The 144,179-nt window shown below is 40.1% G+C and overlaps 3 protein-coding genes across 6 annotated transcripts; all 3 read left to right on the top strand.

Moving 5' to 3' along the window:
- Positions 1–72,349: 72,349 nt before the first annotated feature.
- wasf3a (WASP family member 3a) lies at positions 72,350–87,186 on the top strand. Of its 2 annotated transcripts, none has more exons than XM_061962385.1 (9): positions 72,350–72,578; positions 73,448–73,605; positions 76,924–77,058; positions 77,140–77,293; positions 77,366–77,483; positions 78,108–78,286; positions 85,848–86,036; positions 86,124–86,407; positions 86,483–87,186. In XM_061962385.1, exons 2-9 carry the CDS (start codon positions 73,473–73,475, stop codon positions 86,638–86,640), a joined length of 1,350 nt encoding a protein of 449 aa, XP_061818369.1. In that variant the 5' UTR covers positions 72,350–72,578; positions 73,448–73,472; the 3' UTR covers positions 86,641–87,186. The 2 variants fall into 2 exon arrangements, with proteins under 2 accessions (XP_061818369.1, XP_061818368.1); XM_061962384.1 differs by having other exon boundaries at positions 72,351–72,578; positions 78,102–78,286.
- Positions 87,187–88,714: 1,528 nt separating this feature from the next.
- LOC133607602 (V-type proton ATPase catalytic subunit A) lies at positions 88,715–103,990 on the top strand. The gene is made up of 15 exons (XM_061962386.1): positions 88,715–88,878; positions 89,326–89,423; positions 89,649–89,777; positions 89,935–90,149; positions 98,105–98,242; positions 98,311–98,462; positions 98,542–98,704; positions 98,790–98,898; positions 100,152–100,274; positions 100,359–100,473; positions 100,540–100,603; positions 100,675–100,878; positions 100,945–101,039; positions 101,109–101,280; positions 103,446–103,990. The coding sequence occupies exons 2-15, from the start codon at positions 89,342–89,344 to the stop codon at positions 103,536–103,538; spliced, it is 1,854 nt and encodes a 617-aa protein (XP_061818370.1). The 5' UTR covers positions 88,715–88,878; positions 89,326–89,341; the 3' UTR covers positions 103,539–103,990.
- Positions 103,991–112,365: 8,375 nt separating this feature from the next.
- LOC133607604 (palmitoyltransferase ZDHHC23-A) lies at positions 112,366–141,640 on the top strand. Of its 3 annotated transcripts, XM_061962395.1 has the most exons (9): positions 113,820–113,956; positions 117,682–118,272; positions 123,275–123,442; positions 125,413–125,650; positions 136,897–137,036; positions 137,101–137,174; positions 140,089–140,202; positions 141,382–141,483; positions 141,547–141,640. In XM_061962395.1, exons 1-9 carry the CDS (start codon positions 113,835–113,837, stop codon positions 141,564–141,566), a joined length of 1,569 nt encoding a protein of 522 aa, XP_061818379.1. In that variant the 5' UTR covers positions 113,820–113,834; the 3' UTR covers positions 141,567–141,640. The 3 variants fall into 3 exon arrangements, with proteins under 3 accessions (XP_061818380.1, XP_061818379.1, XP_072769903.1); XM_072913802.1 differs by lacking the exons at positions 113,820–113,956; positions 117,682–118,272; positions 123,275–123,442; positions 125,413–125,650 and adding an exon at positions 136,669–136,832; XM_061962396.1 differs by lacking the exons at positions 136,897–137,036; positions 137,101–137,174; positions 140,089–140,202; positions 141,382–141,483; positions 141,547–141,640 and adding an exon at positions 112,366–112,493 and having other exon boundaries at positions 113,812–113,956; positions 125,413–126,272.
- Positions 141,641–144,179: the final 2,539 nt, after the last annotated feature.

Genomic DNA, 144,179 nt, shown 5'->3' with positions numbered 1-144,179 from the left:
CAACTTTCCCCTCTGTCTTCTTTTTCTTCTTCTTTCTATCCCCTCCTGCTCTGGTCTGGCTGCGCCCAACACTAAATATATCCATTTAATGAAGTCAAATACAAATAAGGCAACAAGAAAAGTATACCACACTTCTCTTTTGTAAACCAATTCTGACAATATGATTTGCCTGAGAGGCTGGACAGGACATGATACATTTTTTTTAAAATAAATACAATTTTAAAAAACAACAACAACCTGTACACTGCAATTTTTTAACCATTAATTATGAAACTTAATCATTATTTTTGCAGAAAATTAAGCATATCTGCTTTTTTAGGATGAATATGCAATATTTCTGCATCATTCATTCAACGTTATCACATGCTGTATCTGCTAATGTTTTTTTTTTATAGTACTTTCTCAATTTGATGCAATATCCACTTTGCAAGTATGCAAGTTGCCCTGTTGTCTTCCTTTCTCGTGAATGGTTATTCTATTAAGACATAATGTCCCAAAACGCAGTTATAACAGTACAACAGGATAAAATCAAGAAAATATTGAAACAAAGGTGCAGATGTTGTTCACTCCCATAAAGTCAGATTAACTCAATTAGATTTTTTGTCATGGTTTCTTAATTTGAGCTGCACATTTTCCTAATACCTCAGCCTTAGACAAGTATCTCTCAGATGTGATTAAGTCTGACCAGTTCAAGCATTGCGCTGCACTTTAACAGTCCCACAGCAACTCTTCTGTCCCAAGACACAACTACTGAGAGCACTCAGGGAATAATTGTTCATTAGAGAGAACAATTAATGATCTCCTATAAACCATATCGACATGAGGTCAATTTAACAATTATTCTCCAAAAGTTAAAAGCTTGACTTTTAAAACAATTGCATATGTTTGGCTGTAGTGGCTTGACCTGATGCATAATGAAAGGGGGCTAGGGAGGGTCATTTTCTTACCAGGGCTGTTGATTCCATCAATATTCCAGGAAGCGCCATAGATGCAACAGGAGGCTCTGCCAAAATAAAATGTAAAAAATGATCAAACACAGAGCAGAAGCACTCAAGTTTAAATTGCTTGTATACACATGGACACAACTGTGGGTACTCTTTTTTTTTTAGTAAAGACAGAAAGCCACACAATAGTCACTGAAATAACTTTAAACAAATAAACCTCAAATAAAAAATAAACATATTTACTTCATGAAAATCAGGCATTACAAACCTTTGAACTGATGCAACATAGCTTTTAATGGCAAGTCACATCAGGTTAATGTAGACAGATTAGGGTTATAGCAATATTTACTTAAATACTGTACACACATACAGTGATACGTGTGGGATACGAGTAGAGATGTATATCATTAGGATTTCATTCATACTGATCTTCCTTACCAGTATTTTTCGGTAAACTCCTAAATATGAATACCTATATATGTGATGTAGTGCAAAAAAATACAATACGTGAACAAGTATTTTTTTTGTATTACCACAAGAGGGGGTAACACCAGCAATCTCACAGCACAGCCATGACATGTTGACTAAAGAGAGGCAAGCATCATTTGCTGCTGTGAGCTGGATAAAACAAATACTGAAAGCTATATCACTTGTCCAGAATCTTAAAAGTTCTCCTGTACTGACCCAGTTAGGAATCGGTACCAGTATACCAGTTCTTGGTATACATCCCTATAGATATGAGTGCCCCAGCTTTAGAGCAGTCTGTCAGCTAATTGTTATGCTTGAGGTTGCAAGCAAACATTTTGGTTACAAGCTTGCATAGCAAATGCCACAGTGAACCTCGTAAGAGACGACCAACTCATCCTATGTCTGACTCACTAGCATTAGCTTTGTTTTTTTCGAAGCATGTGAAGGAAGAACATGAGAACAGTGCTGAGAAGAAGCAGATGATATCCAATGAATTAAAGAAAGAAATCAAAATTATACGCCAGGTGTGTTGCCTACTTAAAGAAGCAGTCGTCAACTCCATACTGAAGAAGAATGAGTCAACGACGCCAGCCAAAGAGGTTAAAATGATATCTAATTGGCGAACACTAATCCATGAAAACATGAAGAAGCTGCTGATAGTGTGTTTGACTGAGACAGAGCGCAGGACATACTGTAAAAGTCCACATTATTATTACTTCATAAAACTATTGTCGTTGTTTTCAGTGCATTCTATTGTATTGTTTTTATATAAAAGTTAGCTTTTCTTTTTAAAAGGCATGCCACATGATAAATTGTGCTGTTTTGACAGGGGCAAGCACAAATTATATTGATTTCAATTTCAATGGGAGACGTTGATTTGAAATACAAGCCCATACATGGGCTTGTATTTACCTTTACCATGAATTGATTAACGTGGACCCCGACTTAAACAAGTTGAAAAACGTATTCGGGTGTTACTATTTAGTGGTCAATTGTACGGAATATGTACTGTACTGTGCAATTTACTAATGAAAGTTTCAATCAATCAATCAATCAATACAGTAGTTTGCCATACAGATAGAGGGTGGCAAAAGAACAATGCCAGTGCAAGTCCAGAAGTATCGCACAATACCTTTTTTTTAACAGAATGGTTAGCAATATTTAAAGTTTGACCGTGTCGAATAAGTTTTTTTTTTTAATAAACAGAACTTTATTCCTTTTTTTTTTTTAAAGCATGAATGGTAAATAAATAAATGATAAATGGGTTGTACTTGTATAGCGCTTTTCTACCTTCAAGGTACTCAAAGCGCTTTGACACTACTTCCACATTTACCCATTCATACACACATTCACACACTGATGGAGGGAGCTGCCCTGCAAGGCGCTAACCAGCACCCATCAGGAGCAAGGGTGAAGTGTCTTGCTCAGGACACAACGGACATGACGAGGTTGGTACTAGGTGGGGATTGAACCAGGGACCCTCGGGTCGCGCACGGCCATTCTTCCACTGCGCCACGCCGTCCCAAATAGTTTTATATTACTTCATAAAACAACTGTGTTTGTAGTACATTCTATTGTATTGTTTTTCATAACATGTTTCACTTTAAAATGTGTTTCTTTTTTTTTTAAAGACATGTTACTTGTTTAAATTGTGCTGCTTTGTGGAGGCCAAACACAGATTAAATGGATTTCCATTCATTTCAACGGTCGACGTTACAAAATACAAGTTTTTCAAGGTATGTGAGCTGCGTCACGGTGCCAATTGAACTCATATTCCGAGGCAACACTGTATTCGTATTTGGATTTTTCAGTATGCAGCCTTCTGTTCTGTACAGAGGCATATCGAATTCCCACGCATCCATTAGTTTGGGACAGGAAGTGTTTCTTGCATCAGGCGTTTACTCTACAACCAAATACAAGTGGCCGCTAAAGGAAACGCATTTGACGCAGGAGAGGAGATCCAGGGGCACAGGCCACTTCCACAAGGTCAGAGAGTGGGCATTAAGGTGGAAGAACCGTGCAAAGCACTTGCGTTATTTTGGCAACCAGGATTGTGACAGAAGAAGACATAGCTTGCAGACAATCTGAGGACATTTAGTAACTCCATGCCTTCCTGGTTTTGTTTAAAGATTTCCATGTAGCTGCAAAATAATACACACAAAAACAAAAACCATGAATACACCTTAAACTGCCCAAAAAAAAACCATACAAAAACAATAAGACATTTCAAAATAAAACAAAACAATAGGCCTTTTTCCACCGCATGAACCTTTACAGGAACTTTCCCATTTACCCGGGTAAATAAAGTACACCCCTGTGTTTTCACCAAAAACTACCTGTATCAGTGACGTGCAGTCAGGGGAGGCAGGTGAGGCGGGGCCTCACGTGCCATCATGGAAAGAAAAAAATGTAAAAAGAAAAAAAAAAAATTAAATTGTTATATGTATCCAGTGATTATACTATAAAGTTATTTTTCATTTAACTTCACCAGTTTTAGATTATTTTTATTCAAAATCGCTGAATTTTCACATTTGCCGTTCAAATACTGAGAAAAGACTTGCGGTGAGTCAGCAGCCAGTTGAGCAAGGACTCGGCTAACTGCTGGCCTGCTGTGCAGTGAGACCGTATTGCTATATGAATTATATTATACATTTCCATACTTTAGTTAGCTGAGGTATATAATGTACAGTGTATTTTGTCAACAACTGTATGTGTGTAACGTATTTCTTGTGCTGAGCAATCATAAAACGGCTGCGAAGACGCACTGTGTGAGGCTCGCAGTAATCCCGCCTCCTGGTGGTAGAGGGCCCTAGTGATCCCAGAGATAATTTTTGCGACTACTCGGCTGCAGAATAAGTGACAACAAGCAGCAACAGTTAGCAGCCATCGTTTATTTTTTCCTCTTGCCTGGACTATTAACATGGAGGATTACATGTCTAAAATAAAACAGTTTTCTAAACTGGACTTTCAATCAAAGCAGGAGGTAATACTTAAAGGAAGATCTCCATCGAGACAGAGAGACTTTTAAAACTGAAGAAAGATAAGGAAGACTTCTATAAACAAGTTACCGATGCTTTTGTTCAAAAGGAGCGGCGCATGGACTTCATTTATAAGTAAAGGTAAGACCATAATAACGTTTTTTTTATTAAATGTGCTTTTTTGTGTGCTACAGTTTGTATGTGTAAAGTTAATGTTAAGTTAAAGTACCAATGATTGTCACACACACACTAGGTGTGGTGAAATTTGTCCTCTGCATTTGACCCATCCCCTTGATCACCCCCTGGGAGGTGAGGAGGGCAGTGGGCAGCAGCGGCGCCACGCCCGGGAATAATTTTTGGTGATTTAACCCCCAATTCCAACCCTTGATGCTGAGTGCCAAGCAGGAAAGAATGCTGGTATGAGCTTTTAAACATAACCCGTTAACTGCTGCCAATCAAATGGTGAATAAGATACTCTTTAGGGTTCATGTTTGTAAATCTGACTGTAATGAAGTCAGTGCCTCACCAGCCATGAACCTCACCGCACGTCACTGACCTATATACATGCATCACAATGTATGTATGATGCACGCATGCGCTAAGTTTGTCAAAACCATCCAACAGAACAAGCCTATACAGAATAACCATATACCTCTCCTCTATTATTACTCTTCTCCTTAATCTTAAACAGTTGTCATTTGGTGGCAATTTCATTTCATTTCATTTGTTATTTATCTCCTTCATTGATGTGCATTTTTGATCAATAGACAATTAAACTTTAGCAACTAAACACATATGTACACACCTATGCTTGAGAAGGAACAGGATGAAGAAAATCTTATATTTCCTGCCCCCTTCAACATAATAAGTAGTCTTACTTAATGGATAGCCCAGATTCACAAGCATACAAACCAAACAAATACATCCAAATATAATGAAAACAAACAAAAACCACACAAAAAAACCAAGTGAAAAACTTCATGAAGTTCAAACCGAACAACACTGACACTAAATGATAAAAAAGGAAAGGGGTCGATTATTACACATTGTATACCTTCTGTAAGAAACAAAAAAGGAAAGGCATGTTCCTTAGCTATGCGCAACGAGCATTACGGGTACAGAAACAGCACTTTTAAGGGTAAAACTTTTAATTTTAAAATGGCTTTTTCTAGGGTGACAGGATGGTGGTTCCCAGTTGAAGAAAAATAAATCGGCCAATTAAAAAAACATCCACGTAACATTGTTTGTAAACAGGTAAATACATACTAGCTTGACTATGTGACTATTATGTGACTATTATACAACATACCATAGAGAAATGCGTTACTCATGGATAAATAAAACAACCTTGTACATTATTAAATGGCCACTTTTTTGTTGTTTAGTATAATTTAAATCTTTTTTTTTTTTATTGCATTTCACCATACTGACACCTCTGAGAAATCCCCATGTGGCCATAAGGGCTTTTCTACTGGGAATCTTGCAAATTCATATCCATTTATATGAATTGTTGCATACATTTCCTTTATTACTGAGCTCTACACGCTGACCCGTTAAAAGTAAATTTGTTGAGAATAAATGTGGTGCTCCCTGGCCTGTTTCTGACAAGAATAAATGTGAGATAAATGCAAAACTGACCTAATGAGTCAATTTACATCTAAATGTCACATCGTTATGGGAACTAAGAGCTCAATGTGTGGTGTTTACTTCATCACCAAGCAATATATTGTCATCACCTTACCTTTCCATTCTATGTACCACTTAGAGTCAATATTTCCAAACAAATCTCATTCTCACCTTTGAGGTCGTGAATGAAAAATAAGTGCTACATTTGAGTGTAAATATTGCGAGGGAAAAAAGTTCACAGAGCCATTAGAGGTGTAACTATCTTTGGATTATTTCAAATTCCCTTTTGATGTAAATCCATTTGTTCTGCCATAGATATGTCTCCAACTTTCCTTTTGAGCCCATTCATATAAAAGCCTTGAAATTCTCTTCAAAGGGGTTTGTTACCCTGCGAAGGTCACTAGGCGATTACGAATGGCTGACTCACATTTTTCCAAATCAGCAGACTTTTGGCCAAGAAATAACAGGTCAAACCAATGAATTTAATGAACTCTCCCAGACACAATGAAGGCTTCTTGCCATTTGAACCCTAGCAAAGGGATATGGGCAGGTCAGCAAGGCCTTTCAAGGGGTCTGTACACGACTGTGACAGAGTGGAGGCGCTTGAGTGTCTGCGTTGACAAGTTGTTCAAAGTGCTGGGGATGTCAGTGATAGTGCCTTCATCCTCACTGCCCCCTTTTGTTCCACGTTTTGTGTCCTTTGCTCCTCCATGAACAGTCCCCCAAGTACAAAAGCCCAAGGCGGCAAAGCGCCTTTTGCGATGTTCTGTTTGCCTTATTTCTCTCCGCCGAATGTCATGCTGCAGGCCAACATGCAGGAGACGTTATTGTGGCCAAAACAAAGCGGAATTACGGCGTAGAACAACTTTTGACGTCGGCTCGCCGCTCCTTCCTCCTTTTCACTCCACTTTTCTGGTCCTCCCCTTATTCACTTTCCTGCATTGTCACTCTTCTCTCTCTCGCCATTTTTGGCACTCTGATGTGTCCACTGGACATTATTCTTAACGACAAAAGATCACAGGGACACAGGATGGGAGGACATTTATTATTCGCCAAAGTTCCCACTTTTGGCCGCTCCCTCCATGCAGCTGCAAGGCCGTTTGTGAGAACTAACATCTTAAAGCATATGGTATTTGTGTGTTCACTTAATTGAGTCAATTGGAGGCTCATGGGAAACCACAGAGGGGGGTAAGAGTCAGAGAGAAGGGAGGTCAGGGAGCACGGAGAAGGGGGGGCATAAATACTGCAAGAAACAACTCATGTAGACATTATTTACTTATTTTTCGCTCAGCATACATCAAGATTTACATCAGTGGGGTTTTTACACGCCAACAGAGCCCACAAAAGCGTTGGTGAAAAGCCGGTACTCTTAAAGGAAACAAACCGAAGCCACTGGGACCCCTTGAGTTTATGGTTTTCTCATTAATGACCTCCTGCGGTTTGCACTATTTCCTCTCCATTCATCTCACATTAGCTTCTTTTCAGCGGTCGCCTTTGTTTTGGTGCGCTCTTCTTTTTTTCAGGGCCTTTTGACTGCCAACACAAACTTTGACTTCTGATGTGCAGACAACCGTTAAAACGTTTTGTTATTGCAAACAAATCTAAGGCTATCATTAGATTTGTTAGGTTGTTGTTTTAATATATTTAGTGTTGTTTGTGGTGTTGACATTAAAGACTGAAAATCTTAAATCTAATATTTAAGTTATATATGATCTTTAGTACAATCAAAATAGCGATAGTGTGACATACACTGTAATTTGAGCAGAAATTAGCTTTTTTAAACAAAATGAAACAAGTGTATCGTCTAGGGCTGCAACTATCGATTATCTTAGTAATCGAGTAATCTATCGATTAGTTTGTTCGATTATCAGAAATAGCCTCAATGCATATTTCAAGGTCAATAGACCAAAGCAGACACAAGGCTCATCAATTGTCTACCTTTCAATTACTTTTCAATCGAGGTTAAATTTGAGATCAGTCTCTTTTAAATATTTTAAGAAACCACCCCATACTTCCTGAAAATTCACCGAACAACCGTTCACTGTCAACCTAGTTTTCTCCAATTTAAGGAAATAAAGAATAGCTGTAATCCAGCGAGAGTGGCAGGGAGAACCTACAGCCTTCCAATTTAGCACAATGAGACTTCTAGCCAAAAAGGTAGTAAATGGTCCCAAGTTCTTTTTGGATTTGCTAAGAGAAGATGACCCCAAATAGTCCGCTTAGAGGATTCGGTTCAATCTTTGACAATTACTAAAGACAAAGTATTGAACATTTCAGTACAGTAACTGCACAATGATGAGTAAAGCCAAAACATATGTATTAAGTTAGTTGTAGACAGTTGAAACCAATCACATAAAGATATTGTGTCATATATCTTAGCCAACCTGACCTTGGTATAATAGGTACAATGTGTTAGCTTGCATTGAATAAGGCTGACTTTAGCACAAATAGAAGACTTCTGAAATCTACTTAAAATTTCTGTCCAGCTTTCTTCAGATCGGGTCACTCCTAAGTCACCCTCTGTATATATATATATTTAACTATCCGCCGCCACACAGATCACCGCACTCTATATGCTGAAACTATGTTTCCGTATTTCAAGTTCCGGGCAATACATGCGGTCAAGATTTTATAAATTTGTATTAGTTACACTTATTACCTGATAAATCGAAGCAACAGAATATAAATAAAAGCTTTTTTTCTAATCAAATTAATCAATTTAATCATTTAATTGTTGCAACGCTAAATTTGTTACAAATCTTAGGGTACTTCAAACCACGATTTATTGCCCAAAAAACTAATCTCGAAATGCCGATATTGTGATTATCAATATATTGTTCTTAATATACTATAATGGACATTTGTTTGGCTCACTTTTCTGATGATTCGTTTGTTTTTTTAATTTTGGCAAGAAATAGCCCTTGTCTTGATTTTTTTTTTTTTTATTAATTAAGAATCGTTACAAATAAGAACCGTGATTCATTCGAAAATCTTTTTTTTTTTACACCACTATTAATGAATTCAACAAAGAACTCACAGCAAAGTGCATATGTGGCCTATGCTTGATTGTCCCCTCCATCTTCAATAAAGGTAAAAGTGACATAAAAAATATTTCATTTGTCATGACAAAAGCGGCCTTTGTTGGTTAACAAAAATAATGTTCTACCTACAATTGTACACAGCCTATGAATGCAACAATTACCAAAGCATCAGTGAGAAGGCAACAGTAGCCAACAGAGGCCGCTTTACACCAGTGGTGTGCCGTCAGGGCCAGCAAGGCCTTCTCTGCTGGCCTAACATAACCAGAAATCATGATCATAATTAAAGACAAAATTCTTTTTAATTTACTTTCCCTAAATATCGAAAAGTATTCATGTTTTCTTCATGACATATTATGCTCGTTCCAGTGCTGTTGTTTTTAGTTTTAGTTTGTATCCAATCAAAATTCAGCAAGCTTATGTTGCCATGCTGTACCAAATCTGCCCGAGGCTTTCAGAATCAACAATGCAGGCGTAAGTGAACGAGGACATACAGTGATAGACAGTTGCGATAGCCAAACAGATCACGAGTTGTTGACAGTAGCCTATCTAAGTAGCCTGATGTTAACGAGACTGTGATTGGATACTCAGTTGCAATTCCAAAGTGAGTATCCATTCACAAGTTTCAATTTAGCAGGAAGCGGGAAGTGTTGCGCCGTAGCCAGACCGGGATAGCAGAGAAGGAGAATAAAACGTTGATTAGGTGGCAGATATATATTTACAAGGCCATTTTCAAGAAGGATATTTAAAGAGAAACTACATCTTGTGAGACTATGTCGGCCAACCTCGGAAGCTAGCTCAGCTGTTCTGGCAATGAAATGGGGAAATGCTCGCCATTTCCACTCGAATAAGCCGACGACGAGGGGTACCACTGACAAATATGGCGTCGAATAGGTGCTATTAATTGTGAGTATTTTTTCACTTTTAATATGTTTTTTTGCTATTTTAATTTTGACAGGAGCACATAAGATATCTTAATTGCTGATGCGTTTTAATTGTTTTTAAATGCGCCAGAAAATAACCCGTTTTGTACACTGTTGATGTGTTTAAATGACCAGTAGGGCGTAAATGTGTTCCTGTATAGTATTTCTCCAGTATGGTATTTTGAGAGGTAATTATTGAAGTCGGACATCACTGAAGGCCTAGGTGGGAAACGCACGGCTCGCCACAGCTTTACATCCTCCTCTTCTCATAAAGTGGATGCCTATTTCACGTGCTCCATGTGAAATCCTTGCCAGTAAATTGTAAGTGAATAAAAGAAAAGCAAATATGAAAAACGGAAATATTAAAGGGGTTGAGAATTTTAACCAACAGTACATTTAAAAACACTTTCTTGTGGTATTGATCAGAGGTTCCCAAAGTTTTTGCCTCTAAAGGCCAAAGTGAAAATGTGCCAATGGTCTGCGGGCTAAACAGCTATTTTTTTTACCATGCAACAGCACCACAAGTGAGGAATTTAGCCCCATACCACCATATATAAATATTAAGTAGTACAGATTGTCAGGTTCAATAGATAGCAATTAGTTAGTCTGTAAAAAAATAAAAATAAAAGAACAATAGATTTTACAGTAAAAAACTAGCAGCTCAGGCACAATAATTTTATAGGAAAATGAATGGGGTAGGGGAGTTACACCAAGTTATTGTAAATTGAAAAACTGTACCACTGCTATTTTTATGTTAAAATTCTGGTGACTGTTTTACAGAAAAATCTACAGTCTTTTTTTTCCCAGAACAAATACATTGAATAACAGTACCTCTGTTATTTCTACATTTTTTACCGTAAAATCTGCATCCCTTGTTTTTGCAGTGCATTACTGTAAATGGAAAAATGGTACCTGTGATGTATTCATGGTAAAACTAAGCTGCCAGGTTTTTACGGTAAAATCCACTTTTTTTTTTTTTACAGTGTAGCCTTGCAGAAATGCCATTAATGATCGTGCAGCTTGAAATAGCTCACCATTTGGCGGGCCAAATGAAATGATGACAATTTTGGGCCCCGGGTCCCACTTTAGGTACCCATGGTCTAGATAATATGATACGATATGCTTTGATGTAAATTTTGCTCCACAGTCACTTTATTAAATCGTTTTCTGATTCTGTATGCAAGACTGTTGATTCTGGAGGCGGTCCCAGACTTTAAATGAAACCCCACCCACACTCTCCAAAAGTATTATACTTTATATTTTGAATATGTACACAGTTTCAATATATATCTTGAGGTCGTCAATGCTATTTTTCCCCAGACATGGTCGAAAATGAACTTCATAAACATTACATAGATTCACCCAAAATTAATTACACGTTAGGTACACCTGCACACTCGCCAATTGATTCAAACCTGCATAAAAACAGCTGCTTTTAGCAGCATTTATGTTACTGCATTTTGCACTTTGGTGTTGTACATGCCAAGATTAGATGAAAATACTACTTTATTCAACTTTTGTGTGTGTTTCATCGCTGCCCTCGCTCGCTGGCTGAGATCGTTACGTAATGTCTACAAAAGTACACTTCACGGTGACGTCACGACATATTCGGACTGCAAAACCCTGCGAACAGAGGCATCCAAAACTGCAGGCAAGCTCACAACAAAATGTATGATTTGATGCTTTGCATAGTTTAACACAAATAGCCAACATTGTAACATTTATAATCCAGAAAAGACGAAATTCCTAGTAGGTCCCCTTTAACAAATGTGAGTGTACAGAAAATGAAGATTGGCATTAAAAATCTTCTCTATACATGCAATAGAAAAGTATCCAACTTTTTTTATGTCTGTATTCTATTTTTTTAATTCAGCATTTTACAATGCCAACGCATGTTGCATTGACTTCCATGTCAAACTAAGCTTACCGCCCATACCTTTGTTGCATCCAAAAGGCAAAGTAAGACGACACTTTTGATTTAAATGATCAGAATCAGAATCAGAATCAGCTTTATTGTCATTACGCAAGGTAACGAGATTGAGGCCATTCCATACAGTGCGATGTGTGCATGCTAGAAAAACAATGTGCAAATATATAAAAATATAAAAAATGTAGAAGTGCAATGAATATGGTGTGAAATGAATATATACATGAAAAAAACAAAAAAACAAAAACAGGGTGGTTGGTGGAATGGGTTATTGCACCGAAGAGAAGGCAGTTATGAGGGACAATGGGGCAGTCCGTTCAGGATGGTTATGGCCCTGGGGAAGAAGCTGTTCTTTAGACGTGCTATTGTGTGTTTTCTTCTTCTGTGAACTGTAGGCCATCGAACATGTAAAGCAGTGACTCGACTGGCAAAAGAGAAACGATGAAACAAGTTTATATCAATATTTAGTCAAACCCTTACTATGTAAAAATGACTTTAGTTCTACTTCAGGTGGTCTGCAGTTTCCAAATACACAGAGCTACACAGTTAAATACCTGTCATGAAGGCTATTGAAAGTTCAAGTACAAGCATGTGCAAAACTAATCCCCCAGTATTCAATTTTTACCAATAACCCTTTTTAATCATCATGGTCCATTTCAGGCTTTGTGATTTAGAGTCAGCTTTTGTTAACATTTTTTTCTCCCCCACTTTGTTGTTGTATTTTCCTCCCCCTCAAGCCTGATGACCCCATGTGACAGCTTTTTTACTCCGTTCACGCTCTGCTTTTGCCAGAACTGGGAATATATGGCTCCCCCTCTCTCTCTCTCTCTCCCAAGAGTTATGACACAAGCAGTGTGAAAAAGAGATTTAAGCTAATTCAAAGTCTATATACGAGCACATGAGAGAGTTGATGTGATGATGGGTCACTGCCCATCTCCAAGCGTCCCCCCTCGCCCTCTTTTTTTTCTGCAGATGCACTCTATTGGGGAGGCGACACGCGGCGGGACGCTGCTGGGAGGTAGTTACTTTTTGGCCATTACCATAGAAACAGACACACTAGCTCTCAGCTGGTCAAGGCCAGGGGTCCGTCCAGCTTCACATTACTGCGGTGCCATGGCGGAACCCAAAATGGATCTCAGCACTCTGAATAATCAGCATTTCTGCTTGATTCAATGACAAAATGAGCTGTCAGACTCAACAAAAAAGGAGGCCTCCTATTTATAATGAAGATTGAAAATAACCAACACAAACAGTCATGTATTGTAAGCCAATGATGTGAAGGAAACGAGTGGTTTCCAAATTACGACTGTCAACAAGAGCTGCAGTCACGATTTTCAAGTAGGGAAAAAACAAGAGTGAAGAAGGCTGATAGTTACTAAATATAATGCCTATACGAGTATAATAGACTAAATTGAGTGGACTCTTTTTGCTGCAACCAACTGGGATGCTGTTAGTCTCAACTAGTTTACTGCATGATGTAAGCCACCGTTAATGGGGGTTGAGCTCCGGGTACATTCTTGCAGAGACTGCAATATTATTCCTTTCAATAAGAATTAATTGGAGAGGAGTTCAGCGTATTCAGTTATGCTTTAAACTTTTTTCCCGTTTGCTTTTGTTTTATTTTGTGTTACAAGAGCATTTGATATTTTTGAATTGTTAAAATAAAGCTACCATCTTTATTATGACAAAAATGTAATACATCAAATTACTTAGGGCTGTCAACATTAACAATCCAGATTAATTATTTTTCAAATTAATTTAAATCCTTTAGTCTGATTTTCACGAAAATGTTGCTCTGGTTTTTGAATGCCATCTTGGTTATCTTTTGGCCAAGCATCGTGACAAACTACAACAATATCTAATGATGGGAATTGCTAAGGTTTTTCCCGTTCCGATTTAACATTTTTTTGTTTAAAGTTTCGGTTCCCTTATCAATTCTTATGTTTTTAAAAAGAGAACAAAAAGGTTAATTAGTATCAATTGTGTTTAGTTTAGGGGTAACGTGACCATATGACGCAAACAGTGAGCATAGAAAAAAAAACGTTTTTGAATTTAGATAGAAAAAAAAATATTCTGTAGCATTTAACAAAATAAAACAGATGGGGAAATTACAAAATAATATAAAATTTAATAAAATTTTTAGAATGTATAAGAATCTTTGTCATCTCCTTCGAAAATATACTGGTGAATTGGAAAAAAAATTATATCGTGAAAAAGTCTGTTTAGATTTACAAGGTGAAACTAATATATGACAGGCTCGAACATGCAACTTACAATGTTTCAAGCTTTATTTTGATATAATGATGATTATGGCTGATGGTTTATGAAAACTTTAAGAAAATCACAGAAAATGTGGGGTTTTCTAAAACTAACTGTTTTGACCACAAACAGTCACTGCTTACTGCTTGTCTATCCTGGCCTGAGTCATTGCATTCTTCCCTGTCGCAGTGAAAGGGCAGAGGTATCGTAGATGTGAACTGGAGCAAGTACTTACGGCCCGTCTCAAAGCCAGTCAGAATTTGTCCAAATTTGTCTCTCATCATGCTCATCACTTAAGATGTGACTTTAAGGTTTACTACTTACTGTACATATAAAATACTAAACGGTCTAGCTCCATCCGATCTTGCTGATTGTATTGTACCATGTGTCCCGGCAAGAAATCTGCATGTAAAGAACTCCGGCTTATTAGTGATTCCCAGAGCCCAAAAAAAGTCTGCGGGCTATAGAGAGTTTTCTATTCGGGCTCCAATATTCTGGAATGCCCTCCCGGTAACAGTTAGACATGCTACCTCAGTAGAAGCATTTAAGTGCCATCTTAAAATTCATGATGGGGTCCCCACATCTGCGGTCCCCACCAAGGTTTCTCATTGTATCCCATTGGGTTGAGTTTTTTCTTGCCCTGATGTGGGATCTGAGCCGAGGATGTCGTTGTGGCTTGTGCAGCCCTTTGAGACAATTGTGATTAAGGGCTATAAAAATACACTTTGATTGATTGAAATGAGAAGGCATTTGTTTCAATTTAACAGGTAATGGTGCTAACATGATAGTCGGTGTTAGTTAGTACCTTGTATTAACGTCGGATGATTTCTGCTGGGATGAGATCGGCGTGCATAAAAGCTGGAAGTGGGCAGTGTTGATGTCCTTTGTATTTGGGGATGCTGTGTACAGTTTACATATGAATGCTTTCAGCTTTATAAATAGGTCCATGGATAGTTCCCAGGACTGTCCCAGCTCATGAAACACTTTTTGAAAAAATTCTGATCTCATAAGCTTCACGACAGTATCACATCTACTGTATGTGTGCATGCCTATCAGAGCATTACAGACACCATCTCCCAGCCCCTGACATAGCTCTGCAATGATTAGGTACCTAACCCGCTTCTTCTTTGTTCCACATTTCTCGAATATGGCACAAGAGATATCAGCAGAGAATGCCAGGAAAAACCACTAGCACATTGGCGGCGTCATATGCTACGACAACAGCACTGTAGCCTTCTTCTGTGGCATGAGCTCATGCAAAGTGATTCTAGTGTCTGCCTCTTCTTGATTTGACTGTAGACACACAACCTCTGTGCACGGATCCTTGGTAATGTGCAAGCAGTTTTCCTCACTGGCGACATAAAGCTCCTTGTTTTTCAGCTTTTCCCTCAGCTAGGGTGTTTTTCACTAGGAATCTTAAAAGGCTGGCTTTGTTGGCCGAGTGAGAAACGTTCTACATTTCGGAGCTGTATTCCTGTGGTGCACCTCCTGTTTGCGCTCTCTGCATTCTTGATTGAGTCTTCCCGGTATACATCGAAGAACACATCAATTCTCTGGCTTCTGGCTCCTTCATGTAGGATTTAAGTCAGGGCTGAATCGTCAGGTGAAAGAAGGTCTGGTCATTGCCCTTCATCTTCTGAATCAGGCTCATCCCATCAGTGACTGGAGCAGATGGCTCGGGGATGGTCTCTCCTGGTAAGACCTGTTTCTCCAGCTCTCTGCCCAGAGCAGATTTGGTTCTCACTGGTCTTCTGACCTTTGATGTACATGCTGGCCATGTCACAGAATATATATATATATATATATACATATATATATATATATATATATTGTGGAGTCTCACTCAGGCACCGCCTGACAGGTAGGCACCTCACAGGGGAGGAGCCAGGGCATGGAGGCAGAGTGGAACACAGAGGACAACGCCCCAGCCTTGGCCGCATCATCGAGGGGCGGTACTTTCCCCTGTACCTGCTCAATCAGCCTGAAGTGCCACCAGCTGTGCGGCCAGGTGGGGCCCAGCTACAAACTGTTCTTAACTCTGCCTCATTCAGGTCTGGCTCTCCTCTGTGTCAAGGCAGGTGCATCAGGCGGTAAGTGAGACATCCACTATTTCCCCATTAATGACATTATTAGTGAAATGTTTTCTGATATTATGTTTTCTCTTGTTTGATAGGCAATGACCTTTGACCTTTAAGGAAGTGTGCTGTGTGAAGGACTGAGAGCCCCAGATGGAAGATATTTATGTTTATTATTGGACACTTTAAGTTTGCTGATTCCACACCCCGCCCTTCCTTGTACAATAAATGCCCTTTTCGGCTTGCTGCAAAACCAATCCTGTGTCTTGGTGAGAATCAGGTACCACATATGGTGGAGAATGCGGGCACTCTGATTCACGTCAACCTCTGATGATGTCACACACGGAAGCACTGAGTGCTTTGCTAAAAAGCCAAGCTGAACTTCAAGGTGCGGTACAAGAATTAGTAAAAAAAAAATTGCTAAAGATGTGGCTAGTACACGGCCACCCGCTGCAGTCCTAACTAAGTTATCGGGTGAAGATGATGTGGAAGCCTACTTGGAGCTTTTCGAGCGCACTGCGGCCCGGGAGAAGTGGCCGGTAGCTGAATGGGGATCCATTCTGGCACCTTTCCTCACTGGAGAAGCCCAGCGGGTGTGTAGCGACCTGGCATTGGCGGATGCTCAAGACTTTAAGAAACTAAAGAAAGCCATTCTCGACAGCCAAGGGTGCAGTCTGTCTGCCAGGGCCCAGCAATATCACAACTGGACCTTCCAGCCCACACAACCCCCGCGACAGCAGGTAGCCGCACTGCTCCGCCTAACACACCGCTGGCTAACGACCGAAGGGAACCCCCCCTCTGTAGATAGACTGGTGATAGACCGCTGTATCCGAGCCTTGCCGCCTGATGCCCGGAAGTATGCCGCACAAGTGAGCCCTTTAACTGTGGAGCAATTGGTGGCGTTATTAGAGAACCACCAAGTGAGCATGGAAATGCTGAGAGCCACCCGTATGGAAACGGCCAGACCCACCGGGTAAGAGAAGCTAGGGCGCGACCGCCGAAGAGTGCCACCGCCAGCTCCGTCCCCACCCCGACCTCAGGGCGCTGCCCCCGAGAGACCCAGTCGGGCCCCACATCGGAAATGTTATGTGTGTGGACACCCGGACCACATGTCTTGGGCGTGCCCGGAACGTGACCGTGATGTCTCCATGGCCACAGCCCCCAGCTCAGATGCAGGAAAACCATGCCTCCACACGGGGAGTGGACGACGACAGCATGCCAGCCTTCCAGTGAAGATCGGGGGGACCGATGCACATGCATTGCTGGACAGTGGGAGCGCTGTGACCCTGGTACATGTTGACCTGGTCGGACCCCTCAGCGAAGACACTGTTCCAGTGACGTGTGTACATGGAGATGTCCGCCAGTATCCGGTGAGCCATATACACATTCAGACACCCCGAGGGGATGCACTGGTAGCAGCTGGAGTGGTACCAAACCTGCCTGTTCCCCTACTCATCGGGTCTGACTGTGTACTCTTTGGCCGTTACTGGACCCCGGGCTACATTCCAAGTGCCGTTCCACGACAGCGTCGCCGTCGCAACAATGGACTCAAAAATATGAGACCGCTTGCAGCCTGCCCCGCGTTTAGGCCCTCGTCAGATGCCCCACGGAGTGACAGCTCGGCTGAAGAGGAGCGACGGGAGAGCAGGAAGGAGGAGGAGGAGGCAGAAGAGGAAGGGGACCCCTTTGTGGAGTTCCCCGTACCAGAAGAGAGCATCAACCAAAAAACGGGCGAGTTTGCCACTGCCCAGTGGAATGATCAGAACCTCAGCTGGGCCCGACAGCAAGTAGTAGAAATTGACGGACAGAAATGTGAAGGGGTGAGTGCACTTAATTCACCGTATTTTCTGATAAAAAATGGCCTTCTGTATAGAGGGGTGCTAACTAAGGGCAGGGACATAATTGAGCAACTGCTGGTGCCCAAGTCGTATATCTCCCGAGTGCTTTATCTTGCCCACACTCATCAGCTGGGAGCTCACCTAGGTATACAAAAGACGTATGACCGCATAATAACCCGCTTCTATTGGCCCGGTGTGAAACGAGCCATAGAAGACTTTTGCAAGGGCTGTCCTGAATGCCAAAAGAATGCACCGAGACGCACCTATCGAAACCCCTTGGTCCCGCTCCCCATCATCAGCACCCCATTCTCACGTCTGGCAATGGACATCGTTGGACCACTCCCAAAGTCAGCCAGAGGACATCGCTACATACTGGTAATACTAGACTATGCCACCCGATATCCTGAGGCTGTACCATTACGCACAGCCTCAGCCAAAGCGATAGCACATGAACTGTTTATGATGTTTAGCCGAGTGAGAATTGCCGATGAGATTTTAACGGACCAGGGCACATGTTTTATGTCACAAGTGCTAACCATGCTGTACAAATGGCTGAAAGTGAAACGCATACGAACCTCTATATATCATCCTCAGACAGATAGCCTGGTGGAACGTTTCAACTGTACGTTGAAGAAGATGCTAAAAAAAGTAGCCGACGAAGACAGGAAAGACTGGGATCACCTCATTCCATATGTCCTCTTTGCCATCAGAGAGGTTCCCCAGGCGTCCACTGGCTTCTCCCCCTTTGAGCTTGTCTATGGCCGACGTCCCCGAGGCGTGCTGGACATTGCGAAAGAGACCTGGGAGAACCAACCCTCGCCACACCGCAGTGTGATCGACCATGTCGCCCAACTACAAGACCGGGCTCGCAAAATCTGGCCCATGGTAAGAGAACATATGGAAAAAGCCCAAAGAGAACAGGCGAAAACGTATAACAGAGGTGCCACACTCCGAGAGTTCCAAGTTGGGGAAAAAGTGCTGGTATTAGTTCCGTCCAGCGAGTGCAAGTTCTTGGCCAGATGGCAGGGGCCTTACGAGGTAATTGAGAGAATGGGCCCCGTCAACTACAAGGTAAACCAGCCAGGCCGGCGGAAAGGTCACCAAATTTACCATGTAAATATTCTGAAAAAATGGCATGCGGCAGAGCCGTTGCCATCTACTGCGTTTTTAACTGCACACTCTCCCCAGACCACTCCCCCGGTACCTATAGGAGAGGACCTCTCCCCGTCCCAAAAGCAGGAGGTGAAGGAACTTCTGGGACGGAACCAGGACCGCCTCTCGGAATTGCCAGGAAGGACCCAGGCGATCAAACATGACATTGAGACCAAACCCGGAAAGGTGATAAGACAAAGGCCCTACCGAATCCCAGAAGCCAGGCGGGCGGCTATAAAAGAAGAGGTAAAGAAAATGTTATAACTTGGAGTAATAGAGAAATCCCATAGTCCATGGTCCAGCCCGATTGTTATTGTGCCAAAACCAGACGGGTCCCTGAGATTTTGTAATGACTTTCGCAAATTGAATGAGATTTCACTGTATGACGCTTATCCCATGCCCAGAGTAGATGAGCTGATAGAGCGGCTCGGACCTGCTCGTTTCATCAACACCCTGGACCTGACCAAGGGCTACTGGCAGGTGCCATTGACGGAAAGGGCGAAACCTAAAACGGCTTTCTCCACACCCGAGGGGCTGTTCCAATATACTGTCTTACCGTTCGGGATACACGGGGCCCCGGCAACATTCCAGAGGATGATGGACCGAGTTCTACGGCCCCACCAAGAATACGCAGCCGCCTACCTAGACGATATTGTGATTCACAGCACGAGCTGGTCTCTCCATCTCCAGCATCTCGACGCAGTCCTAGGAGCCCTGAGACGTGCCGGACTGACTGTCAACGCTAAGAAGTGCCGAGTGGGTCTGACTGAGACTGATTATCTTGGCTACACCATAGGAAGAGGCTGCGTAAAACCCCAGGCCCGCAAAGTGGAGCGCATCAGGGAATGGCCCCGACCCTTGACGAAAAAGCAAGTAAAATAATTTATTGGCCTGGTATCATATTATCAAAAGTTTATTAAAAATTTCTCTACGATTGCAACACCGATGTATGAACTGACACGGAACAAATTGCCCCATCATGTCACCTGGACGGCTGAGGCCGAGACTGCCTTCAACATGTTGAAGAAAGCCCTATGTGAAGAACCGGTGTTGAAAGCCCCCGACTTCAGCCAGCCGTTCATCCTCCACACTGACGCCTCAGGCACGGGAATTGGAGCTGTGTTCGCCCAGCTCGTGGATGGAGAGGAGCACCCAGTGACATTTATTAGTCGGAAGCTCCAGAGCCATGAGCGAAACTATGCCACAGTGGAAAAGGAGTGCTTGGCAGTCAAATGGGCAATACACCACCTCCGCTACTACCTATGGGGTAGGACCTTCACCTTGGTGACAGACCACGCCCCCTTGAAGTGGATGTCCACAAATAAGGATCGAAACGATCGCGTCACACGCTGGTTCCTGGAACTACAGAATTACCACTTCACCGTGGAATATCGGCCTGGGAAGGCGATCCCACATGCAGACGCCATGTCCCGGCTCTATGAAGAGGACAAAGAAGCTCCCGGACCGACCGGCGAGCTTAGGGGGGGGATATGTGGAGTCTCACTCAGGCACCGCCTGACAGGTAGGCACCTCACAGGGGAGGAGCCAGGGCATGGAGGCAGAGTGGAACACAGAGGACAACGCCCCAGCCTTGGCCGCATCATCGAGGGGCGGTACTTTCCCCTGTACCTGCTCAATCAGCCTGAAGTGCCACCAGCTGTGCGGCCAGGTGGGGCCCAGCTACAAACTGTTCTTAACTCTGCCTCATTCAGGTCTGGCTCTCCTCTGTGTCAAGGCAGGTGCATCAGGCGGTAAGTGAGACATCCACTATTTCCCCATTAATGACATTATTAGGGAAATGTTTTCTGATATTATGTTTTCTCTTGTTTGATAGGCAATGACCTTTGACCTTTAAGGAAGTGTGCTGTGTGAAGGACTGAGAGCCCCAGATGGGAGATATTTATGTTTATTATTGGACACTTTAAGTTTGCTGATTCCACACCCCGCCCTTCCTAAAAACACTTGTACAATAAATGCCCTTTTCGGCTTGCTGCAAAACCAATCCTGTGTCTTGATGAGAATCAGGTACCACAATATATATATATATATATACACATTTCTCCTCAAGAACCCTTGAGCTGGTTGGTTTAGCTTGTGCTGCTCTGGCTGAACTCTTTTCAGCTTGCACCTTTGGGACCTGCGCATCTAAGTCTCTTCATGGTGAAGACACCCCAGCCTTTTTTGCGATACAACACCGGGGCCCACTCCCCTTCTGGTATACTTCTGGCTAGGTTCAAGAGGCCTACATGATTTCTGATCTCCGCTGCCTTGACCAATGGCTTCCAGGAGTAAAGATCACAGGGTGACCCCAGCTTGCAGGTGTCAGTACAGTGATAGCCCATTCCTCAAGATTGTGTGTCAAATGTTTGCTGGTTTGAGCAGCCATGTCTCATGCAGTGATTTCAGTGGGAACAGGTAATTATCTGCGAAATGATTAGGCAAATCATACAAATAAGTCAGATAATCATTTTTTTGCAGATTATTAGAATGTATTATAGTTTGCCAACATTAACTTAATTCTGCTCATAACCAGTCTGTTTGCACCCTGAGTTGATTTGAAACAATAACAAATCTTTACTCACTAAATCTTAGCCTTCTTAACCTTGGATGTGTGTATAATCCATTAACAATTTTACCCATATGTGATTCACAAAAGACCTACGCTACTTTCTACTAACAGCAGTATTAAAGCCGATTTTCCGACTCACTCACTCATTCCCCCAGAGGACTAGGCGCCAACTAGTGGTGTAAACAAATATCCGCAGGGCCTTTTTACAACTGCAAATGTGAGCTAAATCATCAGTAGTGGCACACAAATTATGAAATGTGAAACATCGGAGAATGGCCACTAAATAACAAAAAACAAAATAGCGAATGCATGATAAATATAGAAAAGCTACTCTTCTACAAAGTTTATCATACCAATTAATATTTTGGACATATATACGAATAACAGCAACCTTTCGATTGGTGGTCTGGCTCATGGACGACCACTATTGTACTGTTTTTCCAAATAATATTTATTATCTGATAGTTTGTTTTTATTTTTAGAAAACTTTTTACAAACCCCGTTTCCATATGAGTTGGGAAATTGTGTTAGATGTAAATATAAACGGAATACAATGATTTGCAAATCCTTTTCAACCCATATTCAATTGAATGCACTACAAAGACAAGATATTTGATGTTCAAACTCATAAACTTTATTATTTTTTTGCAAATAACTAACTTAGAATTTCATGGCTGCAACACATGCCAAAGTAGTTGGGAAAGGGCATGTTCACCACTGTGTTACATGACCTTTCCTTTTAACAACACTCAGTAAACGTTTGGGAACTGAGGAGACACATTTTTTAAGCTTTTCAGGTGGAATTCTTTCCCATTCTTGCTTGATGTACAGCTTAAATTGTTCAACAGTCCGGGGGTCTCCATTGTGGCATTTTAGGCTTCATAATGCGCCACACATATTCAATGGGAGACAGGTCTGGACTACAGGCAGGCCAGTCTAGTACCCGCACTCTTTTACTATGAAGCCACGTTGATGTAACACGTGGCTTGGCATTGTCTTGCTGAAATAAGCAGGGGCGTCCATGGTAACGTTGCTTGGATGGCAACATATGTTGCTCCAAAACCTGTATGTACCTTTCAGCATTAATGGCGCCTCCACAGATGTGTAAGTTACCCATGTCTTGGGCACTAATACACCTCCATACCATCACAGATGCTGGCTTTTCAACTTTGCGCCTATAACAATCCGGATGGTTCTTTTCCTCTTTGTTCCGGAGGACACGACGTCCACAGTTTCCAAAAACAATTTGAAATGTGGACTCGTCAGACCACAGAACACTTTTCCACTTTGTATCAGTCCATCTTAGATGAGCTCAGGCCCAGCAAAGCCAACGGCGTTTCTGGGTGTTGTTGATAAACGGTTTTCGCCTTGCATAGGAGTTTTAACTTGCACTTACAGATGTAGCGACCAACTGTAGTTACTGACAGTGGGTTTCTGAAGTGTTCCTGAGCCCATGTGGTGATATCCTTTACACACTGATGTCGCTTGTTGATGCAGTACAGCCTGAGGGATCGAAGGTCACGGGCTTAGCTGCTTACGTGCAGTGATTTCTCCAGAATCTCAGAACCCTTTGATGATATTACGGACCGTAGATGGTGAAATCCCTAAATTCTTTGCAATAGCTGGTTGAGAAAGGTTGTTCTTAAACTGTTCAACAATTTGCTCACGCAGATGTTGACAAAGTGGTGACCCTCGCCCCATCCTTGTTTGTGAATGACTGAGCATTTCATGGAATCTACTTTTATACCCAATCATGGCACCCACCTGTTCCCAATTTGCTTGTTCACCCTTGGGATGTTCCAAATAAGTGTTTGATGAGCATTCCTCAAAAAAAAATGTTTATCAGTTTGAACATCAAATATGTTGTCTTCAACTGAATATGGGTTGAAAATGATTTGCAAATCATTGTATTCCGTTTATATTTACATCTAACACAATTTCCCAACTCATGTGGAAACGGGGTTTGTACAATGTAATGTAATGGTGCTGTTTTGGGAGGGTCAAGCACAAATTGAATTAACTTCAATTATTTTCATTGGGCGGGGCTGCTTTGAGATACAAGTACTAAAAGTTACGAACTTGGTTGTCGAACGCAATGTGTTGAGGTACTACTGTAGTCCGTTTGCCCTTGATCAGTCTGCTGAGTGGAGTCCCCCCAAAAAAGGCTACATTCACAATGCAGGGTATAAAGCCCAATTCGGATTGTTTGTGAAATCCAACATTTTTATGTAGTTGTTCACATTATCAAGAGTATATGCGATTTCTGTGTATGCCTAATGTGAATGGAATATCTCCGTGAACTGACGCACATGCAGAGAAAACATGACATGACTTGTCCTGGGTTTATTGAAGTAAATAATGACCTTGATTTGTGTTGGTGTGAGTCCTGGCACATTTATGGCAATTTCAAGGAATTTGTGCAACAGGAGTCAATGTTTATCATTTCACATAAGATATTAAGGAAGAGGGCATTCATTTTTGCTATGGTATTTTATGGGGCTGCGGGGCACTTGTACTTAGGTACCATCTCCACTAGAGTTGGGCATTGTTTGAATTTGGACAATTCCGGTTCCGATTCCGAACGATTCTTGATTCCAATTCTTTTAAGAGGGAAGATTAAAAATGTACTATTTTCACAGGCCTATTTTCAAACTGTATATAAATATCAATTATTTTAACTTAAATATAAATATTATGAATGTTCTTTCCACAAGAATACACCTTTGCAAAAGTTTAACTTTATTTCTGAAAACCTCTTAAAGACACATTTACACATATCCTGCTGTTTATTTGTTAGCGATGGAGATGTTCCGATCAGGATTTAAAAACTGCGATTCAGATTGTCCATGAGTGAAATCATCCAATACCGATGACATTTAAATAACTGTAATTTTTTCAAATCAAATTATCGTGAGTGTTATTGACAGTGTCACAATGTCACCACACTGCGATGAGGTGGCGACTTGTCCAGGGTGTACCCCGTTTTCCGCCCGATTGTAGCTGAGATAGGCTCCAGCGCCCCCCGCGACCCCAAAGGGAATAAGCGGTAGAAAATGGATGGATGGATGGACAATGTCACCACAATACTTTAACTAGTCCTATTTACTTTTATTAAATACAATTTTCTGATTAAAACAAAGCCAATAGTACGCAATAACTAAACACAGCAGCAGAGCAGCACAACAATTGTTTTACTATCCTCTCTAGAACTGTAATAATCTACTTGTTAATTTCCTGTTAATAACTGCTTACTCTTCCATTTGAACTCCTTAAACTTTACTAGGCACTTATTGTTTGTGTTGTTTTAGGCAACTTTAGCTTAAAACTAGCTTGGCTATTAACTTACCTGCTCTTGCTTGCTCTTCATCTGTGTGTAACATGTTTAGCCTCGTCCTCAAATCCTCTAGCGATTATAATACTTGTAAGAAATGTAGTTCATTTGCCGCAATGATGCAAATGACTTAGAGGAGTGGCTTCACACGGTGTATGGAGGTAAACAGACAAATGCCAGCCACCTTTGAGGCAGCTAATTCTTCTGGTCGGCATAGTGACCATCGAAAATAGGAATTGACGTTGAAAAATTTTGACAATTCTGGGAGAATCGGAATGTAAGACCTGGTTCCCATCGATGCCCAAACCTAATCAACACAAAGCCATTAAAGTATTAGTTGAGGATTCCGTTGCATGCAGTTCAGAGAAAAGACGTCTGGCTTGTGCCAAACTACCATCACAAAGCGTCTAAGCCTCGAGAAGTCTACCTCTAACAATGCGTTGTACAAGATGGCATTAAAAAGCACAATAAGAAAAATGAAAAACAGCACAATGTTAAGTGGGTCTTGATCATGACAAATCTTAATGAATCCACTGTGGATTGTCCTAGCAATTTGACAGAATTGAATGATTTCAAATACTAAATGTAATTTAGTTAGTTAAGGGCGCGACGCAGCGAGGCTCAGACGGTAAAACGGCCGACCGGAAATTTGAGGGTTCCTGGTTCGAATCCAGCTTTCGCCATCCTAGTCACTGCCGTTGTGTCCTTGGGCAAGACAGTTCACCCACCTTTCTCCCAGTGCCGCCCACACCGGTATAAATGTAGCTTAAATTTTAGATAAATGGGTTTCTCAATGTAAAGTGCTTTGAGTCACTAGAGTAAAAGCGCTACATAAATATAATTCACTTCACTTAATTCAAAATAATAATCTTCATTGTTTTCTTGATAGCTTGTTTTTGCGTGTTAGCAAAGTGAAAAATTTCATCAAGTGTTCTTGTCTATCACTGACTCCAATGGTGCACAATGTTCTTAAAAGTTTTGGCACAGAAAAGTACAGTTTAGGTGCATCCTGGACATATAATGTATACATTACATGGCAAGGGTAATAATTGGGCATTGTGAAAGGTACGAGGTCAGAGTTCACCATTGATCCTCTCACCCCTGGCAGGTGCAGAACACAGGAGCGAGGGGAGGCGGCCCCTCATCTCTCCCACCTCTTCACGCTGCTCAACGAAAGAAAGGGAGGAGTGTAAATGAGTGCACTCCAGAAAGCCATCACCTGCTCCCTCCACCCCTAAAATCCCCACCAACTCCAGCCAGACAGAGATATCCGACCACCCCAGCCCCAAATTTCTGCAACTCCTGTTTAATGAGTGAGATGCAAAGGGGAGAAAGAAAGACGGGTAGACGGACAGAAAGAGGGAGGGCAAGGGAGTGAGCAAGGGACGAGGAGTTGATATTATTTTTGTACTATTAGCATCCATGCCGTGATTTGTTTTGTCTGTTTTGTTGTTTAGAGCATTGACACATTCACGGGCAGCAAAGTGTACATTTGTCATGCCTATATAGAGGGAAGTGAATTGGGCTGGAAGGAGCATTGAGTTTGTGCGCAGAGAGAGCCCAAGGGTGAAGTTGTGTATTGATGGGTGCCCCTCCCAGCTTCTCCCAGATTCCTACTCCATTGTGACTTTGAGTGAATGTATCCTCCTGCTCAGGGCACTGGAATGTGTCTCCTCAACTCATGTGATGGATGGGGCCTTGTTTTGCACTCCTCCGCCCCTCCCTCTGAATCCCTCTTTCTCTCCCCCAGCCTTTGACTCTTTCATCGCATCCTTTTATTCGCCGCCAATAAAAGTCAGCGATTCTTCATCGGCCGTTGTGCAGATCTGAGGGCGGCTGTTATTTTTCATCAGGAGTGTGTCACACATCACCATTCAGGCCCTCAGTCACACAAATTCAGACACTGGCACAGAGGCCGAAGCAGGTGGAGATACACCATCAATGAATTATTCAAATGAGACACTTTCCGTGTCCTTTAAATTTCATTTAAATAATGGCTTAATGTGCTTTAGTGGGAGTTTATAGCGATTTTTCTATGATGGTGATCTAGCGTTGTTTTTTTGTTTTTTTTGGTTGGAGATGCTCAGCACTATCTATGACAATAAAACACAAAGAACCAGAAGACAGACATAAACCAATAGTGTTTCCCATAAAACCTTTTATTTAAACCACTTTTAACCACACATTTACATTATATCAAATAGACCATCTGACTGCAATATTTGCATTGTTATTTATCCCCTTGATTTCCAAAGAGTACACACTTATCTCCCAAACACCGTGGAAAGTACAACAAAACTATATCAAAGCATTATTTAACAGACGTTATATAAAAAGCTGCAAAGAGGAGTCAAATGAATCACCAGCTTTGTAAAGCAATAACAACCCTAACCTCTCAGCTCTCATACACACATAAAACAATTTACTCTACCTACAACAGTTAAAATCAAAAGTGAGAGCAAAATTAACTGCCCACCATGCAAATTCACATGTACATCATAATGTAATAATAATAATAAGTAATAATGTAATCACAAGGTGATTATGTTGAGACAAGACTAGAAGGTAGCACATAAACCTTAGAAGGGTAATTGCAGGATGATTTCCAGGAGTTTCTGCATGAAATTGAAAATGACAAAATGATACGCCTCCGGAGACCAACAACCTTAACTACGGTTTATGGAGTTTTATCAGAGTTTGTAATGAGATATGAAAGTTATTGCTTCATTTTTCGTAAACTCAGTTTTGTGGTAAACGGAAGATATTTGGAAGGTGATCCTCACTGCACTGTGCCAAAAAGGGGAGTAGCATGTCTTACAAAAGCAAAATATAAAAGACAAAACCAGAACAATTTGGATTTAAATTTCAGTGTCAACGCAGCAGTAAGAAGGTTGCCATATTTACAAATATGACAGCAATGTATTCAAGACATGCATTAAAAATGAGTCCTTCATGAATATCAAATTGCACACGTTATCTTGCTATATCACAAAAGGAATAGGATACTGACGTTCTGTTTGATTTTGCCTTTCGGAAACTAAAAAGTGAAAAACCAGCCAGGTGATTCTCTTCTAATTGACTTAAACTTTCAATTTTTAGTTTAATATTGTACAGAACAATAAGAAATGGCTTAAAACTATGACATTGCTATTGTTGCATTTAATGAACAATAAAACTCTTCCAAGAATTGTTAAAATGTATCAAATTGCTCACCAATGCACGCTATACCTTTTGGGCTCAAACACAATCAAACACTACATCTTATACTGTGTACCGAATGCAAAAAAAATATATGTTAGTACTAAGTAGTACAGTGAAATCTTTTAGTGTATTTTTAGTTGCAACAACAATTATAAAGCATGCCCTGCACATCATATGATGTATTATATTAACACATACAAAAAACTATGTTAGTAGTACAGTGAAATGTTTAGTTTTAGTGTATTTATAGTTGCAACAATTATAAAGCATGTCCAACACATCATATGCCGTATCATAATATTAAGAATTACAAAAAAACTATATGTTAACAGTGCATTAAAATGTTGGTTTATTGTATGTATAGTTGTAACAATTATAAAGCATGCCCATATATATCATATGCTGTATTATATTATGGATACAAAAAACTATGATAGTAGTACGGTGAAATGTTTGTTTAGTGTATTTATAGTTGCTATAAACTATAGTATAATAGTGAAAAATTTAGTCTACTTTTAGTTGCAACAATTACACAGCATGCCCTATACATTATATGCCAAATTATAATATCAACAAATACAAAAAACTATGTTAGTAGTACGGTGAAATGTTTGTTTAGTGTATTTATAGTTGCTATAAACTATAAAGCATGCCCTATACATCATATGCTGTATTATAATATTAACAGATTCAAAAAACAATGTTAGTAGTACAGTGAAATGTTTAGTGTATTTATAGTTGTAACAACAATTATAAAGCACGCCCTGTACATCAAATGCCATATTATAATAACAAATACAAAAAATTATGTTAGTAGTACAGTGAAATGTTTTAAGGTATTTGTAGTTGTCAACAAAACAAAAACAAATTTGCATCATGAATCATGAAGAACGCAGATGAGAAAGTGTCTGATATAAAAACATGCTGCTTTGATGTAGATTTTGACGTGATCAATCAAAGTTTATTTATATAGCTTTTAATCACAAGTGTCTCAAAGGGCTGCACAAGCCACGACGACATCCTCTGCTCAGATCCCACATCAGGGATGTGTTTGGGAATACTATATTAGGTATATATTATGTTGTTTGGATCCGACAAATTAGGGACACAAAACACATATTTTGATTGATTTAAATAACATTTAAAGGCTCAGGATTTGTACTAAAATAATTTCAAACGTTGTATTGAATTGTACAATATGAAAACATGTTATGGTTTAATTATGACTGAATACTTGAGTGTCTCTGTTATAGGAAAACAGCTAACTAATTTATAATGAGATGTTTTGAAAGTGTTATAATTTTTAATAATGTTTTGGGGTCGGGTGGGATGATTTAAATCATGTTCATGCTAAATATCGATGTGCTGTTTTGTACAAAAAATATGGAGTACATTAAAGACTCATTCTGATGTTTGATGTGATTATATTCAGTGTCTCATATGATAACATTGAAATGATGTGAGGATTGCTTAAATATGTTTTGTTATTGATGTTCATGTTGACAAAACTGTAACTGTGCAGGTTTTTAACATCTTACAGCCCAGGGAAATGGCAAAGGTATTAAAAACACAAAAGGGAAAGAGGGCAGTAATGAATTTAGAGGAAAATGGACATTAATGGTATTAACATTACTCATGTTACATGTAACAAATTATTGAAAATTTGACAAGCACACCAAATTATCCCCTCATGCTGTCAGGGGTGTGCTGGAGTCCTCTCTACCTGCTGGGGAAAGACAATTTGCGCTCATTTCACTATTTTTAACAATAGAACCAAGCCATTAAGACAAATTAATGTCATTATCAAGTTTCTATGAATATGACAAATACCACGGTTTCGAGCAGCTTTAGAGGCTATTGACAATAATGAAATTCGCTGTACAGGTACTGAAAAGAAACACTCCAAGTAATTATTTTCTAGTAGCTTGTTTGTCTGCCATCCGTTCATTTGCTTTCAGCTCAATTATCTGACTCTGTGAGCATGTGGAGGCGCATAGTGCTCTGCGGCCCACGGAGCGAGGGCCCTAATTGGGCAATTACCGTTCTGTTTCGGGGCTTTTAGCATCGGTGGAGAGTGGAAGGAGACCGCGCTGTGTAAAATCATGAGGACCTAGCATGCACAAAACTGCACATGTACTCTGCTTGAACAAAAACAAAACCACCGCACAGTTCTATGGTGGCGCTTGGAAGCAGCTTGTGCGATCGACACTAAAAATGAAAAGTGAAAGGCCAAAACAAACTCTCTGCATCAAATGCAACAATGAATTAGGTGTGTCGCTGCAAACATGCCATTATGTCACTGCCTCTTCGTCTAGCCGTGCATTCCAGCAGGTTTAGACAACATCCCGTCTGAGTAGTGCCACTATAAATAGCCATTGGCGCTAATCCTTCTGTTTTAGGGGGCTTGTTTTGCTTGGTTTGAACATGGAGGTCAGGGCTATTCAATTACATAATGAAGAGGGCCGCAGTTTCAAGAGCCCAAAGTCTCAGGGGCCAGACATCAAAATGTTGATGTTTCTTTAGAAAGTGCCTGTGCAGGTTATATTCCCTTGAGACGGCATTTACTTGTTTACAAAGTAAACACCTTAGCTTTCACACTACACTGTCAAATTCACTATTCTGCCCTTGCTACTAGTTTCCATTGTGTGCAGCGAGACAGACAGTGAACAGCATGAAGAAACAGAAGCTAAGATTTGTTGATGATTGATGTTTCTTCTTTTGAATTATTGTTCTTCCTCAGTTTTATTTATTTATACGTCTTCCTTTATTTAGGTTTGTAAGACTGAAATTATAAACATTACAAAAGTATAACGTCCATTTTGAATTTACATAAATGATGTATATTGTGTATGCTACATAAATAAAACAAACATTGAACACATATGGTCCTTTACTGGTCAAATTCAGCGTTACGTGTATTTCAACTAGTTTTGATCGCCAGAGTTAAACAGCCAAAAACACTACAACAAACACAAAAAACACCACAAAGTCAGCAATTTCAATACATTCATACTTTGTAGTCCAGTCGCTGTTTAAAGTCTGATTTTCGCAGTTTATTTTTTTCAAGGTCGATAGTGCCATCTTTTTCTACTCACCCACCCACTGCTGCTTCATTGTGACATATATGTTTCGCTGTTGGCCCCTGCAGGGTTGCTGGAATACTACATACATGAGCAACCCCATTTTGAATGGTTTCATCAAGCCTATTTGGGTGTTGTTCGACAGCCCAAATTAAAAGCTTTGGCGGGCCGGATGTGACCAGCGGGCCGCCAGTTAAATAGTTGTTGTAGTCTGTGTATGCTTGGAACCACTAATTGTATAAGTTACTTCTTGTTAAAAAAAAAACGCTTTCCCTGTTTGATTTACATTTTGTTAAGTGTAATTAAAATGATAGCAAACAATTAAATTAAACAATAATGATAACCAGTGTACACAACTTCTAAATATTGTTATAATGTTGGAAACTCCTGTTAAACAATGCCAAGCCATCAAATCATAGGGTTTATGCATTTGGCCGTGAGCTTTTGGAGTCTTTATTTAACAGTGGGCCATTTTGTGACATCACAGATTGACAGACATATGTATTAGGTCTGTCAATCTCCACACAGTTCAATTAAATTCTTGAAGGTAACGATTTGATTCAGAATTGATTCTGGATTCAAAACGATTCTCAATCAATCAAAGTTTATTCATATAGCCCTTAATCACAGATGCCAAAAAGGGCTGCAAGAAAAAAACTCAACCCAATGGAACCTTGGAAGGGACTGCGGATGTCACCGATTGGTCCATAGAGGAGTGGTCCACCCCTGGTCCCGACTTCATATTGTGAGAGTCCAGTCCATTCGATTCAAAATCTATACTTTTTTTTTTAATAACATTGTATGCCAGTTCTATGATTAACTACATTCCGCAATAAAATAGATAAACAGGTCTATATTTCTATATTACTTTAAAGAAAACTGATTTTGTTAAATAAAATGATTCCCAAACATAAAGTCAATTAAAAATAAGGCAACAAGAGAAGTATCCAAGACTTATCTTTTCTAAAGTAAATCAGTAATGGGCATCTACATCAACAACATGATTTTCCTGAATGGCTGGACAGGACAGATTGAAAAAAAAAAACTTATGTTTTTAAATTGCAAAATCGATTTTTTTTTTAATCAATTAAGAGTCGTTACAAATAAGAATCGCGATTACCTTTTTTTTTACACCCCTTATTGGCAACTTCGTACATGCTGTCTGCCAGCCTTTGCAACATTACTACTTGGTTTGAGGAAAAACAAGAGAGAAGGTAGAATAAAATATTTTCACCTTATCGCGTGACGCCCACAATAACACCGACATGCAGTGAGATAAATGCTGGTAAAAGCAGCATTTATTGATGTGGCTTTGAGCATCAAGTTGAATCTACATGAAAGCATATTACAATACATATAATATCGTACAATAGGCTCCAGCACCCCCCGCGACCCCAAAAGGGACAAGCGGTAGAAAATGGATGGATGGATATATGTTATCTAGAAAATAAGGAAGTGTGTTAAATGTAGATTAGAATCATCATAAATTCCCTTTGAATTTCAGCAGCCATTTTCACTGTAGAATATACCCATCCATTTTCTACCGCTTGTCCATTACAGGGTTGCAGGGGGTGTCTCCTATTAATTTGATACACTTTAGAGTAGTTCATGTACAGCTTGCACAGCAGTAGAGATTAAGGGTATTCCACTCCCACAGAAAAAAAATAACCCATCCCAATCTCAGGCGAGACAAAAATAATGTCTTTGATTTGATCGTCTCATTGTTTATTACTTATTTTTTCTGCATTTTTATATAATATATATAAGATAATCTGTAGTAAAATTAGCTCGGTCAAAAATATCAAGTTAACTCATGTGATTAATCACATAAAAATATCGCATTAATTATGTAACTTATTTTCACAGCACATACTCTTTACCTTAACTGTGGATGGTTACCTGAAAGGCGGCACAGGTTGTTATACGGGCAGTGATCAGGTCGATGTATATATCATATATATATATATACAATTTTATTTGTGTCTAAATATTGGGGTCTTTTTTTGAAAGGAAGTAACTTGTGATTAGTTATAAATTATCCAAATTCAAAAATGTGATTAATCTGATTTTTCTTTTTTTAAATAAACATTTGACAGCAGATCTTATTCTTATTTGGTAGAAATGATGATGATGTCACCCTGAAGTGCCCAATGGCTCAGTACCTGTTCCTACCTACTCGTAGTGAGTGGAGCTTGGTGGCGAAAACTGCCCCACTCCATCACCAATCTGTCATTTCTGCACTTTAGGTAATCAGTGAAGGATATTAAACTAATGGGTGATGATGAATTGCAAAAAATGTTTTACAAATGACAGAATGTGGGCGTGGCATGGCGGCAAACTTTGATCTGATGGTTCGCCACAAAACACGGAAAGTTAATAACTCGATTTCACAAGTTCAGATCTTGATCCTCATTGCTATAAATGATGTCAGTCTGAAGTGGCAAAACATATTTTTTTATTTCATCGTACTGTATTTTATTTTATTTCATTGTTATTTTAATGTAATGTATTTTTCAACTTTATTTTATATTATTAGGGCCCGGGCTGCAGAGCAACCCCAGCACCGCAAGGGCCCTATTGAAGTGTTTTTTCTTCTATACGTTTGGACACCTTTTTGAGGCCCTTAACGTGCACAAAAAGTCACCATATTTTGCAGGCGCTTTCAAATTTTATAATTTGGGGTCCCGAAATTTTTGGTGGTGGGTCAGGGCTTTAGGAAGGACATAACCGCAAGCGTCATGCGTGCCGGCCAACTTGCTAAAATTAAAAGTATGGCGTGGTTGACACAAAGATATCATATAACTTTTACACTTGACACCCTGGGTCCTCCCGTCTTCTTCTACTTTGTTTTACATGCAGGCGCAATTCTGTTAAAAGTGCTTCCGGGTAAACTTGTAGTAAGACCCACACGCAGGCACCCGCCAGCCACGTCAAAACACTTCCATTAGTTTGAAACCATAACAAACGAAGCGAAACCGAAAAAACCCAAACGAAACCAAAAAAAGAGAAGCGAATGTGGAAAACAAGGTTGAACATAAAAAACTTTGAAACACACAAAAACAATAAAAATTTACAAAAATGTTAATATTGGCATCAAAAACATGTCATGATTCAAAAAAATATCCACAAAAACATTGTATTTTTTCAATGTTTATTATAATTTGTTGCCGATACAACTTTTTCAACTTCGTAAATTTTTTTTCGATACCCAATTTTACTGGCAGTGTTTAGACTCCATACCTTATCCCGTGATTATTTCGCTGCATGACAGAGCTACAACAGAATGGTGGTGGGGATTGCCGGACTGTGGATGGCAGTGCTGTTCTGTGGTGGTTTTGTTCAGCAGCCATTCCGCATCTAGTGGAAATCCGGGGTGAGAAGACCATAGTGGACGTTTTATCAACTCCAGTATATATTTATTACCTATTAACAGGAGCTGTACAGGCGCTTGTCAGGTTAGGTTGATAGAATAAACAGGAATGGCATCAAATTCCCACTCATTTAATAATCATTATTTCCATCTAACAGTAAACCTTAGAAGGAACAAGTCATTAGATACCAGATAAAATACACAGAGGAAAATCGAGAAAAAAAAAGAACATTTCTATCAGCACGAAGAGCTGCTACGCAAGCCCTGAAAGATAATGTTGAAAATCAAGACTACATTTCCTGCAATTGGGTGGATTTCTACACTATAATGAACCGTTATATTCATTTTCATCTACCAAACTCTTTCGGCTGTCTTTTTGACACTTACATGTCCCATGTAATGTACCACAGATTTTTTTGTAGATAATATTCTAACATTATTTTCATTGAAAAGGTCATGTAAAATTCTAGAACATGCATGCAAAGAACTCAGAAAACGTTTCCCATTTGGCAACTTGATCCTGGAGCCACGCCCCCTCGGGTGATATACTTCCGGTGTTGTGACATCCGTTTACATCCGTCACGTCAAAAATATACTTTCTGTCTGGCTACTACTAGGGATGTAACGGTATCAAAATCTCACAGTAATATTACGCTATTAAAAGGAGAACTGCACTTTTTGGGGAATTTTGTCTATCAGTCACAATTATTATGAAAGACATAACGCATGGATTTTTTTAATGCATTGTAACTTCTAAAAAAACGTAAATAAAAGTCTGCTTAGAGCAAAGCCAATTGGAGGTCCTCTATTTCGCCCGTGAAATCCCATAAACCATTCAAAATCCGGCCACAATACACCATTTACATTATTAAGTATTAGTGATATTGTTATTAAAAGCTCTAACGCAGACCAACTATTTATAGCGTCGCCGTGATCACTATCGTGTGTCACTATGTTTATATCATCGAGTGGTCTGCTGCTTTCTCGCTTCCTTGCTCCCTGGAAGTTTATTGTAGATCATTAATCATGCCACTCACCTGGACAGAAGAAGTCTGAGGGCGTATTCCGACAAGTTAGTACACTTTGACAGCCATTTAGGACCTGGAAATGGCGAGATCGACACCAAAATACGCTTGATTCCCCCCTTGCCCCCCACCTCGTTTCTTCGCAAGGATTATGAGTCATTCGTCACCTAAATGGGAATATATGAACCTCACAGCAGTGGGCATCCTAATGACAGCAGACCTTGTACAGTAAGTGATGTCTTTCTATGTTTGTGGGCTCTCATAAAGTATGCAATGAGCAATAATTAGTGATGAATTTATTTATTTTTTTTAAACAAACATTGTGATGTGTTTTTTAAATTAATGCGCCGTGTATGCTTAAAATGATCAAAATACATAAATATTAAATATTATAAATGTGCATGTTACTACATTACATACATATTTACATCGTGTATATAAAACCCTAATGGAGGTGTTTGGATGTTTATTAAGGGCTTTATAGGAGGAATTGCGCGGCTCCCATAGGCTCCATTGTAAGCAAACTTTTGATCGAATGTATTTAATATTTAAAATGCAAAAAAAAAAATATCCATCGTCATGTCTCTCCTAATAATTGTGAAAAATAGGCAAAAGTCCCCAAAAATGTGCAGTACCCCTTTAAGGCCAAGGTATGATAACATTGTGGTATATGTCCAAAAAAAAAGGCTTAAATTGTTAAAGTCTGTAAAATGAAGTGACAAACACACCCCCCGCGACCCCGAACGGTACAAGCGGTACAAAATTATGGATGGATAATGCTCAATCAAATGTTCTTATCATACCTGTATTTATAACTACAAACATTTATTGTAAGTGCAAATAATTGTGCAGGGGCATCCACTGTTTAAAGAAACAAAACAACAAAAACTTACAGTTGAGTGTATTTAAAGTGAAAATGTAAATATCCAGTGTAAAACAATAATGTTCAGTTGAGTGTCTTTCAACTTTTACTTACCAAGAAGCAGCGTCCTCCACAGTGGACATGTTTATATCATTCTGGAAAAGGATATTTCTCAGAAAAATGTACGGACAATAACTTTAAATACTGTATGTACCTCACAAACTGATGTTTAGCTTTGCTGGCTTCAAATATATTTTCTGAGTGACAGTTTATGAGGTGGCGACTTGTCCGGGGTGTACTGTATACTGCCTTCCTATTTCAGTTTCAACATATTTAGTCGTCTTTACTTCTGCTCCATCTCCCAGCTTCACGTATATTTCCATTTGGTGGAGACATATGCTGTTTGTTGGAACACTAACGGCAGTAAAAGTATTTTAAAGGGCTTGGAAATTGTATTTTAAAATGTCATGACTTCTCCAGGCTTTTCAGACCCTGCTCTCTGCACTATATCTTTTTGCATATCATGCATATATTTACAAGGTTAGATAAGTCGTGCAGTCAATTTGTCAATTTTCAAACAAGGCAATGTTGACCTAACACTGTGTTAACTTATTTTCAGAGGGACACTGCCAGTTTTATTTCTGTAGTAGTCCCTTGAGAAGATATTTTGCTGAAAAGTGAGGGGTGCACTTACTTTTGTGAGACACCGTATTTGTTTTATTTAGACCGTGACATGAAATAAGGTGTCTTTGCATAAACCATTTACTACTCAGATACACTGGGCGGTCATAATGTACAGCATTTAAAACCAGTGAATTACAAAACTTGGCACCCACTTGCCAACCTCCATCACAGTCCCTCTCCCCCTCGCTAATTTTCATATCAGTGCTGTGCTGTGCGCTCCCCCTCATTTTAGCATTCTGTCATGCGCTCCCTGGATCATGTAGCTGCTGTTAATTAAACCCTCTTTGGGATCATTTCCTTGCACAAGTGGCCTCAGTGCAGCACCCATTACGCAAAAAGCTCTGTTATCTGAATTTCCAAATGTAGCTCAACATTTATTAAAGTGAAATTCATCCAGTAATTGCCCGCCTCAGTATGCCCCGTGCCTCCCTCTTACCTCCAGGGCCACCTGCTCTGAGGCACCAACTATTTGCCGGCGTGACGCAGGGCAATTAGACCTTTGACCCCGCCCAATAAGGGCCCAGTAATTGCGTTAATAAAAAAAATTAACAGCGGCAGCATGAGGATCATTATGTAAAAATACCCTGTAATGAAGCATTTTATCTGGATTAAAAACAGCTACAGGTATGTAGGGCTACAATGACTAAATAATATAACCATTTTAAAGATGTTTTATTGTATTTGTCCAAACAAGAGCTTTTATGGTAAAGAAGAAAACAGTTACCCCTATGAAAAAAGACTAATATTTTTTTTTTATACCAGACAATTAGTATGTTATAAATATATACAATATATATTTAATATCTCTGTTGCTGTGAATATATAATTTGTCTGCATACTATAGTATAGATTTTGAATAAAAAGTCAATACCTAGTCTATGTTCAGCTCAACTTCTTTTCGTTCTGTGAATATGAGTCAAGGTCTCCCATAAATACTCCAAAAAATGTACAGCAGGAGAATTATTCATCTTTATAGTGACACTCTCTGGCCAAACAGTGTCATTGCAGCTCCGTTTTTCCAGCAGAGTTGCGTCTTCAGAAAAGCTCCTTTCGTTAAAAAAACAAAAACAAAAAAAACTAAGAAAAAAAAAACCTAATACTTATACTAAATATTTCCCCTTGTACGACTTTTGTTTAATGTGAATTCAGTATGATATTCCTATTTTTGTAGCAAGTCTAAGCAGTTTACATCATGACAGATGCAGCTCAAACACACCCTAACAAACTTTGTCTACAAAATATGTCAATTAGAAAAATATATACAGCTAAAAGGATGTAAATTAAAAACAACTCATTAGCATAAGAAGGTATGTGGATATAATGATCCTTGTGATGTATTTAACATCACTCTGGCTTGCTGACCAACGCCTATCATTTTCGACTAAAAATCACTCCATCGTCCCAAGCCAGTTATTCAGCACTGTGACTGTATGTTCAACATCCAGAGGAAATTTCAGGATGTTCAGCTCTTCAGTGTTTTAGTATTTTTGCACAACTTGGTGTTTTCTAATAAAAACCAGAACAACAAAATCCAAAAACCGGTGCTTCTTTTAAAATACATTTTCACTTTCCTTTAGCTGACTCTTTTGGTCGTTCTGTTGTATCTCTGTTGCAACCAAATGATCTTTGACACTCTAAGCCACAGGGGTCAAACTCAAGGCCCGGTGGCCACATGATGCCCGCCACATCATTGTATGTGGCCCGAGAAAGCCTGGAAATAATGTGCGTCGATAAAGTACTTCATCTTTTCTTGCTAAATGTATTCCTTCTTTCCATTTTAGCCATAAAAAAATACATGTAATACAGTTCCATATCTTTTTAACTTTAATATTATCCAATAATGCAATAAATATATTGATCTAATCATAGGCGCCGATCCCGTGGGTGCTCGAAACAAAGCCGAGCACCCACGTGGGATTGATGGCAACTTTCAATCTTTAAAATAATTTTTGAAAAAACAATCCTGTTGCAGTTAATTTTGTGGCGAGTTTGGTCCGTTTGACAAAATAATTAAGCCACAAGTCGTATGGGATATTAACTTCGCTGAACGTCTATTTTTTTATTTTGATACATACACACCGAGCACCCACTGGCAGAAATGTAGATTGGCGCCTATGGATCTAATATTGTAAAACATTATCATACTGTACATTCCACGAAATGTATTAAAATGTATATAATACTTACATATCTATACATACTTATATTATCCATCAAATTGTACACTATAACATTGACAATGGATTGTACACTAAAAATAACTAGCAGCTCAGTCGCCAGAATTGTATCGTAAAAAACAGTGACGTAAAAAAAAAAAAGTTTTTAATCTGTACATTTTACGGTAAAATACTGTCGATTGAGGTGACAGTTTTGTATGACGAGTATGACAACCCTGCTCTAAGACCCCTGCTCTAAGCTAAAGACATCCTATTTGAAGTCTCATAATAACAAGGTATTAGTCATCAATCATTAGCTGTCATTAGGAGGACTGTAAAAATTCAAATTCCAATTGAACCAGGACATTTATTGGTTGTCTCGTGAATCACGCCTGAGGTGCATTTTGTCATTCAGCTTCATAATATAATGAACAGCAAAGTGTGCAGAAGATTAAAAAAGTAAAATTTAGGGTCACTTATTAATGTTAAAATGCAATTTAGGTTTATGCTGATCCATTACCAAAACCAGAACCCTAACATAGTAGTATATACAGATGAAACAAACAAAAAAGAATATTTCTATAATTTATTTATTCCAATAGATGTATAATTATAACTAGAATATATAAACGCATCACATGTAAAGTGAGATGTCAAACCTTTATTTCGTATTATTTTGATGATCATGGCTTAGTTTTTTGAAAACCCAAATTTTTGAGATTTTCAATTTGAGGTTTTCATAAACTGTAAGCCATAATCAAAATTATATCAAAATAAGGCTTTAAATATCTTGAGTTGTAAGTTATGAGCCTTTGTCATATATTAGTTTCACCTTGTAAATCCCATTGCTAGTTTATACCGTTGCACGATATACTAATGTTAAGAATTTCACCTGTAGTTCAGAGGTCTCCAACCTTTTTATTCTTATAGTGACTTTCACCAAATGAAAATATTTATTTAGCTTATTTCAACCCAAACAAAGGGAATAAGTTCGTTTTGACAGAACATTAACAAAATGTTGTTCAGCTCACAGTTTGATTGAAAAAAATGTATTAAAGATGTTTTATTAATTTTGTGCATCTTGTATTTCAGTATGCATTTGTTTTGTAGTTCAGTTTTTTATTTAACACTGAAGAGCTACTTTGACAAAAAGAAAGGATTTTGTGTATTATTTTTATGAATGGCATCATTTAAAATATCGCTTTAATAAGGAAGCAGATCTAAATTCCAATAGTACAGCCATTGTCTTTGTGCTATTTTGTGGTAATGTGTCATTAAATGCAGCCATATTGTCTGAATCAAACAGGAGTGCAAATACTAAGAGTTTAAGCAAATATTAATTGATCATTTGATGAGCTGCTTAAAATGACCTGGGGCCTCATGTATTAAACCTGCGTACGCCTTTTTTCACGGCAAAGATAAGATGTACCAAGCGTTAATTTGATGTGAAAATGTGCATTGGCTCACACCAACTTTATGCTTCAAGTATGCACATTCCTACAGGCTGCAGATACTTTGGCAACACACAGAGCCTTTCGGTAGCTCTCCTGGGTTGTAATAATACATTGATGACCTTGCTCCCAGTGCCAACCACACTGGTTTAAATGTAGCTTAAAAATGTAGATAATGGGTTTCACACTATGAAGCACTGAGTCTCTAGAGAAAAAAGCGCTACATAAATATTCACTTTACTTCATATACCGTAGTTTCCGGCTTATAAGCCGCTACTTTTTTCCAACGCTTTGAACCCTGCAGCTTATAAAATGGTGGATTTGTCTTTGCTAACCGCTATAATGTTTTGTATTCAAGTAGTTTTCATATTAAAACGATAAAGACACTGAAAAGGTATGTTACTGTTTGTGCTACGGCACTTTCTTTTGGACGAGGTCACTCACTGCAGGTGCTGTGGGTTGAAAATGTACTTCCTGTTGCCTGCCTTGTACCGTAAGTGTAACTGCTCAATAGGCTTCTTCATGTATCACTCCAAGCAACGTTTGTAAGTTTTACAATAATAACTAAAACAATCCATACTTACGCAACCGTCCAATGTGTAATGTCTGCAGGAGTGTTTTCGTACGTATTTGTATGTGCCATCATAATGTAATCTAGCTAGCGTCGTTAGCATTTACGAATATGCTAACATGTTTACAAGTGTCTGTGTTAGTATTATTAACTTACAATAACATTATTTTCGTAATATCAGTTTTGTAAGATCACCAAAATGTCCCTGTGGAGTTATTAAGTCTGTTTATGGAGAGCTAGCCTCTGCAGCTAGTGGCTCCACAATGATGTTACTACTGTGTGTGATAAACCTGCCATGTCTTCAACTTCTCTGAAAATCTTTTCGGTATATAAATTGAACAGCCATGGTGACAATACACAACCTTGTCTTACTCCTTACGGAAAATAATTAAGGTTTGTAAATAAACATTTACTGGTTTTTAGTCTGGTGTGGCTAATATGTGTAAAAATATTTTTTCTTGTAAAATTTGGTGGGTGCGGCCTTAAATACCAGTGACCTGTAAAGCCCGGAAAAATACGGTATTTGATATGCTGGCATGTTTAAATGGAAAACATTGCAAACATAATTACATAATTTTCACACAAAACTATGTGAACATGCTACTGTATAAACACTATTTGTTGGAAGTTACACACATTATATTTCTAAAGTTTTAGGTATTATTCCAGCAACTATTTTTTTCAAACGGGGTGCAGGACTACTTTATCTCAAATACACTCGCCTGTTTTTGCCGTGCACATCCACATTCTTCTTCACATTCTTCCTGATGTAGTACCACTTCTTATTTATTTCTGTAAGCGGTTCTCTTACACACGCTATTCCACTCAACCCTCTTTCGTTCACTCTAAACTCGAAAAACAAGCGCCTCCTACAAACTCCTACTGAATTCTGATTGGCCAGAGCGTGCAGATCTCAGGCACCTGGCTAATTTCAATATGAAGTATAATAAGTAGGCGTGGCGTTGGCCCGCCCAAACAAGCAAAGGTCTGTGATCATTTCCACGTTGATTGCGATGTAACAAAGAAATGTGCTTAGATTAGTGCGTGCGCACACTTTAATCATCAGATTTCTTTCTTGCGTAGACTGTTTCCTGGATTTGAATGTATGCTAATTTTTAGTAGGAAATCCACGCAACTCCTATTACATGAGGCCCCTGGCAAGCTACCGGTAACTCAAGCTACTGGTTGGAGATCCCTGATATAGTTTTTCCTAAATGTCCTACTCTAAAGAGGTTTTTATTAAATATATGTCTAGGTTATGACATAAAAACTATCTAAAGACCCATAAACTAATATAGCTACAATAGCAGGAAAAAACATGTTTGACGAAACATACATTTTAATTCCACTTATTATCACAGCAGTACCAAAATTGCTTCATATTACCCAAAAACATTCTTAGGAACACAGACTCAGTTACGGGAGTTCTGATGTTGGTGAAAATTAATTAATTGTTAGTGGCTTTAGAGGTAATAAATCATTAGTTTAGAATATATATTGCATATATTGACCTAAGCAGCACATTTTTATGCAATGTATCCTTCCCATTAATTGAATGTCCTTCAAACACACTAAATTAAAGTCAATGATGTGGCAGTTAATGAATGGGAGATAAATGTACACATTCTTCTTTGACGGGTATATTTGTTGAGCAACACCACACTTCTTTGACTCAGCAAGCTGAATAGCAAGCTATAGGCTGTGGCCTCACTCATTACAGACGAGGCTGGTTGGTATTTACAGCATGGTGGAGCGCTGACCTTCACACCTCACACACCATTCATTCAGTGTTACCAATAAAGGAACTGTTTGCTGTGTAAAGATACAGGGGCTTGTGTGGCTTCACTCAACTTTTTTTTGTTGGTTTGCTACCGCAAACAATGTGTGGGTGACGCAAGTAAACGGCATCCAATTAGTGAATGAACATGGCCATTCTTGAATGCTCTTTCGGACATCTTTTTAGTTCTGATAGCTCAAGCGTGCAATCATCCACCTGCTACTTCTAAATGACATCCTTTGTCAGTTTGCTATTAAAAAGGGTTTAAATAGATTTCCTGACATACAGAATGATGTAAAGCACGGGCAGTCTTTTAAGTTGATGGACAATCGACAGACAAAAACTTCTTCCATAAACACTTCTTTTTCAAGGTCCAAAATCAATTAAAGTTCAGTTGAACTTAAAAAAAGAAAGTAGTTTCAAATTAAAAAAGCTGCAGGGATGTGAAATTCTTGGCCACAATGCAACAAATAAGGGGTGTCCAAAGTCTCATTTTTGGTTTCAGCTTGTTTTTAATTTGCCCTATGCATATTGCTAAACAAATATGTATCATCACTGTGATGTATTGTAGACATTGCACAACTTTTTGTTAAAGATAACACAATGTTATTCATGTTTTTGTCCAGATAGTTTAGCTTCTTTAGACTAGTGCTGTTAAATGATTAATTTGTTTAAATAAGATAAATCACACTTTTGGATTTTGATTAATCATAATTACCGGTAATCACAGTTTATTTTCTTGCATAATTTAAAAAATACTTAGAAAATACCCAAATATTTTTACAAAAATGTGTCATTTGTCATCCAGGAACATTGTGTAGAGGTTTTACAATAGTACCTCAATTTACAAGCTTAATGTATTCTATGGAAGTGCTTCTAACTCAAAGCACTTGTATCTCAAATCAACGTCGCCCATTGAAATTATTGTTGATTAATTTAATTATAACAAGTAACATGCATTTGAAAAGAAAATCAAACTTGTATATAATATTGCAGAAAAACTATACAATTGAATAAAAAAACAACTAAAGTAGTTTTATGTAATAAAAATGTAAATGTTCCTTATAAAGTGGACTGCTACGGCATCTCCTTCAAGCTGCTACTCCGTCAAACACACCATTAGCAGCGTCACCATATTTTCATGGTTAAATGTCTGCCGTTTCGATATAATTTTAACATAACTGGACTTATCAATTCATTCTGCTTCAGTGTGATGCATAACAATTTACAAGAGACAGCTCTTATCTAAAAACACTCAAGTTTAGGCAGTCTTAGGTTTAGGTACAACTGTACATGAATTACAGTAATTTATTGCTCAAAACCTGGTGACGACATTATCTTAAGTCACACTAGGGTGTATTTTGAAGTGAAAATTGCCAGCGAGCCCACGAGTTGGAATCTCCTCACTCATCTTTAAACTCACATACTGTATGTATGCATTGAGCTGATCACTGACCGTATAACAACCCGTGCTGCCTGTCAATAACCGTCCACGGTAAAAATAAATTGCATGATTAATTTGTGTGTAAACATGATTAATGCAATATGTTTTGTGATTAACCACATTAGTTAACTAGTTATTTTTGACAGTCCTAATATAGACAAATATTTACCTACATTGGATTGGTTTTAGCATATTTAATGCAGAGAGTGACCCTTGCATTTACCTGTATATGCGGCATACAGACACCCCTGCGGTCAAAATGTTCGGTTTTGCAGCACTATTCATTTCTGATAGAAACATAGGCAATGAAGACATAAACCTGTGTGAAAAGCAGCTGATGGCGTGGCATCTAAAATAGTGTTAAAATAGTTGTTTAAAACACTCCACTAACACTTAAATTGAAGCCTGAGAAGAAAGCAAAGATTAGAGCCTCTTTGTGTTGCATGGCATTAAACATATTTATCTTTTGCTGATCATCTGACTGTGAAATCTTTGGAAAAGCTCATTCTAAAGACCAGTGAGTGGAGTTCTCAACTCCTCTCTGTTTATCTACTTCCAGAAAAGTATCCGCATTTTGAAAAGTATACAACAAGTGAGTCTGTTTTTTTCCCTTATAAAATAAGCAAACAAGAAAGTTACAATTTTGTAATAAACCGGTGTTATTTGAGACATCTAGGTTGTGGCAACAATTCCCTCTTCATTCAAGCCTCTAAAGGGACATTTCCTTTGAAGGCTGCCGGAGCTAAACAATTCGATCAGACCCCCGTCCTCCTCAGTGAAGGCCTACAAAGGGCCATCCCTGAAAAGACGTGCGGTTGTGGGGAAATAATAGAAAAGCAAATGTTGAGAAATGAGAGCTTAGAAGACGAGAAAATTTGATAGAATGTGTACGGATAGTATTAAGTGCCATTCCCAGGAGAGCGCGGGAAAACAAAAGGCTGGCAGAGAAGGGTATGGAGTGAGGTCAAATTGTGTCAGGCTGAGTTACGTGCAGATGAGTGCACTGAGGCTGACCTGTGGACCAAGTGCAGGCCTGCACTGGTGTCTTGAAAAAAGCCAGAATTCATCGGAGCTGCTTGATGTCATTCTATCTCCAGTGGGCCATGTGCCGATAGTTGACAGCCTCCTGCTTTGACGACATTATTTTTCTCTCAAAGCTGCCTATCGTTGAAAGCGTCCAGAAAATGTCCACGTCTGTGAAAGGGCACATGTGTGATCCGGTGACAAATTAGGCCATTCATAAATTTGGAACAATGACAACAACTTCAGTGGTCGGTTTTATACTGGTCAACGAGCTCGGGACGAGGTCACGGTCATTCGATGCTAGTATTTGACATTATCTGTTTGTGCAAAAAAGTTACCTAGTACATTAGTTTATAACAATAGACTGATGTTTGGCTGATGATTGAGTCTCATGTATGTGCAGAAGAACAGGACAGAAATTAATATTAGATTATTTTTGTCAATAGAAAATTACACTAGTCAACATAATTCCCGTTGTGTGTCTGCTTCAATAAGAACCCAGAAATTACAGTTGTCATTTAAATATACAGATATGTTTTATTCTATAAATTCACTCAAACATATTGCATCCATCCCATTTCAAACAAGTATGAACAGACACATTATCCACAGCAGCACTTGAAATGGCAGTTCATACAATCATTTCATTAACTAGATAGCCCCCTTGTGGTCAGTATCTGGTATTACATTGCTAAAGCTGCTTAAGCCAACTAATGCATTTGGGTGAAGATTTATCCCAAGAATATGTTTCAATTAAAAACAAATAGCAAATATCTATCCATTTTCTACAGCTTGTCCCTGAAAGACTGAAATATGACTGACAAAGTATGTCATTTATGTCAAACTGAAAGTTTAAGCAACAAAATTTGATTTTGTTACTGTATATTTCAACAAAAAATAAAACAATTGGCCATATTGCGTTTTATAATTTCAACACGACAAAAATGATGGTTAGGTCTGCCTATGTAACAACAACATGGCAATCATGGCTGAGTATACACATTGCCCTCCGAACTCTACGCCAAAAACTAAGGTTTGGCAACATTATGGGTTTTACAAAACAGAACAGGCACCTTGCTGAAAATAACAATACTTGCATAATGTGCTACACTGTGTTCAAATACACTTGAAGCACAACTAACATTACAACTAATTCACAACAACCACATGGATTCCGCCTCGAGTAGACATATTTGAATTGTGATGCATCATAATCAGGATGTAAATCACATCTAATTGTTAAACAGTACTAGGGTCCAATGTGACCTCCTTTGTGACAAAAAACTACAAAACAAATCAAAAGGCGCACAGCAGAAATTTCGTTTAACTAGGGTGACAAAGCGGCTTCCAACAAGTAATGCCTGTTCATACTGAACTATTTCAAGCTTACAGAATCATTGATGGCATGGCCACAAGCCTAAGTTATTACTGTCTATCGTTGAGGAATTCCATTGCCTTATATATGTGGCACGGTGTTAAATTCCACACGCATGGTGCTGCTGCAGTGCATGTAAAATTGCTGTTTGGCCTTTGGAGGCAAAACGTTTGGGCACCTATTGGTTTTTAGTTTTAAGGCTACAATCGAATTTGCAGGAATTTTGGGGGGGGGAAATTAGTTTGTAACAAATATTGCCTACAAAGAGGTAACAGTGGATTTAGGTAGAGAAAAAAAGATCTGAAAATGATAAGGCTATGAAAGCTGCTTTATGTCACAGATTACACTTTTTTTACACAAAAAAATATCAAAACTGCACTACTAACTAGCATTAGATACCATTAGTAGTTTTAAAGAACAGCTTGAACAAAAACATGGTCTATAGTTCTTGCAATCACAAGTGGAATTGAATAAAAATTGTGTTTCCCAAAAGGGGTGGTAGGTGCCGTAGGCGTGGGATTGATGGCAACTTTCAATCTTTAAAATAATTTTTGAAAAATCAATCTTGTAGTTAATTTTGTGGCAAGTTTGGTCCGTTTTACAAAATAATAAAGCTACAAATCATATGGGATATTAACTTCGCTGAATGTTTTTAATACACACACACCGAGCACCCACTGGCAGAAATGTAGATCGGCACCTATGGTAAGTACATACACCAAAGCAGTCGCAGAGACATGACCAACAATTTGCAATCATACCGTTGTTGCGATAGACCAGTGATTCTGAAACTAATGGTACGTGGGCTCCATCTAGTGATACGCCAAATAATCACTTGATTAAAGTATGGCGTTTTATTTTCCTATATTCAACCACAGTGTTACTGTTCAAACTTTGTGTAATGTTACAGTGGCCAAAAATATTACATATATTTGTTAAATAAAACCTCTGCTTTATTTATAATGAATAGTTAGGCCTACTGTGTTTAAATGTTGGTCCTTACAGTGGTGCTTGAAAAGCCAAGTTTTTTCTAAGGTAGAACTGTACTTGCTGGAAAAAAAAAGTTTGAGGACCAATGCGATAGGCTTTTGAGGGAAAAAAAAAGAGGAAAATTGAGAGAAAAAAAGACAAACATTTCTAACTGCTACACAAACCCAGGAAGAAAATGTTGAAAATCAAGACTACATTTCCTGCAATTGGGTGCTTTCCCACACTATATTTTACCTTTAGATGTATTCTCATCCACCAACCTTATTTGACAATTACATGTCTAATGTAATGTAACACAGACATTTTAGTACATAATATACTAACTTTGTTATAGAAAATGTTACATAAAATTCTATAACATACATGCAAACACCTCAGCAAACAATTCCCATTTGGCAATTCTATCCCGTAACCACGCCCCCTCGGGTAATATACAGTACAGTACTGTACAGTACATTGTTATACAATAACATAAGTGATATACAATAACTACAACTGGTTCGGAGCTAACAGCGTTTGAATTGTAATTATCCAAATATGATTAGCAGCAAAGTGGAAAGCCGTCAACGTTGTGGCTCGGAGCGCGAACGGTGGAGACAAGTAAGCTACAGTAACTAAATGGTTCACTAACTAGCGAGCTTGTTTTGGTGTCCCAAATCATGCATCCCCCGTCCTGCCACTCTGTGCGGCGTTAGGCAAGAGGAACAGCGAGTAACTGCGACTGAGGCCAGCGTTCAACAAATGTAGTTTAGATATTCCATTAAAAAAAAGCATAAGTGATATTTTGACGCAAAAATGAATGATTAAAAATGTGGATTTCAGCATTTGAGCAAATTTTACATGCCTGAATGTCAGTAGGTTACACTGCCAGATGGCTATCATTAGATACCAACACACATAACTAATGTGCAGGCAGAGGGCGGGATGTAATGCTTGCAACACGTTTAAAAGTTGCTCTTTAGGCAATACTTGTGTATCCAGTGTTTTTTTTTTTTTTTTGATTGATTGATTGATTGATTGAGACTTTTATTAGTAGATTGCACAGTGAAGTTCATATTCCGTGCAATTGACCACTAAATGGTAACACCCGAATAAGTTTTTCAACTTGTTTAAGTCGGGGTCCACTTAAATTGATTCATGATACAGATATATACTATCATATATACTATCATCATAATACAGTCATCACACAAGATAATCATCAGGGTGTATACATTGAATTATTTACATTATTTACAATTCAGGGTGTACCCCGCCTTCCGCCCGATTGTAGCTGAGAGGGGGGGGGTTGGTTGTTGTCATCAGTCAACAATTGAGTACAGAGAAATGGATATTGAAACAGTGTAGGTCTGACTTGGTAGGATATGTACAGCAAGTAGTGGACATAGAGAGAGAGAGAGAGAGAGAGAGATCAGAAGGCATAAGAAAAATATCTGCATTTGATTGTTTACATTTGATTATTAACAACAATCCGGGGAGGGTGTTAGTTTAGGGTTGAAGTTGCCTGGAGGTGTACTTTTATTGCGGTTTGGAGGATAGAGATGCCCTTTCTTTTATACCCGTTGGGAGCGCATTCCACATTGATGTGGCATAGAAAGAGAATGAGTTAAGACCTTTGTTAGATCGGAATCTGGGTTTAACGTGGTTAGTGGAGCTCCCCCTGGTGTTGTGGTTATGGCGGTTATTTACGTTAAGGAAGTAGTTTGACATGTACTTCGGTATCAGGGAGGTGTAGCAGATTTTAAAGAAGTGAAGGCCAATAACGGTTAGCAATTAACATTTCCGTGATTTGGGATATTGGAGTGCCTACGGCGAGTTTACAGGAAAAGTTTAAAATTAGCTGACCACACGACAAATAAAGTTGCAAACCAATTTTTTTCCTCTTCATATGTCTATTAGCAGTGGAGTAATTGAACTCACGTCCCTGGCGAGACGTGCCTTGACAGAGGTACGACCATTTATTCTTTGTGGGGGCCGCACTTTTTTTGCTGAAGACATTGTCTCTTTTTTTTCTCCAAGCAACCAACGCACACGATGAGATTCCTTGGCGCACACAGTCACACAGGCTTTTAGACACTCATTAGCCCCTGCTAATACAATAAGTGTCACCTTCCATTACATGGTGCAGGCTTAGATATCACGATTGGAAAGCCACCAAATCTCCACACAAGGGGTGCCACAGTCTCATGCCCACTATTGTCTTTCAGCCACAATGTGTAATTGTGTTCTTTTGCTCTGATACTCATGCACAAAATATAGAAACATACTAAACTAAACATAAAAGCAATCGTAGTGAAGGGTTTTCAGCCACAACAACTACCTAATGAAATGACACATTCCTTCAAAGTGAGGATCTTCATGTTAACTTTTGGGTTTGCTTGGGAGCAGGCAGCTGTTTAAGGAGCTGCCACACCCCATTCTATTCAAGCCTGTTGTCTCGCATATGAACAGCACATGCAGGGTTGTTAAAAATCTTAATTAAGACTCTTAATTCTCCATGCTGTCGTCTGAGCAGCACTGCACTCACGTGAAATGCTGACAAACACATTGTGTCAGTCTCTAGCGACCAGGTTTTAGGGTTGTTCTGAAAGGGGCTGACTTGGACATGACATGTGAAGTATGAAAAAAGTCCCAGGATTAGTGTATTTTGAAAAAGTACAATTATTATTTTTACAACAACTTTTCCCATATGATACATGACATTTTGACAAAATCACTTTTACTTTCACAGAATATCGTTTTATGCAATAAACAAACAGCAGAGGCAGGAGAAATTCAAATAAAACCTTTTTTTTTTAACCAACCAGCAAAAATGCAATTATACAGGCATTTTTCAAAAGTGGAAAATTCCAATTAATGTATTTTCAAGAATTTTCAACACAAGTGTCAAACTCAAGGCTCGTTAGGTCTAAAGATGCATACCAAGAACCTGTGTTTTTTTGGTAGTGGTTCCTAATTGGGTCGGTACAAGAGGACCGTTAAGATTCTGGACAAATTGCAAGGATATCAGTATTTTCATATTCGCATAACCGTCATCGACAGCAGGTGATGATGTAATGCCTGTTCTCCTTGTCTCTAGTCAACCGTGCTGTGAGATGTTACATGGTGTTGCTGGAGTTACAATTAAAAAGATAATATTTTAACATTTATTTACAACAAATAACACATAGTACCGATAAGTGTACCAGTAAATATCGGTAAGGAATATTAGTATAGGCATTGTATCAATAACATCATCCATTTTATTTGACCAAATTGGCATTGGACTTTATCGCTCTAAATAAATGCATGGTCTTTTTATGTGAGCAAACAATTATTTTACTGCGGTTTCAAATTTTCTACAACAAACAATGATTGTACTTCTGTAATCTACTTTTAAATCGCACAGCTACATTTGAGGGTCTAATTGTCCCTGTTTTACATTATTTTAAACCCACCAAATTAAGGCTACAGTTTATCAATTAAATCAATTAATTCCATTAGAAAAAAGCTTTGAATTATATTCCTTGATTAATCGTTTAATGAGTGGAACTAATAAAAATGTATAAAAATCATGGGGTGTCCAGAACTTTAAATACACAGACAGAGTTTCCGCACTGCAATAGAGCACACATGATGTGTGTGGGTGCCATGATCTGTGTGGCGGTGAATATTTATTAATGCGCACATATTAAAAGTGCAATTTCACTGTTGATGTGCATTAATTAGACAAAAATAATGACTGTAATGGCAAGAAAAATATTCCTTTATTTCAACTATTTTCCCTCAAATACACATTGAGCCTTTCACGTGTGTTTTATATGATTACTCGATTAACTGAACAAACTAATCGATAGATTACTCGATTACTAAAAAAATCAACAGCTGCAGCCCTACACCAATTTGTTAGCAATTTCTTTTTTTTTTTTTTTTTTCCGGCTTTGTGAGGTGTTTGCGATTCCAAAGATGCGGAGAACAGCAGGCAGCTTGCAAGTAAGATGATGATTTAATTCTTAAACAAAGCAAAGCTACACACAAAGTGTGCCACTGAGAAGTGCACGTGAGCCATAAGATGGTTACTCTAGAGCAGGGGTAGGGAAACTATGGCTCTCGAGCCAGATGTGGCTCTTTTGGTGACTGCATCTGGCTCTCAGATAAATCTTAGCTGGCATTGCTTATCACGATAAGTAATGAATAATTCCACTGGTAATCAGTGTTAAAAATAATGTTCAAAATATAAAACGTTCTCATGCATTTTAATCCATTCATCCGTTTTCTACCGCACCTGTTCAAGAAGTTGCATTAGTGGTAAGAAGTATTTTATTTATTAATGGTTAGCTTCAGAATAACAATGTTATTAAAAATAATATTCGACTTATTATACTCTAAAATGTTGGTCTTACTTACAAATGCACGGATTTAGTTGTATTCAGTGTTAAAAAATATTATATGGCTCTCACGGAAATACATTTTAAAATATTTGGCTTTCTTGGCTCTCTCAGCCAAAAAGTTTCCCGACCCCTACTCTAGAGTCTAGAGAGATATAGCATAGCATAGCAAGTAGATTTAAGACTAAACATAGATAGCGTAAAGCCAACAACTAAAAGTCGTATAAAGCGAACAAGAATCCCGCAAGGACTGACGAGGTGAAACTTAGATTAGTGATGGCAGCAGGTGAAAACACGGATCAACAAAACTGAAACCGCTGTGTTCCTGGCAACAAGAATGTAAACAAAGCAGGACTAGGAGTGCTGGCACATGAATATACACTAAACTAAGAAGAATAACAACAAACCCAAAACACGACATGGCCTGGCATATGACATACTTATATGATTAAATTGATACATTTATATCATTTGACTCAAGTTTGACACCCCTGACTTAGGGGAACCCTGCGGTAAACTATTGTATGTACCCAAAATCCTTCCACGAGTACAGTTTAGTTACTATTCCACACTAGTAAAATCATACATTTATACTAAAACAGGAGTTAGCACAATGACATTAATACAATCTCATATTTGATTGATCACAGACATCCCACTACATAAACAGGATGTGACAAGTGTCCATAAATGTCAAGGTGATTTTACAATGTAGTCCCGTAGAGGAGAGGACTCTCCCTGTGAGCGGTGGCAAAGGGCATGATGTCCTCTGCGTGTAACAGATGCCCTTAAGACGACTTGCGACAGATGAGTCGCAAAATGAGCGTGACGCGTGTTAAACAGGCAAAGCCCCCGCGACACTGACATTTGACAAGATGGGCAATGGTGATCATTATCGTCTCCACTTAAGTGAGCAGGAAATATTCATAATACAAATAGGGCTCGAGAGCAGATTTCCATTAAGAGATACAGTGCACGGAACATAATTGTGGACAAGGATGCTTTTAAATGTATTAGCATTTTTAAGTTACGGCAGTGTATGTTAAACAACTGTTTGGTTAAAGTGCTACATGTTCGAAGAAGCATTCCTTCCCATGTGACTCAACACATAGCTTGACCTCAGTCCTCCCTGACATGACAAAAAGGTGCCAAAGATGGCAAGTTGGGCATGAGGGTGAACATGCCAAGAAGGTGCCCCACACAAACCCCTTCCCTTCAGAACCATTTGGACCACAGGGAATGGGTTAATCACATTAGAGGCCCAGAAGAGAGATGGGAAGTAGACAGTACCGTGACAGCCGGGGTAGCACTGGCACGACTAATCCCGTTAGAGCGAGGAAAAAGGGGGACGCCATCTCGCCTACGAGGCTGAGAAAGAGAAAAACATTTTCCCAGGAATGAGTTCACCTGTATGGTAACTGGAAGAAGTTGGCCTGCTAATGCCTATTAGTACAAACAATCCCACTTGGCACATCCAAATGTTGGTTTTTTTGCCTTCATGCTGGGCATCACTTTATTGTCAGTGCTCGGAGAGAAAAACAAAACAAAACAACAATCGACGGCAGACAGTGGCATTGCGTGAGATCCTTTTCATGCCACGGCAAAAGTAGCCCCTTTCAACTTGGTGCCATCAGCCCCCCAAACAGTGAGAAGATGAGGAGGGGTGCTGTAAGAAGGACAGGGCTTACTTCATCTGCCATTGTAAGTGCACCCGAGTTCAACCTTAATGTAAACCTTTGCCGGCAGGATATGAATAGGATGCTCTCTATAAAAATATATCCTGCTGGGTAATCCGGCAGATGGCCACAGAGGCGGACACTACAAGCACGGCTGGCCACTGCAGGGGTAACAGGGAATGTCCGATCAGCCGCCACTCTTCAGCCTGGGAGATACGGAATCAGGATTCCTAACTCCCCTTTGGCAACGCTGGGAAAGAGAGCCGTCACTTTGGATCCATCAAGTTTCTTCTTAATCTCGCTCGCCATCTTTTTTTTTTTTTCTTTCTCCCCATTTTTGCGTCGGCCCCTTTTGTTGCAGGGATTAAGCCAAGTGGTAAAACAGTGATTTAATGATCTTTCCATGGCTATGTGCACCACTTAACCATGAGACAAACAATCCGAGGCATTCTTAGAGTCACCCCCACTTAAAGAGGCGGCTCAAGAACTGTGAAGGCTTTTCATGCAGCATTAAGCTACCCCTGCTTATTTTTCCCGCTGTTGTGTGATGTGTGTCGCACCACTATGGGAAAATTCAGGGTTTTGTCTTTTGTTAATACCCATTGTAAACAAGACGAAAAGACAACAGTTGGTTAATTACATCATGATAGCGCAACAATTTAAGAGAAAATACATATTGAAAATAAGTCTCAGACCAGAAATGTTATAAGTGTTACAAATAATCTAATAACTAAATCTGTTGCTTTATAGGTTGGATGTCACCTCCAAAACAACATGAGCCCAACAAAAATACAAACCCCTTAAAAGTGATATACAGTGATACCTTAACTTAAGAGCTGTCTCTCGGCTAATTGTTATGTTTTACGTTGCAAATGTCGCAGATCCGCCAAAAACATCCAGTCTTTCTCACTAGCATTTAGCCTAACTTTGTTTTCCAAACATTGTAAGGAAGAATGTGAGTGATGCGTGCAACCAACTTCGCAAAGCCATTCGAGCGTACCATTGCTAGTGTGCACCACACTGAAGCAGAATGAGTATAACACCAGCCACGAATGTTAAAATTATATCCAAACCTTATACACTTACCCAAGAAAATATAAGCTGCTGATAGTGTGAGTGAATCAGCTGGAAGGAGATACCATAGAAGTCCATTTTCCAAGATAGGTACATTATGATTACATTACTTCATAAAACTACTGAAGTTGTTGTAATGTAATGCATTCTTAGCATTACATGCTCATAAAATATTTGTCTAAAGGTTAGTTTTTTCTTTTTAACAGGCATTATACATGTTAAGATTGTTCTGTTTTTTTGGAGGGGGGAGGGGGGGGCAAGCACCGATTAAATTGATTTAAATTCATTTAAAACGGGAGACTATTTTAGATACAAGGTTGTTTTTTTTTTAAGTTAAAAGCTCCGTCACTTAACCAATTAAGCTCGTAAATTGAGGTACTACTGTATCTTATATAGAGCAGTATGACGTCTATTCTTAAATAATTTCTTACCTGAAATTTCTTATCAAGTGAGAGAGGCGTGGTCTTAATGACCTACTGGTCTGAGACAGCTGACCATTAACATATTTTCAAAGAAAACAAAACATTGTAATTTAAATTGTATGGTCATAAACATGTATTCATAAAACTAAAAATGTCTTAGCTTGACAAAAACAGAAATCCAATAAGTATAACTTTTTCCAAGAATTAACTTATTGCAGGAAAGGGATATTATACTGATTTAGGTGCGCTACCAACAATAGCCAGCAGATAACACTAATGAAAACGTTTTTTCAAAGTGTTTAAACTGTCAGGTAAAACTATCCATCCATTTTCTACCGTTTGTCCCTTTCGGGTCGCTGGAGCCTATCTCAGCTGCATTCGGGAGGGCAGGAAAAGAAAATAAACAATTAAACAATATTAACTAAAAATAAAATCCCCGTTTTTTTTTACCAAAAATTCAAATGACGATTTTTTTGCCTACTTAAAAAATAAAAACATTGAATGCAATACGAAGGTCCTGAGTACTGGGTTCAATCCCGGGCTCGGGATCTTTCTGTGTGGAGTTTGCATGTTCTCCCCGTGACTGTGTGGGTTCACTCCGGGTACTCCGGCTTCCTCCCACCTCCAAAGATATGCACCTGGGGATAGGTTGATTGGCAACACTAAATTGGCCCTAGTGTGCGAATGTTGTCTGTCTATCTGTGTTGGCCCTGTGATGAGGAGGCGACTTGTCCAGGGTGTACCCCGCCTTCCGCCCGATTGTAGCTGAGATAGGCTCCAGCCCCCCCCCCCGCAACCCCGAAGGGAATAAGCGGTAGAAATGGATGGATGGATGGATGAATGCAATTGACAGAGATAATTTAAAATAAGTTTTTCATTTTATTTAATCAAAAAATAGTATTTTTGAAATGACACTGCATCTTACTCTTGGCCAAATTGTAATTTGTATAATGTTGCTCTTTTTATACCATGAGGTATAAAGTGCACTTTTTATAGAATCATTTTCAAAGAATTAAATTAAGAGCTTCCATTGGGAAGCAATACTTCTGCTCGAATAGAATACTTTTGTTAACAAAAATGTAAACAGTATTAAACATTGTATCCAAATAAATAATGAATTAAAAAGAGAATGATAGCTTAGGACTTTTCTTTGCACATACAAATGAGCTTTTTATTAAATTAAAAGCACTAATATTGAAGGATTTGGTCGACAGAACAATTTAGGTACAGTACAACAAAAACAATAACAAATTGCCAGTGTATATACAGGGATTGTTTCAAAAACGAGACTGTTTATAATTTCCGAAACAAAGAAATGTTTAAGAAAAAAACGTTAGAACAAGTGCAAAGTAGCATTGTGTGTCTTTTGTTGGGATTAATGTATGGAATGATTTGGACCAAGAGTTAAAAGACTGTAAAACTTTAATTTAATTAAAAAATATTAAGAAATCAATTATAAAAAACATATGTTGAGAATGGATATTTAGGATGTAAAATTAAATTTTTGAACTTTTTAATTTGTTATTAATTTTATTTTGCTTTAAATGGAAACCAAAAAATTTACAACTACACGCATTAGACATTTTTCTGTTTGTTTTGTAAATACACTGGGATAGGTGTAATAAGCTTTATTTCAGACTATATGTGTATTAAAAAAAAATTATTCTCTTTATCCGTCAAAATGTTTAAAAATGTCTGGATAAATGAAACTTGAAACGTTTTAGTTTGTTTCAGTAAATAGATAAAGAAAACACAGCCTTTTTTATTCACACATCTTGGCAGTGTGCAAAGCGGCGGCTTTAGTGATCGCTCTACGCATTGCGCTTCTTTCTCATCATACATTGCATCATCATACATATCTTCTGTAAATGATTCCACCATCCATCCATTTCCCACCGCTTGTCCTTTTTGGGGTGGCGGGTGGTGCTGGAGCCTATCTCAGCTAGGTGATTTTTAGCCCTGTAGTTTTTGTTGTTGTTGCGTCTTGTTCCCCTTGTAAAAAAAGTGTATTTCCCACTCGGCTGGAGGCTTCGGTTTCAGATGCTGGAATAAGTTAGTTGTGTGGATGTCTTTTTGAAACAAACTTTGCTCAATGCAGTCACTTGTTCCACGCCTGGTGCTGCAAAACCAAATACTGACAACACTTTTCTTTTCTTGGGAACAAATGTCTAGCTTCCGTTAGCATTAGCCATTTTTTGCTATGTGTGCCGTTAATTAAGTTATGGGACGACGCAAGCTACGGAAACTCCTGATTTGCAAAAAGTAGGCCGAAGCAAGAGGAGGAAAAAAATCTATTTTCAAATTTTTAAATCGTCGACAACAAAAAACTTGAATATATTGATAAAATCAACATATCGCCCAAGCCTAATATTAACCTAATCATACAGAGAAGATACCAGGGGAGATCTAAGACCGCTACACTAATACCTTACATCTGGATGACAGTATACTCCTCCCTGAATAATTATAAACAATAATAGTGACACAGACAATTGTTTCTGTAAAAAATTGGGAGGGAAATTAGTATTAAAAAAAAATGTGATGGGCTCCATTGCAATGTGGCGAGGGGCTAAGTATTATATTGGGGTTAATACCTTTGACCTGACTAAGATTATGGCACCATCAAAAACACTGAAAACCCCTTAGTGACATGTGGCCTTCCTCTGTCATCACATTATCATAAAAACAATTCAAAGAAAACAAATAATGGGTTTAAGAGTATTAAACAGGCATGGCCATATGACTGTACTGCTATTTACGAAATACTATAGACATTATAAAACTTAACTTTGGCGTTTCCTCTAACACAGACCTGGGCAAAATATGGCCCGTTAAGATTTTCTAGCCGGACCTCCAGACATTTTTTCAAATATTTGTTTTATACCTTTAACAACTTCGGTAAGCTACGAAGCCGCAACGCTTGATGGATTGTCGGCGCATTTCGGGTACCATAGTCAGACGTAATGTGCTTCAACATACGGGTATTATTATGATGTGCGTATAAAGACCCCAAAATGGCACCTATTAGGAGACTATCTGGCGTTTTGTTATCGACCTATTGTGCAAAACCAACTTTTCTTATGTATTGGTACCTGCTGATGTGTATTTGGGATATGCATAAATCCCGAAAATTTGCGCACGTCCACAATTGTATCCCGCACCGACGCCGTAGTCAATAAGCTCTTTCTTTTTCTCCATCCTCTTCTTGTGGTGCATCCATCCTTCGCTGTTGCCATTTCTAATATAAAGTAGTGTACAGTTATAACTTATATCGGTCAGTAGACTCACTATGAAAGCACAAACACAATCGGTACAACAAAACTGACGGGGAAAAGACGCTGTCGAAGTGGCGCCACGTAAATAAGATCGCCCATAAAACGACACATCCTGAACTTATTGTCAAAAGTGGCTTGAAAATGGTCTGTAAAACATAATCCATGCAACATTTTGACCAAATAACCACCATTACATGTTATGTAGACCACAAGAAAGTGTTTAAATTGTAGGGAAAAAAATCATAATATGACCCCTTTGATGCGCCTTATAATGTGGTGCGCCTTTTGTATCAAAATAGACCTGTATAGACCCGTTCATCGGCAGGGCGCCCTATAGTCCAAAAAATACGGTACATTTTTCACAAAGTGCCAAATCCAAACAGTAATATAAGGATTAATTTCCTAAATATATATGCATTGTTCTTTTATCAAACTAAATGACCTAATTTATCTAACAGCATGTAATTTCTGTCTTCGCATGGTCACCGGTTTACAATTCCTCATCTGGAGGAGCGATCACATTGTAAATGACTCAACTTTATTTTGACTTTGTGGACGTATTTGTAGTTTTTTCTGTTTTCTTTCTACTGAGCAGCCAAGGCAAAGACTATACAGCTATATCACAATACATTTAATCTAATTCTACAATGGTCAAAATATTGTTCATTATTCTTCAATGGTGCCATCACAATAAAAAAAACTTTTAGATGCTGAGGGGACTAAAGTCCTATGCGACGTCACAAGTTTTTTTGTGACTTTTAAGGCATTTTTTTATAATGTCCAAAATTCTGGTCAGTTTCTATCAAGCATCTTTTTTTTTTCTTTTTTTTTTTATTAATCAATCCAACAAAACAATACACAACAATACCATAACAATGCAATTCCAATTCGGAAACCAAACCCGACCCAGCAACATTCAGAATGGCAATAAACAGAGCAATTGAGAGGACACACAAACATGACACAAAACAATCTTCAAGCATCCATCCATCCATTTTCTACCGCTTATTCCCTTCGGGGTCGCGGGGGACGCTGGAGCCTGTCTCAGCTACAATCTTCAAGCAGTCAAGCAAAAATGAATATTATCAACAGTATCAATATTAGTAACAATTTCAACATAGCAGTGATTAAAAATCCCTCATTGACATTATCATTACAGAAATTTATAAAAAATAAAAACATTTGAAAAAAAAAAAATATATATATATATATATAAAGAACAATAGTGTCACAGTAGCTTACACTTGCATTGCATCTTACAAGCTTGACAACACACTGTTTCCAAAATTTTCCACAAAGATAAAATAAGTCATATTTTTGGTTCATTGAATAGTTAAAACAAATTTAAATAATGGATCCCATATTCCAATATATGACTCATTATTATCTAAACTAATTGCAGCATCTATAATCTGAAGGCTATTACAATTTGGATATGCAGTTTGATTTCAGGAATATACTATTCAGTTACTGTAAATCATGCACAATAAAGTCCTATACTTTAAATAATGATTACGAAAACCCTCTATAAATTCCACTTGTGGCCCTAGAAGGCATACTTGCCAACCTTGAGACCTTCGAACGAATTCGGGAGATTTGGGGGGGGGGGGGGGTTGGTGGTAGCGGGGGTGTATATTGTAGCCCGGAAGAGTTAGAGATGCAAGGGATTCTGGGTATTTGTTCTGTTGTGTTTATGTTGTGTTACGGTGCGGATGTTCTCCCGAAATGTGTTTGTCATTCTTGTTTGATGGGGGTTCACAGTGTGGCGCATATTTGTAACAGTTTTAAAATTGTTTATACGGCCACCCTCAGTGTGACCTGTATTGCTGTTGATCAAGTATGTCTTGCAGTCACTTTCGTGTGTAAGCAGAAGCCGCATACAACATGTGGCACGCTGTTTGTATGGTGAAAAAGCGGACGCGTCGACAGGTTGTAGAGGACGCTAAAGGCAGTGCCATCACGGCACGCCCTTAATATTGTTGTCCCGGTGAAAATCGGGAGAAATTCGGGAGAAAGTTTACCCCGGGAGATTTTCGGGAGGGGCACTGAAATTCGGGAGTCTCCCAGAAAAACCGGGTGGTTGGCAAGTATGCTAGAAGGAGTCTTGAGATGTTTCATGCTTTTTTTTCCTTTTTTTTAAAAAAAAGAACAGGTCTTAGAAAGATCAACAAACTTACATGAAAAGTCATGATTTCTCTAGATTAAACCATGTCTTTATACAAGAAGCACACTCCTGTTGTAGGGATATAGTTTGACAGTGTGCTACTTATAAAGATTTAAGCCTCCATATCTGGGTTACACCACTCCCACAATCCAGATGAGGCCATCTGTGGAAAAAACAGTAGTGCGAGTGCGTGTGCTAGTGCGTGTGTGTGTGTGTGTGTGTGTGTGTGTGTGTGTGTGTGTGTGTGTGTGTGTGTGTGTGAGATGCTTTCAAATCAAATGAGTCTCGTTTCACTGTTAATCCAGGTCAGCACTACTTGCATATTAACAGACTGGCAGGCTGCTGTTTACGTTCAAGAATGAAGGATTTGAAATAAGAATCTATTGAAAAAAGTGCATTCCTTCGTAAAATGATTTCTTGTTTTTGTATGGGATGTCAAAGTATACCAGTTGTCTGTTTTTGTTTATACGTGACTGTGATGATAGATTTTCAATGTAGTGAGTCCTTGGTATTTCTTTCAATTTCTTATATTTTTCTTTTTATTAAATTTTAGCATTAAAGTTCTCCTTTAGAGGTGGTATGTAATCATATTCTTATAATTAAGAGATATCCTCATTTATGATGAGTTCACCTTTCACCGTTTAAACGAGAAAAACGGAATCTCGTCAAAAGCGGCATGTATGCGCAGACACCGTCTGAGCAGAACAAAATGGCAACTGCCATCCAAAGTATTTTTCATCACTGCCACTGCAGTATGTTTTTTATTTTTTTCTAAACACTAAAAACAGTGGAAACATGGGCTTATTTGCTATGAAATTTGAATCTTTAATTGTTAAATTGAGATCCGAACTGCACTTTTGGAATTGTGTCTATCGTTCACAATCATTATGAGAGACGTGAGACAAAAAGGTTTTGGAGTTCTTTGCATTCTAAATTGAAAAAATTGGCTCATTTTTGGTGACTAACAATGCAGCTAATGGGAGCAATCCATTCTGCCGCTAAATGCATCCAAAAACTGCTAAAAATACTTGATTCATTACATTCATGAATGTAAGAGCAAACACTGAGGAACCCTTTCTAGCATAGTAATACATTGTCTTGAGACGGCATGTTAAGGCATTAGCCGTGAGTTAGCTACAGCAAGAGATAAGCTAGCTTTTGCGTCAGCAGGTGAATCGCTTTTGAGTTTGTAATGCAGAACACAATGCTATAGGACACCAATTTGTATTGACCAAAAAACATTTAAAAAAAATCATATTACAGTGTCTGTAAAGTGTAAGCCCACATTTCAAGTTTTGTTTGTACACAGTAAGCTCGACATTGTATGTATTTGTAATAACTGGCATGGTGTGCTGCATGTATCATGATCATTATAGAAACTCACTCGAACTATCTGTTTGTTCCAGCTGGCAGGGAAGGTTTATTCAAGTTGATTTTGGTTTGGCACGCCATATACAGTATGTCCGCATAGCTTGGCTCCAAATTTCACATTTGCAGCTTTGAGTCACGCCGACCTCACTCTCTCGGCTCCCAACGTTTCAGACATTATTTTTGCTCGCTTCTACAAGCAGCAGTTCATCCTCAGTATATTCAGCTGCCAAAAGATTAGTTTGTGAATCGTCATTTGTCCGGCTTCCTCCCACTTCCAAAGACATGCACCTGGGGATAAGTTGATTGGCAACACTAAATTGGCCCTAGTGTGTGGATGTGAGTGTGAATGTTGTCTGTCTATCTGTGTTGGCCCTGCGATGAGGTGGCGACTTGTCCAGGGTGTACCCCGCCTTCCGCCCGATTGTAGCTGAGATAGGCTCCAGCGCTCCCCGCAACCCCAAAGGGAATAAGCGGTAGAAAATGGATGGATGGATATACAGTATACTTGAAGTGTGTATATAAAACGTTGATGGGGGGTTTGAAGTTGTTTTAGAGGGCTTTGAAGGCTACAACAGAGACTCGAATTAGTCACATTTTTCAAACATTTATCATCTTCAGAAACCTAAAAAAATTAAAAAAAAGAATTATGAATTATGAATTAGGAGCTTGAGCTGGTGCGCGAGTTGCAGAAGTTCGATATAGTCAGACTCATTTTGACGCACAGCAAGGGCTCTGAAAGCAGACTCTCTTCCACTCTAGCTTTGCACGCAGTGAAAGGCGACGGGCGAGATTGTCAATTCTTGTTTCCCCCCGCCTCAAAGCCTACATGTTGGACTTTAACCCAGTAGACAAGAGGGTAGCTTCCCTCTGCCTTCGGGTGGGGGGGACGGGTTCTGACTGTTTGTGCTTACGTACCAAACAGCAGCTCAAAGTACACACCCTTTTGGATTCCTCGAGGGAGTACTGGAGAGTGCTCCCTCAGGTGATTCCCTTGTTCTGCTGGGTGACTTCAACACTCATATTGGCAATGACAGTGAAACCTGGAGATGCGTGATTGGGAAGAACGGTCGCTCGGATTTGAACCGAGTAGGGTGTTTTGTTATTGGAGTTTTGTGCTCGTCACAGATTGTCCATAACAAACACAATGTTCAAACAAAAGGGTGTCCCATATGTGCACTTGGCACCAGGACGCCCTAGGCCGCAGTTCCATGATCGACTTTGTAGTTATGTCATCGGATTTGCGGTCCTATGTTTTGGACACTCTGTTGAAGAGAGGGGCGGGACTATCTACCGATACCACCTGGTGATGAGTTGGCTCCGATGGTGGGGGGAGGATGCCGGACAGACCTGGCAGGCCCAAACGCACTTTGAGGGTCTGCTGGGAACGTCTAGCAGAGTCTCCTTTCAGAAAGAGTTTCAATTCCCAACTCCGGAAGAACATTGAACATGTCACGAGGGAGGCGCTGTATATTGAGTCCGAGTGGACCATTATCCCTACCTCTATTGTCGAGGCCGATTGGAGCTGTGGCCGCAAGGTGGTTGGTGCCTGTCATGGCGGTAATCCTAGAACCCGCTGGCAGCGGTAAGGGATGCCGTCAAGCTGAAGAAAAAGTCTGATCTGGTCCTTTAGGCTCATGGGACTCCAGAGGCAGGGGACATGTACCGACAGGCCAAGCGGTGTGCGGCTTCGGCGGTGGCGGAGGAAAAAACTCGGACATGGGAGGAGGCCAACACATCTTTCTACGAGGAAGCAGTGCCTGGGCAATCTGTGGTGGGCTCTCTGGGATGGAGGTTGCCAAGGTAGTTAAGAAGCTCCTCGGTGTGGATGAGATCCACCCGGAGTTCCTTTAGGCTCTGGATACTGTGGGGCTGTCTTGGTTGACAAGACTCTGCAACGTTGCTTGGACATCGGGGGCGGTACCTCTGGATTGGCAGACCAGGGTGGTGGTTCCTCTCTTTTTAAGAAGGGGAACCGGAGGGTGTGTTTCAACTATCGTGGATCACAATCCTCAGCCTTCCCGGTTAGGTCTATTCAGGTGTACTGGAGAGGAGACTCCGCCGGATAGTCGAACCTCGGATTCAGGAGGAGCAGTGTGGTTTTCGTCCTGGTCGTGCAACTGTGGACCAGCTCTATACTCTCGGCAGGGTCCTTGAGGGTGCATGGGAGTTTGCCCAACCAGACTACATGTGCTTGGTGGACTTGGAGAAGGCATTCGACCGTGTCCCTCAGGAAGTCTTGTGTCTGATTGTGGCTGTCCGCTCCCTTTATGATCAGTGTCAGAGCTTGGTCTGCATTGCTGGCAGTAAGTCAGACCCATTTTCAGTGAGGTTTGGCTGCCCTTTGTCACCAATTCTGTTCATAACTTTTATGGATAAAATTTCTAGGCACAGTCAGAGCGTTGCGTTTTGCATATAAAGTAGTCCTGATGGTTTCATCTTGCAAGGATCGATTCGCAGCCGAGTGTGAAGCAACTGGGTCCATGGTTCTCGGCCGGAAAAGGGTGGAGTGCCATCTCCGGGTTGGGGAAGAGATCTTGCCCCAAGTGGAGGAGTTCAAGTACCTCAGAGTCTTGTTCACAAGTGAGGGAAGAATGGATCGTGAGATCGACAAGCAAATCGGTGCGGCGTCTTCAGTAATGCGGACACTATCGATTCGTTGTGGTAAAGTAGTAGCTGAGCCAGAATGCAAAGCTCTCAATTTACTGGTTGATCTACATCCCTATTCTCACCTATGGTCATGAGCTTTGGGTTATGACCGAAAGGACAAGATCACGGGTACAAGCGGCCAAAATGAGTTTACTCCGTCGGGTGGCAGGACTCACCCTCAGAGATAGGGTGAAAAGCACGGTCATCCGGGAGGAGCTCAAAGTAAAGCCACTGCGCCCCCACATCGAGTGGAGCCAGATGAGGTGGTTCGGGCATCTGGTCAGGATTCCACCCGGACGCCTCCCTGGGGAAGTTTTTAAGGCACGTCTGACCACTACGAGGCCACGGGGGAAACCCAGGACACGTTGGGAAAACTACGTCTCCCAGCTGGCCTGGGAACGCCTTGGGATCCCCCAGGAGGAGCTGGACGAAGTGGCTGGGGAGAGGGAAGTCTGGGCTTCTCTGCTTAGGCTGCTTCCCCCGCAACCCAATCTCGGATAAGCGAAAGAAAATGAATGGATAGATGGAATTTTTTTTTTTTTTTTACTTTTTTTTTCAGTCATATATTGTATCAATGGATATACTGTAAATAGTGTATTAGTTACATATACTATTGGCCATAATGCATTTTAAAAACATCTCAAATATCATAAAAATGTTCCTCTGTGCTTTATTAAAAAACGAAAATCTAAAACGCCGGTCAGGAGCGCTACAACTGGTCCCGCAACTAAACGGAGTTGACACCAGGCAAAAGTAAGGAGAGAAAAATGAAGAGAAAGTTATTTCAAGGGCCCTACTCGGACTTTATCAATGAATTCTCAGAGTTCGTTGCTGATCTAGTGACGCACGCAGACAATATAATCATAATGGGGGACTTTAATATCCATATGAATACCCCATCGGACCCTCAGTGCGTGGCGCTCCAGACTATAATTGATAGCTGTGGTCTTACACAAATAATAAATGAACCTACGCATCGCAACGGTAATACGATAGATCTAGTGCTGGTCAGGGGTGTCACCACCTCCAAAGTTATGGTACTCCCGTATACTAAAGTAATGTCCGATCATTACCTTATAAAATTCGAAGTTCTGACTCATTGTCAACAAACTAATAATAATAATAACTGCTATAGCAGCCGCAACATTTATGCTGCCACAACGATGACTCTTGCTGACCTACTGCCTTCGGTAATGGCACCATTCCCAAATTATGTCGGCTCTATTGATAACCTAACTAACAACATTGACAATGCCCTGCGCAAAACCATTGATAGTATAGCACCACTAAAACAAAAAAGGGCCTCTAAAAGGCGCACCCCATGGTTTACAGAAGAAACCAGAGCTCATAAATTATCATGTAGAAAGTTGGAACGCAAATGGCGCGCGACCAAGCTTGAGGTTTTCCATCAAGCATGGAGTGATAGTTTAATATCGTATAAACGCATGTTTACCTTAGCTAAAGCTAAATATTACTCAAATCTCATCCGCCTCAACAAAAACGACCCTAAATTTTTGTTTAGTACAGTAGCATCGCTAACCCAACAAGGGACTCCTCCCAATAGCTCCACCCACTCAGCAGATAACTTTATGAATTTCTTTAATAAGAAAATTGAACTCATTAGAAAGGAGATTAAAGACAACGCATCCCAGCTACAACTGGGTTCTATTAACACAGATACAACTGTATCTACGACGGATACTGCAATACAAAATAGTCTCTCTCTTTTTGATGAAATAACATTAGAGGAACTATTACGGCGTGTAAGTGGGATAAAACAAACAACATGTTTACTTGACCCACTTCCTGGGAAACTTATCAAGGAGCTTTTTGTATTATTAGGTCCATCAGTGCTAAATATTATAAACGTATCACTTTCCTCTGGCACTGTTCCCCTAGCATTCAAGAAAGCGGTTATTCATCCTCTGCTCAAAAGACCTAACCTTGATCCTGACCTCATGGTAAACTACCGACCGGTGTCCCACCTTCCCTTTATTTCGAAAATCCTCGAAAAAATTGTCGCACAGCAGCTAAATGAACACTTAGTGTCTAACAATCTCTGTGAACCTTTTCAATCCGGTTTCAGGGCAAATCACTCTACGGAGACAGCCCTCGCAAAAATGACTAATGATCTACTGCTAACGATGGATTCTGATGCGTCATCTATGTTGCTGCTTCTTGATCTTAGCGCTGCTTTCGATACCGTCGATCATAATATTTTATTAGAGCGTATCAAAACACGTATTGGTATGTCAGACTTAGCTTTGCCGTGGTTTAACTCTTATCTTACTGACAGGATGCAATGAGTCTCCCATAATAATGTGACCTCGGACTATGTTAAGGTAACGTGCGGAGTTCCTCAGGGTTCGGTTCTTGGCCCTGCACTCTTTAGTATTTACATGCTGCCGCTAGGCGACATCATACGCAAATACGGTGTTAGCTTTCATTGTTATGCTGATGACACCCAACTCTACATGCCCCTAAAGCTGACCAACACGCCGGATTGTAGTCAGCTGGAGGCGTGTCTTAATGAAATTAAACAATGGATGTCCGCTAACTTCTTGCAACTCAACGCCAAGAAAACGGAAATGCTGATTATCGGTCCTGCTAAACACCGACATTTATTTAATAATACCACCTTAACATTTGACAACCAAACAATTACACAAGGCGAATCAGTAAAGAATCTGGGTATTATTTTCGACCCAACTCTCTCCTTTGAGTCACACATTAAGAGTGTTACTAAAACGGCCTTCTTTCATCTCTGTAATATCGCTAAAATTCGTTCTATTTTATCCACTAGCGACGCTGAGATCATTATTCATGCGTTCGTTACGTCTTGTCTCGACTACTGTAACGTATTATTTTCGGGTCTCCCTATGTCTAGCATTAAAAGACTACAATTGGTACAAAATGCGGCTGCTAGACTTTTGACAAGAACAAGAATGTTTGATCATATTACGCCTATACTGGCTCACCTGCACTGGCTTCCTGTGCACTTAAGATGTGACTTTAAGGTTTTACTACTTACGTATAAAATACTACACGGTCTAGCTCCGTCCTATCTTGTCGATTGCATTGTACCATATGTCCCGGCAAGAAATCTGCGTTCAAAGAACTCCGGCTTATTAGTGATTCCCAGAGCCCAAAAAAAAGTCTGCGGGCTATAGAGCGTTTTCTATTCGGGCTCCAGTACTATGGAATGCCCTCCCGGTAACAATTAGAGATGCTACCTCAGTAGAAGCATTTAAGTCCCATCTTAAAACTCATTTGTATACTCTAGCCTTTAAATAGCCCCCCTGTTAGACCAGTTGATCTGCCGTTTCTTTTCTTTTCTCCTCTGCTCCCCTATTCCTTGTGGAGGGCGGGGGGGGCACAGGTCCGGTGGCCATGGATGAAGTGCTGGCTGTCCAGAGTCGGGACCCGGGGTGGACCGCTCGCCTGTGCATCGGCTGGGAACAACTCTGTGCTGCTGACCCGTCTCCGCTCGGGATGGTGTCCTGCTGGCCCCACTATGGACTGGACTCTTACTATTACGGTATGTTGGATCCACTATGGACTGGACTCTCACAATATTATGTCAGACCCACTCGACATCCATTGCTTTCGGTCTCCCCTAGAGGGGGGGGGGGTTACCCACATATGCGGTCCTCTCCAAGGTTTCTCATAGTCATTCACATCGACGTCCCACTGGGGTGAGTTTTTCCTTGCCCTTATGTGGGCTTTGTACCGAGGATGTCGTTGTGGCTTGTGCAGCCCTTTGAGACACTTGTGATTTAGGGCTATATAAATAAACATTGATTGATTGATGATTGAAGTTAATTAAGGCATTTCTACCCACATTTTGACATTACTCCTGACAATAACATCTAACTTTACGCCGTGTGCGTCTTTTAACCTCCGTTTGGACAACTGTGTGTGTAGAGTGTGCATGTTCTCCTGTGGGTGTGGGGTTTTCTTTGGGTACTCAGGCTTCCTTCCAAATTCCAAAAACCTGCATGTTGCCAACATGTCTTACCAAACAACCTGTGTTACCTAACATTGTTAGCTTCATTGGGGACTGTAAATCAAGGGGTCTAAAACTCTATTTATCTGAGGGCCGCTGGACGCAGAATCTGGGTAAGGCCCTCTGCAACATGTATTCCACAAGAAAAGCTTTGTTAAAAAAATTCCAATCATCTCAAATGTCTTTATTTTTTAACACGAATTAAGAAAAAAATAATTTGGAATTAATACAAATCAAATAAATAAATAAATCGGTAATAAATAAATAAAATAATGATAATAATTGATTTGTCTAGTCAGCAACGATGAGGTTTCTTCAGTCTTTTAAATCTGCTGGTATTGTTGTTCATGTTTTTCATAATGATATGAACACCGTAGCATTTGTAGATGGTAAAAAGTAACGGAATAACGAGCGCAAAAAGGCAACTGTTCCCAGACTGTTATCTGCCGTGCTATTGTTACAGGAAAAAAATCGGAAATGACAACATCCTGTTGTAAATGTAGTCATATAGAAACAAAAAAGCAAATGACATCATCCATCCATTTTTTCCGCTGCTTATCCGAGTCCGGGTTGCGGGGGCAGCAGTCTAAGCAGAGATGCCTATGAAAACACTTCCTTGTGGTCTACATAATATGTAACAGTGGTTCTTTGGTCAAAATGTTGCATAGATTATATAGATTATAGATCATCTTCAAGCCGCTTTCTGACAGTCTGTTCAGGATGCGGCGTTTTGTGGGCGGTCTTATTTACCTGGCAGCGTCTTTTCTCCGTCATCTTTGTTGTACCGGTGTAGCGTGCAAGGTGTGCTCATCCGTGGCTCACTATAGTGCAACAACGCTGGAAATGTGTCCCGTGAAAAACCGTCCAACCGAAACGCTCTAATAACTAAAGTTCCTTGGGTGAATAATGTAAACTCACTACACCGGTATGTATTAGCGCTTTCATGGCGAGTTTACTGACAGATATAAGAACTTTGCACTACTTTATAGTAGAAATGGCAACAGCGGAGGATGAATGTCCCATAACAAGAAGTTGGGAGAAAAAGAAGAAGCTTATCGACTGTGGTGTCGGCACCGACTACAAAGGCGGACGCGAGCGCATTTTCTGGACTTATGCAGATACCTGATACAGATCAGCAGGTACCAGAAGGGAAGAAAAGTTGCTTTTGCATAATATTGCGAAACAAAACGCCAGATAATATGTCTTACCTTATACACACACCATAATAATACTTGTATGTTGAAGCACAGTACAATCCACCAAGCAATGCGGCTTAATAGCTTACCAAAGTCGTACTAAAACATTTTGATACATTTTTGAGCGCTGTGTGTAATGTTCTATATTTTCAATGGAACATATACAATTTTGGTGTTTACTTGAGTCATATTGCAGTCTACACGTATCTCTTATGTGTGACTGCCATCATATTGCAGTCTCCACAGATTGTGACTGCCATCTACTGGTCACACTTATCATTTCACCATGTATCAAATAAAATAGATTTGAGGTCGGTAAGCACAACCAAAATGATTCCATACATTAGGTGCACTGGGTTATAAGGCGCACTGTCGAGTTTTGAGAAAATTAAAGGATTTTAAGTGCGCCTTATAGCATACTTGCCAACCCTCACAATTTTCCCGGGAGACTCCCGAATTTCAGTGCCCCTCCCGAAAATTTCCCGGGGCAACCATTCTCCCGAATTTCTCCCGATTTCCACCCGGACAACAATATTGGGGGCGTGCCTTAAAGGCACTGCCTTTAGCGTCCTCTCTCATCTGAAAAGGACACTATTATATATGCCTCCGTTATCCATAGGTTTATCTATAACCCATAAAGTAGGCAGGCACGGAGCTATTTCTCAGCGTGTTTATTCCAGCCGGCACGTTAATACACTGACACACAACATCCGGATTCCTATCATGCATTGCTTCAAAACTACGGCAAGTAGTAATGTCCAAAAACATTACAGAGACGAAGCAGAAGAACGAAGAAGAGACATGGTGACGACGAGTAAGAAGAAGAAGTACGCTTGCAAGTTCCAAAATGATTGGAAAAAAAATAATTTCAGTTCATCCAGGACAGCTCGAAGGGGAAGGGGTATGCTGCCTGCAAATTTTGTAGATCAGACTTCTCCATTGAACACGGTGGCCGAACGGATATACTCATTCATGAACGGGTGTTCTTTATGACTGCAGAGACTACATTAGGTTACACTGAATTCCTTACTTTTATTTTATTCCATCGCATTCGCATCACTTTAATTTACTTTGTCAGAGATATAAATATATGCGTATAATGTCCCACGACTTAATAAACTTTTGTATTTGGCAGTGTTGTGAACGCACTATTTTATTCAAGACTGATGTATTGACTGTGAGGAAGCTCTTAAATCAGCTCTTTAAAAATGATTCCATAAAAAGAACAATTTATATCTGGTCTAAAACAAGTAAGATGCAGTGTATGTAATGTCATTCCAAACGTATTTTTTGATCGAATAAAAGAAAAACGTGTTTTGAATTATCTCTTTTATTTGTAGTCATTGGTTTTTTTGGGAGGTGTTTAGGGCACGTCCGACTGGTAAAAGGCCACGGGGAAGTCCCAGGACACGTTGGGAAGACTATGTCTCTCGGCTGGCCTGGGAACACCTCGGGATCCCCCGGGAGGAGATGGACGAAGTGGCTGGGGAGAGGGAAGTCTGGGCTTCCCTGCTTAGGCTGCTGCCCCCGCAACCCGACCTTGGATAAGCGGAAGAAGATGGATGGATGGATGGTTTCTTTAAAATGTAGAAGGGGGGGGATTGGAAAAAATCTAATATTTTTTAGTGAAAAAATCTGATTTGAATTTTAAGCCAGGCCTACGTAGCAATTGTGGAAAATATAAACAATTGTAAAACAAATGTGCTGTTAAATCACTAATGGTAACATAAGCTAGCTAATGGTGTTTTAGTTATATTTGCTTATAAACGTGTAACAAATTGCCTTTAATTAACAATAACCAAAGGCAAATATGTAAGGGTGACTGTGATTTATTGAGGAGCAAAGCACACCTGATGAGGAATAAATAGCTATAGCTAATATATTGCTGGTTCAACCTACCTGAAGTCTTCCAACACCCCTGATATCCAAGGTAGAAGCCCTCGTTAATTAGGCCTGGAAAAGCACTCATGATGTCAGAGGTCTGTCATAGCGCTTGTGATTGGCCGCCAGGAGTAAATCTGCTGACTAAATCCCCTCATGTTGTGGTTTAGACTCAGAGGTCATGTAGTCAAGAGTGAATTCCGCTGTGCACAAATGTCTCCCGCAAATACTTGGCACACGACAAGCGCGCAGAGAAACCAAAAAGGACATTTAAATTTGTACTAAGCTACTTTGACGTCCGCTGCTCCGCCTGGCTGGCGTTGGCGGGAAACCGAAAACGAACATACCCAACTTTATATTAAGGTAGGTTTAATGGCGTTTATGTTTTTGTTTTCACTGAATAAACTCCCACAAGTAACCCGTTTTGTGTAAAGTAGAAATGTTACCTGTCGCGTTTGTGGGTTGAAGAGTAGCTGCTTGTTCCATTCCGAGACAGGGAGAACGATAACACACCTGGCTGCTGGAATTAAATTGTTTGCTCGCAGCAAAGCGAGCCGCGTATTGAATTGTGGGTTATGTACGCTAGCTGTTGCTCATTATTTGTATTTTTGTATTTTTTGTATTTTTATAAATCTTTATTTATAATGTTCAACATTTACAAACAAGCATATGAACAATAACAAACAAGACAAGTACAAAAACAGTACAATACAGCACCAGGGGGTTGTAAATTCAATAAAGCAACTATGGTAGAATGTTACATATATATATATATATATATATATATATATATATATATATATATATATATATATATATATATATATATATGTGTGTGTGTGTGTGGCAAATGTAAAGTCATGTTTGTCATAATTGCGTTAAAGTACATCTGTGTTCGGAATCACGTGTGTTTGTTTAGGGAAGTATTAAAGCAAACATAAGGGGGGTAATATTACACAGGTATGTTAAAAGTGGTAACACACTCAACAAGATGCAAAAAGATGAATATATTTCCCTACTGCTGTTATCTATTGTAAAATTATATTGTGTATATTCGAATGTATGTCAAATAGTATAACTATAATATACATTTGTACTTGTCATTTTACTTGACATGTTGTACATGCCACATTGCTTTGGTAAATACAATAGTGAGGTAAAGGGTAGCAGTTTGTTAATGGGTTGACTTGTGTAGTGAGCGACCCTCAGTGATACTAATTGTCTGCTTGCAGGTGCAATGGCCGACATGAAGAGGTGATGCCTTTGGTGAAGAGAACCATAGAGCCTCAGCACTTGTGCCACACCACAGTGCCCAATGGGATTGGCTGTGAGCTGGAATGTGTGAACAACAACACGTTGTCCGCCATCATCCGCCAACTCAGTAGTCTGAGTAAGATTATTATTCTTATACTGAATTATATTGTGATTGTTTTCATGTTCCTGCAGAAATACACCCCTATGGCAACCTCCTAGGAGAGGTGGCTATTTTTGGAAACAAATTTCCTTTTGGACATCTGGCTCATAAACACAAACACTTAAAGTGTGTGTGCATGATGGGATTTAGTGAAGATATGTCGGCTTAGCACTCACCGCTGAGCTTTGCAAGCACAGGCAGATAAAATGGAGAATGAGTGGGCGGGAACAGAGAATTGCCTCTCTGTAGGCACTGCATAGATGTCCTGCTCTGTGCCATTCTTGCTGTTTGCTTAAGGACAGATCACGTGGTGCTCACGTAATCCGGTGAGATCAATTGGATTTAGAAAAGCACAAAAACAATAGCTTTCAAATGTGTTCCCGTCGGCCACATTAGCTAACAAGGTCTAATACAAGAGTGACTGTTATACAAAGATAATAATTCTTAATTTGGTGTTAATTTGGAAATATGTCTATTGTAGTTGCGGTTAGCAGTGGTGTTGCACTGCTCTGCTAGAAAAGTAACATTGTGCAACTCTACTGTACAATAGTCATACTGTAGTGATTAACGTCATCCATTAAAATCAATTTAATTGGTGCTTTCCTTCCCCCCAAAACACAAATTTTAACTAATAACATGCTTTTTAAAAAGAAAAAACAACCTTTTAGATATATCGTATATAAAAATAATACAATACAAAGTAATACTAACAACTACAATAGTTTTATGAAGTATTGTACTAAAAATGTACAGCATTTACCATAGAGTGTACAGTAGGTCTATGGCATCTCCTTTAAGCTGCTTCCATGTCAAACACACCATCAGCAGATTTTCATGGATAGATGTCCGCCTTTTAGATATTATTTTAACATATTTGGCTCGCATTACCGACTTATTCTGCTTCTCTATATAGTAGGGCTGCAACTAACGATTATTTTGATAGTCGATTAGTCAACTTCTTAATCTTAACGATTAGTCGACGAGTTGGATAATAAGGCGTATACATATTTAATGGCTCTAATTTTTCCATTGACTTTTAAATGTAGCTGAAGTTATTTTAGGCATGTGATTACAAACAACAACGATGACTAATTCATTCAAAAATATTTATTTATACTGTGCTGCTGTGGGGTGGAAATATGGAACAGCCTGAGTGATGAACTCAAACGCTGTTCAAACATTGAGCATTTTAAGAAATTGTACAAATCTAATATTTTGGTTCGGTATAATGAGGTCTAGGCTTTTTTTGAATATGAGTATGAATGACTTATATGATTTACTTATGATGATATATTGATAATTGTAAGCACATTGTTCTGGGCACATTGAGTTGTGTTGATTTAGATGAATTTGATAAAATGTGGTTCAGAGGAAACTGGATATCAGTAAAGTAACTATGTAAAAAAGGGTGGGGGGAATTCAAAAAGTTTATACTTCTTCCCATTACCCTTTTGAGATATGTTAAATTAAATGAAATAATAATATTGCTATTGAGCACAAGACTGTTCAATGGCGATATGTATGTATATTATGTACTACATGTATGATGTGGAGCTGACAATGACATTCTCAATAATCTACAACTACTCCTGATCATTCAGCTGTTACAAAAATTGAAATGATCATTAAAATATGTCCATTAAAAAGAAAGGAAAGGAAAAGTGCTAATAAAAAAACAATTAACCTTGTTTATGTATTTAAAAAACAGTTAAAATAGCACTGTTTAATCTTATGATACCTCCGCATTGGTGCCTTTCTGTGTGTGTGTTTGTGCGTGCAATTTAATTGCAAATTGACGCTGCTTTAAAAAGTAATTGAATTGATGTAGACAAAGTTTAGCTGGCTGACTTTCGCTAAAATTATAGTTAAATCTTATTTTTCACACAACTTCTTCTCACACTTGTTAGCTAGCTAGCAAGGCACAAGACAAGCTAACAATCTTACCGAGACTGAGACCACATCCTCCCTCCAGATGTCCGACATCATGCCCTCCGCTTGCGTATCACAGATGTACTGCCATAAAAGCAAAGTCTGCTTTGCAAAATGATCAAGGTATTCATGTTTTTAACAAGAATAAGAGAAAATGGCCTCACACTTTACATGTTGTTTACATGCGACTGTTGGCGCGGACCCACTCCCGCCCGTGAAAACACAAATGATGACGTCACGACTATTGTCAACAAATATATAATTGTCAGCGACAAATTTTATTGTCGATGTCGACTAATCGTTGCATCCCTACTATAGAGCAGATTAACAGTGCTACACTCCAACTGCTTCCCAAATTAGCAAGCTACACTCTGTCATCTTTTTAATGATTTATGTCTTTAATTCAATGAATATCATACATTTCTTCTTCTCGGCACTGTCCTTTATGCTCACTTTCTTCCTTCCATCATTGAAAAACAAAGTTATGTCAATCTTTATAATATGTCAGTCTATATAAGCTAATGCTAGCGTGTAAGACCAGATGTTATGGGCTGATCTTCAGGGTTCACTGTGGCATTTACCGTGTTCCGTTTGGGTCGCGTCGTAGCGACGGTCGTGTTCCCAGGATGCGTAAGGATAGGCAGGAAGCAGTGTGCAGGTAAGAATGGTTATTTAATCTTTGAACTCAGAGCAAAAATACAAAAGATAGCATGCCACAGGGAAATGCGCACGAGAAGGAACAGGGTGACAAACTCGAGAATCTCAGCCTTGAACCGAACAAAAAGGAAGCGTGACGCTAACAGGAACACATAGCAGTCACCAACGGTGACCAGTATATAAAGCTCTGTTATTAGCAACCAGGAGCAGGTGAGCCTTCTGATCACTAATCAGAGGCAGGTGCGATAAAGCAGTGCTATAGTAACCAGAAAGTAAACAAAGAAAAGAGCGCTGAAACAAAAATAGACCTTAAACATAGGAAACCTATAACAAACACAAAACAAGACGTGACCTGTGTGGTCAGGTCATGACAGTGGGGATGCTTTTTAACTCAAATTTCTACTCGCAACTTAAAGCGTGAAGATTAGACGAGAAACAGCTCTTATCTCAAAACAGTATTAAGTTGGGGCACTCTTAAGTTGAGGTCCTACTGCATTATTGATTATTTATCTCACTATGCAATATTTTCTTTGTAAAGGCACAAACTCTTGTAGTGGATCTCAGGGTGTAGCTAATGAAATGTATAATGTCCCATTTATTCCTACATGTGTTACATTATATTAAGGTGTGTGTTAGTTTATTCTGTATATTCTTTTTAGCCACACTGTCATGAATGACTTCTCACGTTGCATTTGTTTGTGGTTGCAGGTAAACATGCAGAAAATGTCTTTGGGGATCTTTTCAACGAAGCCAACACCTTTTACATGCGCGCTAACTCTCTCCAGCACCGCATCGACCGCTTGGCCATCAAAGTCACCCAGCTCGACTCCAGTATGGAAGAAGGTCAGTTCCAACAGTTTGTTATAGACACCTTTACCTCCCCACTAATACTGACGGTTAAACACACGTTTTACTGTTTTGCAGTCTCTCTTCAGGCCATAAACCTGAGGAAGGCGTTCAAAAGCTCTACCACCCAGGACCAGCAGGTGTTGTCCAAAGGCAGCACTCCAGGCTCGGTGGCTGAGATGTACGACAGCAGCGACCAGCCTCCTCTTCTCAGTGACCTCACGGCTTACAGGTACTTAAACAGCATTGTTGTCTCCCAAACTAGTCAGCAAACAGGACAGAAACATGTATTTTTTTTAAACAGAGAGGACTGCACTGATGCCATGAAGTTCTACTCAGACCCTTCATACTTTTTTGACTTGTGGAAGGAGACAATGCTGCAGGACACAGAGGACAAAAGGAAAGAAAGGAGGAGGCAAAGGGTGAGAGCACACACACTTTCTTAGGATTCACATTATAATAGGATTCACACAAAAAACAGCTTTTTCAAAGATGCTAAAATGTTCAGCATTATAGCATGCAGTGAATCATCTAATGCAGTGGTTCTCAAATGTTTTTCACCAAGTACCACCTCAGAAAACACTTGGCTCTCCAAGTACCACCATAATGATCAACATTAAAACACACTAGCGTACCGCGGATGTCGTTGTGGCTTGTGCAGCCCTTTGAGACGCTTGTGATTTAGGGCTATATAAATAAACATTGATTGATTGATTGATTGATAGTAGGCTTGAGTGTTCAGTAAAAACAAGGCAGAGGTTTTAACGAGTATATTTAATATTTTTGACCACTGTACATTGTACACAGTTTAAACAGTAACGCTGTGTTTGAATATGGGAAAATAAAACACTAATCACTTAATTAAGCGATTATTTGGCGTACCACCACAGTTTAAGAATCACTATGTAATGCATAGCTCAATAACGTGACGAAAATGCAATAATGATGTGCGGTTTTACACCCCAGCAGCCTACAAACACAATAATAAACATGTTTTTTTATGTTTTTGCTTCATGACTTTACCCTGCGACATTGCCCAGGAGCAGAAGCGATGCGTGGAAAGCAGCACTCTCCAGCGACAGGTGAAAAAGGTGAGGAAGGCTCGAAACCGCAGACAAGAGTGGAACATGATGGCGTTTGACAAAGAGCTCCGTCCAGATCATCGCCACCCACAGACTCTACGGCGAGGGGCGTCTTCTGAGGGCTCACTATCCCCAGAGGGCAGGTTTGTGCCGGTTTGGGGATTTGTTGCTGTGGTGAAATCTAACATGAAATATGGACCAAGACTTTTGTATCTTCAACGTATACATTAATGCGCATGTTTGATTGACACTGGAAGACAAGGGTGTCTAAACTATTATGATATATATACAGTATATTCTTTTTTTTTTTTTTGTGTGTGTGTGTGTGTGTGTGTGTGTGTGTGTGTGTGTGTGTGTGTCTGTGTGTGTGTGTGTGTGTGTGTGTGTGTATATACATAGACAACTTATAAGTAGACGACGCAGCATCGACTGCTACTGCCTACTGGCGCTGACGAGACGCGGGGCCGCCATCTTGGAGTGGTGATCCGCTCCACTCAGTGCAATTCATTTGGCAGGAGCAATGGAATGTCAGTGCAGTTAATTAATCTGACCTCACTGAATACCACTGATTTTCACGCGGTTTTTTGTCATACGTGTAGCTATGATAAAGGACACATGTTTTGGCGTGTTTTATTATTCATAGTTTGCTTAACAGTAATAGAATATTCTTATATGCTATAAGTGACCAGACGTGACCAGACGTCCGAGATCAAAACTGGGAATATAATCCCAGAGAAGGGGGAAAAACGGTCAGCTATTTTTAAATTCAAGAAACAGTATGATTAGGTTATATATACATGCATATATTCTACATAAACAATGTATGAATACATTAGATATCTATATATCTTAGGGACCTATAGACTGTATCTCTGTTGCTGCAGCAGCAGAGAATTTATTCTGTCTTGACACTTTGTATTGATATTTTTTATTACATTCTTCCCTTGAATGATAATGTTTACAGTGATTGTTGTATATGTATTTTTTATGTATGTCACTTTGGATAAAAGCGTCTGCCAAATACTTAAACATAAACATATATAAACACCTGAAAGTCTTTATATCAGCTAAAACCACCAATCTGTTTCACTGGATTCAGAATAAAACCAAATTCTGTCTTACCCAACAATGTTAGTATTTGAATATTGTTACTTGAAGACTTATTCCTGGTTACAATTATACTGTTAAGAAAGTATTGTCTTATACTTTGCCTAAAATGAGAATGCATCATAATCAGTGGCGGCTGGTGGATTTTGTTTTAGGTGTCACAATCATTTATTTCAACTTTGTTATTCAAGTATGACATTTTTAAATGTAATTAAGCAAGCAATTCTATTATGGTCATACTCTTTTTTGCTAGCGGCTACAATTTCAGTACTTTTGAAGATCTTTGCTCCTTCTCAACTCTGTGGTAATATTCTTTTCACAAAATACAACCAATAGTATGTTAATGTTAAATCTTACTTGTGAAAAATAATCCCCCGATTCCTATTTTCAACAGTCCGCTCATTTGAGCAGGAAAACTCTGAACACCAGCCCGACATCTTTGTTTTCTACCTGTCAACTGTCAGTTTAGGCTGCTCGCCGGCTCCTCATCACCACTTCAAGATGGCGGCCGAATTTCTCGCGTCACAGCAGCCAATGCTGCGTCTACTTATAAGATGTCTATGTGTGTGTGTGTGTGTGTGTGTGTGTGTGTGTGTGTGTGTGTGTATATATATATATATATATATATATATATATATATATATATATATATATATATATATATATATATATATAGATATGTCAGGTTTTTTCTTATTACATTGTCTTTTTGCTCTTTCCTTAAATTTTTACTGAGATTTTTGGTTTGTTTTTATTTCAATAATTCAAAAATTACTTCATATTCTCTACTGCTCGCTACTGTTAGCATACCTGAGTTATTGTGTAGAAATATGGGGAAACAACCACAAATGTGCGTTTCATTCACTAACGAGGTTACAAAAACGATCAATTAGAATAATACATAACGTTGGATATAGACAAATTACACACACTTTATTTATTGAATCATAAATATTGAAATTCAACGACATGGTGCGTTTGCAAACAGCTAAAATTATGTACAAGGCAAACTATAATCTGCTACCCAAGAATGTATCAATCAATCAATCAATCTTTATTTATATAGCCCTAAATCACAAGTGTCTCAAAGGGCTGCACAAGCCACAACGACATCCTCGGTACAAAGCCCACATACGGGCAAGGAAAAACTCACCCCAGTGGGACGTCGATGTGAATGACTATGAGAAACCTTGGAGAGGACCGCATATGTGGGTAACCCCCCCCCTCTAGGGGAGACCGAAAGCAATGGATGTCGAGTGGGTCTGACATAATATTGTGAGAGTCCAGTCCATAGTGGATCCAACATAATAGTAAGAGTCCAGTCCATAGTGGGGCCAGCAGGACACCATCCCGAGCGGAGACGGGTCAGCAGCGTAGAGATGTTCCCAGCCGATGCACAGGCGAGCGGTCCACCCCGGGTCCCGACTCTGGACAGCCAGCACTTCATCCATGGCCACCGGACCTGTGCCCCCCCCCCCCCCCCCCCTCAAGGAAAAGGGGAGCAGAGGAGAAAAGAAAAGAAACGGCAGATCAACTGGTCCAACAGGGGGGCTATTTAAAGGCTAGAGTATACAAATGAGTTTTAAGATGGGACTTAAATGCTTCTACTGAGGTAGCATCTCTAATTGTTACCGGGAGGGCATTCCATAGTACTGGAGCCCGAATAGAAAACGCTCTATAGCCCGCAGACTTTTTTTGGGCTCTGGGAATCACTAATAAGCCGGAGTTCTTTGAACGCAGATTTCTTGCCGGGACATATGGTACAATACAATCGACAAGATAGGACGGAGCTAGACCGTGTAGTATTTTATACGTAAGTAGTAAAACCTTAAAGTCACTTCTTAAGTGCACAGGAAGCCAGTGCAGGTGAGCCAGTATAGGCGTAATATGATCAAACTTTCTTGTTCTTGTCAAAAGTCTAGCAGCCGCATTTTGTACCAACTGTAATTTTTTAATGCTAGACATAGGGAGACCCGAAAATAATACGTTACAGTAGTCGAGACGAGACGTAACGAACGCATGAATAATGATCTCAGCGTCGCTAGTGGATAAAATAGAACGAATTTTAGCGATATTACGGAGATGAAAGAAGGCCGTTTTAGTAACACTCTTAATGTGTGATTCAAACGAGAGAGTTGGGTCGAAGATAATACCCAGATTCTTTACTGATTCGCCTTGTGTAATTGTTTGGTTGTCAAATGTTAAGGTGGTATTATTAAATAAATGTCGGTGTTTAGCAGGACCGATAATCAGCATTTCCGTTTTCTTGGCGTTGAGTTGCAAGAAGTTAGCGGACATCCAATGTTTAATTTCATTAAGACACGCCTCCAGCTGACTACAATCCGGCGTGTTGGTCAGCCTTAGGGGCATGTAGAGTTGGGTGTCATCAGCATAGCAATGAAAGCTAACACCGTATTTGCGTATGATGTCGCCTAGCGGCAGCATGTAAATACTAAAGAGTGCAGGGCCAAGAACCGAACCCTGAGGAACTCCGCACGTTACCTTAACATAGTCAGAGGTCACATTATTATGGGAGACGCATTGCATCCTGTCAGTAAGATAAGAGTTAAACCACGACAAGGCTAAGTCTGACATACCAATACGTGTTTTGATACGCTCTAATAAAATATTATGATCGACGGTATCGAAAGCAGCGCTAAGATCAAGAAGCAGCAACATAGATGACGCATCAGAATCCATCGTCAGCAGTAGATCATTAGTCATTTTTGCGAGGGCTGTCTCCGTAGAGTGATTTGCCCTGAAACCGGATTGAAAAGGTTCACAGAGATTGTTAGACACTAAGTGTTCATTTAGCTGCTGTGCGACAATTTTTTCGAGGATTTTCGAAATAAAGGGAAGGTGGGACACCGGTCGGTAGTTTACCATGAGGTCAGGATCAAGGTTAGGTCTTTTGAGCAGAGGATGAATAACCGCTTTCTTGAATGCTAGGGGAACAGTGCCAGAGGAAAGTGATAAGTTTATAATATTTAGCACTGATGGACCTAATAATACAAAAAGCTCCTTGATAAGTTTCCCAGGAAGTGGGTCAAGTAAACATGTTGTTTGTTTTATCCCACTTACACGCTGTAATAGTTCCTCTAATGTTATTTCATCAGAAAGAGAGAGACTATTTTGTATTGCAGTATCCGTCGTAGATACAGTTGTATCTGTGTTCATAGAACCCAGTTGTAGCTGGGATGCGTTGTCTTTAATCTCCTTTTTAATGAGTTCAATTTTCTTATTAAAGAAATTCATAAAGTCATCTGCCGAGTGGGTGGAGCTATTGGGAGGAGTCCCTTGTTGGGTTAGCGATGCTACTGTACTAAACAAAAATTTAGGGTCGTTTTTGTTGAGGCGGATGAGATTTGAGTAATATTTAGCTTTAGCTAAGGTAAGCATGCGTTTATACGATATTAAACTATCACTCCATGCTTGATGGAAAACCTCAAGCTTGGTCGCGCGCCATTTGCGTTCCAACTTTCTACATGATAATTTATGAGCTCTGGTTTCCTCTGTAAACCATGGGGTGCGCCTTTTAGGGGCCCTTTTTTGTTTTAGCGGTGCTATACTATCAATGGTTTTGCGCAGGGCATTGTCAAAGTTGTTAGTGAGGTTATCAATAGAGCCGACATAATTTGGGAATGGTGCCATTACCGAAGGCAGTAGGTCAGCAAGAGTCATCGTTGTGGCGGCATTAATGTTGCGGCTGCTATAGCAGTTATTATTATTATTAGTTTGTTGACAATGAGTCAGAACTTCGAATTTTATAAGGTAATGATCGGACATTACTTTAGTATACGGGAGTACCATAACTTTGGAGGTGGTGACACCCCTGACCAGCACTAGATCTATCGTATTGCCGTTGCGATGCGTAGGTTCATTTATTATTTGTGTAAGACCACAGCTATCAATTATAGTCTGGAGCGCCACGCACTGAGGGTCCGATGGGGTATTCATATGGATATTAAAGTCCCCCATTATGATTATATTGTCTGCGTGCGTCACTAGATCAGCAACGAACTCTGAGAATTCATTAATAAAGTCCGAGTAGGGCCCTGGGGGGCGGTAGATAACAGCCATATCGAGAGGCAGCGGTGCGACAGACCTCATAGTAAGCACCTCAAACGATTTGTATTTATTATTTAGGTTAGGGGTAAGGTTAAAGTTTTCATTGTATATTAATGCGACCCCCCCACCCCTTTTAAGGGGACGGGCAATATGCGCATTCGTATAGTTAGGAGGAGATGCCTCATTTAGCGCAAAAAATTCGTCTGGTTTGAGCCAGGTTTCGCTAAGACCAATGACGTTAAGATTGTTGTCTCTAATGACCTCATTAACTAATAACGTTTTGGGAGACAATGATCTTATGTTTAAAAAGCCCATATTATAAGTATTGGGCTGTTTTGACGAGTTTTTGTTTAAATTATCCGTAGTAGAAATATTAATAATGTTGCGTTTATTATACGTAGTGCACTTTAAATAGTTTCGACCATATCTAGGAATTGATACGACGGGAATTTTCAGATTGTTTGCTTGATGCTGCGATCGACTAAACGCATCATGATTTGCCACCTCAGTAGAATGCATATCTACCCCGGACACATTCACAACAGAAAACACATTATGTGAGTTGTGTGTTATTCTAAGAAAATTGCTATGCGTACAGGAATTATCCAGCCTGGCGCTGGCTAGTTCTAGCTTAACTGACTCCTCACCCGGACTAGCAGGCTCTGTAATTGCCTGTGACCGGGCTTGCTCTAGTGTAGTTAGTCAAATGTGACTTAAACAGTAGTCTATATTCTTAGACAGGATGATGGCGCCTTCCTGGTTAGGGTGAAGGCCGTCCCTCATCAGCAAGCCTGGTTTGCCCCAGAAAGAGGGCCAATTATCAATAAACGTTAGTCCCTGTTGTCTACAGAAGCTAGCCAGCCACTTGTTAAGCGAGACTAATCTGCTATATCTCTCATCATTGCCTCTCGCAGGCAGGGGGCCAGAGACAATTACTCGATGCCTGGACATCTTTCTAGCGAGATCACAAGTCCTGGCTATGTTTCTCTTTGTAATCTCTGACTGTCTCATTCTAGTGTCATTGGAGCCAACGTGTACAACTATATTCGCATAACTAGTGGTGCGATTAGCCTGTCGTACGTGTTTACTAGGCCTGTTGCGAGTTAGCTCCCTAAGATTAGCCTCTATGTCAGGTGCTCGGGCCCCCGGGATGCACTTAATTGTGGCTGGTTTGCTAAGCTTTATGTTTCGGGTGATGGAGTCCCCTATGACTAAGGTGTGGTGCCCGGTAGACTGGGGTGTAGGACTAGCTAAAGAGCTAAATCTATTATGCGTCTCAACCGGTACACCGTAGCTTGTAGGCCGCTTAGGACTACTACATGCTGGGCTAGTAGTATGTACAACAATTATTCTCAACAAAAGAGGAGAAATATATCTTTAGAGGAAAATCTTATTCAAAACATTTGTATGCGCGTACAACAGTTAAAACCATTAGCATATTAGTATGTGGAATTAAATTATGGAATGGATTAAGCAAAGAAATCAAACAAAGCACCAATATGATTCAGTTCAAGAGACTGTTCAAACTACAAGTGTTCACAAAGTACAAAGAAGAACAATTATAATGAACATCTTGAACCTTTTTTTTTTTTAGATAATGATTATTTATGTATTTCATTTGTTTACTTACTATTGTATATTATCTATGTATTATTTATTTATTCACTGTTCTGTTACACACAGAGAAAAAGGAAATGGGATAAAGGGTTAAGATTAAATAAGCTTTGCTTCTTCCTACTTCTTTTCGAACATGCTGTAATGAAACAACTGGAAGTAGGTGATGCATTACATTGTATCGCATGCATGTTCGAAATAAACTGAAACTGAACTGAACATATTGTCTAGTCAGCAATATCATGTTTTAATGGTAAATGTAGCTGCTGGATATTTTAAGGGACAGATTAAAACGAATTCAATCTTGGTGTCTGCTGGCATTTTTTTATATAAATAAATGCAGTTTGTGTTTTCATTTATAAAATATATTATTATAATAAAGCGGTAGAAAATGGATGGATGGATGGATATCTCCTTTTTATGAAAAAAATTATTTCAATATGCATTTTCTTGCATTTGGATTATTCGAGACACATGAATGCGCTGTGATGAGACACTCTGCACAGCGCACCGTCAGTGCGGTAAAAAGTTGCTGTTGTGTAGATTGCGATTCTATATTTCAGAAACAATGTTACAGATTATTGACGTGTGCTGCTAGTGCAATAACATGGCACACTGTTTGGAGAGCAAAACCTCTTGATTGTGTGGGGAAATTAGTGTTTCCATGGTCACAGCAGGTAGTATACGTTTTATATTATGGTTATAAGGGATCCACAAATTTAGCGCTGTCTTTATCCTTCTACCCCTCCTATGCGCTGAAACCGCTGATCCGGCCTTTCTGGGCCCGTTCATGGTTGTAGGTTTGGTTGTCATTCTGAACTACATTAGCTGTTCACTCATGCCATTGTCTAATAATTTATGTCTACAAATACAACAATATTTTTATTTATAAAATACCCAGTTTTTTTCCTCTAGGCCTGACCTTCCGGAGTACCCTGTCCCTCCTGTGGCAGTCCACAGTACTTCGAAACCACACGTGAACGCGCAACCCTCCCCACCTGCGGAGCACGAGTACCACTGTATTGACGTCAACTACAAGGGAACAAACACTGTGGAAGCTGCAGAGAAGATGAACGGCTCCATACGCTCATCTGCAGATTACAAGTATGTGTTTTGCAACCACAGCTGGAATTAAATATTTTCATTTCGGCTGCAACCTAATCCTCCTTTTTGTTTTTCATTGTCAATCAGCTGCGCCAGCCCTCCAGCTGTGCCAGGCCCACATATCCCTTCTGCCCAGACAGCCTTCGCTTTCCCTCCAGCAGCAGCAGCTCACAATGGAGCCGCCATTCACGTAGGCCTTGGTTACCCACATCCACCTGTTCCTCCTCCAGGACCTCGCATGCCTCCTCCTCCGGTTCCACCGCCTCCATCTCATCCGCCCCCAGCGGCCCCTTCTCACCTTTCCGAACTTGTCGGAAACAAATTAAAACCAGCGAATGGCAGAAGTGATCTGCTATCTGCAATCCGCATGGGTTCGTACCTTAGTCATGAGAGTTTTCAACCGTTCCGGGGATATTTTTGTAATTTTTTTGTATTATGGTTATTAGGCATCCAGCTGAAAAAAGTGCAAGAGCAGCAAGAGATGCAGAGCAAGCGTGACCCCGTGGGAAATGACGTGGCCACCATCTTGTCCCGGCGCATTGCAGTGGAGTACAGTGAATCTGAAGACGACTCAGAGCTGGATGACAATGACTGGTCAGACTGACAGCTGTGCCACTAAGAAGAATCATTCTGTGACATGTGCAGTCTCACGTCTTTGGAAGAAGAACTTGTTTGGCAGAGAAATTTATAATGACATACATTTAACCAGCCATTATTTTGTGTGTGTTTTCTCGTTTTTATCAGTTTATCCGGGGAATATTTTTACATGAACATACAGTATAAGTGAAGCTTCAGTCAGGGCATATCTTAACACTGAAATTAAACACCAATGCTTCAATAATGACCAATATACAGTGGAAGTGAACACTACTATTTGTGTCTACATGTGTTCCTCCCAGCATCATATACTCCATTTCAGTTTTTGTGCCAGTACCTGATAATTGTTATTCCTCAAAAATATTGCACTGTGATAATTTCCCTATATTTTTCCTCTCTCTTCTTAAATTCAATTACAGTAGTGTACTCAGTTACAGAACAGTGATTCCTGTACAGCTAAAATGATAACAATGACCAAAAATGCAGTACTGATTGTAATTATAAATTATAATATGTGAATAAAAAATATATGCGCTATATATTCAAAATGAAAACCCCTTGTATTGTCTTTGCATGTTAGTGCTTCTCCATTATTTTCTGTCATGATCTCCCAGAAGGACATTTTCTGTGCCTCCTCCTACCCCCAAATGTAATTATACCATTGAGAAGTTGATACTATTTATTTGTATAATCACTTTATCATCAAAGTAAATGAATCAAATAAGATACAGCTTAAAAGCATTTTTCTAAAAAGTATCTGTAGGTACTGCTCTTACTATGACTGATGTTGGTGTTAAATACTTTTTTATTATTAGTTTTTAATCCCATTTTAGTTTATATTGCTTGTCTCTTTTCAACTCTGTAGCAGTTTGAGATTCCAGAAATACGAAGTGCGTTATAAATAAAATGTATCATTCAATAATGACCAATATACAGTGGAAGTGAACACTACTATTTGTATCAGCGATGAGGTGGCGACTTGTCCAGGGTGTACCCCCACTTTCTGCCCGAATGCAGCTGAGATAGGCTCCAGCGACCCCCCGCGCCCCCAAAAGGGACAAGCAGTAGAAAATGGATGGATGGATGGTATTAACAACTTAAACCAATTTCCATGTTAAGTTTTTGAGTCAATGTGTCACATTTAAGACTGCTTAGTCTGTGTGATTCTCACAACACAGAAAAAAGTGCAAATGATTCACTGGGTTATGCACTTTTTAAACTTCCCTCCATTTTCTACCGCTTATTCCCTTTGGGGTCGCGGGGGGCGCTGGAGCCTATCTCAGCTACAATCGGGCGGAAGGCGGGGTACACCCTGGACAAGTCGCTACCTCATCGCAGGGCCAACACAGATAGACAGACAACATTCACACTCACATCCACACAATAGGGCCAATTTAGTGTTGCCAATCAACTTATCCCCAGGTGCATGTCTTTGGAGGTGGGAGGAAGCCGGAGTACCCGGAGGGAACCCACGCAGTCACGGGGAGAACATGCAAACTCCACACAGAAAGATCCCGAGCCCGGGATTGAACCCAAGACTACTCAGGACCTTCGTATTGTGAGGCAGATGCACTAACCCCTCTTCCACCGTGCTGCCCTTTTTAAACTTAACTCAGTAAAATAAAAACATTTAAAACTGTAAACATTGGTCACTTGTCAGCATTATCAGCGTATTCCTTTTCTGATATTTTTTTTTAAATATTTCTTGTATTGTAGTTTTTTTAATTTCCCTAAACATAAAGTCTACACAGAAGACAATTAAAAAAGCCTTGATCCTTGAATTATTTAAAACTGTCCACTATTGTGTATCAGTTTGCGTATTTTTTTTATGAAACACAATTAACATTTGATAATTATTTTTAACTTATTTTACAGCATTAATCTGTTTTATATTAACTTATTCAACTCCAATGCAATGTATTCTTATATTTCTTTATTAAAAACTCCCAATAAACACAAGCGCCAAGTCATTTCGGTGGTTGGATGACACTATCAATGATGTCCAGCAGGTGTCAGTAGCGTAATAAACCGTCAACCTCCTGACTCAGAAACTGGGGCGCTTCAGCCGCCATGTTGGCTCCAAACAAGTGACTCACAGGCGGCGCCGGGGCGTCCATTTGAGCCGGAATGACGATGTTTGCTTGCTTCCCGTGACTGTCCCGTGCCTGTCAGGTGATTAGCACAGCTCAGCTTCTCTCTTCAAAGACGCGAGTAACGAATCTGGATAACTGTACATCTCTGCGAGGTAGGACATATGTCGCGGCACTATTGTTTCATTTGAACCGATTTATATTTCTTAACCGTACTACTGTAGCGCCAACTGTTCCGAACGTAATGTCGATTTATTAGGTTTGTTGCATTGATGACGTTAGCATGTCGTTGCTAGCTTAGCTAGTCAGCTGACTTGTACGCGTATGAACACGCACTCATCAGCTTTGCAGCTATAAATGGTCGAATCGAGAAAGCTAATGTGACACAAACGAAACAGTAATAATATACAGTATGTTATCAAAGGTTTAGCGGCCTCATTTGTGTAACCTCGTGACTCTGCTGTCAGGCTCGGTCATGCACATACTGCAGCATCGGCCATATCATCATGTCCACTGGCTTGTTGTTGTCATTTGAGATGATGTAGATCAGCTTGGTTAAATTGCCCGTCGGCGCCTCATGCATGTCTCACTGGTTCTTTCAGAAGAACAGCTGTCAAGATGGACACCTCGAAACTCCCAAAGATCCGGGATGCGGAGCGAGAAAGCGAGTTTGGATATGTCCATGGAGTTTCTGGACCAGGTATGGTTTACTGATCTTTTGGGGGAAATAATATGCATCAGCGAGCATCCGGGTGTCTAAAGCTTTATCTTTAATACATGCATTACATACACATGGTTTAGATGCTACCGCACACAATGGAGCCGGTAAAACTGCAGTACACTGCGCACAGCATATCCTTATTTCCAGTAGCAATGTATTGATCACCAGCGAGTTTTGAGGCCTAATATTATCTCCTATCCACAGTGGTGACTGCTACAGCGATGGCTGGAGCCGCCATGTATGAGCTGGTCCGCGTAGGCCACAGTGAACTGGTGGGAGAGATCATCCGTTTGGAAGGAGACATGGCCACTATCCAGGTCTATGAGGAGACTTGTATCCTGCTTCACAATCAGGAGATCCGGGTTTGAATCTCTGTTGGATTATCCCGCTATATGTGGAGGTGTTAATGGTTATCCGTCACCCCATTTAGGACAAGAGGCGTATAAAATAGATGATTTTGAGTTGGTTTCCCTGACTTTTAGCGCAACAGCTGGCGTGTCCGTGGGTGATCCTGTTCTTCGCACAGGTAAACCCCTCTCTGTAGAGTTGGGACCAGGAGTCATGGGCTCCATCTTTGACGGCATCCAGCGTCCACTGAAAGACATCAATGACATCACGCAAAGCATCTACATCCCGAGAGGAGTGAACATCGGAGCCCTAAACAGAGACCTCAAATGGGAGTTTAATCCTAACCAGAGTCTGCGGGTAAGAAAAGTGTGGCTATATTAGTGTTAATATACATTGACTAATATTTTTGTCTTAGATACCGTCAACAACCTATTTTCCCCTGACTAAAATAAGATGAAAACTAATCAAAACAAATGCACGTTAACTAAGACAAAAACAAGATTAACTGACATTTTAGTCAACAAATAAACACAAGATGAAAATATTGGCAAACGAAATCCAACCATACTTTATTTTGTCTTGTAGATGGGTGGGACAGTTCGTAATATATAAAATTACAGCTCTTTAACAACATACATATGAAAGAGGGGGCGGGAGTTAGTTTTGATGGAGAGCCGATCAAAGGCTTTTCCTTGTGAGATAAGAAGTTTGATGTCTCACCACCAAAACAAAAATGTATGGATTTGACGTGTTCCACATCGTAATGTGAGAGAAAGTGAAGAGGACACTTGTAATTTTTACACTATAATGCCATCAGCAGGCGAGTCGTTACCTCTACACAACTCTTAAGTAAAAGCTAATTCTACCGTATTACCAAATGATTTACAAAAAATGGTTAAGTAACTCTCTGCCTCAAGGAACCATGTATTTAATGGTAAATCTAAAGGCATGACAACTTTTAATGTAGTCCAACGCGTCTGCGTCATATGTACATCAAAAATAGGAAGTGGACACAGTTTTTCCTATTTATTTGAGACTGACATTTAATGGTAAATGAAAGGCTGCAGCCTGCTGCGAGTCCGATATGGAGAATCGGTAGAAAATGGATGGGTGGATGGAGGAAATTTGCCCCACCACATACAGTATGTGTAGTTGCTGCTTCAGGTTCTCCTGCTCATAAACAAATTATGATGAACACATGCATCGTAACTCCATTTCACAACACACATTCTTTACATACCTGCTTTGCCAGAGAAGTAACATAAAAAAATAGAAAAGTACTTGAAATATATTTATATTTATTTACATTGACCTGTGGAGCAAAGAATGATTGAGTACATCATTCCTGATCTTAGGATCATGCTACTTTTATGTTAAATGCTTTGCCGGTAATCTAAATAAATTTGCTTTCAAATAAAGAGGCTTTATCTTTTATACTTTATATTTTAGTTGACTAAATGTCCTGTACATTTAGCTGACTAAAATGTGTAATTTCGTTGACTAAGACTAAAACTAAATTCAAGCACTATCTATAAAAGCCACTAGGTGCCAGTATTGCTTTGTAAAACCATACAGTACCATTTCCATTCATTGTCTGTCTTTAAAGGGGAACTTTTTAGAATTTTGCCTATCCTTTACAATCATTATGAAAGATATGACGACGGATGTATTTATTTTTAATTTTTTAAATGCGATCAATAGTCCGCTTACAATACAGCCTATGGGAGCCGCTTTATTCTGCCTGAAAAGCCCTTAAAAACATTCAAACACCTCCAATAAGGTTTTGTATACATGATGTAAGTATATATGTAATGTAGTACCGGACACATTTACAATAACATTTAATATTTACGTATTTTGCTCATTTCAATCATACGAGGCGCATTAATTTAAAAAAACGCATCACAATCTTAGCTTTTTTTTCACTGATTACTGCTCACTGCAGACTTCATGAAAGACAGCAGACCTAATAAAACATCACTTACTGTACAATGTCTACTGTCATTAGGTTGCAGACTGCTAAGATGTTCATGTATTCCCATTTAGATGAAGAATGACTCATACTCTTCGCAAAGAAAAGTGGGGCAGAACTAAGCGTCTTTCCGTGTTGTTCTCGCCATTCCGGCCGGGGTCTAAATTGGCTGTCAAAGTGTACCAACTTGTCTGAATACATCCTTGCCCTTCTGCTATTTTTATGATCTACAATAAATTTTGACGAGCAAGGAACCAAAGAAGCAGCTGATTAGTTGATCATGTCAACATTGACACACAAGCGCTCGTGATCACGGTGCAGCAATAAATAGTTTGTCTGCGTTAGCGCTTACTATAACAATAGCACTAATACTTGGTTAATATTAAAGTCCATCCATCCATCCATTTTCTACTGCTTATTCCCTTCGGGGTCGCGGGGGGCGCTGGAGCCTATCTCAGCTACAATCGGACGGAATGCGGGGTACACCCTGGACAAGTCACCATCTCATCACAGGGCCAACACAGATAGACAGACAACATTCACACTCACATTCACACACTAGGGCCAATTTAGTGTTCTCCTTTTTGGATGATTGTTTTTATTATTTACGTTTATGAGTTAGAATGCATGAAAAAAAAACATTTTGTAGTCATCTCTTTTTCATAAAGATTGTGAACGATAGGCAAAATTCCAAAAAAGGGCAGTTCCCCCTTAAAGACGTTTAAGTTTTATTGTATTTAAGTTTTATTGTACAGTGCTTTACATTAATGTCCTCTGATTTGAATGTTAGAATGTTGTTAAATCAATCTCCTGTACAGTGAAGGCCTAATGATGGCAGGAATTTGACACTGAAATACTTTACACTTGGCACGCCAAAATATTCAACTCTCATTATGAATTCTATTTATATTCTATTATATTTGCAAAGTCCATAAACTTGCAGTAGTTTATGCCAGACCAATAAAACAATTTAAATAGTTCAACACATAAAATTTCATACAGTATTATTTTTTAAATTGGCAATCTTTTTGTGCATTAGTGAAATAAATGTAATTTGTAATGGGAAGGTTGACCAATTCTGAGTGCAACTATAGTATTGTAGATTCCTAATTAAACCTTTAGCTTGACGCTCCTCTACTTTCTCCTGCTCCGCTTGCTGCGGCAACAACAAACAAACTCCAGACGCTCCTCTTCATTTTGTATCGTTTACTTAATAATTCAAAAACGTAAAACAATAACGATGTGGGAACAACTGAATGGCAAAATAAAAGGAGTTTGTTACAGTAGGTGTTAGAAAAAGCAAGACTAAGAAAAAGTAAGAGTGAGAAAAAGTAAGAATGAGGTCAAAAAACTGTGTGGCTCAATTCCCCCGCACCTGACTGCCATTACCCATAATGCACTGTCCAAAAAACCAACCTACCACACAGGTCCTTCCGCCATATATGCAATTTACACAGTTACGTCATCAAACTATTTAGACAAATGTAATAATTATTCTAAGCATGCAAATCAAGTAAATAGTCCCATTTTGGCTGAATAAACATAAAGCACCTTCCATAAAAATGTAAATTAACTTAAACAGCATTTAGGCTCCTACATTACCAGCCCCTAATTGTTATCAATGTCCTTGAAACAATTACTTAAACATGTTAACACAAATTCAAGGTGCCTAAATAGCCTTAATACTTCTCAAAGAAGCTTGTAGTCCTTTTCCCCATTCCACTCGAGGTCTTTGCTTCGTCTCCATACTTTAATTATCTTCTGCTTCTTGAAGAAGACATAGCTTTGTAATAGGGCGACGAAGCTCGTTAGTCTTAGTTTTCACTTGAGCTTGACGAACAAGTCCGTCTCCACCAGGAAAAGTCTCTAGAATTCTTCCAAGTGGCCAGGAATTTCTGGGTGAAGTATCGTCCACGATCAGCACCACGTCTCCAACACGAAAGTTTCTTCTAGGTGAAGACCATCGCTGACGTTCTTGAAGTTGCGCTAGGTATTCCTTACACCAGCGTTTCCAGAAGATATCCGCAAGGTATTGTACTTGTCTCCATCTGCGACTAGCATATTGGTCGCACGGATGAAACACTCCTGGAGGTAGCTCAGGTTTGACCTTCAGCAATAACAGATGGTTGGGTGTGAGAGCCTCCAAGTCGTTGAGGTCTGAGGATGTCTTTGTGATGGGTCTGCCGTTTATGACTGCTTCGGCTTCACAAAACAAGGTATAAAGACCCTCTTCATCCAAAACTTGTTCCTTTACGGTAACACTCAGTATTTTTCTCACTGAACGGATTAGCCGCTCCCAGCTTCCTCCATGGTGAGATCCTGCTGGTGGATTGAAATGCCACTGGATACCTCTTTGTAGCAAGTGTTCGTAAATCTTCTTGATGTTCCATTCTTTGATTGATTTCCTCATTTCGCTGTCAGCTGACCGAAAGTTGGTTCCATTGTCGGAATACATCTCTTTGACTTGTCCTCTTCTGGCGAGAAATCTTCTGATTGCATTAAGACATGCATTGGTGTCGAGTGAGGATGCGACTTCCAGATGTACGGCTCTTAAAGCAAGACACGTGAAGATGACGCCATACCTCTTTACATGTCCTCTTCCCCTCTTCACTTGGAACGGCCCAAAGTAGTCCACACCGACTCTTGTGAAAGGTGGATCGTCAGGTAGGACCCTGGACAGAAACCTTCTGATGGCTCCAATGACTCCGGGTATCCAAAATTTCTGACGTAGATTGGCCATCATGTGATTCCTTCCGGCGTGAGCTGTTAGGTCATGAATATGTCTCAACACAAGCCTTGTGATGTGTGAATCCTTAGGCAATATGGCTTGCTGCTTGGAGTAGTTAGGCATTGCTGTACGGCTCAACCCTCCACCAACTCTCATAACTCCATCTTGAAGAATTGGATTTAACTTGAAAAGTGAACTACTTTTCTTTACTCTTTGATTTTTCTCCAGCATCGCCCAATCTTCTTTGAAACTTTGTCTTTGACAGAACTTCACAATTTCTGTTTCTGCTCTAGTCATGTCATCACAAGTCAGACACTTTCCTTCGACATCTTTCTTGAATTCAAGCATCTTACTTTCTTCTCCTGATGTTCTTAGTTTGTTTCTTTTTTCCTTCAGCTCTTTCAGCAGATCTTTGAGTTTTAGAAACCAGGCAACAGCACGCTTCAATGCTGTCCAAGAAGAATAATGGTTCATCCACTGATCCACAAAATCTTTGGCTTCTTGTGTCTGAATGACGTATACATGAGTCACTCTTTTGACCTCTAGGTCGTCCATATCCAGCATTCCAGGATCTGGATTTTTAGGCCACTCTTGTGAGCTGAGCAAGAAACTTGGTCCTGAGAGCCAGCTCTCATTTTTCAAAAATGCTTCCATGGTCTGTCCTCTTGAGACGTGATCAGCGGGATTCAGAGCGGTGTTAACATATCTCCACTGAGATGTCTGAGAGTGCTCCAGGATTGCCGCGACCCTGTTTGCAACAAACGTCTTGAATCGGGTACACTCACTGTTTAAGTACTTGAGCACCGCCGTGCTATCTGTCCAAAAGATAGACTCCTGGATCTCCAGTTCAAGCTCTTTTCTCAGAAGCTTATCCATCTTTATAGCAACTGTGGCTGCAGTCAATTCCATTCGAGGAATAGTCGGAGACTTTAGGGGCGCCACCCTTGTCTTTGCCATGATCAAGGTGGATTGAGCTTCACCTGTTGAAAAGCGCGTCAGCAAGTAGCTTGTGGTTCCATAGGCATCTTCACCAAAGTGATGAAGCTGCGCAAAGGCTGGCACACCAAACTGCTTTAACTTGATGCATCTGTCAACTCCAAAATTTTCAAGCTGTGACAGACTTGAGATCCACTTTTTCCATCTCTCAATCACTGTGTCTGGCAGGTCTTGATCCCAACTACCGGTATATTTCTGCCGACATAGATCTTGCAGAATTCTTTTAGCAGGCAATATTACTGGAGCCAGAAAGCCCAAAGGATCAAAAATTGAACTTACTATGGAAAGCAATCATCTCCGAGTGTATGGTCTATCTTTAAGGTTGATCTTGAACTTGAATTGGTCTGATTCGGCACACCACTGGATGCCTAATGTTCTCTCCACTGGCAGGTAATCATCATCCAAGTCCAGATCTTGAAAACCCTGTGCTTTTTCCTTTTCTGGGATCGAGTTAAGCAACTTCCTGCTGTTGCTTGACCATTTTGTCAGCAGAAATCCTCCTTTTGCCAACATTTTTCTCAACTCGGCACACAGGGTAATGGCTGTATCTTCATCAGCAACTGACTTAAGACAGTCATCCACATAAAAATTATTGTTGACAGACCTTGCTGTTTCCTGTCCAAACTCGTCCGCAAAGTCTGTTGCACATTTTTGAAGTGCAAAGGTTGCAACACTTGGTGATGATGTTGCGCCGAAAATGTGAACCAACATCTTGTGTTCAACGAGATCCAGCTCGTAGTTTCCATCAGGCCACCAGAGAAACCTCAGGAGATCAGTGTCTTCGTCGCTTACTCCAACCTGATGGAACATGGCTTCCACGTCCGCCATAACCGCCACAGACTCCTGGCGAAATCTTATAAGGACTCCTATTAGTGAGCTGGTGAGGTCAGGTCCCTGCAGAAGCTGTTGGTTTAGTGAAGTACCTTGAAAGCTTGCGCCGCAGTCGAAGACAACACGCAACTTCTGTTTGGTTGGATGTCTTACTCCATGGGGAGGCAGATACCATGTTCGCCCCTCAGTAGGTTTGCGCTCTTCACCTTCAAGCTTTACTGCATAACCTTTTCTTAAAAGGTCATCCATGAACGCCGCGTACTCTTGGTAAAACTTGACTTCTCTGGAAAATTTATTCCGTAGGTTCAGTGCACGTTGCTCTGCAATTGCCCTGTTATTTGGCATACACAAAGGATTCTTCCTCACTGGAAGGCAAACATTGTAGTGGCCATCTTTAATTACTGCAGTTTGAGACACCATACTGATAAACTGATGGTCGTCCTTGGACATCTCAATGTTTTCATTTTGTCCAGCATCAGGGAAGTCGTGCTTGAACTGCAGCTGCCAAAGCTCCTCAAGCTTCACCACTGAGATTCTATTAGCAGTAATTCCTGTCAATTTGTCCACTGCAGTTCTGTCACTTCCACCTCCGAGTGGTCCATTTACTGTCCAACCTAGCATTGTTCTCACAGCGTATGGTCCATTATCCACACTTTTAACCACTTGCAGTGGCTCCATCGCTTTGGGAACGTTTACTCCGATGAGTAATCCAATCTTCGCTTTAATATTAGGTATTCTCACCTCCTTTAGGTGTGGCCACCTATCAATATCCTCTTGTCGGGGAATATTTTCCTTAGAGACAGGAATGTCTTTCTGTGTATAAACTTCCTTTAGTTCCACAAACTCTTTTCCGTCCAAGCTGCTGATTTCCAAGCCAGTCACGATGCTTGTGTTCACGACTGTGTCGTTTCCCATTGTTCGCAACGAGATGCTTACATTGCGTCCACTCACATTCAGTTGGTTTAGCAGTGACTCTGTGGCAAAAGTAGCTGAACTACCTGGGTCCAGGAAGGCATACGTGATCACTGTCTTGGTTCCTTTTTGTGCCTTGATGTACACGGGAAGGATCGAAAGAACACAATCTTCTCTACCGGCCCCAGTGACACCACGGGTTTCAGTTGTTTGTACAAGGGCACTTGAGATTGTTTGCTGTTCAAAATTGTCCTTTGTGGTTTCTTCTCTGGAGTCTTTATGACCAATGTGTAATAGTGTGGGATGCGGTCTAGAGCATTCTTGACATTGAAGTTTTTGTTTGCAGCTACTACTCATATGTCCATGCTTTAAACATGCAAAACACACACCTTTGCTTCTCAAGAAGTCAATCTTGTCTTTGTGTAGCTTGCTCTTGAATTTCTTGCAAACTGTAAGGCTGTGTTGCTCTCCATTACAATAAACCCAAGGTTTTCCAATAAAGTCCACCCAAACTGTGCGTGTTTTTGTTATGATGTGTTTATCATTTTCTGTCTTGGGGGGCACAACGACTGTTGTAAACACCTTTTTTGGTTTGAGGGTTTCTACATATTGTGGTTTTATTTTCTGTCTCACAGAATCTTTCGTGTTCATGGTGGTTTCTTTTATGTTCCCATAAAGCGGATTCAAAAGATACTCCTACAAGTATTGCTATGTATATTTCACTGAGAAATTATTTGTCATTTTTTTACCAATTAATAACACCATGTTTTTTTTAGTTAATAAAAAGCTGACATTTTACTGGCAGCTTCTTTGATATCCACTCTATCTGCCCTCCAGCTGCTTAAAACAAATATTTGTTTTCCCCCTTTGAAGGTTGGCAGTCACGTTACAGGTGGCGACATCTACGGCATGGTGTTTGAAAACTCCCTCATTAAGCACAAACTGATGCTTCCACCTCGCAGCAGAGGCACCGTCACCTACGTAGCTCCTTCCGGAAACTATGACGTCTCTGTAAGTGTACATTAAAATGCATAAGAATGAATAATAAGCGACTGAGTGTCTGCCATTGTTGCATTCAGGATGTGGTTCTGGAGCTGGACTTTGAAGGCATCAAGGAGAAGTTCACTATGGTGCAGGTGTGGCCGGTGCGGCAAATCCGCCCAGTGACGGAGAAGCTGCCTGCCAATCATCCCCTGCTCACTGGTCAGAGAGTCCTTGACGCTCTTTTCCCGTGAGGATGTTTTTATAAAGAAAGACTTACCTTTGTGTTGTGTGCTTTGAAAAAAACCCAGCTGTCTTTGCTTTTGCAGCTGCGTGCAAGGTGGCACCACAGCCATCCCCGGCGCCTTTGGATGTGGAAAGACCGTTATCTCCCAGTCATTGTCCAAGTACTCCAACAGTGATGTCATTGTCTACGTTGGATGTGGAGAGCGTGGGAATGAAATGTCGGAGGTGCTGCGAGATTTCCCAGAGGTTAGTCCAACAACAATACTTGGACAAATGAAGGTTGTGATTAAAACTGTTGATTGTAAACGACCGCACTGCTTTTTCCCTACAGCTCACGATGGAAGTTGATGGCAAAGTGGAGAGCATCATGAAGAGAACGGCACTTGTTGCTAACACATCCAACATGCCTGTGGCTGCCAGAGAGGCTTCTATCTATACAGGTACTATAAGTGCATAGTTCAGTCACATTACAAATATTTCTAACAAATCTAATAATACTAATAAATGCCAAAGTAGTAAAAACCTTACCTCTAATAAAGAGTCCTGGTACACAAAATACATGACATCTGTAAAGTGAAAGTTTACAGTTAGGTTTAAAGAAAACGTGGTAAAAACTTTACCCCAAGTAAATAGCCCTGGTACCCAGCATAGAAAGTATTTGTTAAGATTAAGTTTACAACGGACATGCTTGATACCCCGCATACATGGCATCTGGAAAGTTGAATTTACAGTGTAGTTAAAAGAGAAAGTAGTGAAAACCTTACCACTAAGAAAGAACCCTGGTACTCAGCAGACATGACATCTGTAAACCTGAAGTTTACAGTGGAGTTAAAGGAGAAAGTAGTAAAAACCTTACCTCTAATAAGGATCCCTGTTACGCAGCATACAAAGCATTTAAGCTGAAGTTTACAGTGGATAAGCTTCATACTCAGAATACATGGCATCTGTAAAGCTGAAATTTACAGTGTAGTTGATTGAGAACGTAGTGAAAACCTTACCTCTAATAAAGAGCCCTGGTATTCAGCAGAATTTGTATTTGTAAAGCTGAAGTTTACAGTGGAATTAGTAAAAAACTTTACCTCTAATAAAGAGCCCTGGTACCCAGCATACAAATCATTTGTTAAGTCTAAATAGGATAGGCTTGATACTCATCATACAGTACATGGCCTCTGTAAAGTTACATTTACAGTGTAGTTAATTGGGAAAAAGTAGTGAAAACCTTACCTCTAACAGAGAGCCCTGGTACAGAATTGGTATTTGTAAAGCTGAAGTTTACAGTGGAATTAAAAGAGAAAGTAGTAAAAAGTATACCTCTAATAAAGAGCCCTGGTACCCAGCAGACATGGCATCTGTAAAGTGGAGGTTTACAATGAAGTTAAATGAGAAAGTAGTAAAAACCTTACCTCTAATAAATAGCCATGGTATTCAACCGATATGGCATCAGTAAAGCTGATGTGTACATTGGAGTTTAAGGAGAAATTAATAAATGCCTTACTGCTATAGAGGGCTGATACGTGGCATACACGGTATATGTAGAGCTGAAGTTTACAGATGACTGAAACAGCAAAGTAATGTATGTATGCCTTTTAGCTCAAACAGTTGCTTGGTGCTCACACACATGGCATCTGTAAAGCTGGAATCTACCACTGTCTGGTATTCTAGTAAGATCTTGATGAAATGTTGGCGTCTGCAGGGATCACTCTGTCTGAGTACTTCAGAGACATGGGTTACAACGTCAGCATGATGGCCGACTCTACGTCGCGATGGGCTGAAGCTCTGAGAGAAATCTCTGGAAGATTGGCTGAAATGCCTGCTGGTGAGTTCATGCCACGTGCAACCTATTTATACGGCAAAGAAGATCCGGATTTGTGAACCCCGTCGTTCATTTTGTTGTGTGCAGATAGCGGCTACCCGGCCTACCTGGGCGCCAGGCTCGCCTCTTTCTATGAACGAGCGGGACGTGTGAAGTGCTTGGGGAACCCTGAGAGAGAAGGCAGCGTCAGCATCGTTGGAGCGTAAGTTTTTAAATTACAAGTTATGTATGTGGTGTATTAGTCATATTTATATGCTAACTTTACTAGTGTGTCGCCCCCTGGTGGAGACTTCTCAGACCCTGTCACCTCCGCCACTCTGGGCATCGTTCAGGTAAGTAATCATTACTCAACGCTCCACTTTTGCTTTGTGCTGGTGTGTGAGCTATTTCCTTTTCCTCTAAGGTGTTCTGGGGCTTGGACAAGAAGTTGGCTCAGAGAAAACATTTCCCGTCCGTAAACTGGCTGATAAGCTACAGCAAGTACACCCGAGCCCTGGACGAATACTACGACAAACACTTCCCTGAGTTTGTGCCCCTTCGTACAAAAGCCAAAGAGATCCTCCAGGAAGAGGAGGACCTGGCTGAGATCGTGCAGCTCGTAGGGAAGGTGAGGAACTGAGGGGTAAAGGTAAGACACTAGGAGAACATCGTCATGGTTACATTTTGTTGTCAGGCTTCTCTGGCGGAGACCGACAAGATCACGCTGGAAGTGGCGAAGCTCATCAAAGATGACTTCCTGCAACAGAATGGTTACACACCTTATGACAGGTGACCACAAAACCTAAACAGCTTAATGAAAAACGTCCTCATCTGACGCTGTCCCGCCTCCACCAACAGGTTTTGTCCCTTCTACAAAACTGTGGGCATCCTCTCCAACATGATCGCATTTTACGACATGGCCCGACACGCCGTAGAGTCGACTGCACAAAGTGATAACAAGATCACCTGGGCCATGATCAAGGAGCACATGGGGGAGATCTTGTATAAGGTCAGCTCCATGAAGTTTAAGGTATGTATTGTTGCTTCTCTTCCCTCATTGCCTCAGTAACATAACATATTCCTAATGGATTACATTTTATTTTCTGTGTTTTTTTTTATGAAAGAGTCTAAAGGCCACACTTAAACTAAAATACATTTTTATAAAAATACCCCAAATAAGTTTTGAAAAAAACTTTTTTTAAACAATACGCTTGCATTATTCTCAGGAATCAAGTTGTAATTGTACAAGAAAAAAAAATTAATTTTATATGTTGGAATTTTTAGAGGGACAATCAAAAATGTGTTTCTAATATTGGAAATGTAATCCAAAAAAAATTCAGTGTGAATTTTATGAGAAAGCAATCATGATTTCATAAGAAATTAATTTTAACTAATTAATATGAAAAATGTACATTCGTGACATTGTTCTCAAAAATCTAGTTGTAATTGTAGAAGGAAAAAGTATTAATTTAATAACTCAACAAAAGTAATCTTGGAACTTAAAGAGGGAATATCAAAAATATGTTTATAATTGTGATATTACAACTTCACTCAAAAAAATTCAGAATTTTACAAGAACACAATCATGATGTCATTTCAAAAACTGATACGTTTTAAATATGAAAACATACTTTGTAACATACGGGGGGTGATGGAAATGATTTCGATGCATCATGACTTGGACATTATTTTTTATTACATTTATGTGAAATAAAGTAATACAGGCGATTCTAAAATGTGCAAAGAACGCGGACACACGGGGGGGGGGGGGCAAAACACATGCAGGAAGAGAGGAGACGCCATGCTAACTGCTAAGCCAGCTTGAATGTGTAGTCTGCACCATGACTAGGAAAGGTTGTTTGCATTGGGTCATACAAGTAAATGATGTGCTTGTAATGTTAAGAAAGTAAACATTGTGGTCATTGACCTGAGTTTTTCACACAGTCCTCAAAATGGTGACAATTTGCCACCTGTCAAACCCTTGGGTACTTAAAATGTAATTAGAACACACCGTGCCATCATATCATGGGCCAAATTGCAGATGCCGGCGGGCGCATTTTGCCCGCGGGCCGAAGTTTGGACATCTCTGATATAAATCAATACAATCAATAATGTGTGTGTGCATTTTGTAAAAATAGGAATTGTTATTTGTGTTTATGGTGCACACAGACGTATTTGAGTGACGGACCGGAAGCTATATTGAGTGTTGTAAGTGGATCGTCCTGTTTGTAGTCAAAAGACAAAACTAATTGAAACACATTTCAGCAAAAGCAACTTTATTATTATTACCTAAATGTTTTGCTTTTTCGAGTGGATTAATATTGACCTATGGATTAATGGATCGCTAGGCGGACCGTGGATAAAACGTGGTCGTGAATAAAGTGCGTTCACTTCAAACTGACACAGCATGCGTGACTTTGAGGAACTTCTGAGTGGGAAAATATTGTTGTGGCAGCACGTTGGAAGAGGGGTTAGTGCATCTGCCTCACAATACGAAGGTCCTGAGTAGTCCTGAGTTCAATTCCGGGCTCGGGATCTTTCTGTGTAGAGTTTGCATGTTTTCCCCGTGATTGCGTGGGTTCCCTCTGGGTACTCCGGCTTCCTCCCACCTCCAAAAACATGCACCTGGGGATAGGTTGATTGGCAACACTAAATTGGCCCTAGTGTGTGAATGTGAGTGTGAATGTTGTCTGTCTATCTGTGTTGGCCCTGTGATGAGATGGCGACTTGTCCAGGGTGTACCCCGCCTACCGCCCGAATGCAGCTGAGATAGGCTCCAGCGATCCCCCGCGACCCCAAAAGGGACAAGCGGTAGGAAATGGAAGGATGGACACAAACTTTTGTGTGGTGTTGCTTCCTTATTGGTTAATAATTTAAAACTGAAGTTAATGGTAGCGGCGGCAGCTGAACTGAATGTGACTGCGCGTCATAATTACGTCGGTCAGCTGGAACAAAAAATAGCGATAGCAGTATCGTTAGTCCAGAATCTTCAGGGTCCTCATGGACCGACCTAATTAGGAACCGGCACCACAAAATACCAGTACTCGGTAAACATCCCTAGTGTTAGCAAACATTTTAAAATGGCTTAGCAAACACTTTAGCATGTGGTAGCAAACATTGGGTGCATGGGTTACCAAAGATGTTATAATGTGTTGGCAAACATTGTATCATGAGATGGTGTTTTGTGTTTGTTAGGACCCCGTCAAGGATGGTGAAGCTAAGATAAAAGCAGAGTACTCCCAGCTGCTGGAGGACATGCAGAATGCTTTCCGGACCCTGGAGGAATGAGTTCTTCCTCACCTCTTAAGCCCCGCCCCCAAGTGTGATGGTGTAGTAAAGTGCAGATTAAATGGTCCTATTTCTGAATGTCATGTGAATTGCTTTTGTGTTTACTCTCCCCTGTTGACATTCCATATCACGTGCACACATTTGACATTGTTGGTTTACTGTCTACTGTAATATGGACCAGTCAGCTCTTATTTATTCCTCTATCATCATGTTGCAATAAAACAAGTCAGGTGCTGCAAAGACAGGAAGTCTCATGGGAACGTGCACATGACTAAAGGGACAAGAGGAATGAGGGGCATCTTCCATTCCCTCTTACCTCCACAGTGTGATATATTATGTGATATGTGTTGCTATTGTGTGTAAAATGTGAACGAATGAGTTGTGTTGTGACAAAACAAAAGTGTTTATGTAAAGTTGTTGTCTCATGAAATAAAAAAGTGAAGTATGCAGTAGTATGTTGCTCTTTTATCTTTAGTTCACCGATTGCATGGGCATGAGATGTTATTTTATCAGCTTTGTGAAGTGATGCCAACCGTTGTCATCTTTAACTTTTATACTGCTAAATATGGAACGTCCAAGAGCTGCAAAGCAAGCATGTGCTGCACATGGTGAGATCATGACGTGCTTACTTGCTGGTATCAGTAATTCCTTCCAACTAGATTAGTGTACGCTATAGTATCTCCAGTTCCGGCCTCCATCAAGACTAATGGAAGCAGAGAAACCACATGAGCAAGAGCAGCAGCTTTGGCCTGCATTGATTGAGTCCATCCAGACTCACACTCAGCGACATTAAAAAGGTTTCAGTGGCCTCACTTATACCTCGTAATGCACATGGCAGCGTCTTTACATGATGGCTGTGTGTGTGTGTGTTTCTTCTCATAGCGTTTGCTCTGCTATTGAAAGTGAAAGAAACATTAGGGTGTGTCCTGTTTACTGTGTCAACTAAACCCTGAATCCGAATCAGGCTGCCACCCAAAACCGATCCTGAGTCAGTTTTATAGAACCACCACTAAAAAGTTACTTATTTAATGCATTTGATTTTTTTCATCACTACCGGTAGTTTATGAGCATATACAATTCAAAAATCCACCATTAATGTTTAATGATGGCAGTGATTGAGTAAAACAGTGGTTAGAAATACATTAATTAAGCTTACGTTACATTTTAGTCCGTGCTTTACATTACTGTGTTGTTCTTTTTTTGTTATTAATTATTTCACTATTTTTATCCAAGATGAAAAGGCCATTTTCATTCTGCTATTGATGTTTTTTTATTTATTATTTTTAAAGATTGGTTTTCTGACATGGACTTGTTTCCTCAGCATTGTCTACACATTTAAGTCAGGACTTTGGGAAGGTCATTCAATTGTAGCCTGATTTAGCCATTCCTTCACCACTTTTGGCGTGTGTTTGGGGTCATTGTCCTGTTGGAACACCCAACTGCGCCCAAGACCCAACCTCCGGGCTGATGATTTTAGGTTGTCCTGAAGAACTTGGAGGTAATCCTTTTTCATTGTCCCATATACTCTCTGTTAAAAACAGAATACAATGATTAGCAAATAATTTTCAACTTATATTCAATTAAATATACTGCAAAGACAAGATATTTCATGTTTGAACTGAGAAACTAAATATTTTTTTTGCAAATAATCATTAATTTAGAATTTAATGGCAGCAACACATTGCAAAAACGTTGGCACAGGGGCATTTTTACCACTGTGTTACATGGCTTTTCCTTTTAACAACACTCAGTAAATGTTTGGGAACTGAGGAGACTAATTTTTGAAGCTTTTCAGGTGGAATTCTTTCCCATTCTTGCTTGATGTACAGCTTAAGTTGTTCAACAGTCTGGGGTCTCCATTGTCGTATTTTACGCTTCATAATGCGCCACACATTTTCAATGGGAGACAGGTCTGGACTACAGGCAGGCCAGTCTAGTACGTACACGCACTCTAGCTTTTACTATGAAGCCACGCTGTTGTAACACATGGCTTGGCATTGTCTTGCTGAATTAAGCCGTGATAACGTTGCTTGGATGGCAACATATGTACTTGTATGTACCTTTCAGCATTAATGGTGCTTTCACAGATGTGTAAGTTACCCATGCCTTGGGCCTAATACACCCCCATACCATCACAGATGCTGGCTTTTGAACTTTGCGCCTAGAACAATCCAGATGGTTATTTTCCTCTTTGGTCTGGAGGACACGACGTCCACAGTTTCCAAAAACAATTTGAAATGTGGACTCGTCAGACCACAGAACACTTTACTTTACACTTTACATCAGTCCATCTAAGATGAGCTCGGGCCCAGCGGCGTTTCAGGGTGTTGTTGATAAATGGCTTTCGCTTTGCATAGTAGAGTTTTGACTTGCACTTACAGATGTAGCGACAAACTGTAGTTACTGACAGTGGTTTTCTGAAGTGTTCCTGAGCCCATGTGGTGATATCCTTTACACACTGATGTCGCTTTTTGATGCAGTATCGATAGCCTGAGGGATCCAAGGTCACGGACATTCAATGTTGGTTTTCCGCATTTTCCAGATTCTCTGAACCTTTAGATGATATTACGGACCGTAGATCAATCAATCAATGTTCACTTATACAGCCCTAAATCCCAAGTGTCTCAAAGGGCTGCACAAGCCACAACATCATCTTCGGCTCAGATCCCACATCAGGGCAAGAAAAACCTCAACCCAATGGGATGACAATGAGAAACCTTGGTGAATGGTGATGGTGATGGTGATGATGATGGTGATGGTGAATCCCTAAATTCCTTGCAATAACTCGTTGAGAAATGTTGTTCTTAAACTGTTCAAAAATTTGCTCACGCATTTGTTGACAAAGTGGTGACCCTCGCCCCATCCTTGTTTGTGAATGACTGAGCATGTCATGGTAGCTGCTTTTATACCCAATCATGGCACCCACCTGTTCCCAATTAGCCTGTTCACCTGTGGGATGTTCCAAAAAAGTGTTTGATGAGCATTCCTCAACTTTTTCAGTCTTTTTTGCCACTTGTGCCAGCTTTTTTGAAACATGTTGCAGGCATCAAATTCCAAATGAGCTAATATTTGCAAAAAAGAACTACATTGACCAGTAAATATATTGTCTTTGCAGTGTATTCAATTGAATATAAGTTGAAAAGGATTTGTAAAACACTGTATTCTGTTTTTATTTACGATTTATACAACGTGCCAACTGAGGTGGCGCCTTGTCCAGGGTGTACCGATTGCAGCTGAGATAGGCTCCAGCACCCCCCGCGACCCCAAAAGGGATAAGCGGTAGAAAATGGATGGATGGACAACATGCCAACTTCACTGGTTTTGGGGTTTTGTATATATATATATATATATATATATATATATATAAGTTATTTATTGGTTATATATTTTAAATTTTAGTTGTCTTAATTCTCAGTATTTCTATATATTTATGTTTGTAATTATTTATTGTGCTAATTCTAGCCCCCAAATATGAATTAAGCTTTCATTCTGCTGTATAATCTTTATATATATAGTTCTACATAGAATGTTTTAGGATAACTAAAAACATTTCACTTTATTGTGTTTTATATTTTTCTCCAATGTTCTCTGAGCTGCCACCTTACCGTGGTAGAGGAGTTTGCGTGTCCCAATGATCCTAGGAGCTATGTTGTCCGGGGGTTTCTATGCCCCCTGGTAGGGTCTCCCAAGGCAAACTGGTCCTAGGTGAGGGATCAGACAAAGAGCAGCTCGAAGACCCCTATGAAGAACACTAACAAAGGACCCAGATTTCCCTCGCCCGGACGCGGGTCACCGGGGCCCCCTCTGGAGCCAGGCCCGGAGGTGGGGCACGATGGCGAGCGCCTGGTGGCCGGGCCTGTCCCGATGGGGCCCGGCTGGGCACAGCCCGAAGAGGCAACGTGGGTCCCCCCTCCAATGGGCTCACCACCCATAGCAGGGGCCATAGAGGTCGGGTGCAGTGTGAGCTGGGCGGAAGCCGAGGGCAGGGCACTTGGCGGTCCGATCCTCGGCTACATAAGCTGGCTCTTGGGACGTGGAACGTCACCTCGCTGGGGGGGAAGGAGCCTGAGCTAGTGCGTGAGGGGGAGAAGTTCCGGCTAGATATAGTCGGACTCACTTCGACGCACAGCAAGGGCTCTGGAACCACTTCTCTTGAGAGGGGATGGACTCTCTTCCACTCTGGCGTTGCTGGCAGTGAGAGGCGACGGGCTGGGGTGGCAATTCTTGTTGCTCCTTGGCTCAAAGCCTGCACGTTGGAGTTCAACCCGGTGGACGAGAGGGTAGCCTCCCTCCGACTTCGGGTGGGGGGACGGGTCCTGACTGTAGTTTGCGTTTACGCGCCAAACAGCAGCTCAGAGTACCCACCCTTTTTGGATTCACTCGAGGGAGTACTGGAGAGTGCTCCCCCGGGTGATTCCCTCGTTCTTCTGGGGGACTTCAACGCTCATGTTGGCAGCGACAGTGAAACCTGGAGAGGTGTGATTGGGAAGAATGGCCGCCCGGATCTGAACCCGAGTGGTGTTCTGTTATTGGACTTTTGTGCTCGTCACAGATTGTCGATAACAAACACCAAGTTCAAACATAAGGGTGTCCATATGTGCACTTGGCACCAGGACACCCTAGGCCGCAGTTCCATGATCGACTTTGTAGTTGTGTCATCGGATTTGCGGTCTCATGTTTTGGACACTCGGGTGAAGAGAGGGGCGGAGCTTTCTACCGATCACCACCTGGTGGTGAGTTGGCTGCGATGGTGGGGGAGGATGCCGGACAGACCTGGCAGGCCCAAACGCATTGTGAGGGTTTGCTGGGAACGCCTGGCAGAGTCTCCTGTCAGAGAGAGTTTCAATTCCCACCTCCGGAAGAACTTTGAAAATGTCACGAGGGAGGCGCTGGACATTGAGTCCGAGTGGACGATGTTCCGTGCCTCTGTTGTCGAGGCGGCCGATTGGAGCTGTGGCCGCAAGGTGGTTGGTGCCTGTCGTGGCGGTAATCCTAGAACCCGTTGGTGGACGCCGGCGGTGAGGGATGCCGTCAGGCTGAAGAAGGAGTCCTATCGGGTTCTTTTGGCTCATGGGACTCCTGAGGCAGCGGACAGGTACCGACAGGCCAAGCGGTGTGCGGCTTCAGCGGTCGCGGAGGCAAAAACTCGGACATGGGAGGAGTTCAGGGAAGCCATGGAAAACGACTTCCGGACGGCTTCGAAGCGATTCTGGACCACCATCCGCCGCCTCAGGAAGGGGAAGCAGTGCACTACCAACACCGTGTATGGTGCGGATGGTGTTCTGCTGACCTCGACTGCGGAAGTTGTGGATCGGTGGAGGGAATACTTCGAAGACCTCCTCAATCCCACCAACACGTCTTCCTATGAGGAAGCAGTGCCTGGGGAATCTGTGGTGGGCTCTCCTATTTCTGGGGCTGAGGTTGCTGAGGTAGTTAAAAAGCTCCTCGGTGGCAAGGCCCCGGGGGTGGATGAGATCCGCCCGGAGTTCCTTAAGGCTCTGGATGCTGTAGGGCTGTCTTGGTTGACAAGACTCTGCAGCATCGCGTGGACATCGGGGGCAGTACCTCTGGATTGGCAGACCGGGGTGGTGGTTCCACTCTTTAAAAAGGGGAACCGGAGGGTGTGTTCTAACTATCGTGGGATCACACTCCTCAGCCTTCCCGGTAAGGTCTATTCAGGTGTACTGGAGAGGAGGCTACGCCGGATAGTCGAACCTCGGATTCAGGAGGAACAGTGTGGTTTTCGTCCTGGTCGTGGAACTGTGGACCAGCTCTATACTCTCGGCATGGTCCTTGAGGGTGCATGGGAGTTTGCCCAACCAGTCTACATGTGCTTTGTGGACTTGGAGAAGGCATTCGACCGTGTACCCCGGGAAGTCCTGTGGGGAGTGCTCAGAGACTATGGGGTAACGGACTGTCTTATTGTGGCAGTTCGCTCCCTGTATAGTCAGTGTCAGAGCCTGGTCCGCATTGCCGGCAGTAAGTCGGACACGTTTCCAGTGAGGGTTGGACTCCGCCAAGGCTGCCCTTTGTCACCGATTCTGTTCATAACCTTTATGGACAGAATTTCTAGGCGCAGTCAGGGTGTTGAGGGTATCTGGTTTGGTGGCTGCAGGATTAGGTCTCTGCTATTTGCAGATGATGTGGTCCTGATGGCTTCCTCCGGCCAAGATCTTCAGCTCTCACTGGATCACTGCAGCCGAGTGTGAAGCGACTGGGATGGGAATCAGCACCTCCAAGTCCGAGTCCATGGTTCTCTCCCGGAAAAGGGTGGAGTGCCATCTCCGGGTTGGGGAGGAGATCTTGCCCCAAGTGGAGGAATTCAAGTACCTCGGAGTCTTGTTCACGAGTGGGGGAAGAGTGGATCGTGAGATCGACAGGCGGATCGGTGCGGCGTCTTCAGTAATGCGGACGCTGTATCGATCCGTTGTGGTGAAGAAGGAGCTGAGCCGGAAGGCAAAGCTCTCGATTTACCGGTCGATCTACGTTCCCATCCTCACCTATGGTCATGAGCTTTGGGTCATGACCGAAAGGACAAGATCACGGGTACAAGCGGCCGAAATGAGTTTCCTCCGCCGAGTGGCGGGGCTCTCCCTTAGAGATAGGGTGAGAAGCTCTGTCATTCGGGGGGAGCTCAAAGTAAAGCCGCTGCTCCTCCACATCGAGAGGAGCCAGATGAGGTGGTTCGGGCATCTGGTCAGGATGCCACCCGAACGCCTCCCTAGGAAGGTGTTTCGGGCACGTCCGACCGGTAGGAGGCCACGGGGAAGACCCAGGACACGCTGGGAAGACTATCTCTCCCGGCTGGCCTGGGAACGCCTCGGGATCCCCCGGGAGGAGCTGGACGAAGTGGCTGGGGAGAGGGAAGTCTGGGCTTCCCTGCTTAAGCTGCTGCCCCCGCGACCCGACCTCGGATAAGCGGAAGAAGATGGATGGATGGATGGATGTTAGTATTTTTTTTTCGCAAATTTTGTTGTATTTTTCTCATTAATTCTGCATACTTTTATTATTTTTTGATCATATAATATCCTATCCCCAAAGATAAATTAATTCATCATTTTGCTGAATGTTTTTTTTTTTTTTTTTTTACTTAAATATGTTTTATGCTTTTAAACAATAACCAACAAACTAAAAAATACTTTACAGTATTGCAAACATTTTGTGTGTGTGCATTTTAGTTTTTGTTTCATAGCTGTTCTTATAAATCTAGTATGCTCATTTTAATCCACAAAAATAATATCACATAGAGTCACATACTATATTATTAGTAATGTATACCTATTTGACATATATATATACATATATATAGATTTAAAAAAAAAAAGGAATAATTAACTACATTTTAGGGTTTCTTTTATCAAATATTTTCTTTTGTTTTTTATTTCAGTGTTATATTAAAGCATTTTAAAATCATTTTGGAATACTAATTCATATTCCAAAAGATAAATTATTTTCCAATCTTGCTGTATTGTACTGTATGCTTTTGTTCTCAACATAAACATATGTCTGTAAATAGTAAATAATCATAGATTTTTCTGTATATTTTTTTTAGCTTATCTCAAGTCTATGTATTTCTATATATTTTGTATATATTTTTTTGGTCAAAAGTTATTCTCCAAAAATAAATTCAATTTTCTTTCTGCTGTACAATATTTAGATATGTCAACATATCTTTGGAATGGTATTTACAATTATTTCACTTCATATTTGTTTAATATTTGTCTTTAATATTAGTATATCTTTAGCAGATTTTGATTATATTTTGCCTTAATTTTGCATACTTTGTCAAGGTTTTAACGATATCCCCAAAGAGAAATTCATGTATTTTGCTGTATGTATTTTAACATATATATACACACTTTTATACAATAGCAAAATAAATGCCACTTTATAGGTGCTCGTATTTAATAATTTTTTGTGTGTGCATTTTAGTTTTAGTAAGTAGTTCTCATTGACCTTAATGCTAATTTTTAATGACCAAAGAGGAATTTTATTTTCATGCCATTTTAGCTTTTTTTAATAATTATTTTTTAGAAAATGTTGTTGTATTTTTTTTACTTAATTCAGAATTTAAAAAATATATTATATTTATATATATATATATATATATATATATATATATATATATATATATATATATATATATATATATATATATATATATATTATTAAAATAATAATAATAATATAATATTTATATAATATATTTAAACCCCTACATAGAAATGTATTTATTATTTTGCTGTATATATTTTAACATGATACATTTTACTTTTTGTCTATCTTTCTATCTTTTGACTTGATTTTAAGTATTTATATATATTTTCATTTTAATATTTTAATTATTATTATCATTATTATCATTATACTTGTTTGAAAAAGAGCCGCTGAATGCACCTCCTAGCATCATGTTGCTGTTGTGGAATGCAAGGCCACCAACAGACCCACTAGTGGATCAGACACACACAGAAGTCTTCTCGACTTTTCAACGATTGAGCGCCAAGATCAGGTTGCTTGTGATGAGAGGAAATGTGATTCCAGAGGGTGGAGCTGCCCTGTGGATCATCACTCCACACCACTCCACTCTACCGCACTGTCTGTCATGTGGATCATATTCTGCAGCCAGGCTAGTGAGGATCATCCATAACGTCAACCAATCACAATGCCGCTTTATTCTGACGCTTAAAAAAGCCATCAGGTGTGAACTTTGGACAGGAAGTGAGTGCAGCCGACCCTCGGGACCACTGTTGGAATTCTACTACTGACAACCGTCTTGTTGCAAAGAGCCACCGCAGCAGACAAGTGACCTTTTTTCTCTCCCTTTTGTGTTTGTTTACCACAAACTTCTTTTTCACCCGTTCACAAAAGGAGCAGCTGCTACACACTTTTACTGCATTTTGAGCAACAATTCCCCAGAAAACTTCCATAAATCATCAAAGTTTTTGGACATCCAAGGTGAGTTCTGAAGTTCGTTACTGCTCATTGATTGATTTATTATCATAGTTTGCACTGTAGAGATGTTTAATGACTGAAATACTGCATGCATTTTGAGGGTGAAACTTAATGAGACACTGAAATAAAATATCTAATTACAGAAAAGCCTCAACTTACAAGCGTGATGGGTTCCGTGACATAGCTCTTAACTCAAAACACTTGCATCTCAAATCAACATCTCCCAAATCAATTTAAAACAGCACAAGTGTAACATGTAATACGCCTGTTAAAAATAAAAAACACACTTTGAAGTAAGACATATTGTCTAAAAATAGTACAACAATGAAGTAATATAATAATGTACAGCATTTATCTTGGAGAGTGGACTTCTAGAACAGTGGTTCTTAACCTGGGTTCGATCGAACCCTGGGGGTTCGGTGAGTCGGCCTCAGGCGTTCGGCGGAGCCTCCGCCGCTGAGGTCAAGACACACCCAACTCATCGTGTAAATAAAAACTTCTCCCTAGCGTATTATGGATACCCCCAAACAATTTTCCCTCTAATTTTCCATCTGATTTGCAGGTGTGTAATTTGTTGTGAGTTCATGCACTGTGTTTGTGTTGTTCTTTGAACAAGGTGATGTTCATGCACGGTTCATTTTGTGCACCAGTAAAAAAAACACAACTTTGTCTTGAATTTGAAAAAACAATTTTTTTATTTTTCACTAAAGAAGGGTTCGGTGAAGGCGCATATGAAACTTGTGGGGTTCGGTACCTCCAACAAGGTTAAGAACCACTGTTCTAGGGTATCTCCTTCCAGCTGCTTCTTAATCCCACACAGCATCAGCATCTTATTTAAATGTCTGCCGTTTAGGTACTATTTTAATATTCTTAGCTGGCGTTTAGACTCATTCTGCTTCTGTATGGTGCAGGCGAGCTGAAATTGCTTTGCAGTGCATGTTTTTGATGATTTCTTTCTTTAACTCAATGAATATCATCCTCTCCTTCACACTCACTTTCTTCCTTCCCGTGCTTGAAAAACTAAGTTGTGTATATCTGTCACTATAAGCTACTGCTAGCGTGTAAATCCAATTTTTGCTTGCATAAAAACGATCTGAAAACACTCTTAAGTGGAGGTACTACTGTGTTACACGTGTGGGATCGCGTATCGAGGACTTTGTTGTCCCAGATTCTTTGTCTGGAGGGACGCAATGGCCTTCTTTCAACAAATGACTTTAGAAGCGCTTAGTGCTGATTATAGAATTGATTAATTAGTTTAATACCCTGTGGAATACATTTGGTCAAACCTTCTTAAAAGTGTGTTTTTTTTGTATGAAAACAGCCGCGTGTTGAAGGTGTGCCGTCATGAAATGGGAAAAGTTGAAGCCTCCAGAACCAGACGACCAAATGTGTTGTTGTGAGTGTGACGTCTTCCAGTGTGGATGTTGTTGTTGTGACTGTGACGACGTGGACCAGGCCTTTAACAGGTACAAACTAACAAACTAAACTAATATATATATATATATATATATATATATATATATATATATATATATATATATACATACATATACATATATGTATATATATCAATAAATAAATATATATATATATATATATATATATACATACATATATGTATATTTATATTAAATTAGCTTGTGTGTAAATTTACATAATTCGTCTATCCATGAGCTCAACCTTCCATCGACCGTCTACCTATTTATTCATCCCTCCACTCATTCACCCATCATCAGTCCATCCACCCAGCCCTTCATTCATCCATTGATCTGTGCATCAATCAATTTACCCACGATCACCAGCTTTACATCCATTCATGTATTCATCCATCCAAACCATCTCTATGCATCCAACCATCTCTCTATCATCTATAATCTATCAATCAACCATTCACTCATGCATCCATTGAGTCCCAATAAATGTCAGTGTGTCCATAGTACCATTTATCTATCAATCCATTCATTCATTCAGTTATCCATGATCTTCATCTGTTCTTCCCTCTATCCATCTTTCATCCATCGTGTGCTTCCATTTACCTAACATCTGCATGTGATCCATCTATTAAACATGCATCCATCCATCAATCCATTCCACTTTATTTATTATCCATCTGTCATACATTTATTTATCAATCTTTTCATCAATTTATCCGTTCATTAATCAGTCCATGTATCCATTCATCCACCATCCATCTGTTTGTGCATCCATCCTTTTTGTCCACAATATCTATCCATCCACCCCTATCTCTGTATCTTTCATCATCTCTCCATCCATCATCCACCCATCAATCCATTTATGTAGGAATCTATGCATGATTTCTATCCATTGGTTATCTCTCCAACCATTCCTCCATCTGTCACTGTGTCCACTCATTCATTCATCTATTCTCCATCCATCATTTTTTGCTCCATTGTATCCATGATCTCCAGCCAATTTATTAGTATGTTCATCCATATGTTATCACTCCATCCTGTCCTCCATCTATCTCTATCCATTCATTCATTCATTCTCCATCCACCAATCCATATGTTAATAATCCACTCATTATCTGCCATCCATCCATTTATCTGTGATCTAGCATTCACCCATCCATTTATAATGATCTCCTACCATTCATCCATTTATCATGGATCGCCTATCATTCATCTATCCATTTATCTATGATTTCCTATCATTCATCCATCCATTCATTTATGAGTGATCTATCATTCATCCATCCATGTATCCATGATTTATAATTCATCCATCCAATTATCTGTGACCTCCTATCACCCATCCATCCAAAATCTTCTAAAATCCATCCATCAATTTATTCACAATATCCAAGCATTCATCCATCCATTCATCCACAAGCTCCTATTATCCATCTATGTCATGTTATACATCCGTCCATCCATTCATTTATCCAAAATCTATGATCTCCTATTGTTCATCTATCCATTTATCTGTGGTTCCTATAATTCATCCATCCATCCATTTTCTACCGCTTGTCCCCTTTGGGTCGCTGGAGCCTATCTCAGCTGCATTCAGGCGGTAGGCGGGGTACACCCTGGACAAATCGCCACCTCATCGAAGTCCTATAATTCATCCGTCTATTTATCCATGATTTCCTATTGTTCATCCATCCTTTTATCCATGATCTCTTATCATTCATTCATCCTTTTATCCATGATCTCTTATTATTCATCCGTCCATTTACCCATGATCTCCTATAATTAATCCATCCATGATCTCCTATCATTCATCCATCCATGTATCCATGATCTCCTATTATTCATCCATCCATTTATCTATGATCCCCTATTATTCATCCATCCATTCATCTACAATCTCCAATCATTCATCCATGATTGCCTATCATTCTGCCATTCATTTATTCACAATATCCTATCATTTAACATCCATTTATCCATGATCTTCTATTATTCATCCATCCTTTTATCTATGTTCTCCTATAATTATTCCATCAATGAACTCCTATAATTCATCCATCCATTAATCTCCAATCATTCATCCATGATCGCCTATCATTCTGCCATTCATTTATCCATAATAGCCTATCATTCAAAAGCCATTTATCCATGATCTCCTATTAGTTATCCATCCATTTATCCATGATTTCCTGTATTTCCATCCATCCATCCATCTTCTTCCGCTTATCCGAGGTCGGGTCGCGGGGGCAGCAGCCTAAGCAGGGAAGCCCAGACTTCCCTCTCCCCAGCCACTTCGTCCAGCTCTTCCTGTGGGACCCCGAGGCGTTCCCAGGCCAGCCGGGAGACATAGTCTTCCCAACGTGTCCTGGGTCTTCCCCGCGGCCTCCTACCGGTCGGACGTGCCCTAAACACCTCCCTAGGGAGGCGTTCGGGTGGCATCCTGACCAGATGCCCGAACCACCTCATCTGGCTCCTCTCGATGTGGAGGAGCAGCGGCTTTACTTTGAGCTCCTCCCGGATGACAGAGCTTCTCACCCTATCTCTAAGGGAGAGCCCCGCCACCCGGCGGAGGAAACTCATTTCGGCCGCTTGTACCCGTGATCTTGTCCTTTCGGTCATAACCCAAAGCTCACGACCATAAGTGAGGATGGGAACGTAGATCGACCGGTAAATTGAGAGCTTTGCCTTCCGGCTCAGCTCCTTCTTCACCACAACGGATCGATACAGCGTCCGCATTACTGAAGACGCCGCACCGATCCGCCTGTCGATCTCACGATCCACTCTTCCCTCACTCGTGAACAAAACTCCGAGGTACTTGAACTCCTCCACTTGGGGCAAGATCTCCTCCCCAACCCGGAGATGGCACTCCACCCTTTTCCGGGCGAGAACCATGGACTCGGACTTGGAGGTGCTGATTCTCATCCCAGTCGCTTCACACTTCCTGTATTTCATCCATCGATTTTTCTATGGATATCATTCATCCAACATGTATCCATGATGTCCTATTATTCATCCATCCATTTATCCACAATCTCATATCAATTATCCATTATCTCCTATCATTCATCCATCCATTTATCTGAGATCTCCTTTGATTCATCCATCCATTTATCTGCAATGTCCTTTGATTCATCCATCCATTTATCTGTGGCTCCTATCATTCATTCAACCATGTATCCATGATATCCTATTGTTCATCCATCCATTTATCTGTGGCTCCTATCATTCATTCATCCATGTATCCATGATCTCCTATTGTTCATCCATTTATCCATGATCTCCTATTAGTTATCCATCCATTTATCCATGATCTCCTGTATTTCATCCATCCATTCATCTATGATCTCCTATCATTCATCTAACACGTATCCATGATGTCCTATTATTCATCCATCCATTTATCCACAATCTCATATCAATTATCCATGATCTCCTATCATTCATCTATCCATTCATCTTCGATCTCCTTTCATTCATCCATCCATTTATCTGTGGCTCCTATTATTCATTCATCCATGATATCCTATTGTTCATCCATCCATGTATCTATGATCACCTATTATTCATCCATCCATGATATCCTATTGTTCATCCATCCATGTATCCATGATCTCCTATTATTGTTCCATCCATGTATCCACAATCTACTATCATTCATCCATCCATCCATTCAGCCATGATCTCCTATCACTCATCCATTCATTTGTTCATGATCGCACGTATAATTCATCATTCATGCATTAATTCTGTTGCTGTAGATGGTTGCGGGACAGGACACCAAAAGCTGGATGTCACTCTGCTCTCCTGGGGGCCTTGATTGACCACCTGGAGATCTCCATTGTTCCAGCACTGGTTCTCCTGCCGCTCCTGATGCGTGTGGCGGCGCTGCACTACCTGCTGGGCATCATGACCTTGACGGCTCTGCCTGGCCTGGTGCTGTGGCTCTACTACGCCACCCACAGGAGGAAGAGACGCACACTCTTCTTCCTCACCCTGGCGCTCAACTCTCTGGCCTACACCTACTACCTCTTCATCACGGAGATTCTTCCTCGTGGGGACGTGAGCCGCATCCAGCTGTGCTCCCTGACCGCCGGGGTGATCCTGACTATTGCCTCGCTGGTTCGGACCAAGAGAGGTCCGGGATTTGTCAGGACTGAAGCTGTTGAGTATTCGCCACACGCTAGCGTCCAATCAGAGGCGTCCTCTTGCGCAGGCGCAACATCACAGTTTCCCACAGGAAGTGGACGATGCAGCTGGTGTCCTGTGTGCAAAATTAGGCGACCACCTCGGGCGGGACATTGTAGGACATGCGGAGCTTGCGTCCAACGCCTGGACCACCACTGTGTCTGGTCTGTGCATATATATGCACATTTATGAGTATAATGACGTCATCACATGCACACAGATGATGTAATGCAATAAACTAAATATATCTGTTTTCAAATAGCACAGGGAGCGAACATTTTAAAGGTGAAGTTAATTTCATTTCTAATAACTGTAATGCAGCAGTACCTCATTTCATAAACCCCATTTATTGTATTATCTAAAAAATTTATATTTTAAAAGTCAAACTTTTTTTACCTACATTTTGCCCCGGTTATTGTACAACAAACTACCAGTAGTCTGTTTGCACGATTGAAGAAACAAAGAAACTCACCCATTGGCGACTCAGTCTCTATACTTTTTTTATTCGAGTACGACCGCATAAAAAGCCACCATGAGACCAGCACTTTGTGAGAAACACTATTGAACTGAATAGAAAACTAAAAGTATGAAGATGGCGTCTGCATAGCTGTATTCACCAACAAGAGTCTTTGAAAAAATATAAAAGGGATATTAAAAGTTAATTTATATATATATATATTTTTTTTTATTATTATTTTTTTTTAAATAATTTTATTTATAATGTATTTCACTATTAGGGGCGGTATAGCTCGGTTGGTAGAGTGGCCGTGCCAGCAACTTGAGGGTTGCAGATTCGATCCCCGCTTCTGCCATCCTAGTCACTGCCGTTGTGTCCTTGGGCAAGACACTTTACCCACCTGCTCCCAGTGCCACCCACACTGGTTTAAATGTAACTTAGATATTGGGTTTCACTATGTAAAGCGCTTTGAGTCAGAGAAAAGCGCTATATAAATATAATTCACTACACTTCACTTCACTATTACATTATTTCTTAGGGGATTCGTTTTTCATAGGAGTCCGTTTTTGTCTGCATTTTTGCAACGTATGACTAACAAAAACCGAGGTACCGTTGTACACAGTAAAAATCTTTACTGTAATTGCCGTAAAATCACAGCAAATTGCCGCAAATATATTTCAAAGTAAATTACTGCAAATGTTATTAGCCAGCAACTTGCTGTGAATCTACAATGAACATTTTTACAGTGTACATTTAATAAATGTATACTTCTCACTCAAATAGGTGTATATATATACACCTATTTATACACCTATATGTATATATATATATATATATATATATATACATATGTATATATATATACATACATACATACATACATACATACATACATATATATATATATATACATATGTATACATACATACATACATACATACATACATACATACATACATACATACATACATATACATATATACATATACATATATATATATACATATATATATATATATATATATATATATATATATATATATATATATATATGTATGTGTGGGGAAAAAAATCACAAGACTATTTCATCTCTACAGGCCTGTTTCATGAGGGGGGTACCCTCAATCGTCAGGAGATTTTAATGGGAGCATTCGCATACCATGGTTTATATAGGGCACAGAGTGGGTGGGTACAGGCTGGCCTAGGGGCGTGGTGATTGGTTCATGTGTTACCTAGGAGGTGTTTCCGTCTATGGCGGCATGTTGTTACAATTTCGCTGCGCTTGTTGAGGGATGACAGGTCTGGACGGTAGATAATGAACAGTTTCTCTTTCAAGCATAGGTTGCATCTTTTATTACCACTATTGTAAGGTGTGCTGGATGCAAGAATTTGCCATGTTATTGAATATTCAACATTATTGTCTTTGAGGTCCCAAATGTGTTTGCTGAGTTCTGTGGTATTTCGCAGGTTTTTGTTCCTGAAAGAAGCCTTGTGGTTGTTCCATCTGGTTTTGAATTCACCCTCGGTTAATCCTACATATGTGTCGGATGTGTTAATGTCCTTGCGTATTACCTTAGATTGGTAGACAACTGATGTTTGTAAGCATCCCCCGTTGAGGGGGCAATCAGGTTTCTTTCGACAGTTACATGCTTTGTTGGTTTTGGAGTCGTTCTGACTGGGGGTCGACGGCTCATTTGCAATTGTTTTGTTGTGGTTTGAGATGATTTGTCGTATATTGTTCATGCAGCTGTAGCTCAATTTGATGTTGTTCTTGTTGAATACTTTTCTTAGGTTGTTGTCTTTGGGAAAGTGTTTGTCAATCAGGTTGAGGAATTTGTGTCCAATGTTCGTTGAGACGTTTTTGCTGTATGGGGGGTTGTACCAGATGATGCCGTTTCGTTTTCTGTTCTTTTTTGGCTGGTTTCCTGGCGTGGGTTCATAGGTGAGGGTGAAATTGTATCCGCTTTCATCAAGGGCTTTTTGGTACGGGGGGGGGGTTGCTTGGTCAAATTCAGCTTTGCTAGATGACAGCATCGATAGCCTTTATTAAGACATATACTCCGCTCCAAATTGACATTTGTTGAGCACTGTACGACGATCAGAAATGGAAAAATTCAACATCGACTACTCCACGAAGAACATTCCCATACCCGCGCAGAATGACTACAAGCTAAGGCTCATAGAAAAGACGGAACACTTCCTAAGAAAGATGCGGTGGAAAGCACATTTTTTCCTCCACCCTGAAACAAAAGGAATGCAAAAGGAAACTTACGGATTCAAATCTACCAAGAACCCATCCACAGTTGAGGAACTAAAGGATTTTGAGAACGACATGCTCAAAATGATACAATCAGTCAAATTCAAGCCAATCCGCAACCCACTCCTCACCAAGCTGAAAAATGACAAGGAGCGCATCAAGAAAGTAAACAACCTCATCATAGCTGCCGATAAAACCACAAACTTCTACAGAATGGACATACCAGAACACCACACCTTACTGGACAGAAGCATCACCAAATCATACAAAAAAGCGCAACCCAATACCTTACAGAACATCCACCTGGAAAATAAAAGGATCGCGGTTGAACTGGACATTGAGGACAGGGTGGACGCCACAGCCAACAAGGAAGCCTTCATCACATTGAAGGATCACAAACCCAACTTCGCAAATAACCCAACATGCCGACTAATAAACCCAACTAAATCTGAAATAGGAAAAATCAGCAAAATAATCCTGGACAGAGTCAACACAAAAATCAAGGACAAAACACCACTCAACCAATGGAGAAATACAGCAGCAGTAATCAAATGGTTCAACAACATCCAAGACAAACAACAGCACAACTTTATCCCCTTTGATATCGAGGAATTTTACCCTTCCATCACGCAAGACCTACTGACTCAAGCACTAGACTTCGCCTCAGGCTACGACTCAATCACAGGCAACGAAAGAAACATCATCATCCACGCAAAAAACTCCATTCTCATCCACAACAGTACACCATGGCAAAAAAAGAACAATGCAACATTTGACGTCACTATGGGAAGTTTTGACGGAGCAGAAACGTGTGAACTCGTTGGGAGTTTCCTCCTCTCCCAGCTCGCTAGCCTCAATCTGAACCTTGGTATTTACCGTGATGACGGACTGGCAGTGTGTCGCGCCTCGCCAAGGAGCAGCGAGAATACCAAGAAGCGCATATGCCAAATTTTCAAAGAGAACGGCCTACGGATCACGATTGAAGCCAACAAGCAAACCGTCAACTTTCTTGACGTCACTTTCAACCTGAGAAATAACAGCTACCAACCATTCACGAAACCCAACACAACACTCCAATACGTGCACCATGACAGCAACCATCCACCCACCACCACGAAAAGAATACCTACCGGAATCAATAAAAGGCTATCGATGCTGTCATCTAGCAAAGCTGAATTTGACCAAGCAACCCCCCCGTACCAAAAAGCCCTTGATGAAAGCGGATACAATTTCACCCTCACCTATGAACCCACGCCAGGAAACCAGCCAAAAAAGAACAGAAAACGAAACGGCATCATCTGGTACAACCCCCCACACAGCAAAAACGTCTCAACGAACATTGGACACAAATTCCTCAACCTGATTGACAAACACTTTCCCAAAGACAACAACCTAAGAAAAGTATTCAACAAGAACAACATCAAATTGAGCTACAGCTGCATGAACAATATACGACAAATCATCTCAAACCACAACAAAACAATTGCAAATGAGCCGTCGACCCCCAGTCAGAACGACTCCAAAACCAACAAAGCATGTAACTGTCGAAAGAAACCTGATTGCCCCCTCAACGGGGGATGCTTACAAACATCAGTTGTCTACCAATCTAAGGTAATACGCAAGGACATTAACACATCCGACACATATGTAGGATTAACCGAGGGTGAATTCAAAACCAGATGGAACAACCACAAGGCTTCTTTCAGGAACAAAAACCTGCGAAATACCACAGAACTCAGCAAACACATTTGGGACCTCAAAGACAATAATGTTGAATATTCAATAACATGGCAAATTCTTGCATCCAGCACACCTTACAATAGTGGTAATAAAAGATGCAACCTATGCTTGAAAGAGAAACTGTTCATTATCTACCGTCCAGACCTGTCATCCCTCAACAAGCGCAGCGAAATTGTAACAACATGCCGCCATAGACGGAAACACCTCCTAGGTAACACATGAACCAATCACCACGCCCCTAGGCCAGCCTGTACCCACCCACTCTGTGCCCTATATAAACCATGGTATGCGAATGCTCCCATTAAAATCTCCTGACGATTGAGGGTACCCCCCTCATGAAACAGGCCTGTAGAGATGAAATAGTCTTGTGATTTTTTTCCCCACACATACATATTTTGCGCTCTACTACGGTATCGAGCACTATTTTTTGGATAACCTTATTAAGACATATATATATATATATATATATATATATATATATATATATATATATATATATATATATATATATATATGCTTTTCTACATTTAAAATGCAACTGGAACACATTTTTTGCGTGACTCATATTTTCAAGACTTAAAAACACAACCTTAACCACTTTCCATTCATTTTGAGCATTCTCTTAGCAAAAACAAACAAGCTATGGCGGTCCAGACAAGGTTTTAACGTGAAACATCATTGTTTGTATGTGTGCGTATGTGCTCTGTTGTAGGATAAACAGTTGTGTAGGACAGGCTAACCACCGCAGCTTCCTGTTGACCATGTGCGTGTTCCTGCTGACATCTTTGTACGGCATCGGCCTGGTGTTGCACAGCCTGTGTCCTCAACAGTACCTGGTCAGCGCGCTCTTCTACTGCCCAGGTGTCTACACTCAGTCCAGGTATGACTCTTCAAGTCAATATAACGTATTGTGTGTGTCGCTCACTTGCAAACGTTGCGCTCATTGATTACTTGTTTCTAGAGGTGTCCTGATCTGATTTTGATATCGGTACGATATCAGCAAAAAAACAACAACCAACAAGTATCATATCATAATAGCTAGCATCTAATATCTCTGATATGAGCAAGGATACAAGCAGTCCTGCAGCATTTTTACAAAGCTGGACAGCCATTTAACGGCTAAATGTCCTCCAATAAGCACACAATGTTGGTGTTTTCTTGTTTTGTTTTTTTAGTGAAGTCATTTACAAAAGGTAATCATAGGCTATAAGAGCTAGCAGCTACACAACAGCTAAGCACACAATAGCCCACAAGCTAGATATACATAATAAGTGTCCTTAAATTTTTTCAGTCTAAAAAGGCACATTTGTCAATATAAAACAAGTATTATATCATCAAAGTTGCTTATTATTAACACCTACAAAGTCTCCAAGGCAGAGAGGCGTATTCGAAAATATCCAGTAACAAACGTGTCCGCATCACTTAACTTACTGCATGCATCATGAGTTTAAGTAAATTATTGCGACCATGAGGTGTCACTAAAAACAATTACCACTCCGCTTCGACTTAAAGACAGCGTAAGTCCATTCCATTCAGTTAATAACTAATAGGTTATATACATACCATTGTTCTCTGTTTGACTAATTTTACTTGCTCAAGCCTTTTCTAACATTCCACATTGCAAAAGTAATAAAAGTACCAATGATTTGTGCTAATATCGTATCAGATCAATGTGGGTATTGGCCCATACGCAAGGTTTCAATATCGGTATCGTATCAGAAGTTTAAAAAAAAAGTTGTGTTGTGTTGATTATGTTTATCATAATCTAAAAAAGATGACTTGAAATCGTATACATCTCAGATTTGTTTTGTTTGTTTTGGCTTCTTCATTTTCTCAAGATTTTGTTTTTCTCTGAACATGTGACTATTCTTATAAAATTCCAACTTTTTTATTATTTTTATATTTTCTCAAAACAAACTGTGGTTTATTGTCTTGAAAGATGACGTCTTTCTCACAACATAGGGATGGACTTCCTCAATAAAAATATGATTATTCTTGTAAATGTTACAAGTGTTTTAAGGATATATTTTTTATCCAAAAATATCTCTTTAGTCTCATATAAAACTTCCATTTTTTGTCATGACATAACAAAGGAATTAGTTCAATACACTTTGTGCACTGCAGGTGCTAAAACCAATGAACAGTGTCTAAATATGATAGCTATATGCTAGCCGAACATAGCAAAGTAGTCTTATGCAGTGCTTCTTATAGTCCTGACTTCCGCATTTTTAATAAAATAAATTGTTTTATATTTTATGCTCCTGACTTAATGTTGCTGATAAATGTGAAGGTATTATTATTATGTTTATTTAATTGTATTTTTCAGTATCAAATGGCTCAAGTTGGTCAATTTTTTTTTTTATAGTTTAAGGGTTTATCTATTTTTTGATTACGGGCGAATTAATGCACCTTACATCTTTCCAATATTAATAAACTTGATATAAATATATATATTTTATTTTATTGTTTCGTTTTATTTAATAATACAATGTTATGCAGAGGTGTACTTATAACAATTTTTTAGACAATTTATATTATATACAGTCACGGTGGTGAGTGGGAGTGCGCAAAATGTTTTCTTTTTCCAGGGGAGGGGACATAACAAAAATAGTTGAGAAGCACTGATCTAATAGCTAATATCTATAACCATTATTCATTTTATTTTTACAAAAACATGCTTAAAAGGGTCCTTCAGCCACACTTTGGACAGCCTCATGCAGTGAAAAAGCAGCATTAGCATCCAATTAAATTGCTCTGACATGCTTTCAACCACTAGAGGACATATTTGCACAATAACCAGCATTGTAGTCTTCATTTCTTATTGAATATGACTTTTTTGACCTCTTGCAGCTCAGCGCTCTGCTTCACATGTGCCTGGTACGGCGTCATCGTAACGGGCGGCCTGATGTACCTGCTGTTGGCGCAGGTGATGAATATCAGCTTCAATGTGACAGAGCGGGAGGCTCAGCTGGCCCTGAGGAACAAAACGGGCCAGAGACGCCTGTGCGGGCTCGCCGTCGCCACGGGAACGAATTCACGAGGCCTCTACCAGAACTGGGTTGACTTCCTCACTATGGCCGATGCCTCGGCGTATCCTCGTTCAGGCCCCACTGACGTGGTCTAGTTTCCTCAACATGTGTGTGTGTATAATCACACACACAGAGAGAGAGAGAGAGAGAGAGAGAGAGAGAGATTAACTTTAACAGTATGTAAAAGTTTGACTCCTATCTTGTTTACGAACAGAAATATCAAGCCGCTAAAATGCGGCAAACATGGAAATGTGTGGAGAGTGTGTTATAAATGTTTCCCATCCTGCACTTAAATGGGTGTATTTTATACTTTTTTGATGGTGTTTGGATGTTTTTCATAATATCCACAATGTTCAGCTCAGTGGCCTTGTGGTTAGAGTTCAAACCCCGGCCGAGTCATACCAAAGACTATAAAAATGGGACCTACTACCTCCCTGCTTGGCACTCAGCATCAAGGGTTGGAATTGGGGGTTAAATCACCAAAATGATTCCCGAGCGCGGCCACTGCTGCTGCTCACTGCTCCCCTCACCTCCCAGGGGGTGAACAAGGGGATGGGTCAAATGCAGAGGACAAATTTCACCACACCTAGTGTGTCTGTGACAATCATTGGTACTTTAACTTTAACTTAACTTCAGTGAGTAGGTTGTGTTTTGTGTGACCATGTGTGCTGACCTTTTAGTTAGTTGCATTTGTTCCTTTGTGTTTTTGCACTATGACTAGGGAAGGTTGTTTGGACTGTCATATAAGTAAATTCCCTTTTTTTCAATCTATGAATGTACAACTGTTTGTTTATTTTGTTGACCATTGACCGAAGAATAATGAATAATAAATGCTTTGCTACTATTTGAGAAGCACTTTCAAGGGTCATTTATCTGATTTACTAACATTGTCCACAAGATGGCAGCAAATATGTAGCATTCAAAGATCATCTGGTATGGAAGATTGATTTAAAAGCACTCAGCAATGCTTTGTTGAACTCATGACATCTTGCGGGCTAAATTGGAGAGGCTGACGAGCTGCATTTGATAAGCAAATCAAAGCTTTATTTGCCATCCATGCCGGCTGTCATAAATAAGCTTCTTTAGCTATGTGACAGGTGCAAAATATTATAACCATATGTCAGTATAGTGCAGTGTACCTCCACGCCACTGTTTTAAACTACAACATTTTAATGAGTAGATATCCTATAGAGGGCAGCGTTGCACTGAGGATTGCTCAAGAGACCACACTGCTTTGTTTGTGTGTAAAACACACACTGGTGCAAGAGCAGTGTTTATAACTATCTACTAGACCAGTGCTTCTCAACCTTTTTTCAGTGATGTACCCCCTGTGAACATTTTTTCAATTCAAGTACCCCCTAATCAGAGCTAAGCATTTTTGGTTGAAAAAAAAGAGAAAGAAGTAAAATACAGCACTATGTCATCAGTTTCTGATTTATTAAATTGTCTAACAGTCAAAATATTGCTCATTTGTAGTGGTCTTTCTTGAACTATTTGGAAAAAAAGATATACAAATAACTAAAAACTTGTTGAAAAATAAACAAGTGATTCAATTATAAATAAAGATTTCTACACATAGAAGTAATCATCAATTTAAAGTGCCCTCTTTGGGGATTGTAATAGAGATCCATCTGGATTCATGAACTTAGTTCTAAACATTTCTTCACAAAAAAAGTAATCTTTAACATGAATATTTATGGAACATGTCCACAAAAAATCTAGCTGTCAACACTGAATATTGCATTGTTGCATTTCTTTTCACAGTTCTTTTTGACAGACATTTTAGTGAGAAACCTGAGCTTGTGCTTCACTGAGTTTACGAACTTACATTCATATTTTGTTGAAGTATTATTCAATAAATATATTTATAAAGGATTTTTGAATTGTTGCTATTTTTAGAATATTTAAAAAAAAAAAAATCTCACGTACCCCTTGGCATACCTTCAAGTACCCCCAGGGGTACGCGTACCCCCATTTGAGAACCACTGTACTAGACTAATAGTTTTTTTTCTAATACTAAATACTGGTATCATATTGCCCAACCAGTCTACATGTGCTTCGTGGACTTGGAGAAGGCATTCCACCGTGCCCCTCGGGAAGTCCTGTGGGGAGTGCTCAGAGAGTATGGGGTTTCGGACTGTCTGATTGTGGCTGTCCGCTCCCTGTATAATCAGTGTCAGAGCTTGGTCCGCATTGCTGGCAGTAAGTCGGACACGTTTGCGGTGAGGGTTGGACTCCGCCAAGGCTGCCCTTTGTCACCGATTCTTTTATGGACAGAATTTCTAGGCGCAGTCAAGGCGTTGAGGGTATCCGGTTTGGTGGCTGCAGAATTAGGTCTCTGCTTTTTGCAGATGATGTGGTCCTGATGGCTTCATCTGGCCAGGATCTTCAGCTCTCACTGGATCGGTTCGCAGCTGAGTGTGAAGCGACTGGGATGAGAATCAGCACCTCCAAGTCCGAGTCCATGGTTCTCGCCCGGAAAAGGGTGGAGTGCCATCTCCGGGTTGGGGAGGAGATCTTGCCCCAAGTAGAGGAGTTCAAGTACCTCGGACTCTTGTTCATGAGTGAGGGAAGAGTGGATCGTGAGATCGACAGGCGGATCGGTGCGGCGTCTTCAGTAATGCGGACGCTGTATCGATCCGTTGTGGTGAAGAAGGAGCTGAACCGGAAGGCAAAGCTCTCAATTTACCGGTCGATCTACGTTCCCATCCTCACCTATGGTCACGAGCTTTGGGTTATGACCGAAAGGACAAGATCACGGGTACAAGCGGCTGAAATGAGTTTCCTCCGCCGGGTGGCGGGGCTCTCCCTTAGAGATAGGGTGAGAAGCTCTGTCATCCGGGGGGAGCTCAAAGTAAAACCGCTGCTCCTCCACATCGAGAGGAGCCAGATGAGGTGGTTCGGGCATCTGGTCAGGATGCCACCCGAGCGCCTCCTAGGGAGGTGTTTAGGGCACGTCCGACCGGTAGGAGGCCACGGGGAATACCCAGGACACGTTGGAAAGACTATGTCTCCCGGCTGGCCTGGGAACGCCTCGGGATCCCCCGGGAGGAGCTGGACGAAGTGGCTGGGGAGAGGGAAGTCTGGGCTTCCCTGCTTAGGCTGCTGCCCCCGCGACCCGACCTCGGATAAGCGGAAGAAGATGGATGGATGGATGGGTATCATATGTGTATATATGGTATCTGTTGATGTAGTATACTGATAAAAGAGGTTGATACCGATATATGTCAAAATGCCAAACATCGTCACCGATTATCGACCAATCACGAGTTTGAAGCAAATCAGTGGAGCCAATTGACAACATTTACTACATAGAATGTGCAGATGGTGCTTGATTAGTCAAGTTTGAAATCATTCTCAAGAATATTTTCTGAATTAAAAGTACAGGTACCTGCTCAAAGGAGAACTGCACTTTTCTAGGGGAATTCTGCCTATTGTTCAGAGACAAAAACACACTTTTCTTTTTTTATAGGATTTTAAAGATGATAAAAACGATTGAAAGTTGCGGCTAACGAGAGTCATCGTTGTGGCGTACAAAGCCCTCAAAACAACTTCAAAACCCTCTAACGTTTTATATACACACTGCAAGTAAATATATAATGTAACAACAGACACCTTCCTAACAATATGTAATATGTTCAATATTTACCATATTTTGGTCATTTTATGCATTATCAGAACTTATTTTCACAAATGTATTTCCTTTTCCATAGCAACGCACCGCCAACTTCCGGCAAGAAATGTGTGTTCTTACTTCTGGAACCAGACGGGAATGTGTTGTAATCATGGCAGACTTGGTAACAGACAACGAAGACAACTATTTTTGGACAAATGAGGATTTAAAACCTAATCTTTTTGATGCTGAATATACTGAGGATGAACTGCTGCTTAAAGAAGAAAGCAAAAAGGAAGGCTGTAATGTTGGAGCAGACCCAAGCCAAGAGAGTGAGGTCGGCGTGACTTGACGGTGTAAATGTTAAACTTGGAGCCAAACTATGCGGACATAAATGGATTGCTTACCCAAAATCAACAGGAAACGTCCCCGGCCAGCTTGACTAAACGCACAACTGTCCATCGAGTGAGTCACTTGAATGTCGATCATGATCCACGCAGCATGTTGTGCTTTTTAATACAATTACATACGCTGTCGAGCTAGCTGTGTACGAACAAAACATGAAATGTGTGCTAATACTTTACAGACACTGTAATATGATTGTTCATGTTTTTCAGTCGCTCCTGCATTTTTTGGGTATTACAGACTCAAAAGCCATTCAGCTGCTGACGCAAAAACGAGCTTACTTCTTGCCGTAGCTAGCTTACAGCTAATGCTTTAGCATGCCGTCGCAAGACATTGAGTTACTACGCTAAATAAACAGTTCCTCGGCGTTCGCTCTTACAAAACAGTTTGGTTATTATACAGGTTATGAAATGTAAATTATATATTGTTGGCAGTTTTTGAATACATTTTTAAACTGATTTAGAGGCAGGATGGATTGCTCCCATTAGCTGCATTGCTAGCCACCTAGATTGTAGATTATTACAAAATAGAATGCAAAACAAAACAAAAAACTTTTGTCTTTTTGTGAACGGTAGGCAAAACTTCAAAAAAGTGCACTTCCCCTTTAAGGTATGATGACTATGAAGTGCCCCAATCAATATCACGATTATTCAAATATGGATACATTTAGCTGTAATATGATGTTATGAGACAGGATTGATTAATTTAAGGGGAAACTCCTCTAATAAGATTTCATAGTTTGTTTGCTTACACTCTCAATGTTAAAGTTAAAGTACCCATGATTGTCACACACACACACACACACACACACACTAGGTGTGGCAAAATTATTCTCTGCATTTGACCCATCACCCTTGATCACCCCCTGGGAGGTGAGGGGAGCAGTGAGCAGCAGCAGTGGCTGCGCCCAGGAATCATTTTTGGTGATTCAACCCACAATTCCAACCCTTGATGCTGAGTGTCAAGCAGGGAGGTAATGGGTCCCATTTTTATAGTCTTTGGTATGACTCGGCTGGGGTTTGAACTCACAACTAGGGATGTCCGATAATGGCTTTTTGCCCATATCCGATATTCCGATATTGTCCAACTCTTTAATTACCGATACCGATATCAACCGATATATGCAGTCGTGGAATTAACACATTATTATGCCTACCGTAATTTGGACAACCAGGTATGGTGAAGATAAGGTCCTTTTTTTAAAAATTAATAAAATAAAATAAGATAATAAATTAAAAACATTTTCTTAAATAAAAAAGAAAGTAAAACAATATAAAAACAGTTACATAGAAACTAGTAATGAATGAAAATGAGTAAAATCAATTGTTAAAGGTTAGTACTATTAGTGGACCAGCAGCACGCACAATCATGTGTGCTTACGGACTGTATCCCTTGCAGAATGTATTGATATATATTGATATATAATGTAGGAACCAGAATATTAATAACAGAAAGAAACAACCCTTTTGTGTGAATGAGTGTAAATGGGGGAGGGAGGTTTTTTGGGTTGGTGTACTAATTGTGAGTGTATCTTGTGTTTTTTATGTTGATTTAATTAAAAACAAAAAAAAAACAAAAAAAAAAACAATACCGATAATAAAAAAAACGATACCGACATTTTCCGATATTGCACACAACTCACAACCTACCGATCTCAGGGCGGACACTCTAACCACTAGTGGATTCCCTTGGACAATTTTTCATCAATTAATTGTGTACATTGATGTTATCAATTAGCAGCTTTGGTTGTTGCTTTGGAAAAATATTATGTTTATTTCAAAAAAATATATATGGTTTGATTTTAGGTGTATTCCATTTGTGAGATCCAAGTGAGACATGGCAATATGTGTATCATCCACAATAAAACTTGAAAGACAAGAGTCAGATATTGCAGCAAAATCCTTAATAGAGATTACAAACAGAAGAGGCTCAAGAATGGAACCTTGCGGCACCCTTCAATATAGTTGTTCTTCTTTTCGATAAATGACTATTTATACAATGTTCCCTGTGACAAAGGTAATCACAAAACCATAACTTATCCCACAAAATATGTCCTTTGGGGCACTTTTCCGTAATGTTGCATGATTGGATTGTTTGGATGTGTAATGTTTTTAATGCAAGTGAGCAGTTTATAGAGCAAATATGCCACCTGGTGGCAGTGAGCAGTATATCAGCTTGGATTCCATGACATCACTGTTTTGATGCCCTTGAAATCAAAGTCCACAATTTTGATAAAATTTATTAGAATTTAATCGGAGCGAATCCACTGATAACATTATACAGTATTACTATGACTTATTACTGCAGAAAACTGTTTTTATCATTGACATATGCGCAGCAATGTGGACATTGCAGTAATTCAAGCAGAGATCAACCAACCGTCTTTTGGTTTCCTCTAGTCACTAAAACTAAAACATTGTTGATTTATGCTTTAAAATGCTTAATTTAGAGCAAAATTGTTGTATAATATCACAATATGCTTTTAAAAAATGCTTAAAAAACAACCAGAATCTGCAATATTCGAAGCACGGAGTAGCGAGGTACAACTGTAATGCTCTACACGTGGCTCCAAGCAAGTCAGGGCTTTTCTTCCTTTCACTCACACACCCCATTGACCTAAAAAGATACAGGCGTGGCACAAAGAAAAAAGGTATCTCAAAGGTTGTTAGCAAGATAGCAAACAGGGGAGGAGTTATGATGCTCATTTTAAGATAATGCCATCGATGACGCACAGTCGCCAAACAGCTGCCAAGCAGCGGAATGAGATATGATTAGACTGATATGAAAACGCAATTAGGTTTTTGGTTCTTGCCATTTCCAAAATCAGGTCTTATAGGGTCATCTTATATTCAAAGCTGGAACAAATAGGTGTACACGCACGTGAAGATATAGCTTTGGACCTTGTTTACACTTACTAGTAGTGTTGTCCCGATACCAATATTTTGGTACCGGTACCAAATGTATTTCGATACTTTTCGGTACTTTTCTAAATAAAGGGGACCACAAAAAATGGCATTATTGGCTTTATTTTAACAAAAAATCCAACGGTACATGATTAAACATATGTTTCTTATTGCAAGTTTGTCCTTAAATAAAATAGGGAACATAGGAGACAACTTGTCTTTTAGTAGTAAGCAAACAAATGCTCCTAATTACGGTAGTCTACTGACATATGCAGTAACATATTGTGTCATTTATCATTCTATTATTTTGTCAACTTTATTAAGGACAAGTGGTACAAAATTAATTATTAATCTACTTGTTCATTTACTGTTAATATCTGCTTACTTTCTCTTTTAACATGTTCTATCTACACTTCTGTTAAAATGTAATAATCACTTATTCTTCTGTTGTTTGATACTTTACATTAGCTTTGGATGATACCACAAATTTGGGTATCAGTCCGATACCAAGTAGTTACAGGATCATACATTGGTCGTATTCAAAGTCCTCATGTGTCCATGGACATATTTCTTGAGTTTATAAACATGATATAAATTATTTTAAACGAAATAAGATTTTGTGATGCTAAAAAATATCGATGTAATCATAGTAGTATCGACTAGATATGCACCTGTACTTTGTATCATTACAGTGGATGTTAGGTGGAGATCCACCAACGGCGTTTGTTTACATTTTGACGCCGGTGAGCTACGGTGTGTAGTGAAGCATGTTTAGCTATTGCTCGTCCTGCAGGGATGATACTTGTAAGAAACTCACTTTATTTGTCGCCGTGGAGGCGAGGATTAGTGATTTAGAAGTAGTTACAACACTGCAGACCGCGGCTGGACGTTAGCCGTTAGCTAGCTAGCCATGTCTTAAAGGACCTCTTACGGTGGGAGTTTCAGTGTTATAACTTCACTTTTATCTTTAGTTTAAGCCAAAATGTGTCCGTTCTCCCTTTTCTGTCCACACACTTAGTCTGCTTGCAAGTACTCTGTGATTGTGCGTTGCCGAACATGCTCCTCTGTTCGTAAACCAGCAATGACAATCAATCAATCAATGTTTGTTTATATAGCCCTAAATCACAAGTGTCTCAAAGGGCTGCACAAGCCACAACGACATCCTCGGTACAGAGCCCACATAAGGGCAAGGAAAACTCACCCCAATGGGACGTCGATGTGAATGACTATGAGAAACCTTGGAGAGGACCGCATATGTGAGCGAGATTCATTTCATTTTAAATGTTCCTTTATTTAACCAGGTGAAAACTCATTGAGATTAAAATCTCTTTTACAAAAGTGACCTGTAACAACACAAAAACAACAGTCGTCGCACACTATAATAAAAATAAAAAAAACACTACTTACAAAATGTACATAAAAAACACACCATAGGTAAACATTTTTATGTTTCAGTAAAACAATTTACGAGTATAGTGCCCAACAGAACCAGTTTCTTGATCCTTTAAAATGGCCTGAAATTCCCGCATAGTGATGAGTTCAGTTTGGGGGAATTTCAGGCCATATTGATGTAAATGTTTCCTCACTAACACGCTGAAAGTAAATCACTGCAAGGTCCTAACCCCATCATCAATACATTTTGGAACTCTAACATTTAACAAAGCAGAACAAAATAAATTAATAGAAAACAAACTAAGACAAAAGTTAATTTGCAGTTGTAATCATTTTTATCGTTTCCTAACTCACGTTTTATCTCTCCCACAACATTATTCCTCTCTTCTACAGTGTCCGTTGCAATCAATTATGCAAATGAGTTGGTGATGTCATCTAGCAACCAATAGCTACATTCCTTACCGAGGAGTTGGCAACACTGGACTGTGCTTGGTCACCTCCCTGACTAGACTTAGATGAATGCAGCAATCACATCCTGGATGTAAACCAACACTCCCCATCCAATCTGATGGATTTTGAGAAGTGCTGCAAAGAGGAATGGATAAAATTGCCCAAAGATAGGTGTGCCAAGCTTGTGGCATCGTATTCAAAGAGACTTGAGGCTGCAATTGCTGCCAAAGGTGAATCAACAAAGCATTGAGCAAAGGCTGTAAATACTGAATACTTATGTACATGTGATTTTTTTTAGTTTCTTAGTTTTAATAAATTAAAAAAGAATTCTATAAACGTTTTCACATTTTCATTATGGGGTATTATGTGTAGAATTTTGTGGACAAAAATGAACTTATTCAATTTTGGAATAAGACTGTAAAATAACAAAATGTGGAAAAAGTGAAACGCCATGAATACCTTCCACATGCACTGTATGGATCTTTGAAAAGTGCGACGCAAAAGCAATAAATAAATAACTAGCTTGACACGATTGTTAGCCTTGATGCTAGCCAGAAATTCCATTTGGGGTTGGTCGTCACATGTACTCATATATTACACATACACTATATTGCCAAAGGTATTTGGCCACCTGCCTTGACTCACATATGAACTTGAAGTGCCATCCCATAGGGTTCAATATGATGTCGGTCCACCTTTTGCAGCTATTACAGCTTTAACACTTTTGGGAAGGCTGTCCACAAGGTTGCAGAGTGACACCAGCTGGGCTGCTAAGGCTAACACCTAATGGGACGCACACACTCAGGGATTTGATCACCCTGGGGTGGGCCCTTCCTCGGCAAAGGGTGTCTTGAGGTAAACCGGGTCGAAACACCCCGTGACGCTGGGGCACACAACTGAAGATGTGTCCCGATGGTGGAAAAGCCTCCCAGCAGTGTCACCTTGCCTCACTCAGGTATGCGGTCAGGTGCAAGCCTGGCTCAGGGAGGAGGACACCCCTGCCATGCAGAGTCCCCAGGGATTGTACCAACTAGTCCTTTCAAAAAATGAGGAATTTTCGACCATTCTTCCAAAAGCGCATTGGTGAGGTCACTCACTGATGTAGGTCGAGAAGGCCTGGCTCTCAGTCTCCGTTCTAATTCATCCCAAAAGTGTTCTATCGGGTTTGGGTCACTACTCTGAGCAGGCCAGTCAAGTTCATCCTCACCAGACTCTGTCATCCATGTCTTTATGGACCTTGCTTTGTGCACTGGTGCACAGTCATGTTGGAAGAGGAAGGGGCCCACTCCAAACTATTCCCACAAGGTTGGGAGCATGGAATTGTCCAAAATGTTTTGGTATCCTGGAGCATTCAAAGTTCCTTTCACTGTAACTAAGGGGCCAAGCCCAACTCCTGAAAAACAACCCCGCAGCATAATTCCTCCTCCACCAAATTTCACACTCGGCACAATGCAGTCCAAAATGTAGCGTTCTCCTGGCAACCTCCAAACCCAGACTGGTCCATCAGATTGCCAGATGGAAAAGCGTGATTCATCACTCCAGAGAAGGCGTCTCCACTGCTCTAGAGTCCAGTGGCGACATGCTTTACACCACTGCATCCAACGCTTTGCATTGGACTTGGTGATGTATGGCTTAGATGCTGCTGCTCAGCCAGGGAAACCCATTCCATGAAGCTCTTTGCGTACTGGGGTGGCCAAATACTTTTGGCAATATAGTGTATGACATAATACAGAAGGCTGGCATAAAGATGTGGTTCTTATTCGCGTTCCTTGCTCATTTTGTGTGAGGATGCAACCACTTGTGGATTATAGTTTGACCACCATCCCCCTGATGGGGTTGGTTGGCACAGTCTATTTGTTTGAATAAGTTGGGGGGTGGGGAAGAGGAATGCGCACTTCAAGCCAACACCTTACGCTTCAGTTAAATGTAGGAATGACTATTAAAAGATGTTTTGATGATGAGAGCGTGACAACTAACCCCGTCCTGACCCCTGATTGCCGTTACTTTGGGTCAAATGACGAGACAAGAGCGTTGAGAGAGAAAGACAACACAAGACCAGATGATCCGATTCAGATCACATGGAAGCATTTGTGCTGCAACTGCTGACATCTGAATTTAATTCTGCACTCTCTCTGCGCCATGGAACCCGCTGGTTTTGTTGACAACTTTTAGTCCGAACTTGCAATGTTGCAAAACTCCACAGTATTAGCAGGCATGTTTTTGTTGCCACGAATTCTACCCGGATGGGGTTAAAATGTGAGGGACGTGTTTGGACTCCACTCAGCTCCCATTCAGCATGCATGTGTGAGTGTGGGGGATGGGGGGCACCATATAAATATAAATGTCAGGCAGGCAGAGCCGTTTCATTTCATCCTCACCATCGCCATGAACTTGCTGCTGACACTGCTGGCCGTCGCCCTCGCCTCCACGGGGCTGTCTGCTGAAGTCCTGCCCCAAGCGGACTTCAACCTACAGGCTGTATGTGAGACTTCTCAGATTCTGGGCATCATTTCGCACGCAAACACATTGCACATGTCGTCAGATGGCGGGCAAGTGGTACCTGATTGGTTTCGCCTCCAACGGCCAATGGTTTGTCGACCGCCGCGCCAGCATGAAGATGGGCACGGCCGTGCTCAGCCCGACTGCAGACGGTGACCTGGATATGTCCTATGCAAGTTTGAAGTGAGTTACACACCAATTGTTTCTTTCTTTAAAGGGAAGTATCAGTCAACATGTGTCTCTGCAGATCTGACGGCTCATGCTGGAGAATGAACAACCTGGCGAAGAAGACGGACATGCCTGGAAAGTTCACGTACACAAGTGAGTGTATGCACAAATATACAGTAGGCTGCACACAACAGGGCCAAATGCGTCAAAACATGTCCTTCTACTGTGTTGCCTCTGGTATTATTATTATTATTGTTGTTGCTAGTAACGGCGCCGTTTTTAAACCCAATAAGTTGGATAGGCTTGAAATTTCTCCTACAGCTCAACAGAACACTTGCTGGTGTTTTGCTTAATCTTCATTGAATTTGGTACACGCCTTAAGGGGACTGACAATCGCACTTACGTCAAATTTGAGCACATTCGTTGCAAAACATGGAAGGGGCACAGTTATGACTTAGCATTGATTTGCCATAAGTTATTGATCGTTTTGTCTAATGATTATAAAACTGAGGACAAACTGTATGTACTGTACTAAGGGATGGGTACGGAATTTGGTACTTTTATAGGCACTGACCAAATTCTGTCAGTACTTCTGGGTATAGATTCACGTAAAATCAAACGGTGCCATATTTCGACATCACGTCTGGTCGCAGACTCAGGATCAGCTCCAACACTTGGCGGGAAAACAAGCATTCCAGCATCGCACAAACTGGCTCTAGGTAATGTTGCAATTTTCCATGTCAACTAAGAAAGTATGCCTTGGAGAAAGCGCTCAAAATTAATGTGCCACTTTTCAAAATGCAATAGCTCGGTGCTAATTTACATTGGATATGCCATGCGCATGCTAGTGATAAGCATTAGCAATTTTACATGGCGGTTTTAACAAACTTGTTCATGAAAACTACAACTAAGATGCACGTTACAACCAAACAGTACAATACTTACAGTTTAAACTCTTTGTAGGGCGCAACAAAAGAGTTGATTCAGCTGAATGGCAAATACTACTCCCTGACGAGGCAACACACCATAGTCTGTACACGACTGCCATCTAATTGCAAATGCAAGCAAAGTCTATATAATAATTACAAATGAGACTCAGAAGTGTAAGAGATCATTATTTAACAACTGGACAGCACGGTTTTAATTATAAACTCACTGTTAAATGTCCCCAAAAAATTTGGTTCTAATAATAAACAAATTAACATTTATTAACACATAAGTGTACTGAAAATTGTTAGCGTTAAGCACCTTATGGGTTTAAACGTAAAAAGTTCCCATCTATATACAGTATGTATTGCTAGTGTGCCCTCCAATGCCTTTTGAGTACAACCCATAGGTGGCGCCACAAATAATTTACAAACAGTAGAGGGGGATATGACATCAGACCTTTCGCCTCAATTTTCTTTTAGGTTTTTGCTTTGACCAGGAACAATAATACCTGGAATTTGACATATGGGTAACTGATACGGTAGTATTGTGAATGAATTATTTAACCTCTAACTCTACTTTAGGTTCAATCAATTAGGTTTATTTATTTGCTAAAGTACAAGCCATTATTGGTAAAAATAAAAAAAATTAAAATGCTTTCATCTATCAATACAGTATAAGGATTACAGGTTACATACGGCATATATTTATCAGTCATAATATTAAGTACTCATGCATGATCTAATGCAATGATTCTCAAACTAATGGTACTTTATCTAGTGGAATGCCAAAGAATCAATCAATGAAATATTCAAACAATGGTACTGCTCAAACTGTGTGTAATGTTCAAACAGTGTGTAATGTTACAGTGGCCAAAAATATTAAATACACTTGTTGAATAAAACCCCTGCTTTGTTTTTAAAGAATACTTAGGCCTACTATGCTACTGTATTCAAATGTTGGTCATTATGGTGGTACTTGGTTAAACAAGTTTGAGAACCACCAAGCTAATGAGTCTGTTTTTTTAAACTACATTTTTATTGGACTTTTTAGAGGAAACAAATATACAGACTTAATTAAAAAAATATATATATTGTAGTTAAAACAGTGCAAAACCGATAAAAAATAAACTTGTATTTTGTTAAAAAAAATCTAAATAATATGCTTGTGGGAACATACATCAAAACATTTTTGCTTATATATCAAACAGAAGGACCAGAATTTTTTTTTCATAGGCTTCAGCCACCCCCGTGACCCTGAGAGGGACAAGCGGTAGAAAATGGATGGATGAATAAATTGTTCTCTTCTGCAATCTTCCATCAGATGTAATATATAGCATTCTTTTTTTCTATTGTCCATGTCTTTGCTTTTTAAAGTCCATTAAGGCCGTGGAAAAGAAAATCAATTCACATCTGAATCCGGATTCTGTATTAATTAGAATCCAAATCGATTTTAAGGCTATTTTTCATGTGCAGTATATGTCATACATAGCCGCCAAGAGTTTTTATTTTTTATTTTTACCTGTAACCTGTTTTGAAAGGTCTCGCTATATTTTTTTTTATACCAAATAATATATTGCATATATTTCTTTGATTCAATAATCCTGTTAAATCGAGAATCTATTCTGAATTGAATCGTGAGTTGTTGTAAGATTCACATACCTATGTCAAGCCACATATTTAGAGAAGGATGCGTCTGTTTCCAAGGTGTGAGGCGGCGTGAAGACTGTAGGGTAGGTGCAGCATCTTAGGAAAAATGAAAAAATGGAGAAATAAATGCCAAACTAACCTAAGTGGTGCCTAAAAGCTAAAGTAATGGATTTTTAGTCCTTGTGGTGGGATGAAAAAGTATGGGGTGAGCACAAAACACCCAAAAAATATATTCAGGAACGTTTTTCGGCAAGGTTAGATTTACTTGTGCTACACTTTGAAACACTCCATCTAGCGAGAGCCAATGAAAGTATATATGGTAACCAAAATACACAATAATAAAATATTGTTTAATTATAACCTCTCTGTCAGTGTCAGTCCTTTTAAAGGCATACTTTTTTTATGCAAGCATATTTAATATTTATCTGTTGAGCATAATAAAATAAGGGTTGGTATGCATCACCTGTGCTTTCATGAGATCTGTCCACCAGGCTGGGGCAACGCCAACGACATGCGTGTGGTGGATGTCAAGTACGACCAGTACGTCCTGACGCACACTGTAAAGTTAGACAGGGGTAATCCAACAGTGATAAACAAGCTTTACGGTAAGGATACATCACACCATCCGTGGTCATCACAAAGTAGTAGTACAAAACCCAAAACCAGTGAACTTGGCACGTTGTGTAAATGGTAAATAAAAACAGAATACAATGATTTGCAAATCCTTTTCAACTTATATTCAATTGAATAGACTGCAAAGACAAGATAGTTCATGTTTGAACTGAGAAACTAAATATTTTTTTGCAAATAATCATTAATTTAGAATTTAATGGCAGCAACACATTGCAAAAACGTTGGCACAGGGGCATTTTTACCACTGTGTTACATGGCTTTTCCTTTTAACAACACTCAGTAAATGTTTGGGAACTGAGGAGACTAATTTTTGAAGCTTTTCAGGTGGAATTATTTCCCATTCTTGCTTGATGTACAGCTTAAGTTGTTCAACAGTCCGGGGTCTCTGTTGTCGTATTTTAGGCTTCATAATGCGCCACACATTTTCAACAGGAGACAGGTCTGGACTACAGGCAGGCCAGTCTAGTACCCGCACTCTTTTACTATGACGCCACGCTGTTGTAACACGTGGCTTGGCATTGTCTTGCTGAAATAAGCAGGGGCGTCCATGATAACGTTGCTTGGATGGCAACCTATGTTGCTCCAAAACCTGTACGTACCTTTCAGCATTAATGGTGCCTTCACAGATGTGTAAGTTACCCATGTCTTGGGCACTAATACACCCCCATACCATCACAGATGCTGGCTTTTGAACTTTGCGCCTATAACAATTCGGATGGTTCTTTTCCTCTTTGTTCCAGAGGACACGACGTCCACAGTTTCAAAAAACAATTTGAAATGTGGACACGTCAGACCACAGAACCCAATCATGGCACCCACCTGTTCCCAATTAGCCTGTTCACCTGTGGGATGTTCCAAATAACTGGTTGATCATTCCTCAAGTTTCTCAGTCTTTTTTGCCACTTGTGCCACCTTTTTTTAAACATTTTGAAGGCATCAAATTCTAAATGAGCTAATATTTGCAAAAAATAAAGTTAACCAGTTCGAACGTTAAGCATCTTGTCTTTGAAGTCTATTAAATTAAATATAGGTTGAAAAGGATTTGTAAATCATTGTATTCTGTTTTTATTTACGCTTTACACAACGTGCCAACTTCACTGGTTTTAGGGTTTGTAGTAGTAGACTTACCCTGATCATGTGGCTCCACACAGGCCGTGCACAGGATCTCAGCGCGGATCTGCTGGAGAAGTTCAGGCAGTTCTCACTCGAAACCGGAATTCTACCTGAAAATATTGCATTCCTTCCCAAAAATGGTACAAGTAAGCAGTGTGAAGGACTTTTGTGATGATGTGTAACCAAAACACTTTCTCTTCTAGGTGAGTGCCCGGCAGCCTGAAATGAACAAGCTGCTGTCAAGGAGGAATATTTACTAAAAATACAGATGTGTGCAAATAAAAACAGCTAATAAACGTTGGGTCTTTTTTATTACCTTTTTAAAAAACAAATACAGTGACATACACATCCAGAACAACACAACTCACTTTCATCAAGTGTTTACATCTACACGCTTTGTACAGATTTGTATACAAAACAATAATTTACGTCCCATAGAAGTCTAGTTACACATAGCTATACAACAACTTATAAATGAAATAAATATATATAAAAAAAACCTAATCATCACAGATGAAGAGAAAAAAAAATAAGAAAAATGTAAAAAATAACAAAAAAAAGTTTACCATCAGCACTGGTCTTTGCAAGTTGTGAAGACATTTACATTTTTCCCTTCTGGCATGAAGTTTGTAAAAACACACTTCAGTTTTTAGGGGCACCACATAGTTAGTGTCCATGGATCTGAGTGGGGCCTCAGTTTGATATGAGAATATTGTTTAAGCCTGAATATAACAATTAGGTCATTACTTCAATCCAACATATGCCTATTTATAAGAAAAATACAAGCTTTTTTATGACATCCAGTAAAAATGTTTGAAATTACAACAAAAATCAATACTGTCCGATAATGCAGATGGCTTTTGTTGAGCAACTGGCATCACATGGAGTGATTATCTGCAGAGTGCCTCCAGGATGTTACTGATTGTAATCTAATGCATGGTTTTGCAGAAGTTATTTCAAAACGTTGCAATGGTTTTAAACATCTTTCTAAAAACACTGCATCAGCTTGTGATTCAACGCATTTGTTATCAATGATTTGTGTTCTTTAGAACATTAACCCCAAAAAGTAGGTTTTCAACAAATCTAACAAAATATGCTTTAATTAATCATTATTATAGGTGGGGAATTTTTTTTTAGATGCATCGCAATTCAGACATGGACGATTATAAAATCGTTTTTTTTTAAATTGTAAATAAAGTAATGCAGACAGTTCTGAAATTTGGCTGACTGCAGCAAGCCACCTCACTGAGAGATCCGATCAGCTCTTTTACGACACTATGTTCCAGTTTAGCACACATTTAAGAAATGTGATGGGAATTTCTTATTACAAATGTGAAAAGTGAAACGCCTAAGAAATGTTAAACTGGAACTGCACTTTTTTTTGTCATTTTGCTCATCGTTCACAATCATTATGAGAGACGAGAACACAGATGACTTGTTTTAATTTTACGATTTTAAAGGTAAAAAACACTTGAAAATGCGTCTAATGGGAGTCACTATTGTAACCTTTATAGCCCTCTAAAACAACTTCAAAACACTCCATTAAAGTTGTTTATACACACGGCAAGTCTATATATAATGTAGTAACAGACATGCTCATAAAAATATGTAATATGTTCAATATTCACCATATTTTGATCATTTTAATAATTTCTGAGACTGATTTCTTCCGTGCATTGATTTCTGTTTCCATAGCAGCGCACTTTTGACTTCTGGCAACATGTGTGTTCCTACTTCCAGAATAAGACACGCGTGTGTGTTCTAATCATGGCAGACTTGGTAACAGACAGCAAAGTCGACTATTTCTGAACAATTGAGAATTTACAACCTTATACTTTTGAAGCTAAATATACTGCTGCTGATTGAAGCGAGCACGAAGGAAGAGTGAGACATTGGCACAGACAGAAGCCAGGAGAGGGGGATGAAAGCAATTTTGACGTTATAAATATGGAACTTGGAGCCAAGCTATTTCTACATAAATGGATTGCTTACCCTTAAATCAACAGGAAACGTCCCTGGCCAGCTGAACCAGACAAACAACTGTCCATCGAGTGAGTCACTACCAGTGTTGGGACTAACGCGTTACAAAGTAACGCGTTACTGTAACGCCGTTAGATTCGGCGGTAACTAGTAATCTAACGCGTTATTTTTTTATATTCAGTAATCCAGTTACCGTTACTACATGATGCGTTACTGCGTTATTTTACGTTACTTTTTTTGTAGTATAAAGTGTGTTTTATCGGAGGGCTGCTGTGTCATCGTTCTGATTCTTCTTGTGTCACAAGCCGGAGAAGAGAGAGAGACACGCGCTCTGTGTGTGAGTGTGAGTGTGTGGAGGGAGGAGAGGGGGGCGTGTCTGATCATGGCGGAGCCAGAAGTCGAGTTTGCTAACATGGAGATATTTTCACTACTTTTCTTTTGTCGAGCACAAAGAAAATAACAATTAAGTTAAATGTAAATTGTGCTGCCCAAAACAGCAATTCAAATCTGCTGAAACAAGCTACATAGCAACATGCTTCGACGAAGCTAGTAAAGAGAGACAGAGACTCCAATGACACTTCACCACGTAAGGATTAACTCTGCCTCTGCTCATCTTTCAGAACTGAAGGTAAACACACTCTGTCAATCATAAAGAGGGATGCTAGTGGGCCAGGCCAATCTTTCCTTATCTCTAAACTAAAACTGGGGAAATGTGTAGAGTGTTCTGGGCTTCAGACATGATTTTGTGTCAGAATTTCTTGAGGAAAAAATGCCTGGTTAGGCTTTGTGTATGTAGTGTGTGCCTTTCTTGCTTTACAGCTATGCTGTTATTATGCTGTTTGTTACTTATGTATGT

This window comes from Nerophis lumbriciformis, linkage group LG09 (genome assembly GCF_033978685.3).
Source record: "Nerophis lumbriciformis linkage group LG09, RoL_Nlum_v2.1, whole genome shotgun sequence".
Classification (NCBI taxonomy): domain Eukaryota; kingdom Metazoa; phylum Chordata; class Actinopteri; order Syngnathiformes; family Syngnathidae; genus Nerophis; species Nerophis lumbriciformis.
The sequence above is the reverse complement of the archived record's forward strand: the minus strand, read 5'-3'. Positions and strand labels throughout refer to the sequence as shown.

Excerpts from the sequence above, each read along its gene's own strand:
- LOC133607602 (XM_061962386.1), top strand. The coding sequence starts at position 89,342 with ATGGACACCTCGAAACTCCCAAAGATCCGGGATGCGGAGCGAGAAAGC. Across the intron at positions 98,899-100,151 it reads AGAGGCTTCTATCTATACAG|GGATCACTCTGTCTGAGTAC; the intron begins GTACTATAAGTG and ends TGGCGTCTGCAG. Across the intron at positions 100,275-100,358 it reads ATTGGCTGAAATGCCTGCTG|ATAGCGGCTACCCGGCCTAC; the intron begins GTGAGTTCATGC and ends TGTTGTGTGCAG.
- LOC133607604 (XM_061962395.1), top strand. The coding sequence starts at position 113,835 with ATGAAATGGGAAAAGTTGAAGCCTCCAGAACCAGACGACCAAATGTGT. Across the intron at positions 137,037-137,100 it reads ATGTCCTATGCAAGTTTGAA|ATCTGACGGCTCATGCTGGA; the intron begins GTGAGTTACACA and ends GTGTCTCTGCAG. Across the intron at positions 140,203-141,381 it reads AGTGATAAACAAGCTTTACG|GCCGTGCACAGGATCTCAGC; the intron begins GTAAGGATACAT and ends GGCTCCACACAG.
- wasf3a (XM_061962384.1), top strand. The coding sequence starts at position 73,473 with ATGCCTTTGGTGAAGAGAACCATAGAGCCTCAGCACTTGTGCCACACC. Across the intron at positions 77,294-77,365 it reads AGTGACCTCACGGCTTACAG|AGAGGACTGCACTGATGCCA; the intron begins GTACTTAAACAG and ends TTTTTTAAACAG. Across the intron at positions 77,484-78,101 it reads AAGAAAGGAGGAGGCAAAGG|GAGCAGAAGCGATGCGTGGA; the intron begins GTGAGAGCACAC and ends GACATTGCCCAG.